This window comes from Antennarius striatus, chromosome 15 (genome assembly GCF_040054535.1).
Source record: "Antennarius striatus isolate MH-2024 chromosome 15, ASM4005453v1, whole genome shotgun sequence".
Classification (NCBI taxonomy): Eukaryota; Metazoa; Chordata; class Actinopteri; order Lophiiformes; family Antennariidae; genus Antennarius; species Antennarius striatus.
The window spans coordinates 9,922,158-10,028,932 of record NC_090790.1 but is presented as its reverse complement, the minus strand read 5'-3'; the positions used below and the strand labels follow the sequence as shown (position 1 = coordinate 10,028,932).

Here is a 106,775-nt window from a genome sequence, read left to right as displayed (position 1 = left end):
ATCAGGATCAGCTAGTTCTAGTATAGTAAGTGAAGTATACAGCTTTGTCACTGTCTGCATGTTAACATTTGACTCCAAGCTACGGAATCTCAAATTTTTGTGGCTCATATCCCTGAGTATGTATTCAGAATGGAATTAGCAGTATTTTCCGCACTATATGGCGCACTGGACTATAAGGTGCACCTTCAATGAATGGCCTCTTAAAACTTTTTTCATATATAAGAAACTATCGGCTTTTGAGAAAATTAAAAGGCTTCCAGGCGCGCATTATAGTGCGGAAGTACTCAATTGTTCTCATTTTTTAAAGCAGATATATGCAATATTACTCCCTTATGTGACACAGTTGGGATCTGAATGAAGAAACACTATATGATGCATCAAATGTTCAGTAACTTTACTTTAGTTTGACGAGTACAACATCAATACGAGATCGCTGTCTCTCTCAATACGACATTGTATGACAGGTACATGACATCACATTCTTATGTTTATATTAGCACACTTCTTTAATTATGTTAGTACTTTCTTTATTCATGTTACTGTTAGTAAGTAAATATCCAGGCAGTTGGCAGCTGGAGGTGGGTTCACACAGTGGCACTGTAGCTAGCTAGGACCTTAATACTAATTAGCTAAAAAGTTAACTAAAAAGGAACCCCAATGTGTATATTTGGCCTGACAGTGTTATTTACCAATTAGACCCTATATATACGTGTGTGTGTGTGTGTGTGTGTGTGTGTGTGTGTGTGTGTTTGTGTGTGTATATATATGTACACTGAAATAAACTGAAATAACATGTTTGATCAGAGTTATCAAATAATATAACTTCAGTCAAACAGGTTCATTATTACTTATACATTGCTGGACATCATTATGTTTTATGCACCCATTACGATTGGTCACAGTTTACCAGCAGGAGTAAGGGAAGAGGGGGTACTGGCTCCAATCACCGCCAGGGTTGCGGGCTTGAGGGGGGTTGTAGTACCCCGGCTGTTGGGGGTTTGCTGTCGCTTGTCCAGCAGCGTGAAGTGACCCAGGTGGAGGAGGAAGAGGAGGAGGAGGAGGACGGCGACGACGTGGAGGTAGGGGCGGCAGTTGGACAGCAGTGTGTGCCACATCCATTTGATTGGCGGGCAGTGGAAATCTGTTGTAATCTGGAGGCCTGGAGAATAAAGCGGCATTGCAGACTTTGTTCATGCATTATCATGTTACCAGTGTGTGTCTGGCATTCTAGTAGTTACTGGGGTTTTATATTGGAGACGTTCTTAAACAACAAGCTATTTCTGATGCTATTTCTCAGTTTCTTTTATCATATTTCATACACGGATTTGAGTTTTTCCTTATACTGGATATCTTAAACCATACCTGTAGGGCTGGTAAGCCATGGATGCAGGCACCATCTGCTCTTCACAGCTGTAGTCATACTCCTGCTGCTCCAGGTGCTCAGCATGTGGACTCGTACCAACATCCTGAGGCCAGATTGAGAGGTCACCCTCCTTCACTCGTGGAGTTGAGACCTGAATTTTCTCTGTCTGCACTGACTGAGAAGTGGAGGGCATCCTCTGCAGGCCTTAGAGGGAAATACAATATTTCATAAGATCTCATTAAAGTCTGATGACTTTGGAACATGGCCTGAATGATCAGATACTTTATATTAAACATTACCTGGAGGGCTTTTGCCAAGAGCTTTCTTATTTGCTGCAGCTTTTTTTGCAGAAGGGCTTCTATTTGGACGACACCTTCGAAAGAAAACAAAAAAGACAGCAAGTTTTTTTAAGCTTTTTGTTTCATTCAGATTTTATGTCTCCGATTACTTTTTTACTCACATAGACTAAAAACAGGCAAGAACCAGGTAGTTATTCAGCAGAATAGTAATATACGTTGTTTTTTTTATCGTAAGCTAAATACAGAAGTGGCCAGTGCAAAATAATTTCATATTCACACCCATATGTTCTACCTTTTACTGTGGGAGTGGGTGCCTCCCTCCCTGAATCCCTTTGCAAAGGGGTTGTGATCAATCTTCAATTTTGTGATCTGTCAGGAAAAAAAAAGTTGACAATTTTAAGTGTTTTCGTTTAATCACACATTAGTATTCATTAATATTTCATCAATAATCCACCATGGATCTACCTTTGGGTTTTGGTAAGCAGTTACCGCAATGAAGGTTGTCTCCGGGAAGGTGAAGGTCTGAAACGGGCCCCAGCACACAGTGTAGGGGCTGTCTGCCTGGGTAACATGAAACCTGGGGTAGTAGCGATGCATGGAGTGCAGGATGATCTGACAAGTAATAAAAATGCAGAGCAAAGAAAGTACACACGAAGTGAAAAAAACAAAACGAACATGGTTGAAGTCAATTAACCGTGTAATTTCTCACGTGGCCGTGCTGGTCTAAAGTGTTGTTGGTGAGCTTCATCTTCAGAAACGACAACGACTGTTTCATCCAGTGACTTCCTGGGGCTGGGGAGTCCGGGTGCATGTATGTGCGATACAGTGGCTGGGGCTCGGCCTTGCCTGCAATTTCCCACAGTTCCTTTTTCCACTACAGAGAAATGGGAGGATGGGGAGAGGGTGGGCTATAAGACTTGGAGACACAGCTGAATTGCCAGAAAGCTATGCGAACATGAAATGTTTTTTTCTAACTCACTATACACTGCTGTGATACTTGAAAATTTCTTGATTGAGATTTCTTCTTGGCATTACTTTCATCTTCTCAGAACTTGATAATGTATTTGTAAAATTAGATCTATGAAAAAAATCTGATTCTTCTAGTGCTCCTCTGTTCTAAGTTCTTTTTTTTAATCTCTCCATTTTCTATATGTGCAAAATTCAGCCTTTCTGACCAAATGGCCCCATCGGTTGATGTGAGAGTAATTGATTGTGTGGATGGCTGGCTCTCCCTTGCTCGCAATAGTGAATAAGGAGGGATGCTAATTGATTGGGCTCCCAGCCGAGAAAGCACAAACAGGAAGCAATGAAAGGCTTTGATATGCAGAGGTGGGCGGCCCAAAGGGGGCAGGTCGATGTCTGCCTGCAGACTACTGTTTTACATACAGCAATTTGTTAGTATCGGTTCCCAATCTGAAAACAATGGGACTGAGGACATGGAAAAGTTCCATCTGGATGAACATGTTGTGTTAAGGCGCATCATGTGGCGTTGCAATGCTTTCACCTTGTACTTGTAGCTGTCCACAGGAACCATATCCACCATGATGACGTAGTTCACAAAATGTTGCATCCCAGTTATGCTGATACAACAGTGTGGAAACATCCTCCTGAAAAAAAAAAAGTTGGAAGTTGGAACCCAGTTCAATAGTTCAGGGAAATTATTATGATCAAATCCTTCTTGCATCAAAATTTCTACTTTGTAACACCAGCAAAAGAAACACAAACCTTCCATGCTTTGTGATTATCATCTCTGTTCCAATGTTGTGGAAGGACTTCCAGAGATCAGAATTTTCCAGGGTTATTCTGATGGAGCACTGCTGGTCAGCTTGCATGCTCCGGTTAGATTTTAATTCTTAAAAACAACGAGCAACAAAAATCCACAACAATATTTGTTTTGCAAAGTCTGATGTATTGTTGAAACATTCTTAAAACATGCAGACGCAGACATACCTTCTGGACAACAGTTGGACTACTGAGACAAAGGGATAATCTAAAGTGTTCTAATTTTTTCATTGCCCTTTGTGACACACTGCAAACATTTGCCCAATTGTAAAACTAATAAAAAAGCAAAATTCACTTTCTTCATGCTTGTCACCCAACTAGACAACACTAGATCAGACTTACCAGGGATGCGTTGCATGATACTGCCTTCTCCAATAGGGGGTTTGAATCAAACTGAGGACTCAGGTGGTCTAACACTAGTCCATCAGGGGTCTCTATCTATGAATACTGTAAGGGTTGGATTGCATTGGTCCTTGCTGAGAGGGTGGGGTCTAAACATCCAAATAGGATGCGGTCAGACGAGAGAGGGGGCAGGTATTTAACACCTGAGTTCAGCTTGTGAAGCCTATGTTGGTGTCCTTTCTCAAAGATTTGTACATCCTGGTATATTAAGGGGGAAAATATCTTCTCACATATGGTGTATAAATCATCAGATCATGTCATTTTCACAATTTGGCTTCATTTTGACAGAGATCATTAAAAGTAAAAGCAGCTTTTCAATACCACCTTTGGCCCATCTCTCTATCTATACCCAGTGGGTTTCAGCAGATTGTGACCTTCCTTGAGTCAGGCCTGTTCTGTAGGAAACAATCTTAAATTTAATTTTTTTTTAATTAATTTTTTTTAATTGAATTGACATAGTCAGTGTCTACAAAATTCCAGTAGCATTGTAACATTGTGAACGTGATTAGTGTAGTAGTGCTCATCTGTGTTTGTAGCAGTCATAGTTTGTTTGTTGTAGGACTGCAAATCGTAAGAAAAGCCTATGTGTCCTTTTTTTGGGGGGGGTGGGGGGGCAGAGGAGACAGGCCCCTTCCTGGCAGTGTTGGTTGTGTATTGAAAACAAATCAGGAGATTACAGAGGTGATCGGACTTGGTTTGCAGCCTCAACAATAGCAGACAATGGTGCTAATCTTATGACACCATTTGGCCCTGCCCCCCCACCTTTTCATACTACCTGGAGAACAAGCCCTGAGATGGTGCCAGTACTTAGCATCGCTTAGTAACCCATTCATATGAAAAACTGAAGGGAGGACAGTTTATATTCTAAAGGGCAATGCTCACAGTTTACAGCCCTCTTCAAGGATTTTATGAACAACTTTGTTCAAAGGGATCGAACTTGTTTCAAATTTTTAGTGGAAGTCTCAGTTTCTACAGAGAAGTGGGCTAGACATTTTTAAGATTAAAAAATAAAAATAAAACTTGATATGGGTCACACAAAAAAACCCAAGAAATTTGAGTTTTCTGACTAGTGTTCTATCATTTAAATGAGGACAGAGTGACCTTTGTTCTTTAAGAAGAACAAAGAATTGTGGTTTAAACTTTTCTGTTGTTAAGATAATTGATAGAATTTTAAACTATGAGTTTCAAATGTTGTAAAAACACTGTTTTGACATTGCAGACTCACTTGAAATGGCAGTGGGAAGGGCTTAACAAAAATTATTGTATTATCTAAAATAACTATTAACTCTTTAAATGTATATTTATATTTTTTGGACAAAATTCACTCTCGAATCACGTGTATGTTTTACATATACTACAAAATTGGTGCCAAAAATCACACAAACATCACACAAAGGCTCTTTTAGTGGGTTATTTTTGCCAGAAGGTTAGATCAGAGTCACTCATGATGAATGTGATGGCCAAAATGTTTTCATGGTCAAATAAAGGAAACAAGAAATCCAACATTTTCAGCTGCATTGTTGAGAGCATTCACAATGTAGCCAACTGACCAGAGGAGTATGTGCTGAAATGTTTATCTAAGGTCAGCCAGTAGGATGAAATGTGGGGGCTACTGCATTCAATTTGAAATTTGCAACAAATAATTGACACAACATTGAAGCAACGAGGCTCTGTTGTTATTTAAGGGCGTGTATATTGTGTGTGTGAGGCTGTTCATACTGTAGGTACCACATTTTACCTCAATTGAGTAATCTCCCTGACTGATTTTTTTTTTTTAGGAGTGGCTCCCTGCATTTATGAGACCTTTCTATCACAACTACAGGCATGTTGAAACTTTTCTCCTCCGCTCAAATCAACTTCAGGCTTCGACGATGGAATTCGGTCTGTACTTGCCCGTGGCATGAGTCACGTCTGTAACTATGTTGGAAAGTCAAGTTCATGTATAAAAAGACATCTACCTCTGCTGACTCAGAATAAATGGATTACATTTGAACTTCTCTTGCTTCAGAATTTCATCCTGTGGTTCAGTCCAACACCAGAGTGGAGCTCAGAAACATTGTGCCTTGTTCCAGTGGTGCATCAACTGCAGTAAAAATATCTCACGACACAGGAAATATTGTGGTTTCAAAAGCTGTAGCTGGAAGATGCAGCACTGCGGTGGTGGTGGTAGTGTGAAAATGAGTCTCTATGATCGAGGGGGAGTCTGACTGGAATGGGTGAACTGTCCTTTTGCTACTCTTAAAACCTGAATACCAATATCAAAACTTGTAATTCATCCTCCTCCAGTATCACAAACCTTATTTATGAAGATGGTTTTATTAATCACTGAACTTAACCAAAATATCATTACTGTTGATGTGGTTACATTTTATTCATACACAGAGAACACGACATTATTAGACTAGCAGGAAAACCGATGGAAAATGACTTACAGACTGTCTCACTTTAACAGTTAAAAATTTGAATAGAAAGGAAAAAAAGAGAAGAGAGACAGGAGTACATGAAAAAGTGATGAAAGGAGAAACCCTGCAGAGAGCGAGGAAAACCCAGCAGAGGAAAATAAATATGAAAAGATAGAAAGAAAATGTCTTCATCTGGAAAAAAGACAGTGATGCAAAAGGTGAGGTCATCAAAAACCCAGATCCACGCGTTAAAGCTTCATGCAGAAATATTGCAGTAGGTGTTAAATAGAGGATTTTTATATGTATGGAGAAAAAAAAAACACTGGTCAGAAACTGAAGAGGCTGTAGATCCAATAAAAACTGACGGCGGATCAGAGGAGGATCTAGGAAAGAAGATCTTTCCTCACAGTCTCTGAAGAGAATCCAGTAGAAATATTTTATGAGATGACTCAGGAGATCAGAGTTGAGCCCCTTAAAACTTCTGCTACCAACTATTCTTCAACATCTTGGGTGAAGTCAACAGTCAGGAGAAGAGAAACTTTAGCCTGTTCATTCCCAAGTCATGTCTTATTCTCCTTCTGCTTTATGCAGACGTGTCTCTTATCAGTCACTGGAGAGACCTGTTGTAATATGAATAATGCAATTTAAAAGCTTATACTGTAAACACTGTTTAAAGTGAATTAGATTAGATGAGAATTCACATACCCACCTTCCACATTTAAATATTTCATGGCATTGCTGGTTTGATAAATATCTATGCTTTTTTCTTTTATTTAACCTTTATTTAGCCAGATAAAAACCTATTGAGACCACAATCTCTTTCACAAGGGTGACCTGGCCAAGAGGTCAGCAGCACACGTCATAAGAACAGTTACATGGAAATGACAATACGGATTAAAACATACAATTTTGAAGGTGCAAGTGTTTTCAAATGTGGGAATAGTAACAGAACAACAAACAATGATTTCAGATTAAAACTGAAGCATTCTTCAATGGTCTCACGCTGCCTGTCTCTCAGGATAGAACGGAAGGCTCCTAGTGGAATAACTTCAGTTTCACTCAATCTTTATTCCACGCAGAGGGGGCTGCAAAGCTGAAAGCTCTTTTACCAAATTCAGTTCATACTTGAAGAAGAGATTATACAAATGTACAGCAAGAAAGCAAGACATAGCAACTGCATCATTTCTGCAATAAAGTACACAAATAAGGGAGAATCAAGCAAGTTTTCTAAATTAGGTTAAGCCAATAGGCATATACACAAATACTACACTTAATCACCAGCAGATAGCAGCACGGTGCTAAGAAACAACACACACAATCAAATAACGTCAGTGTGACTTTTTTATCATCTTTCTCAACGGTTATAAGAGTAAATTCCGTCATCAGTCTCCATATATGTAAACACTACGCCATGGTCTGACTTAATTCATTATGTTTACATTTTACAGTGTGCAGAAACCTGAAGGGAGGAGTATGCAGCGCTTACAGGAAACTCATAAATGAACAAAAAACAAATACTTTCCTCCTTTCATTTCAGTGGTTATTTTGAAGGCAGGACTTAATTCTATCACCACTTCAATAGAAGGCAAACAGCATTTCTCTCTTTGTTGACACATCAGTGTAAGCGATGAAAAATGTTATGCAAATTCATGTTATTTGAAAGACATTTTTACACCGGTGCCAAGCTGTTTGCCAGTACAACAGACGGGTTGTCTCACCGTTAACATCATCCTCTCACACTATCTGACTGCACCTTCTTAAATTTAGCAAGAGATTTCTCTGGGTGTGAGTACTTCACTGACAGTAGGTGAAAAAGCCTTCAAGTGTCATTTCCAGTTCAGTATGCGCATCAGGCTGGAAGCAGTGCACATATCTGAATAGTTATACATATTTGACTGATTTCACTCATCTCTATATATAGTAAGGTATAAAAGTGGGATATTCTTTGTGCTTGCATATATGGAGTTTATGCACTGCATCTGAAGTACTTTTTTTTTTTACTTTAACATGACTTCCTGTATCTCCTTCAGCTACCCTGGTATCCTGTCTCCATGCAGCATCTCCCATGTCAGGTGTTTAGAGGCCTGTGTTGTGTTGTTTTGTGTAGTGTATTCTGCAGCTGTGCCAGCTTCAGGGATGAGTGTTTTGTGTGTGTGTGTGCGGGTGTGTGTGTGAGGACGAGCGAAAGGCAAAATGGACAGCCACAACAACAGCTGCTGCTCTCCCCCATGACCACCACCTCCCGGTCTATGGAGGGCTGCGCTGAGAGCGGGAAGCGTGCACGAGTTTTTGCTCTCAGTGCGTCTGATTTCTCCGTGCACGCGCATGTCAGCGTGGGGTTAGCCAAGATAGCAGCGGTGCAGAATCCCTATCAGTGCAGAACATTTACCTCCCCTGTCTGTGGAAAGCTCTCAGTCGTTGAAGAACGCGTGGACCCGACCTCAAGCACAGAGACGATTGATTTTGAGCTGCCCTTGTCTGACTGCGGCATTTATCACACATCCGAACTCTGGCATCTGAAAGTCTTTGGTTTATTTCCTCCATGAGAGGAAATACAAATAAAAGTCACAATCTGAAAGCGTGATGCATTTCATTTCAACAGTTTTCTGTAGTTTTCGTGTTCATCCACATCAGTCACGCTCGTCGCCTTCGCTATGATCTGCAAAAAATCGCAAAAGAAACAGAACTAAAGTAAGCGTGGGTCACGTGGTGACGAACGGAGTTGGAAGAGGAAGCCAAAGCAGCAAAAACATTTCTCACAGACAAACCTGTCTCAGTATTTCATTCCTTACTTACTTACATTAGTTGTCCACACAGAGAGTTTACCTGTACAATAAAGAAGATATACACCCCGACTAAAAGGTTTGCTTGTAACCAATCATGTGAAAGCGCTGATGTCATCAGAATATTCACATTATAACCAATGGAAATTATGTTTGAAAGAGAAAAAATAGTTAAAAATGAAATTAATATAATGTGTGTATTGCAATATAGGGAATTGTCTCTTTTATGTTTACCACTAGTTTCTGTCTTTCTCTTTTTTGGGTGTTGATTCTACGCTCCTTTTTCATGACCCATAACCCGTTGCATCTGCTTATTAATCTGTCACTTTCTGTCCATTTGTTCCTCCTGTCACTGTCTGCTCTCTTCCGTAAACCAATCCCTCCTGCAGGCTCTCAGCTTTGCGAGCAGCTCGTCCATTCTTGAATATTTTAGCTACAGCACGATTGATTGGTTCTGCTCCGGCCCATCTGGAAGCTCAGGCAGTGAGAGTGCCTTGTATCAGCAAGAGGAAGCTCCACGCGTGATGGAAAAGTGTATCATACAAGTTTCTTTTTTTTCCATTTTCAGTATCATTCCAATATTAGTAAATGAAACACATCTAGTTGGCCTGCTTAATGGTACACAGAGTCAGCCATCCCTCCAGCGTTTGCCCGTGGGTACAGGTGCTCTCCCGGTGGCACCACCAGTTCATTAACACCATTCAAGCATGGCAAGATGGGAACGAAAACCGCTGCTGTCGGCAGAAATTGCAATTGAGTAACTTTTTAAACTTTCAAACTTAATGTTACTCTGGAACAGATATTTTAGTGGGGCGTTTATCTCATGCCTTTGGGTAGAATAAACTGAGAAACATGATCACAAACAGCTGGACAGAAAGACACACACTGGGATTATGCCTGTGCAGTATAGTGTGCAATGATGGGCGAGTTCATGTTCGTGTGTGTTAATTATAATATGACCTTACCTTATTTCGACAGCATTTATTATCATGGTGTTATCATATTATACTGTATAAATCTATACACACATATATATCTTATATCGCAATACATTTCATCCACTAAATTATATTTTCCGTGAAGACGCTTCATTTAGATTCTGAAACCGAGCCACATGACCTTTTGTGTTAGTACTGTGTGAGTCTGCCAAGACTCGACACGCCTGACAACCTGTTCACTTTGATTTTTGAATTAACGATATCTGAGCTGGTGACTATTTTCTGGATTAGGTGATTACTTTCCTGAGGAAACATGGGTATGGTGTATAATCCTTTGCCAGCCAGTCTGTTGGTAATTCATACTTGAGAGTAATGTGTTGTGTGATTGACGTACGTTCCTGTTGAAAAGCAGTGACCGTTACAAGAGAAAATACTTAAGAACTTTGGGGAGATGGAAAAGAAACTCCCAGGTGGTGTCTGCAAGCTGCTGTGTTACCTTCATCTGTCTTCAAACCCAGGCTGAGTTTTAGTTGAACATTTAGCTAAATCAACAAAAATAATTTGTTCTGATACAGATTTAAGTCAAAACATTTGGCCAGTAAAGTCATTCAGATTTTTTTTTTTTATTTTCGTACAAAAATATTTTACAATAGAAAACACACCTTGAAATATACACAGGCTCGTCACTTGGCAATGCAATAACTGCAGGACCGCTTAACTCAAATATATCAGTCTATAGGTAAATATATCTTTACATCATGAATAAATCCAGGGGCCAAGTTGTGAGTCATGTCATAGAAGGAAATACAGTGCGCCCTCGTGCATTCGCGCATCAATCCTCGCGACTTCACCTCATTGTGGATTTTTGGTAGGCAGTCACGTGATACTGTACGCGCATTCTATTGGCTGACGGCATCCAGAAGTGCACTACGTTCAGTTAGTCTCAGACTTATGTGAGACACAAAAGTGCTTTAAACAGTCTATCAGAGGTTATACAGACAGAAAGTGGTTTAATATCAGTATGGGGAGGGTTCATAAACGTTTAAATTACCGTAAATAATAAGATAAATAGTTTGTCATTCTATTGTTAAATGCACATGGTTCCTGGAACGCATTAACTGCGAGGAACGAGGGCGCACTGTTTATCCAATGGCCACAGAAGACTCTATAAACTCTATGCCCTGATCGAGACAATGTAAAATGAGCAGTAATATTATTTCCCATCAGAATATGTTACAAAAGTTACAACGAAACCAAGCGTGGGGAATGTTTCCAAACCAGAGAACATGATGAGCCCATGGAAATACATGCACGAGCAGCAGTTCCTCATTTTAGCATAGAATCGAAGGATTTAGGCAAGAAAACTTGGTACTGACCGAGTTCATCCACCTACTCATGTATCTATCAACAGCTCTCACAGGCAGTTTACACATGATATGTGAGAATTTCCCCAGTTTGTGATACATCTGGTAAAATGGAGCCGAGTGTTTATTGTGTTTGTTTCACAACACATTAAATTAAAATGGTTTTTGAATACAAATCCAGTTAATTTCCACTGAGTTTCTTCAGAAATAAGGTCTTCGCTACCCTGGTTAATCTACAGGGCTTGTTGTAAACTATAGTTACAGTCAACAGAGGAACTGAGAAAACAATCGTCATGATTTCTGCAGAATATTCATATCTTTTTTTAAAGACAAGCTTCTCTAATGTCATTTTGCAGTTTATATAACACTTATTTTAACCACTGTGGTCTCTGGATGGAGACTGAAACTATTACAAAAAAATCAAACCATCCATGTAGTGGCTAAATCCTAGTTGCAGTTTGAAAATATACAAATCCTTGAATAACACATTTGTTGTAATTTCCTTGTTTTCACTCTGGAGTGACTTTCAGTTTTCTAAAGTGAGACATTCTGCTGTGAACACGCTGCACATGAAGCAGAATCATTTCTGCTGGTGCTCATCTCATGTTCCAACAAACCTTTCCTTGCACCAAATGAGGCAGTCCGACTGTTCAACGAAAAACTATGGAAAGCACTGAGTGGGTTGATGCCTGTAAGGATGTCTACTTTAGCTGGCAGTGTCCACCGAATGGATTTTAAAATAAATAACAGCAAAAAACTATATGAAATGATATCATAGAACAAAGCTGTCAAGTTTTTTGTCAGTGTCCACCGCCACACCACCAATCAGCTCAGGATCTTTGTCCCCTGCTTTGATGTCACAGCAGTTCAGTGCAGAGGGTGAGTGACAGCGTCCAGACAGGTGGCAGTAGCCATATGGCTGACGGAGCAGGTCGGGCGCCAAGAGGCGAGGCCGTGTCGGAGGTGCAGGAACACACCTCGTATCCATTCTCTGCGTGGTCTGGGTGATGGTGCACATCACCTCTTGTTTCCTTGCTTTTGGGTTCTGTGTCTGGAGAGTCCGACTGCATCTCGGTGCAAAGCAACCAATCTTTAGAGATAAGTCTTGGGTATCCCGCCTCGGCCTCCATATCACTGCCAGGCACTCGCCAGTACTCCTTCCCCTTGAAGAAATAGGACGAGCCTTCAGAGGGAGAGATGGAGAGGGGGCGCAGCATTAATGTTCATCTTTGTGTAACAGAACAGAATTCAAGTGTAGTTTATTAAAACAACATACAACTTATCTGAACCATCATAGCTAGTGATAGCACATAAAACAAGGAAGGCTTGAAATTGCATCATTCTATTTGAGACGCTGAAGGAATAATTTGAAACAAAGTGATATTAGACATGAGACACATCAGTGGACAGGAACACATTCTACCATGAAGATTTAAATAACTTCAGTAAATACGACAGCCGTGCAATCCCATGAGTGAGTTCTGGAAAGGAGATTCCAGATCATTTTACAAAGAAGCATGAATCATTTGTACAAAGTCTTTTTTTTCTCTCTTCCTCGAACCATGTGTCCTTTTTCACATCAGACCCTGTTCTAAGATGTAATCCATTTGGCTAACATGAATTGGTGATACAATGTTTGGCAATAGAGATATGAATAGAGTATTGTTGTATGATGCATGATATTGTTGTACCCTTGGTGTCATTTTCTATATTTTCATGTGAGGACATGAGTAACATCTTTTAACTTTCCTTACTGTAAAAAAAGTTGCAATCATATAAAAGTTGCAATCATATAAAAACCCGTTAGTCTGCTGACAAAAGCGTAGTTTAAACCCATCAGCACTGGAAGCAAACCAGTAATCCCAGACACCAAATATTGTCACAAGCTTTCATTTATTTCTTAGTTGCTGTGGGGTGGCAATGATTCAACTTGGGACTTGATGGATACTAGAAACCAAATCTAAGGTGGCGGATGCATACATATTCAAGTATATACTTGGATGTTGTTGCAAATAACATTGTTAGTGATAGTGCAAGATTGAGCACCCCCACTGGAAGAGACTGGATAATTGACTGCCAGTGGGAGTTTGCACAAACAATCCTTAAATTAGAGTCTTTGGGGAGAAGATGCATTTTCTTTTGCTATTTGGAGCTAGATCTAGAGCCGATTCTGCTTCACTGGTATTGAACCTTTCATTACTTTGCTATTCTACTACTAATGTTTACTCATATGTGCTGTTTGAAGAACGATTATGTAAATCTGGCCAGGATGACATCCATAATGAGTTTGTGTCATTTTTCAGGGTTTCTGTGGGTGTGTTGGCCGGCTCAGAAGACATGAGTGCTCCAAGCCTGTTGGGCATTCTTGACACCATGATTGCACTGTGCTATTTGGTCATTACTGACACACCCCCTCTGTGCCTGTCCTTTCACTTCAGGGTGCTTAAGTTAATTAGAGCCACCATAAAACCAAATGAGCATTGGCAGAAGAAAAGAGAAGCTAAATGGTGTGTGCCTCTGATGAATATACTACTTTGTCAGACCAAATGCGAGTACAAGCTGTGCCATTATGAAAAATTTCAAAAAAGTAAAGTTGGCAACGTGAAATAATTCATGCTTTTGAAAGCATTTAAATAAAGTTTTGGACATAGTTTACTAATTGTAACTCCCAGAAACAGACTCAGCATCACAGTTTGATGAAAATGAATAATGCAGAAACGATTTTGCAACATGTGAAAGCCTGTTTCGTAGCTGATTGGAAAAGTGAGGGTATGTTGATTGAGGAAACCAAGTCTTCACTTCACATATAATGATTTGACTCTCATAATTTTAGACATACAGTATGTAGGACACAAAGGTAACCTAATAGAGTGGACTTTTCAAGTACATGTACAGTATATCTACCATTTACTTCAGCCAAGAACAACAGCCTCAAGGTCAGACTCATGTTTCTTGATAATTATAGATATTACAATTTAATCAATTAGTAAGTCTTTCTGATTTTCATCATGTGCAAGCGTAATGGTTGAATATTGACTATATACAAGCTAATAAGAAATGATAGCTGTGCTGGCTGTGGTGGTTTTATGAAGGCTCCGGCACCCAGTGGAGTCCATTTCCTGTGCATAATCATGAAAATAAATTCCTAGGATGCTGAATCCTTTTGGTATATAACTGTGCATGCTCTATATTGTTCAGAGAAATAGAATGTTCCTCTCAACACCTGAGGACCCAACAGAATTAATTTCTTTTTTTCCTAGATATAGTCCCCTGAACTCTCTTGCAGACGACTGACTATGATACAGTATCTTCACTTTCTGAAAATGTCTGAGACGTGATCAAACAAAAGAAGAATGCACAAAAATTCTCATGCTCATTATCCACTGGTATTATTTGACTAATAATAATGTATTTTATGCTTTATAGAATCATCAGATGTCAGGTTTGAAAAGTGCATCCATTTAAACTGCAGTATGTAACCAGTGTGAAAGTTGTACAGAAGAAAATCTGTGGTACCCTGAAAGCATGTGGCCACCCAAAGTGTACAACAATATTACATGTGACACAGAGGTGAAGAAGGATTGGCACAAAAATACATTCTAGAGGTGGTGCGAGCCTGCTCTTCAGCTCAGGAACAGTTAACCTACATCTGTAGGACAAAGGATGCTCATTTGCGGACACCAATGGGCACATTTTGTACAAAGGTGACATTAGTTTGAGATGAATGAAAGACACCATATACAAATTAACCACCTGGTTCCTTATCAACTCATAATAGTGCTTTAGGGCAGATTGGAAATACTGTAGTGACTTTAACAAATCTCTTCATTTTAAGGACCTCAGAGGACCTTAAATATTAGAAATATACTACTGAGAGAACTGATAAAGCTATTTGGACAAGAGGTGCAATGGACAATAGTGGAAATGTCTTCAAATACTTAACAGACCAGCTGCCTCCAATCCAGCCTTCAGGCTTTATCCTGACCCAGATGAAGGAGAATCAGGTTTCTTATGGCACCATTTTGTGCTTCTAATGCCATTTGTAAGAACTCACTATGCCTGAATCTGGACCACAAACCAGAGCCAGGAGGAACGTCTGACAACGTGTCAAGCACTTTTGTATGCATGCTGCACGCAACCCTAGTCTCCCCTGGAGTCTGTGAGGAGGGGCTTGGGAGACAAGGCTGGAGCCCAGAGTGGAGGGATCTGGAAGTGGTACTATTCAAATTTTTAAGATCTCTTTGTCTATGTCTCAACAACTGCAGTTTGAAATGTGTAGCCATGAGTGCCCCTCAAGTCATCATAACTGACAAATCTGGTAAACAAACAAAAGCCTACAAGTAAACTCAGGATATCTAAAGGTTTTTCTTTTTTACACATAACATATGTTAAACAAAAAATAACAAGACAAAGTGACTGCAGTGTTTCCCTCCTGCTTACCAAAGGGATAAATAAATTTGTGCAAATAGATGTGGTTATATGAAATAACTACTGTACAATGAAGCGATGTCTATACTTTTAAATCTCACCTATATAAACTTGCATATGCTAAAGGTCTATGATGGATAATCACAGTCATTTGGTGACCGTTAGCACCTACACCAGTTGATGCAGACATCTTCTCTGATTAATTGGTCAGAAGCTGTTCAGACTGCTGTGGATACATAATGTTGGTTCATTGAGTCCATTAAAAAGCCAGTTTTCATATGGGAGCACAGGGACGGCATATAAAGAGCTAAACCACCATCTCACTCTTCAATGGACTCTTTATTGGTTCTACAGCAATATTTCAATAAAAATGTGTTTATGCATAATTTGTGGGGATTATTTTATTGGGGAAAATGACAGTTTATTACCTTTATGTAGTGTGAAGTCACAAAAGAGTTGTCATGTCTCACTTTTAATGTCACTTAGCCATAAGGTTGTCTTGATGTTGTCAGTCTTACAGATGTCAAAACTTTGAACATAAAAGCAATTTGGACTCTACATTTCTCATTTAGATTTTTATAAAGTTTTTCATCCAATTTCCAAAAATTACTTACCATCAATATTTGTCCACTTTCTCAATTGTGCCATTGATATACAGTATATTCACAAAAATATTCTCAAAAAAGTTTTAATAATAGTACACTACTTACATCCAAACTGGTACCAGAAGTACCAGCTAGCTATAACGAAAAAGTGTTGGTTTGTTGTTTTTGGGCAACAATTGTTTTTATTTGTCTCTGTTCTGTTTCTATTCACAGACAGACGGCTTATTAGACGCTCAGAATTTAAAACTTTAATTCCAAAATCCACCCATGATGAGCTGGCATCTTATCTGGGATGTACCCTGCCTCTTATCCGTACCCAGCTGGGATTGGTTCCAGCAGACCCATGACCCACAAAGCAGACATGCAGCTAACGAGAAAAATGCAATGCCTCATCACCAAAAAAATGGATGGATGGTTGGATGGATGGATAGATGGATGGATTCAAAAAAATTCCTTCTATGAAGAGAAAATCTGAATGACTCGATGGTTAGAAGGGTTTGTACCTTTATACCACTATAAACACTAGAAATAGGAGTATTGAATGCTTTGTGTGATATATTGTATGGGTTAGGAAAGCAATAATACCTGAAACATTTTTGTAGTACTTTCTCACTGTGGCTAAACTTATTCATAGGTGCCATACTTATGTCCACAGCTATTACCATTATCATCACTGCAGCTACATGAATACCCTTCTTTCCCTGTTATGACTCCATGGCAACCATTCTCTATGGTTTTACTGCCTAACTGCCTCCATCTGTATGACTTCTATATCTGTCCTCTGAGTCAGGCTATCTATCTATTTTTCTAACAGCTTTCCCCTTTCCCCTTGTCTTTAGTGTCTTTCTTCATCATCAGCTGTTCCTAAATCTCCTTGTCTGCTTTTACCTTCTCCTTTTTGCACTTCCTCTCCATGTCTTTTTCTTCTCTTTTCACAACAAGGTGTCTGCTCTCTCTCTCCTTGCGATCATATCATTTTTCGCCTCTAATCTAATTTCTCTTGCTATTCATCATGAACCACTGAAACAAACAGAAGACCGGCTGCGATGTAGCTTCAGTTCCCTGGTCTCCGAGTTTACCTGAGGCTCTGTTATTATGAGTAAGGAGTGATGCCAAGTCAAGTCTTAAACTGTGCTCTTCACATAAAATACATAGAAAATGTAGCAAATCTGAAGACAGAGCACTTATCAGAAACTGGAAAGAGGTTCCTTGTGTTCTCTTGCTGTAGAAGGGGATTAGAGACATGCTCCTACTGAGTGGCCTCAGATTTCAACACTCTGAAGATGGTTTTGAGGATTTTTTTAAATCCAAAAACCCCCCAAATCCTTGCATTATGTAGATCCTCATAAAAACATGTAAAAGACTACTGGAAAATATAGACTATTTCACGTATTTGTCATTAACATCAACATGGGAGATCACTATCAATGTATTATTGCTGCTTTGGTGGAAACAGCGACTTTGACATTCAGCCACCGAGTAACTGCTCGCTGTGATTACACTGGGCTAGCTCCAAGGTCTGACTGTGTGAGTGAGTGTTGGCAGAAACAAAGTGTGTCAAAATAAAAGATAAAAGGTTAGAAATACTGAGAAAAAAAATTAAATGTATACAGGACTGTAAACTGCATACTTAATCTGTGCCCCCCCAAAAAAAGAGCATTGGAGACTTTCAAAATAAAATATGTTATATTAAACTGAAATACAGTATGTCAATGATAATTAAATGAGAATATATTTTCTTAGATTATCTCGCGTATGAGAGATGTCATTTTTTTCCCAGTGTGTAAAATAAACTAATTACCTGCATTATTTATATAATAAACATGTAATAGATACATTTTAATATTGACACAAGAGTAATAAAGCTAAATATAAGAAATTGATGAGGTGCTGGAAGTCATTTGAATAACAATTCAGAAAATAAAACCAACCAATCACCAAAACAGAAAGCAGTCAGTGAGGGTTAACAAATAAAACGCTTTGGAAAATCAACAATATGAATGAGGAAATCTGTTGTTGGCCCAGAATCGAGAGCAACCACAAAAGCAGAAAAAGAAAATTCTCCAATAAAAATTAATTAAGAGGTCCAAATAACCATGGAATCAAATTCTTTTTCATTCCTTTTCTTTTTTCTTAATGTCATAATGTAGTTTTGTTAACATTTTCACAGTGTCATCTTGTTTTCATTTACCGATTACTCCATTAGGACTGTTCTGAAAAGTGTTTTATGAATAAAATAAAGGAGCCTTGAATTGTAATTTTGCTGCAGCAGTTTCTAATTACCAAGTCATTTGTTTACTTGTTGGTTTTACAAGTATTTGCTAACAAGATAATAAGCATGAAGAAACCATCAAGAAAATGTGTAAAACTCATCAAAGGTATTGCAATTCATCAAGATGAGGAGATGACACGATGCAAATGTGTGCATCAAATTTCATAATAACTATATTTTAGTGGTTGGAACATTTCACTCATATCTTGTGACCTGGTTGCGATACATCACTGTAAATCAAAGTGATGGAACATGAACCAACCATCTACAGTCATGCTGCAGGCACAGTTAGAAAGATATCTATTTTACTTTATTACTGCTTTTCAGAGTTGGGCAAATCTGATCATAAAACTTACAAAACTTGAGGGTGCATGTTTGCTAACTTGCATAATTATTCCGTGTCTCATATTTCACAAGTAACATATAATTATATGAGGATCTGCCTTTGGCACCAGCAAATACCAGAGTTACCAATGGTCTGATGCTCTGATGGAGTGTTAAACTCCTTTTCTCTCTGGGAAGTATAATTATTTTTCGCTGGAAGCAATAGTGGTGTTACATCATTTATACATTGATTTTTTTTCATTTTATATACTGTAATAATCCCCGAAGAGAAAAATTAAGAATGCACACTCTAGTCTGTTAGTAAATCAATTATATGAATGCATATTAGTTTGGACAGGCCCCTGTAATACACACAACCACACACAAGGGGGCCTGTAAGCATGCAATGGGAGGTAAAGTGGCGGGCAGCCCCTTTGTGGAGCGCCCAAATGAGCAGCTTGTGAGGGGGGGCGGCGCCTTGCTCAAGGGTGCCTCGGCAATTCTCCGGAGGTGAGCTGACACCTCCCACTGTCAGCTCACACTCCGGGTGTGAGATGCAGGAATCGAACCGCCGATTTTGGAACATTGGACGACCCGCTCAACTGCCCGCTCTACCACTGAGCCACTGCCGCCTCCAACTGTAATCAATCGGGATGTCTTTAAGCACAAATAAAACTTTATTTAAAAAGGGAAGAGGTCAAATTATGTCACCAGTTGGTGAGGCTTTTAGCCCAAGGTGATGTATTACTATAGGAGGTGTGGTTCATGATAAGTTATACTGTACTCTTGAAAATGTACCAGTAGAGTTGTATTTTCACATTGACAGTAGAATTTTTATTTTTGTAAGTTTATCCATCTACCTGTCTGTTTGTCTGTCGACCAACTAATCAATCAGTCAATCAATCAGTTTATTGATTAATTAATTAATTCGCAAAGCTTCAGTTTCAGAAGACCAGGACACATCAGAAGAACTACATCCCTCTACATGCCTGGATGTACCTGAGAATTTTGTACCAGAAACTGGAATTATGTGAAAAAAGAAAAGGAAAAGTGTTTTCTCGATAGGCAGATAGAAAATAGATGAATGCCTCTGAATCATCTTTTCAGAAATGCTGAGAGGTAAGAAGGGGATAAAACTAATATTCTGTTTTTGCTTTTTTTAAAAACCATTTTTCTTACTTTGACTTTTGTCTGTTTCACAGAATAAAAAACAAAACAAAACGGTTTTCCAGGTTATCATTCTGAGTGAAGATCTCTACTTCTGTTGTGGTAGAAACTGAAATAGACCAGGTTCTAAATAGAAGAAAAGGATTAACGTTTTCCTCATGTTCTTTTTTTTAATTTCTCAATTGAAAAGGTCAAAATAATCGTATGACATCAATTAAATTAATCTAAAAAAAATTTTTTTTTCACTTGTCGTAAATCCTGCACGTGATCGGCTGCCTCCACATTTAAAGTAGAATCAAAGTAAAATGTTTTTTTTATGACGACTCACCATCGGACCACCTCATAGCATCGTCCACATTTTGAGGCAGCCCCTTCCAGAGCTTGCTGTCTTTTGGGTAGCCCAGGTCCATGCGTCGCAGGTGGTCATCGTAACGCCAGTAGCGGCTGTCTTTGAAGAAGTAGGTTTTGTCATTGTGGAGCCAAACAAAGGCTGCATCAACTCCCTCCAAGGGTAGGCCGAAGTCACTGATGGGACGAGGGTAACCTTCCTCCACAATATTATCTTTAAATACCCAGTACTTTAGACCTGAAAAAAAAGTAGTGTAGAAAAGAATTTAAAAAATATACACGGCCAAAAAAATATTTAAAATGAGAGACCTTAAATGCATGTATGTAACACATGCACTTGTTGTACTTTTATCTCAATTAAGTTCTCAAACTATTACATGGAGAAAAAAATTGTAGAAAATGTCCATTGATGAAGAGGTTTGAGCCTGTCTTTTCATCTTGTACCTTTATAGTATAGATGAATCACACTTTATATCTACCAATCAATGCAGAATGTGGCAGGAAAAAAGAGGATCAAAAATAGAAGAAAGTGTAATCTCCTGATTTCAGACGCTCACCACCACTACTAAAGCAGACTACTTTGCAGTACTTTTGGTACCTTTGAAAAAGACTATTTTATGGTCTCCAGGCCTCTCGTACACGGCATCTACGCTGTCCAGATTGGTTGGGAGACCCCTCCAGAATCGGTGGATCTGAGCAGGACGAAGGGACACCAGGTGCTTCTCTCTCGTTAAGCGCCAGAAGTATTTTCCTGCAAACACATTTGGAGGTAAGTAGAGAGCCATCTAGAATATTGATGCCAAATAATCATGGCTCTTGTATTTTTTTGTGTTACGCTATTTTTATAATATTTTGGTCCTGCTTTAAATTGATAAATTTAATAAAAACCCAACACCACATCTAACTGCACTAGTCTATGAAAAAAACTACTTTTTCTCAGTAAAATCAGGATAACAATGATCCATACATGTTAAATATCTCTTGTGGGTTGTATAAAAGATTAACAATTCTACTGCTGAGGGTATTTGAACCCGTTTCTTGTTTAGCTTGTCAGTGGGAGGTTAAGGGTCCTTCATCCAGAGAGCAAACATGAAAGCCTGATGTAACATCAGGGCTGCCGTCTCCCAGCAGGGCTCAGGGTGTTGTCTGGAGTCTACGTCTCACCCTCTGTCTCATGCTCATTCTGTTGAATTTTTTTTCTCTCCATTAATTTTCTCCGACTTCCACTCATTTAGCTCATTTCTTTTTATTTCTTCCCACGCAGCTCTTTGCATCTGTCTGCCTTTCTATGTGTTTCCATACCCTTGAAAAAGAAGGCCTCTCCTCGTATCTGGGCCACGGCATCAAAGCGGCTAGTGCATCTGTCAGGGGCATCTCTCGCCAGCCTAAGAGATGGGAAGAAAGTAGGAGCAGAGAAGATCGTAAAAAGCAGAGGGATAAGAACCTCATATATTAAACTTTAATTTCTCTTATTTTCTTTACATATTTGTTGCAAAAACAACTTTAAAAAAATATTTTTTTCAAGCTCTTAACATGCAGCTACATTTGAGTTTTGGTTACTGACTCCTCCATGGTGCACTAGTACAGCCGAGGCTCGACACAAGAATAGGTGTTATTGGGCTGACATGGAGAGGTCCTTCTGTGTGTGTGTCTCTCGGTTCTTAAGTGATTTAAAGCACTAACGTGGCTGGCCTTCCAATAATGAAGCCATTAGCAACACAGAGCTGAGGGTGGGAGCCTGCCAGGCCTTATATTACCAACAAAGGTCTCTATTCAGAGCTTTATTAACACTACACCATTGACTAGTAGTCAGTACAGGTGCCCTCACCAGGCCTAATCCAGCTTTTTCATGCCTCACGACCCGATGGTGTCGGTGGGAAATGATTAATGAAGACAGTAGATATCCAAAACCCGGCAGCAGAAGATGGTTAATTATCCCCATTGCTGCCTGTTTATCTCAGGCTGCCTCATTTTACTCGTGTCTGTGTGAATGTTTAGTTTTTGTCAAACAAATCTGGTTCGCAGACCTTCAAAATGTTTGTGAACTCTTCTTCTCGGGGGGTAACCCGAAGGTTAGCGCTTCGGTGGTTTAGCTCTGTGTGCGTTTGTGCACTAAAACAAAACAATGGACAAAATTAAGAGAAATTAATTATCCTTGATGATCTCAAAAACTACAGGCTGATAGCTGCCCATTTTGCTTGAGGGAATTACTTAATTAGATGGGCAGGCTCCCAAGCTCAGTCATGGCATCTTAGCTAATTTGCTTTGTTGGCGCCTCGTGACTTCCTTTCGAACTTAAAAAAAAAGAAACGTTTTTACAATACACATGATGAGATGATTAAATTGAATATTCCTGAATTGATTCATTACATTATTTCTCAGAGAAAGAAGGGCAAGTAAGTAAGAAATATAAAAACACTGACATTATAATTATGCTGATGCACAGGAAACCTTAGAGATGTATCCGAACTTCAATTATGAGCCTAACTTTGAAACAGCCTGTATTTAATCTGATTGAAATAAAAAATATGGGGTACATTAAATATTATGAGATTTTTGCATCGACTTTCATCAAATGAAGCCATACAATACATCAAGGAGCATCACTTGTCCTTGTCAGCCGGGTCCTGAGTCTACTGTGTTGTGAGATTGAAGTGCTCCTCTTTACTGCACTCGTAGCACAGTTTGTATCGTGTGGAGTGGGATTCACAGAATGTGTGTAGTGGGGGAAAACATCAGCTTTCGTCCATGTAGGGTCCTACAGAGAGGTTTAAAGAGGGCTAAGTGGATAACACTAACCACAATGTACAGTCAGCGGCTCTTTGTTGCACTGAAATACTCCAAGTGGTTTCCTTATGTGTACTCACAGAACACTGGATCTGTTTTCAGGAAGGTCCAGCAGGACCGGAGGCTCGGCAGTCTGGGAGGGGTGGCCTGGTCGGTTTGTGTGAGACACGGAGTCTCTCACACCTAAAACGCCAAAAAGTCAACACAAATGAATGTTCAAAATAAAAATGGTTATTTTGATTCTTCCTTGTTCGTTTGACTTAATTCTTTCGAAGTATTAATATTTCCTTGTCTTGCTGCACGGTGGAATTCTCGTCACCTTTGTTTGGCATTTCTTAATTCACTCACTCACTTTGCCTGACTCTTGTTCAGGTATATCAGTCTCTTTCCAGTAAATGGTGTGATAAGGTCACATGCCATGACAAGGTCCAATTACCTCCATCGGTGTTTTCATTAAATCAGTAACCTTTCTATATAGAACTCATCAGCTGCTTCTTGTTGCATGAGGAGTCTTCAGAATCTTCTCTGCCGAGCTGTCATGGGATAATGTGCAAGCCCGCCGTTGCACCGGGAAACGTAATTACAGCAGAGTCCGGGGAGTCATAGGTTTGCAGATATACTGAAGGTAAAGTATCTATTTTAAGTTTTACAGATTTCACAGCACTGATAGAAGAGGCTGAGAAATCTTTGAAATGTTTATGAAGATCTAGTTTAGACTCTAACACAAACCTCATGTTCATAAGGATGTGACACCGTAAACAATGACGTGTAAATATTCTATGTATCCAGACAGCACTCTGTCTTCAGTCTTTCAACTCTGATGAAATGAGGTGCAAACACTATTTCCAAGTAATCTGGAAATACCTTGGAAGGCTGACCATGAAATAAAGGGGAAAAAACAGTGCCTTTCCAAATGTCATAAATGCTGTTACCTCCATTTATTATGTGCCCTTCAGGCTTACATGGCTGCTTTGTTTCACGTCAAGCATTTTTCTGACTAATAAACAACGACTGAAAACATTCTCCACACGGAAGGCACTCAGGGCAGATTCATTAATGGAAATTCTGAAATGAGAATTATTTTTTTCAATCTTCCATTACTTGTCTCCTGCAGCCACATTCATGAAGTAGTAAGTTGAACACACGTTCATCCGTACCATAGAGCTGCCAAACGCGGACCTTGTCTTCATAGGGTAGGTCATACTTCAGAGGGTCTCCTACGGGACCCTGGTAGTACGGTCTCATGATGGACTCCATGGCTGAGGTGTGGACCAGACCGATGGCGTGACCAAACTCATGGACTGCGACTGCAAACAGATCCATTCCATGAGAGTCTGGATGGAAACACAGAGAGGGATTAAATCAAGGTGACTGGAAATTACTGAAACATGAAGAAATGACAGATCTTAGATTTCTCAAAAAAACAAAAAAACCCCAAAACATTAATAGAGTGAAAATGGGTACATGCTCATTTTGACATTAAAGACTAGTGAATAACTACAATAGTTACATATACTAATGTAATTATGATCTGTTTCTAGTGTTCCACCACAATATCAACTTCCAGTCTTCTTGAACTATGATCACTGCGGTTAATATTATGACTAATTCTACTTCAACAGGTCCTATTGCTAATGGGTGACAACCAGCCAAATATCTAACTATTATCAATCCAGAGGTTGCATATAAACTCTTTTTTGGTTCATCAAAGATATAAAATATTAGGAAGTTCACAGATTCCTTTCCAGTGTAATTTTCACTGCAATATTACATCTGCGAAGGCCAGTGGCATTTGCATATAAATACCTACTGACCCTTTGTTTACTGTCTGCATTGAAAGACAAAAATAATATAGAGACGACAGCGGGCATGACTCAGCTTTGGAAGAGGAAGTGAAAAGACGAGACGAGGCAGAGAGGAAAAGAAAGAAAGTAATGAAGATGAGAAAAGAAGAGCAGGTACTAGAAGCTCACAATAGGTTTGTTATTGTGTCCCCGTGCTGTTCAACACACACAAACCCATCTTGATCACACTGAAATGATGTGCGCCTAATTACCACAGAGATATACTATATTTGTGGTGATTACAGCGGAACCTCTACACTCACTATAACAACACAACGGCAGCATATCTGCTTGGAGCTGTGTTGCTATACGGCACATTGTCAAATGATTGGTTTTCTTTGGTTTTTCTATAGTGTGTAATAATTGATTTATTCTGTGAAGTGGGCAGAGTTGATGTTTGGGAGCTGTAGATAAATGAGTAGGAGGAAGAACCACTGAAAAAGAAAACCCCAAAGAAGCTCATTATTAAGAAATGAAAAAAGAATGTGAACTAGTTCATCTTTGGGAACTTGAACATGAACCGGTTAATTTTAATTGGTGTCACATGAACTTTGAAATAGTTCATCCAGTGAGTGAACTTGCACAACATCTGGGACAACTATGGTCGAGCGAGCTGTTGCTGCTTCGATTCTTAATGTGAGTCACAGTGTAAGATGAAAACTTTATGGGACACAAGAAGAACAGGTGGAGCACTGGTTTGTTTGACACAGTGTGAAACAATGAAGCTGTGTAATGTTCAATGAGCATTTATCAAAAAGTACTCAGCAGTTAGACTATTGGCAGCAAAGCACCTCATATATAGTTGGTGACATTAATTAGCGTGGGTGTATTTCATGTTCATGGGCATACACACACACACACACGCACGCACGCACGCACGCACGCACGCACGCACACACACACACACACCCATTACCTACTACCATAGAATAGAATCTAATAATGCTGTCAGCATTCTGACTCATAATGCTGAAGGCATTGTTCCATATCTACTAAGTTTGAGTATAATCAGTGCAGGGGTTGTTGGTAAATAGATTCGGAAGGACCCTGTGGTGATGACTGCCAGTGTGAACTTTTTTGCTGCAACTCTGAATTCTAAATTGACCCAGTCAAATCCTTGTTCAGGTATTTTATCCTTTTTAAACTCAACTGCTTATGGTACAAATTAAAAGCCATGACAGACAGCTCAGGAAGCTCTGACTGCTGTTAGGCATGTGGTGAAGTGAGATAACTATGGTAATACTGCCAGACTCCCTGACCTGGCAATCAAAACTGAAGCTGCGGTTTATTAAAGCACCTTTCCCTTGATGCTCAGCTAAAAAAAAACAAAAAACCTCACAATCTCTTTGGTGGTCTCTTCAAAGCAAGACAAAACCCATGACTTACGAGTTTTAGATTAAGAAAAATATGAAAAGCTTTTTTTTTTAAAAAGCCAAGCCAATTTAAGAGTTCCTCTGTGGCTTCAGTCAAGTGTGCTTTAGGTTAACCCAAGACTGGCTTTGTCTCGGGGACATGGATTAACCATCTGAGGTATTCACAAGGCAAATCTAATGCTAATCTGTGGGAACACATGGTAATTTGAGAAAGGTGGATGAGAGAAAGAGCATGTATATAAAGAGAGAGTACAGGGTTTCAGGGCAGAGCATGTATCATCATATTTACAATCACTGTCAGGCTGACAGAACAAATGTAATGCCTGTGGAAGTGGGAGTAGAGATGAAACTGTTTTATTTAGGAAAGCTGAGACATGGCGAGACAGGAACAACATTTGTGTTCCTGTACAGACACAATATTATTCTGTTCACCAGGGATCCATCTTTTAACCTTTCCAATATACCGGAATGCTTTCATTACAAAATAGGAGTTAAAGGCTTCATTCACTAAACCTCTAAAGTCCTCCAGTCTCCCATTCCTTCAGTCCTCATAAGATCACAGGACAAATTTTTAATTTGATTTTAGAAGGCCTTTGAAAAAAGTGAGCATCACTCAGCCTTTTGTGGATGCCCTATTTTTTTGACAGACTAAATTTATGGAGTATACCATTAACATGAGTCCGGATTACCTTTGACAGAATGAAAGCCTACATGACGATACAGTTTTATCTGCAACTAAAACCATTGAATGAGTTCTGGATTGGACCGAGGTTGTTATGACCCAGACTGTCTGTGGAAAGAGATGCAACATAAAAACAAGGTGCTCTTGGTTTCACAAAGTTATTTACTTAATTGCCAGATGTGTAGAAGGGATGATATGAGGCAATGCTTTCTCCATCTATCTATCAGACGATTTTGTAACACGCACCGGCCATGCTGATGTTCTTCAGTGGACACCTGAATCTGAGTAACCTTCATGTAGAGCGATAGTCATTTGTCAGTATTCCGTATGTACAACACTATCAAGGGATCTCTGGGCTTAATATATTCCACAATTTTTCTGAAATATCGTTTGTAACAAGGCTTGTACTCCCTCCCACGGGTTGCATTAACCGCAGCCACATCTGAGGGTTGGTGATGCCTTACCAACTGCGTTTGAAGGAACAGGAGAATCTCCTGTGACCCACTCATGAGTGGGTCAAGGCATCTATAGAAGAAAAAAACCCAATGCCTTTGGATGATTCCCTGCAGTCTGTTCAGGGCCTACAACCACAGTTTTGAAGCAATGCTGGAGCACCACCAGTACACGGGGCCTCTATGGACGAACAGTCTGCCAGGTGATTCGACCCCAAAATGTTACAGGACCCTGATGGCTCAGGACATTGATGGCTCAGGGTCCTGTAACATTTTGGGGGAGTCTCTTTATGGAGAGGCACACATCCACAGCAGGAGTACAGACAACTCTATCCACTGATGGAGAACAACACCATTCTGCTGCTCTCTGCAGCATACGGTGACCTTTGCAACGTGACATTTATTCCCAGCTGCCAAGTCAAGCCATATCGCTGTAGTGGCCTCCCTCTACCCTGAACATGCTGAGTAAGCACTTTCACCTATTACGTATGAGACCCATATGGTGTCCTCATAGGTTTACACTTAAGGTGCATAAACTGACATACCAATACACCTCAAAGACACATGGCTTGTCTAAGGCCTTGTTCAGACTAGTCGCCTATATCTGATTTTTAGCCCATACGGATTGATGTTTTTATCTCGTTTGTAGTCTGAACAGTCCCACACCACATGGTATCTGATTTTTGCAGGATGGATTGAAACCACATTCAGGGGGTAGTTTTTTTGTCGGATAGGGACAGAGGCGTCCTCAGTCTAAACAGCTCCGCGACGTCATATCCGTGATGCAAGAGCAAAGCGCCAGTAGAAAGAGCTTTGTGCATTACGGAGCGGTAAAAAACGGAAGAAGAAATTGACCATGTCTGGTTTGTGTGAGATTTTCTCCACCTCTCTACCAGACAGTGATATCGCCAGTAAGCTAAGGTAACAAAACTTCATGTTTGTTGTTATTGCCGCCGTCGCAATTATATGACCTCTCACATTACGCGCACTGAACGACGACTCCGTCCCGACGTCGTTGCTATGGCAACCTGTCAGATCGATTGATAATATGGCCCAGTCTGAATAGAGCCAGAACGCCTTTGGACACTTGCTAAAAACAGTGTGAACAGTCATCCCAAAAAATCAGATACAGAAGGAAATCTGATATGCCTGCAGTCTGAACGGCGTATAAACAACCCACAATTTAAGAAAAAACCATGTGTAAACATTCTCTATATCCACCAACAGGGCAACAAGGTGAACTGGCTGTGACTAACCTGACAGGTTGTGTGTTTGTGTCAGACAGCATACAGCCTGACGATATCCCTGATTTATGAACCCTCCAGTGCTTCAGGTAAACATTATTTGTTATGAAAGGGATGGAGCAGACTGATGTTAACCCTTCATTGTTTTCATGTTTTTCTTTCCAGTCTGGCCTCCACTACTTGCCATAATCATAAAACAATATAAACAGAAGCATCAAACTTTTTTTTTTTTTTAACCTTTTTTATATATCAAGTGAAGCCTTCACAAGTTTCCCTGAGCAATACTATGACCCAAAATGACCACATCTTGTGCTTTGTTTATGGTAATTAAAATGTATACTGGTTTTCAATTGCTACTTATTTTTATTTTGTGCCACACATTTCTTTTTATCTCAAGTTCTTTAAAGCAAAAGTTACAAAACGTCTCAAAAAATGAGAACAATTAAGATCTCATGCTTTTGAAACAAAAGCAAACCCCATAGATTATTTCATAGCTGAATTGATTACCAGATATAAATGTTTTATTACAATTTATTTTTGCGTGCTGGACCATAGTTTCACTTTGCCTTCCTTTCCTACCTGTGGTGATTTTATGGTTTGTCCTGTGACTGGATTTTGACCACATTATATAGTATGATTCTCCCTTTACTCCAATTACACTTACAGTACTCTGCCTTGTCCCTTCCTCTTTTAGGATCTGAAACTACTCCCCCCAATCGCTACTTACATCTACCACTATGAGAGAGACACACAAAGACAAGGACAGTGAAGGAGTTTGGTTTTTTTTTCAATTCTGTCCAAAGTACAGTGACAGTTTACTCTGATTGTCACATTAATTCTTCCAACCTTTACAAACTGAAAAAGAAAGCAGAAGCCCTTCGGTTTATGCTGCATCAATGTTTCAGGTAGTTGAACTTGGTGACACTAGATTCAAGATTTAAAGTAGATTTTGTCTGCTAAACACGTAGTAGATCAAAGTCAAAGGTGAACCATCACATCTACCCACATTCCTCATCATTTCTTGACAACAATACATGCTGATGCATGTATTAAGTTTCATGAAACTCGAAACTTAACACATGGAAATACATCATTTCTATAAAAATAAGAATTGTATCATGTTGACTGAAGTACACGGTTGCTCTAATATGTGTGTACAGTATGTCCAGTTTTCTAATAAGAATTTTGTATATAATAGGAGGAGCACTAAACTGTGATTTTCCTACTCTATTTTCTTCTGTTGCCAAGAGACATAACATGTACATCACACACAAAGATGCATGTGCACCACACTCCCTGAAAAACAAATTGAATGTCAAGAAAAAATTGTCCAGCTTAATGATGCTTTTGTTCTAGTCAGGGTAATCAGATGCCGAAGCAGATTGTTGGCAGGGCGATAATTAACAGAAGCAATCTGTTGCCTGTCAAGGCAACAACAACACTTTAAGACCTCCACTTATTTGATCTCACACACATTCTTGTGATGGATGGCAGAGCCATTAATCACACGGCAGGGATGAACTGGTCCGCTAAACGTGGTGCTTAATATTCCAGTATTCAGCATCATCATACACATTAGGAGCTGGCCTTGGTGAGCACAGATTTAGGGTCCCGCTGAGAACAATGCACAAGGAGAGAGGGTAAGGGAATTAGCACAGGCAATTACTCATTTGTGGTTTTGTCTGATAAGAGCCATTTTTCTGAAGATGATTACATAATACTACAATCTGCTGAGGCACTGACATCCACTTTTTTGCCTTCTGGGCTGACCTAATAAGTTTACATCTTCTCAAGGGATTAGCATGCTTTTCAAAAAATCGCTAAGAACAATAATGTGTGAATCTTCCGTGTAGAAGTGCAGCTAAGCCCAGCAGGACTCCACGTCTGCTGTCTTACAAGCAAAACGATACGTAGAGGCAGAGATACTGACATCAGATAAACAACGCCTCAGAGACAAGCTGATGAAGTGCTGGAGGTGGGTGTGGGTGTTATGAGACGACAGCAAAGTGGGGCAGGCAGAGTGTGACTTGAAGAAATTAAAAGTTGTTTGGCTCACTTTTTTTTTCTCCCTACCTCAGTGTGAGAGTCTGAAAGCTCATGAGTGAAAGCAAACGGAGGAGCTAAACAAAGCATTTTAATCTGGATGGAGGCAGAAGCAGAGGAAGAGAGAAATGTACCAGGACTGTGGTTATCTTTGTGGAACTCATTTTTGTTTTGTTTTTTTTGTTTTTTTGCAGGGATTTTTGTCTTCAGAAGATGAGAACATTATAAAGAAATGTCAGTCTACGCTTGATTTAAAGAGGAAAACGCTTGAACCCTAAGTGGATTCATTTCAGTGGAAAAAACACACATCTTTCAAAAATGTGATTCACACAATCATACCATGCTTTTCGCTTTCTCCCTCAGTGAGCGACACTTTACAGTGAAGTCTGCAGACAGAGGGTTTCTACGATCCACCAGTCTCCATGAATTATTTGTGACGGTTTTTTCTTCACTTACATTTTTGTCATTTTAATTGTTTCGACGTGTGAATAGACGATATCGTTGCCCTTTTTCTCTCTCACTTTGTTGCCCTGATTCCATTAACCAAAACCCCATCTACGCAGCTGTCCCTTCTCCCCTTGTTCCTGTCAGTGCGATGGGCTGGTGGGACGTCTCATTAGAGAAGATTGAGCTGCTGCTCTGCAACATATGACTCACAGCCCTGACAGCACAAAATAAATGAAGAAGATCAACGCAGGTCCTGAACCCATCACAGACTCAACTACTATGACACACGCACACACATTTAATTAATTTTACCTCGGCACTTAATGCTTTATCAATATTTTTGTATTTACAATATCAGACAATGCCCTGTGATGAGCTGGCGTCTCATCTGGGGTGAACCCCGCCTTTCATTCGTAACCAGCTGTGATAGGCTCCGGCAGACTTGTGACCCACAAGTCTGTATGCGAGATGGAAGAACTGGATGGAACAGAGCCAAAGTTTTGGTTCTGATCATTTCAATTAACTGTCCAAACATCACAAGGCAATGTTAATAGAAAAACAGTCAGCTTACTGGAAAAGAAATCTTAAAGAAGGGTTATGGGTTTGTTTTTTTGTAAAATATAAACATATTACACGTCATTCAAAATTATGACTGAAAGATAACTCCATGCATACTCCCATGTGAAACACACAACAATGTAAAAAAAAAAAAAGTTGCAAAATGTGACTGCTGCATGTGATCTACATTTCCAAGAACGCATCCTAGGAACAGTTGTTTAGCTCTGCCGACTGCAGCAGCATCAAATTGGCAGTTGTGCAACTGTAGCTGATCTCTGCTTCTTTTAAGATACTGCCCAAGATATTACACACATTGCCATGCAAAGGACACGGTGCACAGGACTGCTATTGGTGCTTGTGTATGGAGAATCACTCTTATTGTCAGAGCTCCCAATTCAAAAAAATCCTGCTTTCCTACGGATTTTGGTGCTTTGCTCTGAGCTTAGAAGTGAAAGGTTTTTGCAAGGTTTTGTTGTGACTTTATCTTACATGCAGGCAGGAATTACTCTATTTGGGATGTATGTGCCTGAGGTGAGTAGTTAGAAGTAGGTATAAGCTGCCAAGTCATGAAATTGTGTTTCTCCTGAAAGCAAAAAAGGCTTGACTTGGAGTCTGAGGAGGTGTAGTGGCGTCCACAAATATCACAACCATTTGGCATGCCTTCATTTCTTGGCTTTGGGGACCTTTTAGCAGATGGGGGTATACAACATGGCAGAAACAATTAGTCTTGCCCTGCTTAGGTGCTATTTTCAGATATACAGAAACAAATGTAAAATGTAATTACCCACAAGTAGATATTATTAGAAAAGTCTACATCAATCAGTGAGTCTTTTTTTATAACAAAATATATGTATGTACTGCATATAGAATACATTCAACAACAACTTTTCTGCCAAATATAACACAACATGCTGCATTCAGCACATAACAAGCATCTCCAGTACTTTGTAGAGCAACTCTTTGTTGCTCTGACCTGCTGCAGATTCTGTTGAGTTTAAATACTGCAACCACCTTCTCTACATCCCACCAGTGATTTTCAAATGTATTCAGTGCAAAGCAGCCGGAGCTTCACTGAGCCTCTGCCATGCTCCACTGTAGGTGGGGTGTTCCTGTCGGCGTGCGCTTCACTCTTCATTCTCCAGATATGCCACTGATCCGACACCAAAAAAGTTATAGAATTCCAAAACTTCTGGGCTATTGGAGCCAACTTATCCTGGCTTTTGGGTTGAGTAGTTGGTGAATATCTTCAGGCACAGAGAACTAGTACTAAGGTGAGTCTATGAAAGATGGTATAGTAGTTTACCAACATTTAAGGTGCAAATGCAGTCGTTAAAACTAGCATGTTGTACTTTATGTGAGAAAAAAAGCTTTAAAATGTCTTAAATTGAGTAATTAAAACCATTCTTGATTGAGTTACAGTAAAACTAATTCACACTTTCTGAATAATGTTGCTGTAACCTATGACCTTCCTTAGAATCATTGTACAGTGATCCCTTGTTACTCATGGTTCATGCGTTCCAGGAACCACCCACAAAACGAAATTCCATGATATATCTACAAACTATTATTTACAGTAATTTAAACATTCATGAACCCTCCCCATACTGATATTAAAACACCTTCTATTTTTACTACCTTTTCCAACATTCTTATCGACTGTTTAAAGCACATTTGTGTCTCACAGAAATGTGCTCCGTTCCGGGACTCACGGAAGGCAGCGCACTTCCAGATGCCATCAGCCAATAGAATGTGCGTACGGTATCACGTGACTACCTACTAAAAATCCGTGATGAGACGAAGCCGTGCGTGTTGATGCATGAATGTACGAGGGATTACTGTACTTGAAAACAAATCCCATATTGAAGTAGCATTACATAACAATTACTGGAGAGAGAAAAAAACCCTAATTTAAGTGGTAATCTGACCTTAATTTGGGATTGTTGTGTAACACCAATATTGCCAAGATCAAATTGGAACTTTTAAGAGAAACTAGACTTGTCTAAATGTCAGTTCTGATATAATCTCTACTCTTCTGTCAATTTATCAAACGGAAAGGTTGGATAGAGGTGCTGCGTGTGGAAGAGAGGACAGTCATTTCAGGTTCAGCCGTTCAGATGAAAGTGAGACGAAAGACAGCATGTCAGAGAAAAGGAGATGCAATGATTTACACTGTCATTCTGACTGCTATGAGATGGCCCCGGCCCGACGATGCATTTGGGGACACAATATCACACTGTTTGCTCATTTCATCGACATGAGGGAACTAATAACGCAAAGAGACACTGGAGAGAAATGAAGATGATCTTGAGTGACAAGACAAAAGAGTTTCTTATCAAGACATGAAAATTTAGATATTGGAAGAAATGGCCAGATTGCCAGGACTTTTATTTGCCTCACAGATGTAGGAATCCACAATCCACCACGAACATATCAAAGACACGGACAGTTCAGCTCAAGTGCAGAGAGGAGTCACATGACTGATGAAGTCTGTAGACAGAGTAGGTAAAACATCAGGGAGAGGGAACTTGTGAAACAGTGCATGAAATGAATGAAATGAGGTTACTTTCCGAAGACACCGAAGTCGTACATTCCAGAGCTAATCCTATCTATAACATACGCCTGTCTATTTTTGATTTGCAGAACTGATTGAAACCCGTTTTGAGAAGCTGTCATCCTGTCCTCATTTCCATCTTGTAGATCTCCCCGGTGGATAATCAAGTGCTTTGATTCTGTTTGATGAAAGAAAGTTGACCAGATCACCCAGGATAACATTGCATAAGCCTATCAATTAGCCCACACAGCTCAAAGCAGACACAAACCGAATGAACGTAGTTCAGAGGAAATGCAGCCTTTGTGTTAACGACCAAAATAACAAACTTAATAATGCAGAGCATTTTGATTTTCGGGTTAGTTTGTGACATTTCCACATCTGAGGCTTTGGCCTTCACCTAAATACAAAGAATTATTAAAACTTCATTAATTTGTCTTTTCATTCAAAGGAAAACAGAGTTAATATGAAAATGCCTGTGATTTAACATGCCATGATGAAGACAACCAAAGATATCAAAATTGGATTATTTTTTTTTCAAATTAGAAAAGACAGTGTGCCCGTTTCACAAAGGCAGGATTAACATACCCTGAGGTAAACCTGTGGTTCTGGGTTGACTTACCCTGAACTTGGAAAATCAGGGATTTTCAGTGTTAGTTTTGACCTGCAGTTTAACAGACGCGACAACTCTAAAAAAAAAGCCATCATCAATGAAGCACCGATGCGACGATTCACCATGACGAATCGGCACAAGACGCCCACCGCAACGCTTTACGGCAGTTGAAGTACAGATTTTAATCAATGCATATTAAGACTTTGAGGACATTGCAGCTGGAAAGCATTGCAGCTGGAAAGAAGAGAGAGATGGTGTGGGGGGAAGTTGCTGCTCAAGTCAATACTTAAATTTAAAAGCAGTCCGTTGCAATCACGGTAAAATTACGTATGTAAATGGCTTAATTATTAATTTACAGTACTTTATTTAGGTGCAATCCAGCTGGGGAGAATGGCAGATGTCAGCAGCTGAAATGAAGTATAAAACCCTTGTTCACACAGGTCAGACTTCTGCATCATCTCGTTAGGGATCCTCCTGTTCATCATTATGTTTGATATTGTACAGTATGTACATATTATGTCACGCACATTATAAGTGCAAAAATATTAGTTGTGTTAAATAGGGAAATCTTTTTAAAAGTTTTTATGTTATGTAAATGAATCAGTAAGGTATCGTAGGCACTGGAAATGGGCTTTCAGCAGGCCAATGGTCATCTCTACCCAGACTCCCGTCCTGCAGTGAACCCAGTGGAAGTTCTGTTGAGTGTCTGGGTCAGGATTAACTAAAGGGTCAGCAGCCTCGGTTGGCACGGATAACACGTGTCCCCCAGCAAAAAACTATCAAACTCGCCTGTATTGTATAGTGGATTCATTACAGTGGATTAACTGATGGAGACAAGTGAATTATTGTGTAAATATTTAGGTTACTGACACCACAGTCAGCTGCTCAGGTAAGACTTATCATATATCTGTGAGTCAGGAACAAAGACCTTCACATCAAATATGTAGTCTGCAGCATCACACATAATCTGGACAGATGTTAGTTTATCCATGACGCAGTATATCTACATGTACCTTGATGGGTATGATGGGAATGTGGATACCATCTATGCAGCCAATTACTTTGGGAAATTCTAAAAGAAATTAAAGTTTCTAATCCAATTCTGAGATTGCAAGACAATTTTATTATGTTATTAAGATAATATCATTTCAAATTAATTTATCAGATTTCTACATATTCACCTGCAATCCTGTTGAACTCCTCCTTGATGATTCTGACGGGTTTATCTCCAGGGAAATAGAAAAACTGGGGTAAAAGTTTTAAGGCGAGGCACAAAGAGCATCTCCCGCATTGTATAGAAAAGTTACCGTTTGCAAATAAAAAATAAACACTGAGTGGTGTGCTACACGCAGCACTGCTGCAGATGTGAGGATGGATTAGTTTGTGGACGTGTGTGTGTGTGTGTGTGTGTGTGTGTGTGTGTGTGTGTGTGTGTGTGTGTGTGTGTGTGTGTGTGTGTGTGTGTGTGTGTGTCCATCAAGGGGCTCCTTGTCAAACGGACAAGCCACGTTTGCGTCTAAAATACCTCTAAATCCAGGTTTTTTTTATAATACCGACCTTCGGTCAAAGTCTCTGTCCAACAAAACCAGGAAAATAAACGACGCGAGCGGCTGCGAATGGGGGCGGAGTCAGAAGAAACCCTAGGATTGTGGAATAAAAGCTGCTCCCGACCAGGTTAGCTTCAGAGAGTCTGTTACTGAGGTAACAAACCCAGAGGTTCAGTTTACTTCGCGTCATGAAACTGGTCAGGGTTACTCCTTTAACTCTGGGTTAAGTTACCTCCCTTTGTGAAACCAAAAACCCTGGTTTTCCCTGATTTCAGTGTTAACTTACGCAGGTTTTCCACTAAACCTTTATTGTGAAATGGGCCCAGTGAGAGTTTGTCACTGTTTTGGTTAAGTTTGTTTTTTGCACGTTTTTTTCAAGGTTTTCAGTCCCTGCAGTCCTCTTTGATTGTCCTGATTAGTTCCTTTCCTCCAAAGTGTATTTGGTCTTACGTGTTTGTGCTTTCTCTGCCAGTTCTATTTTTTACCTTGTGTCACTGTTCCAGGCTTTTCTGTTGATTTTTTTGTTTATTGCCTTCTTTCTCTGGCACCATCTGTATTATGGGCTTTCTTCGGATGTTGTTTCCTTGAATTTTATTTTGTTACTTTGCCTATTTAAATTGTCTTTCTTGGATTCGACCCCAGCCAGCCTCTACCTCCTGTGAGCATTTCATCTTTTTTTCCCCTAGCATCTTATTCATAATATGATCAAACTGCAGCAGCTCAGCCTCTGTTGTCCACATCTGAGTCTTATTCCTAAGGTTTCCATGTAAGCACAAACGTGACAGCAGCAGTACTCAACAGCAGTTTTAGGTTTAAAAAACAGTCTGAGTTGCTGCAGCGTCGTGAATGAATCTCCTAGACAACAAAGTTGGTTTTGGGAAGTCAACATGTAGAATTAGTTGATTAAAAAAACATCCAGGGTTTAACAATGGCATACCCATGTATTAACAAAAGGAAATAAACAGCCAAATAGATTACAAACGGCTGATGAACTTTTGGTAATAAGTAATTATAAGTACCGTAATCTCCTTATCAACTTGCCAGTTGTCACACATTATCGCAACATCGCTGTTAAAGAGTGCATGACTGCAAGGTGGCAAAATCATTAGCTAATACTGATAGTCTAGACAAAAAGTGATAACCAAATAAGTAAATGAAAGCAAATTATTATATTAAAGTAGAGACAGACCAGGTTAGCTGGTCAACAGCTGGAAACAAACTATGAGATAAAAGTGTTGAAATTGCACTACCCAGTCTACATATTAGCTTTAAACTCTCTGAATTTAATTGTAAAATAATTTCTTCTGCTGAGGAAAAAAACAGGTTGAATATGAGACACTCATCACCTGGAGATCTGAAGGTCCAGGCCTCGTCATCATCAAAATGTGTATCCCCAGCTGTGAACCTCTCTCCTGGGAAGAATGCGTGTGCCACAGTGCCTCCCGGTCCATCAAAGGGATATCCATCATTGTGGTCGACCTTTGTGAAGTCAATTTGAATGTCTGCATCGCTTCCTGCTACCTCATGGAAGTTAAGCGGTGCAATGTCACTCCAGACCTTCAAGGCGTAGTACATCAGGGCTCGGACTGTGTCCCTGCCCAGTAAGGCTGAATCCTTGGGGAAGGTCCTCACTCTGACGAGAGAAGGAAAAACAAAGGATTATGGTGCATATATTAAAGGAAAAGAGTTTTTCTGATGAATTAGACGGCTGACACATTAGACAAAAAATAAGAGACAAAACAGAACAGGGAAAACATTAAAAAAAAGAAAAAATTACATTGCACCAGAAACAGAATAAGAAAAGGGAGAAATTAAAGGAAGGTTTAGAAAAGCTAACTCTGCAGAGAGAAGAGAAGAAAGGTGTCAGATGGTGGGTGACAAATATACAAAGACAAGTTCAATACAAATGTGGGAAAGAGGCTGCTGACAGAGGTTTTAAAAAAACAAGAACTAGCAAGAGCTTTGTGGTGTACATTCTAAGCAAAACCCTTGTACACAAAAGCATGCAGTGCTTGTACCAAACGTTTTCTGCCTTCATTTTGTTTCAGAGGGGTGACTCAGTGGTAAAGTGAGCGGTAGAGCGGGTCGTCCAATGATCCAAGATCGGCAATTTGATTTCCACTCCCGCCCATAAAAAAAACCCGGAGTGTGAGCTGAAGGTATCAATTCACCACCGGAGCAATGCCGAGGCACCCCTGAGCAAGGCAAGGAGCTGTCACCCTTACAAGTTGCTAACCCGAACCCTAGCGCACCACGACGAAGGAGCCCCCCCCCCCGCACAGCCCCCCTTCGTATGTGTTTGTATGTTCAGGGCTTGTACATACACACACACACACACACACACACACACACACACACACACACACACACACACACACACACACACACACACACACACACACACACACACACACACACACACACACAAACACATATATACAGTATGTTTCAACTAACTACAGTGTGGCATTAATTTCCCTTCGGGGATTACATCAGTATATAAATAAATAAAGCAAAAATAAAGTTTGGTTGGTTAGAATTCAAATTTAACAATTTTTGTATTTCATGGTTAGATGCTCCTGCTGGTATTCTGTACTGATAATAAATTGAAAATACAATGTGCATCTGAGGAGATTACGATGACATCCACTTTCATGAACAACTCAGTTTTTACCGTCTCCTTTCACATCCATATTTTTTTCTTTTTCCTCTAAACTATCTCAGCATCCCTCCCTCTTTTCTGTCTCACAATGGAAAACAAACAGGAAGTCACTTAAGAGTCTTTCAGTTGTCTACTCTCTCTCCACTATTCTGTCACTTTCTCTTATATTCTCTTTCTTTTCTGTCCACCACTTTGTATGTCCCCTCTCACACTCATCTGCTTTATGTGCTGCACTCATCGTCTCTCTCTCCCTACAGAGGAACATTTTCTGAATAAAGAGGCAATTTGATCATTATCAGGCTGCTTGAGGAACTTTAATGTTCATCAGTGGGATGGGCGCTATGTCTAGAGAGAGTATCACCTTGTCTTACCTCCATGAGCGACAGCTCGCAATACATAAAAAAAGAAAAAAGGTTCAAATGATCTAAACCGTAAGACCCTAACATTAACATTAAACATTTCTTGCTCAGGATAATCCAGGTAGTCTATCATGCATGGCTGCACTCAGTGTATTGGACATGAAATGAGAAGAAAAACGTAGCAGAAACAGGGATAATAGTTCACATATTCATTGTGATTCATTGAGGCTTACAACCATAACACACACATGACTGAATTTCTTATTCGGTTATTAAGAACAAACAGAAATTAATGGTCTCTCTGAAAATACAACAATCTGGTAAAACAAACAAAAAACAAAAAAAACACGAAACAAAGTTTGTCTGAGACAAGCTGGGGAATACTAAACAAGATCTGGCAAACCACTTACATTTCTCATTCATGCTAAAAATATATATGTGAAATAGTGAATGTTGAAAAACCACAAGGACGATTAACTCTGTAACAAATGTTGAAGGTGAGTGCACCCCAGCTGAGCTTTGCCTTGAGTATTAGCAGATAAATCAGCTTATGGATAAATGCTCTGTAGCTCAATGGATGCCACCTTGTTTTTCTGTTTGGTTTGGTCCTTTGAAAATATGTCTTGATGCTATTATCTCCATTAAGACTCAGAGGATGTTTTTCAGCTGGGAGCATGACAGACATGAGTTGAGAAGATTTCTGTAATGAGTATTAAAGTTATAATCCTAATAAGACTTTAGCTGAATTGAGCTCTTCTCTCAAAGCATTCATCCATCCATTCTTGAAGACAAGAAGAACATCTCTTCTCTGGAAGCAATGCAATTTTTTTCAATATTTTGACAGGGAGAAAAAGAAGATGAAGGAGCACTTTGGTAACATGCTGCACACCCACAGCAGCTGGGTGGTGATCATCTACTCATCGGGTCCCGCTGTGTCACATAGCGCAGTCATAATGTGGCCACGTATGGCTTACTGAGAAAAAGCCATTTATTGACTGACTTCTAAATTAAAACAATGTGAGTTTGTTGGCACATAAATTCAGACAAACTGCATTTTTGACAAAGCAACTCAAACTTTTTTTAAAAAGTAACAACTAATTAGGTAATTAACACAGCATTTTTCATGTTTCACATTTTTAAAATAGTATTCAAACCAATTTAATTGACAAATGACAACATGTGAAACATAGAGTATATGTATGCCAAAGACTGGGCATAAAAGTGAAGACAAATATTTTTGAGAGTAGGCCAGCTGACCTGGGTGAGGTGAGTACACTCCAGGGACTCAAAGGGTGTGAGGCAGTAACCCTTGAGGCATCGGTGGCTCAGAGTCACCAATCCCCTATCAGAAATTCAGTGGTCCGATCACCGGCCCTTGCAGCCTCCATCCATGGTTCTTACATCAGAGAGTGAGGATGTGAGAAGCCTTGAATGGCAGCCTCTTCCATCACTGCTATATCTCTAACCCATATTCATACTGACTCTCACTGATTCTCTGTAAAATGACGAGAGGAAGAGGAAAATCGGAGGATACTCCAAACCAGATGGTCTCTTCCATGAAAGAGTTAAACAGCGAGTTAAAGAGTGACTTTGATAAGTTAAGGAGTGACTTTGATAAAAAAAAGTCGGAAGAAAAGCTAAAACTGGTGGTAGATGCCATGGAAGAAATGAAGGACGAAATGAAGAAAATGTGGAAAGACACAGATGAAAAAGACCGAAGAATTTTTTGTCTTAGAACAGGGACAACAAATAATGGATGATTTGGAGCAAAGCATTCGTATAAATGATGTGATCGTCACTGGCATCAACATCAAGCCGAGGAATTACTCACATGCTGTGACGAGGGGTGAGGGAAGTGAGCACAGGGCTGACAAGACTGTGGAACAAGTGATTTCTCAAGTGGAGATAACTAGATCCGGACCAGATTGAGAAATGTTACCCGCTACCATCTGGAGGTAGGAGACCACCTGGAGTGCTGATCAAATTCCAGCAACGTAAGGACAAAAGTGTTTTTTTTGAAACAAGGCTTCAAACTGAATGAAAAAACATTTATATTAATGAGAATCTCAATAAAAATAATGCTGGTGTCGCTAAAAAAGTTTGATCCCTGAAGAAGAATAGGTTGATCAACTACACCCTGACAAACAACTGCAGGATCTTCATCAGAGCAAAGGGGCTTTCTCCAGAGCAGATGAAAACATGGTGATCAGGAGTGCAGAGGAGTTGGTGAAAATTGAGCAATAAAGATGGACAAGAGTTGTTTCTACACCAAAGATCTGTACAACAGAATCACTTCAATAGTAGGAGCTCTACACCAATTTTGGACATGTCAAGTATTACATGAAACAGTTGAAAAAAACATTCAACACCATCAGTCTGAAACATGAATTAATGAACAAAAAAACAAGGATTTCTGCTTGGAGGGATAACATTAAGTTTTACTCTTTAAAGAGCATGATGATATCTTTTAACAATATAATAGCATGTTTTGTCTGTAACAAACTGGTTAGTTCTTGGATAAACACTGTACTCTGAAAGAGGTGATTATGATCATGATATTTTTGTGAAGAACACTGGCAAGCTCAACTTCTCGTTTTGACTGTCTATGATGTTAATAAACCTTGTTCCTAGGAAGAATGTAAACATGGTCATGCTCTAGGTTGTATTTGGGTCAAAGGCTAATATCTGGAAGTGGATAAGAGTATGAATGTCTGTCGAAATTCAATGGATGAACTGGTTGAAAACATTTAATGTCTGTGTTTGTTGACAACATATTGTAATGAGAGAGATGTTAATTCTGGGGGACGGGAATTTCACAAGCGGCGAAAATGCGCTTTCTCAGCCAGATAGCTGGTGTCTCCCTTAGAGCAGCTATAAGGTCTAGTCAGTAGATCTTATGGTCCCGCTTAGAGTGTGAATGGTTTTAAATTCTTTTACATGTTTGATCCATAGCATGGGTGTCAAAACAATTTGAGAAAATGGAATAAAATTATGTATGACTTGTAATATTTCCCTAAACGTGGGCAGGTGTCATTTCTTCTGTTTGATACCTCTTTGACTAAAATATGCTTGGATAATTTTTCTAGCATAGCTCCACAATAAAAAAATATTGTAAACTCATGTATGATTCGATCAGTTTAGCAATGTTATATTCAGACTACATCAATCGAGATCAACATTTAGCACACAGAAAGTTCAGAAGTTCTGTCACCTCAAACACCATGTGCATAAGAATCCTCATCATCACCTCTTCTGATTTGTTCTTCCAGTCACAACTAAGAAATTCTGAATAATGACAGTTTTGAAAGGGTCACTTTTGTTTATTGGTTTTGTTTATCCCTTTAATTTGGGTTTATCTTAGTTTTGTTTTTAAACTGTCATTGAAAAAACAAAGTACAGAAGGAAAGAAAATTATTTTAATACTATTTTTCAGGTGAAGTTTTATTCAGCTGAATTTTAACAGTGCTTGTCTTGTCTTCACATTTCAACATCACTGTTGATGTTGAAATACTCATCACATATGATATAACGTTAGCTGATGGTATTAGAATTTATGATTGATGGTCCTTTCTTGCCCCTCTTCTGTGATTTGGACTGGAGGCTGAGGTTCTGTCATCTTTGTGAAGTAGGAGAAGGGAAGAAAAGTTCGTCCAGTAATCTGATCACGAAGTGTGGGTCTGTGAACTTATCCTCACCCTGACAGCTTATCACAGGCTTGAAGGTAAATGCTTACCCTCCACAAACAACTCATTAGAAGCTGTGATGGACGTGAACAAGGTGAGGCTGTGTTTGCTGTTGTATAATAAGCATCAGAGAGAAACAGAGTGGATTGACACTTTTTGTGCCTGCTTTCAGGCGAAGGTGTGCTGAGCAGGCTCAACTTTTGTCAACATAAGTAACACTCATAATTTTTTTATGAATTTCAGGAGGTGACATCTGCGATTTTGCCTGATCTGCACAATCTGTAGAAAGCCAAAAGGATTAAATGAAAGAAGGAGAAAATAATGATGAATTTAAAGGACATAGAGTTAAAAAAGAGTTAGCAAAATATGAATAAAAAGTCACCAAGTCTCTGTTACTGCCGAAACATTTCTGACAACTCCTTGTGGCTTCATCTAGCACATTTCTAACTTTAGAATCACAGAGCTTGATCCTCTGCGAAAATGACAAGTCCTTAAGTTTTGAGCATTTCTTCAGGCTACTGTACTCAGTGGGATGAGTGATCACACAGCAACGTCTCCATCTCTGACAGAGTGTCTGATGTCTTCTTTTTGTTAGCCACAAAAATGATCCTCATTACAAAAGCTTTTTTTTTACAAATGGCTTGTGTGACAGACTGGTACGACAGGGGTGTGAGTAATAGAGGGGGAGAGAGGGCGATGATAGATGGGTGTGGGAGGGAGAAGGTAAAATTCAAGGTAAAAAAAAAGGCTTCATCTTACTCCTTCATATAGTAGGAGGTATTCTTCTGACAGAGGCTGGTTTCAATGTGGTGATTGAGTGAAGTCCAGCAGATTGTGCACCAGATATGAAATTATTCTAGAGAGAATTATTTGAAACGTGTGGTCTGCAGGTTTTCATATCACCTTTTACTATTGGCTTGTATCATTTTGCACCTGAACTGACATAAAATCAAAACCAAATGGATGAACAGTTGTGAAAAAAAAAAAAAATCAACCTAATTACATCTAAATGACAAAATACAGCACAGAATGCCGATCTGCCACTTACCTGCTTCATTGGACAAAGACTGAGAAAATGTGATTTCAATTAGCTGAGTGAAGGATGCTTAAGGTAGACTTCATTTTTTTTCTGACTCTTTGCCTGCTACAGGCAAACAAGCTCAGCAAGGACAAACACAAGCACAAAATATCCCCTTCCTCTAAATTTCCACATACATCTTACAGACCTATGGATTTGCAAGGTGATGATTCAGATGCAAAATGTAAAGTAGGGAGTGATAGATGAGTGAGAGAAACAGATGAGGAAATCTACGAGTGCTTTGCTGTGCTCCCGCCTTCAGCCTCTGAGCCCTCCATGGCTCTGATGCTCCGCAGAGACTTGAACTGACATCAAAAGTGACGTGAAAAAGAACATACACGTGCTTGTACAATGATATCCCTCTCTCTCGCTCTGCCACCCTCCGCCAACATAAGCTGATTACTCTCAAAATTGAAAGCTCCTATGCAGATGGTGAGTCATGTGCATTTGCGGGCGCACACACAGCATCACAAACACACTCAGACAAGCAGAAATGGTTGTCTGACATGAACACTAATTTCTCCTCCGTACTACCAATTACTCAACACACACGCACGTGCGCACACACACACACACACACACCCACACACACACACACACACACACACACACACACACAAATCATTCACAACAGAGGCGAAAGACGCAAGATAAAGAGGCTCCTTTCTTTCCACAAAATTTTCCTTTTCACTCCAAGTCTTCTTCATCTCTGATTCTCTGTCTGACCTGAAAATCACAATCACCAAATCTGAGATGGAGACCTGGAGAAAAATACAATGTGCTCCTAATATGATAATACTTAATGAAAGTTCCATTCATTCTTAAGGCTCTTCAAGCCATTTCCCCACAATGGTGCCCTCAAATGGCAAAGCAATGTTGGAGACTTGTGGGATTACCTGAACAATGTTCATTAAGTCTTTTATATAGAGAAACTTGTGTTACAGACACAATGATTTATGACTGACCAATAATAGAGGCAGTTCTCATGAGATATGAGATACTTTATCTCATCCCACAGGGGGAAATTCTTTCTTTGTGTTTGATCCATCACTGTGGAGCAGTGCATTGAGCAAATTGGAGTTCAGTTATTTTCCTCATGGAAAGTTCAACATGCACATTTGCAGGAACTACCATTATTTGTCAATACAGGTTAATCCCAGTTGTTTTGTGATTCTTTGACTTTGTTAAGGCTGTAAAAAATGGAGATTTAGAAATGCAATCATTTCAAATAATAAAGATGGAATCTAGAAAGAGTATTTATAACACATTTGTGCATCAGAAAGTTGCTGGTGTGAGGTTTGGTTCCCACTACTCCTCCACCATCACACTCAGCGCTAGCTCTCCACAGGGCTGTGTGTTGAGTCCATTACTCTAGCCACTGTGCACCCATGAATGCACTCCCATCCACTCTACCAACATGTTGTCTGTGTAGGTTCTCATTATCCAGGTCATGGTTATAGAAAACTGTTTAAATCCACTGGACTTTAAGAAAGTTTCTTGAAAACTATACCAACACCATCATCACATTCGCTGATGACACTGCCGCGGTAATCACCCTGATTGCTGTAGGTAATGAGTCTGACCACAGTTATGAGGTGAGGTGATAATACGCAACTTCTCCCTTAACACCAGGAAAAGTAAAGAAATGGTGCTGGACTTCAGCAGAAACAGGAGTAGACTTTCCTCACTTTTAATCAGCAGGGATGAGGTGGAACAGGATTACCATCACCAAAAGTTAAAGCTCGACAGAAAACATCAGCGTTGTAGTGAAGAAGTCCCAGCAGAGAATAACTTTTTTTATGACTTCCCCACAACAATTACTTTGGGAAAATCTGTCGGTGACATTCTACCACTCCACCAGGAGCGTAATGACTTACTTTGAAACTGCATCACTAGGTGGTATTCTGGCTGCTCTGCTGTAGAAAAGAAGACACTTCAGACAATAAAAGGAACAGCATAGGAAGTCCTCAGATGTCCCTTACCTTTTCCAGAGAACGTTCTCACCTATAGATTTCTTAGCAAAGCCAGAAACATTTTAAAAGACAGTTTGCATCCCTATAAGAACTATCGGCCCTCCAGCCTGCTGAGACAAGATGTATGAGCCTAAAAAGCAGACTAAAACTGTCCAAACACACATCCCCTGGGCCACCCACACTGTAAAACCTACTAATTTACAATGATTTGGGAAATTTTGTGTTTTAAATTTTCAGATTCTGTGATTTAAATTACAGTGTGCCCTCATTACACGCGAACAACAAATTTCACGTTATAGCAACAAATTATCTTATAATTTACGGTAATTTAAACGTTTATGAACCCTGCCTAAACTGATATTAAACCGCCTTTGATCTGTATTACTTTTTCCCACACTCTTATACTGCTGAAAACACTTTTGTGTCATGGTTCGGTGTGTCTGTGCTGGTGTGTGGCAGGGGGAGAGGCCACACTTGTGGGTGGAGCCTCGGGTCTACACCTATTGGTCCTCTCCACTCCTGTTGCTCATCACCACATCCGTTGCTGGTCATCTCAACTGGATTCGATTGGGCTGATGACCATGAGGCTTTTTAAGCCAGGTGCTGTCGGAGCTCTTTGCAGGCTTGTTTTTCCTAAAGGTTGGTACTGATGTTCTGCTCCTGTAGTTGTGTTCCGAAGTCTTGCCTGGTAGTTCTGTTTTGTTCCTGTCTTGTTCTGCCTGCGTTTTTGTTTGCATCTTTGCCCGTGTTGTTGTTTAAGTTTTGATTAAATCATGGACAAGAGCTGTGCCTACGGTGTTGTGCATTTGGGTCCATATCCCACCTTTTGTGACACTTTTGTGTCCCATGGAAGTCCGAGACTCGCGTAACGAGCGCACTTCCGGATGCCGTCAGCCAATAGAATGCGTGTACGGTATCACGTGACCACCTACCAAAAATCCACAATGAGGTGAAGTCGTGAGTTTTGATGCACAAATGCAAGAGGGCGCACTGTACATAGTAGTTTTAATATTTTTGTATCCCATTTTATTTATTGCCCTTATTGTTGCAGGAGTAGAAATCTCTATTTAAAGGATATACATCTAATTTCCCTTTTGCCACCATCAAGTCAGTATCAAATTTTGGTGATACTAATATCGACACTTCTATACTGACAGCTAAACAGAGCCTCTCCGTGGCTGTACACATTTTAGCATCACCATAAAAATGTTCAGTATCTCTGGAATACATTCATGTTTTGTTCTTTGTCAATAACATTCTGGGAGTGTCATTGTTTCCCATTTCTGGACCTGAGAACTGTTATACAGCTACATTTGTTCTTTGCAAATAAGCAAAATTCACACCTGATGAAATTTCAATAAAGCACCTCCAAATATTTCGTAGTTACCAAAGGAACCATTTAATTGAAAAAAGTTTGTCACACAGTGCTATGTCAGGCAATTACTGCTGCCAGTTTTATTACTTGTCCAGTCCCACAGCTACTTATAGGACTCTAACACTCTGATGCCCTCAGTTACAACTGCAGCATTTCTTAACACTCAGTACAAGTCACGGCGATCTATGGCTTTAATTAGTACTTTGATGGACCCTTGCTCCTAATACTCTCATTACTGTCAGCCATAGACTTTTAATATGGCTCTACTGTTTCAAAATAACCTTCACTGCATTTGTAATGCTTGACTGTGGTCACCTAATACAGATCTCACTTAACAATAGCTTTGAGCCTTGGAGTATTCTTATACCAGTGGTGTCAGTCAAGTTTAAAAATTAATTTGCATTAATCACAGATGAAGATGAATGAAGGAATACAAGCATAGTACAGCTAAAATCTTAAAATATATACTGTGTACCACAAATAGCATATGCTCAAATGTCCACTCTTTACTAGAAGAATCACAGTGTGAGTGCTTCCTACTGAAGATGATACTTCCATTTATTGCTATACCTGCTATGCTTGAGTGGAAAGATGACAACATATATAAACAACTGGTATTTTATACAAACTTCCACTTTAATGCACAATGTCAATTTCTTCTCAGTCTGTTTGTAATCTGCAAGTAATGAAAATTCATGGAAAAATTACAGGCAAGAATGTAAGTTGATTCAAATTTGATCAATACTGGTTGAACAAAAATGATCATGTTACGATTCGCAGTTTATTTTAACATAATTAAAGCATTGAAGAACCTGCAATATTAAAATACAGTACGAATCCATTTCAAAATGTATCAAGTGTGCTGCAGTGGAGATACATCTACTGTGGTTTTTTTCATGGTCATTAATCACATCCCTCAATAGATTCTTATAAAAAGCTAATTTACTTCATTTCAAAAATGATTATACAGTAAAACAGATGAATAATATTGAAATATAGCACTTAGTAAAGCCCTCCAACTGTATAAAATGCATTTATTCTTCTTTTGCTTTCTTTTATCTGCTTCCTGTACATTTCTTTGCTTCTTTTCTCTTTCTTCATTATCGTCAGTCACCTCCCTGTATGTTTTCTTCTCCAGATTTTGACACCTATCTGTTTGAGATATCTGTGTGGCTGCAAATGACTGCCAAACTTTTCTGCTGTGATGATGAGCTAACTATATGAGATAATGAGCGAACATTGGGCTGCGGCGCCACTTGGCTGCAACATACTTAGCTAGGTGCTGTGTGATGTTCATGGGAGAAAAAGAGAAAAATATTCAGGGCTCGGCTCAGTACAGATGCTCCCAAAATGCATCAAAAAATAATTTAGTCTTGTTTCTGAAAATCATATAACTGAATCTGAGTCCTTTCATTGCATAATTAGTCTGTTTAGTCTTCCGTCCTCAGCTCAAAGAAATAACTGATCCACCCCACCCACTCAGCACATGTTCATAATTCAGTATAATGATGTGATTGATGTGAATAAACAGGCAAAGGGGACCACCATTGAGACAACTGGAGGACATGAATCAGGAATCACTGGAAGTGCCTTTCTGTCAAAGCGTAAATTGATAGTATATAATTAAACAGTTCCTCTATTATCCTGCAGACCTTTGCCAAATTGAGAACAACTGATGTTATTCACAGGATGCTTTCACACCCACCTCAGGCTTTTCAATAGTAGACCAAAATTGCAGGTGTAAAACCTCTCTTGAGGTTTGAGGTTGAAGACGTAGTTTTTGGTCTTGGTTCATATCAAACTGGTTTACTTTGAATACAATGTGGAAATCTGGATGTTGTGCTGAGTCTGACGAGGTGATGTCCTTCCTAAATTTGTCAAAAACATCTCCTTTGCCTTACCACTCTTTTTATATTTAACACTATATTGTCACATGCACAGATTCAAAAGCAACGCACCTTAAACAGTGATACTAGAACAACGCAAATGATCAGTGGACCTCCACTAAAAAAGCCATTCATGATTCATTGATCCCATCTTTTATGAATCGAGTTAATGCTAACTTTGTGGACCATTGAGAGTGACAATGCTCTCACTCATGATCAAACCAATAGCATACATTACAGCATACATCAGGAACCTGGAAGTGGGAGTGTTGCATAGAAATACAGTCAGTTGCATTTTGTTCCAGATTACAGCTTTTCTGAAAACCCTCACAGCCAGGCCCAAATGCCCACAGCCTGTACACGCTAAGATCTAACTCTGGTTTCAACATGGTTGGTTATTTTCATTTGTACTTTTCTTTATTATCCTGCTATCCAGTAATATGATGCTTTAAAAATATACTTGTTACTACACTGTGACTAGACCTGCCTTCTCGGCTGTGCAATGATTAAAACTGTTATGTAGATGAAATATTTACGCTGCTGAAACATAAATAGTTGTACTCTTCTATGATCTTACTGATGTGGTGAATCAGAACACTAACGTTTAACATGCTTGTCAGTTTGCATCTGGTTCATTAGAGGTTTAGTGTATTATCTTCATTCAGCCTGTTATTCACCCATATAATCTAATAAAGCAGAGACACCATGAAATATTAGATGATAAAAATAATTTTGAAAACCAAAAAAGTGACTGAATCGCTACTGTTCCATCATTTAAAAAAAGAAAGAAAGAATGACAGAAGAGACCACACTGTGCAGAGTATCACTGCTTTGTTTTGGCGCTTCAGTGGAAATCTGCATCATATGGATAACTGTCTGATTCTGAGGCCAGAACTTAATCCCCAACTGTTCCAACACACTGCTCTACAAATGAGAGCGCTGTGAATACAAAGGTGTTTCACTGGACTGAGGACAAATCTGTCTCATGTCAGAGCAGAGTTGGCTGACAGGAGCACTGCGTATGATTGGCAGCAGTATAAAGAAGAAAGTGTGTTCAAGTCAACCAGGAGGAAAGAATACCCACACACCAGCCGTGTATATGAACAAATACAGAATGCCTCTGTTTTGGCTTCTCTCATTTTTCCAACAGAGGTATTGTCACACGTCCAGCCTGACAGACAAGTTTCCTACCTCCAGGAGAGATGCCTCTTATTCCATTTGTTCTGAGGAGTCAAGTCTCGTTTCTTTCGACCCACTGACACCTCTGCCTCCAAAACATCTGGCAAAGAACATCTGGGTGTCTTCATCAGACCTAGTGTAGCTTGGTCTTTAGAGAAAATGAGAGGATATGATTGAGTTAGAAAGACGGTTAATAGAATGCTAAAATCTATGAGGCTAAACTTGGTGACAGTCTTGACTAGACTGCATTTAATTGTGTCTGTCACATTTTGACTTCATCAAGTGAAAATTCTAACTCTCCCACACAGTTTCCCAGAAATAAACGTGGCCACATACCAAACACTCCAGTCTCTTTTAGCCCTCCGAACCTCTGCATGGCTTTGATGGCCTTGGTCAGGGCCTCCTTGGTCTGAAGCTGCCCAGTCACTGGGTCTGGGGGTGGGAGGTAGCCAAACTTACTCAACCAGTCCTGGAAAGGAAACAGCAGACAGAGTTCAAGAGTCTTGCCAGATATTTGAAGAGCTCCAAATATCTAAACGGTGCCATGAAGGTCTTGTGCGTGCCACTGGCTGGCTATTTCATCTGCAGCATAACACAACATTCAGGAACTAGGTACATCTGTTTATTCTTTTTCTCTCAAAACAAGTCACTGTTAGTATAACACAAAATCCCAGCCCAGATGATTCCACTGATTACTGTTGGTACATGTTCGACTTGACTGATGAATGCAGCTAATCTGCAACTTGAGCATTGCTCTTTTTCCCTATCTTCTATTCTTTCAAGCTTTTCTTGTCTATTGTTCAGTGTTCTTTTTCATCCCTGCATATCTTTCAGTGCTACCAAAGCCTCCTCCTTCCTCTTCATGATCTGAAAGTTAATTAGAGATGACAGATTTTAAATAGGTTTTTGATCAGCACTCATTAGATGGGAGAGACACGGATCGATACCAAGGCATCCTGTCTGTAGTGACATAAAATCCCATTTATTCAATGACTTTGCTGACTGGCATTTGTCTCCTAATCTTTGCTTTTGCCATCCTTTGGAATGCTATAGGAAGAAACTGAATTGACCCCAAGCAACATCAGGCAAGATGAGAAACAACAATAATTTCCTGGGAGAGTTTCTAACTGTAAAGCCAGGGGTATGTGGGTTAGAGACCAAAGATGTTAAAGGGAAGCAGGGAACTTAAATTGACCCCATGAATCAAGAAAGACACTGTTTTCCAAAACTTTGTGAATCTAGTTTCCAATTTACGTTTATAATTCTGTAAATATACGGTGAGAAATTATATGGGTCAACACACTCTGTCAGGAAGACAAACAGACATGATCCTATGAAGGGTAATACATTAAAAGTATTATGTATTTAGTAATTAATTATGGAAAACTATGCAAAACTGTTGTCATTGAACACTTTATCACTGCATCTACAAATGCAGTGCATCAACAACATTTTGCAGATAGACTCACACAAAGTCTAAATGTGTCCTTTGGTCTAATAGAATTTCCTACTGTGTTATAAAGGTGACAGCAAACTCAGCAAAGTGACAATGAGGAATAATGATCAATTTAACAAATGACACAACACTTCTACCAGTTTCTTCTGGCAATTTTGTGCTCCAGCTGCAAAATCTGGCTGTTATTACCTAAAAATTCACGATCTTTCGTAAATGCGTGTGTGTTTGAGAAAGACACACAGATGAAATGACAGCAGACTGGAGATGGCTAACGCTATGCTATGATTTGCCGGTCTGTGGTTGAGGGTCGTGGCTAAGGGTTAATAAGTATGTATATCTTTAGGACAGGCAATGTGGCTTCCCAGTTCAACTCAGTCCTAACTGACTTGTGTCTCCAGAAGCAGAGCAGGAATTACTCATGTGTGAGTGCTCCCGCTTAAGGGTTTAAGTGGTTTGTCTAAACAGTTTAATTATGACATGTCCTGACAGCTCATATCTCTTCCTCCAGACATTGTTAAAGTGATGCTGGCACAATCCCAGATCTTAATGATTTCTTTTTGAGACACAAATTATGACAATATAGGATTTGTCTTTAAATGCATACAGTATGTGAATGCATTGTGTAAACTGTAAATGCAAGACGGAGAGGAAGATTCTTCTTCTTTGCAGGCAAACTGTGCAAGTGATGGATTACATCTGTTCTGTTTCACACATTTCTCACAAACTCACTACATGAAACTTTTTTGTGGAGCCAGCAACTATTTTAAGCCTGACATCGTAGCTCATATGGAAAGAAAGCTGTAAAAACCTGTCGAAGAGTTCAGTGACATGCTGAACGCTGCTGAATTATAGACAGGGATGTCACTGGGTTGAAGTGAGAGCAGATGAACTTTGAAAAAGCCAAATTCAAGTAGTTGGACTTTAAAATAGAGAAATAAAAAGCAAAGATAATGAAATTTACCACAGTTACTAAATGAAACACATAAAATAACTCTTGTATATAATGTTTGCTGCAAAATCAAAGGGAAGAAATAACTAAACTTAAACATAATGGTGCTGTTAATTTGAGATTTTAGCCCTTAAAATGCAGATAAGAAAACAAAAGAAATATGTATACATACACAGTGTCAGGTGGGAAAAAATAACAGTGAATTTGATGTGTTCAACAAATCTTTCTTGAATTTCAGACTAGTTCATTAAGATATAGTTTGAATCACTTACTCACACACAAACTCTGAATGTATAAAGAGGATGTTGAACATCCATGTATTACTCTAATTAATCCCAATGGAGGAGCCTTTTTAAAGTCTTTGATGCCTCAATAATTGCAGCGAGGAAGCGACTGCTGTGTTGCGCTCTGCATGAAATAAGACTGTGGACTCATCTCTTGCGCCAGAGTTGCAAGGCAAAACTGAAGAACATACTGAATGGCACAGTGTAAAGTTCAAGCATTGCTTCGAGCCACAAAACAGCTAATTATTCATTTGAGAAGCAGAGATTAAAAAAAGAGAATATAAAAAAATTTAATTGACCAAAAACAGTTCCCTGTCAAAAGAAATAATCACATCTTTAAGGTCATCTGATGTGAACTACCAGACAGAAAGATATTTACATTTATTTGACTTAAGATACACACTACAATTTAATGTTAATCTTCTCAGCTGGCTATTAAATATTACTGCTTTGGACAATGGCAACAAAATAACAAAGAAGAAAAATAACATCAACTTGGAAAGAACTTTTATTTTTGAGAATATACATATTAAGATGCAGAGAAAACAGAGCGCATTTTCAGGGTGTCTTCATACAGCATCTGTGCAGTGAGTTTCTAAAGAAATGGTGCAACCACTCATACATTACACAGAAGCTAAAATGCACCTGTGGTACAGCTACATCCTACAAATGAAGGAGACATAAGTTCAGTGCTGACATTTGAGTTATATCTGCAGACCCAGTCAAGAAAGATCCTGAAAATGTTATGAGATATTTAAACAAAAAACTATATAAAAAAACTCCAGGGATTAATAAAAAAATATTGCCAATATCAAGCTTGGATTTAATGTGAAAGAAGTTGACTTTCCTTTGTTTGGTATTAAAAATAGAAAGATATAGCCTTTGTTTATTAACAAATCCCCTCCCATAATGTGTGCAATCCATCCAATCCTTCATATTGTAAAAATAAAGGCAAGAAAGGAACACTCTAGTGAATCTATAATGAGCTGCAGATCACATGACAAAGAAATGTAGCCATGCAGTCTGGCTCAATCAAATGGTGCATGAATAATACACCAATGTCTGAAATCATTTCATGTGTTATTGGCCAATTTGTTGCTTTGTGTGGGTCATTGTAAGGTTGAATGTAATGGAGAAGATAATGTCCAGAGAGAGAATAAAGAGCAAGACAGCCGGCACACGGTGCACATTCTTTAAAACAGCCATTAAGATGTCATCAGAGATGAGACATATCACCCATATATTACACCTAGGAGACCCATTTGTGTGAAACCAAATGTCGACCATGATGACCTATTTTAAATAAGTCTGTAAGTTTAACACTGACGTGTTAATAATGTATTTGCCCATAATGTATATGTAACCAATGTGTGAAATAGTTCTGCTGCCTATGGTTAACATGACTACGAAACCCAAATGTCACATGATTCCATCCCTTATTGACCTGAAAATCAAAATGCAAACATTAAATGAGCAGTGTGACATATAAATTCTTATTAAATGTTTTTGCATCACCAAGATCGCAATGGACCAGGGGTCCAAGTTTAAGAGGATGATGTTGCCCACTGGTCAGTTCTTTATCAATAACTTAATGAACATGCTTTCTCCTCTAACTGTGCTTTCGCAGTGCAGTGAAGTCCGAGCTCTCAGCTATAGTCCAGCAGCTCTAATGCTGGAATTCAGGGACTTTAACAGGGCAAATGCTTGCTGACATGGGATCTTGACCCTCTGTCCCAAAGGGGGACCAGGGTGTGTTTACCACTTGGGCTCCTTGCTGCTCAAATAACCTCTGCAGTCCTGGTCTATCTTTCAGTTTTGATAGCTGTGTTCAAGGCCTCCCAAATGAAATGTTGTGAGAAAGTGTTTTTCCCGTTATTCTGAGCTCCAAGTCAGAAATATGGCATGTAAATGAATCCAGCAACAGTTGTCATGTCTGCTGTATCTGCATCTAATTTTCTGAGTGGGAGGGGTTCCATGAAAATGAGTGTGTGTAATTTGGTGCAGATCCAAATAAAAATCTGTATCCATCAAATATAGAATTTTGCACATTCAAAATCTTATATTTAATGGGTTATGAGTTTGATTTTGGAAGGCTTGATTGAACTGAAGGGGACTGTTGGAGAGTCCACCTGATCTACAATGCATTTAAAGTGGTATAGTCCACATAGCCTTTACTATAATCTGATATTTTAAGCACAAACCCATCCCCAAACAAGAGAGTGGGAAACCTTTGCCAGGGTGGATGCATGGAACCACACCATTCTGGGAAGATTGGATGAGAAGAATACATATACCTCCTGCTCCACAGTCCTCAGTCCCTGGTTCCTTTCTTGATGTAAGTTACACTCACAAAAACTCTATTTGCACAAATATGTTGCCAAGAATGCTTGCAGAATTGTAATGGTGCTCCTCCAAATGATTGTGTACGCCTCCAATGACATTCAAGTCTTGTGTCAGCAGTGGAAAGTCTGCATCTTCCAGTGAACTCTAAGGGCCACCACCTGACTCAGACTGCACAAAAGACATGTGAAAAATGGAGACAAAATCACCCTATGAGGCTTTTCAAGTGCTGAGAGCTAAGGTCAGAATGTTCTGCTGTTCTGTGAATGCCGCTTAAATGTTCATCGCTCAAGGGTCCTTGTCAAGCCCGGCCAAAGGAGTACCAGAGTATGATTTCAGATTTGAAGCCACCCAATTTATCAGTAGGTAAAATGGAATTTTCTTTTTAATGTTCAGTTTATTTTCATGTCTATAAATGTGCCCAAGTTCCCCATAGCACTAAGCAAATGCAAATCAGCTAGGAGAATGTTCTTCTATTCAGAACATTGTGAAGTCTGGTTGAAAGTATGGCAGGAACAAGTTACAATGTCATGATCTTTCTTGCCTAGCATCAATAAGTTCCTGAAGGCTTTGTTGGACTCAAGATATCTTGTATGAAGTTGTCAATCATTTACTTTAATTAGTTTTATACCATGTGACTGACAGAATATTCATTACATTGTTGGTACAATGTACATTACAGTTCATTGTTGGTGTAAAGTGACTGTTGATTAGCAGTATAATTTATCAATGCAGCTTACAAGACTTCACTAATTGCACTCGAAAGTGTTGAACAGTTTTTTTCAACCAGCTGCTTACTACACATTCTTCTATTAGCACACATCATTATGTCAATGCTGGAATAATCTCCTTTATTTATAAGATGTATTCATTGTCAATCGCATGATTGAAATAAAATCAGCATAATTACCTTGTTATTAAATTATATTCAGTTAGATTAGACTTGTTATGTCTTTTTTTAATGAAATTGCTTGATTTCTGCCTATATAGTAATTAAAATAGTTCTAAACCCGTTTGAGAGATCTAAAGTCATCATTTTTAAAATCCACTTTATTTCTTCATATTTGCTTGCTGTCATGAAATGTCATCAAGTGTAGAAGCCCTCCTGTGCGCTGCAAGACAACCTTTAGCTGTATCACATGAATACCTGCAGCTGTGCATTCAATCAGTCTGAACAGCACTCCATCTATGTCAATCAGTTGATATTTATTATTAGCTGTAGAATTTGTGGGACACAGGGCTGCACTGATGCATTCACTTTACCGTAATATAATGCAATAGCCTACCGAACCAAAACATTAAGCGGGGGGCCTATTTTGCCAAATTTCCAACATAATTGCAAAAGATCATTGTCTCGCATGAATGAATTCAGAATCATTTTATCTTTCTATCGATCTTAGAAATAATTTCTCAATTGAATTTCAAGTAGAACGGCACAGTGTCACCATGGGTAACATTAATGCCTCGCAGCAAGAAGGTTCTGGGTTCAATTTCTTTCTGTTTGTATGTTCTCTCTGTGTCTGTGTGGGTTCTCTTTGGGTTCTCCAGCTTCTTCCCACCTCCCAAAAAATGCAAATTGGGGGAACTGATCACCCCATATTGTCTGCGATCGTGAGCGGTTGTTTGTCTTTTTTGTGGCACTGTGATGAACTGGCGCCTCATCCGAGGTGCACCCCTGCTTCTCACCTCTAGCCAGCTGGGATAGACTCCAGCAGACCCATGACCCACAAGGAGGATAAGCGGCTGTAGACGTGACAATTACAATCATCGCAATCGTAGCTTCTACACGAAAATGGAAAGAATTTCAAGTAAACATACCGTGTGAGAAAATCAATAGTCTCAAGCTCCTATTATCTGGATGCCATTTTAACGCTACATATGGGAATCTTAAAACAGTTATACTAGGAAAGTCAATCCTTTAAAGGTGCCAGTGGAGTTTTCTAACCGGTTTCTGTTTACATTCAGCGTTTCTCATCGAAACACTCCGTATGTATCCCTGAAGTCTTAAAATCTTCAGAATAATTTCCTTCCTCATAAAACATAAGCAAAGGCTGCATCGTTTAAAAACATGTTTACTTGCTTACTTTCCAGCAGATGGAAGGTTATTAAAACATAGATTTAAAAAAAGTATTTTTATTTATATCACATTCAAGCAATTGACAGAAGACATATTTCCTGCACACACATTCTATCCCCTATATTCACACACTTTTATTGTATAATTGAGCTTTGGAGTGGGTATTACAGGGTTTGACTTACTTCCAGTATGAGCTGGAATATCTGGATGTGAAGGATAATTTATCTCCAAATACCTGAACTCTGCTCCATGTAATCCTTTAATACAGTTGGTCCGGAGGACATGGGATTCTACAAAATCCTTAGAAATATTCAGAGACTGACAGATTATACGGCCAACAAATAGTACTATCACAGAATTTTGCTATGAGATCAAGGCAACTTGGACCAGAGCTGTTGGAGATGGAACATAGTGACTAAATGCTGCATTTCTGTAACACAAGCTGGCTGTTTAAGTCAAGGAAAAGCTTTTACATTAAAAGTAAAGCTTCATGTGTGTGAGGTTTGATTAATGCGGGCACAGATTTGAAGTGCTGAATTGGCGTGCAGCCACGGAAACTGGAGGGTCGAGACAGAGAGTCAGCGTGGGTTGAGCGGTCTGAAGAAGAAAATCTTAAATCTGCCACTGAGGCCTGTTGTCAAATGAAGATGGGATGAAATCAAGCTCAGAAGAAAAAACATACGACTTATAGCACAGGACTCCTTCGAATTAATCCACTTAAATGAGGAGCACTTAACTCTCTCTCTCTTCCAGGTCTTTCTGTATGTTTACTTATATTTTCTTACACAAGCCTCTTCCTGAACGAATAAACTTCAAAGTACTTGCTTGGCAGCAAAGGTTGACAATTTGAAAATACAGATAGCATGGCCATCCTTGTACTGTCGTCATATTTTTTTTTAAAGATTTGAAATTTCTTTTTGATTGAAATGTAATGATAAGAATACAAGTTCTTGATGAAATAACAGAAATGAACGCTTTCCCTCTTGAGCCTCTTGTTCGGTATTGTTGCATGATTTACAGTAGTTTCCTGTCTTTACTCCTGTATATGTAATGTAATACTGAGAGGGGACCAACAGAAAAAGCAAATACACTTGAACTTCTGGCTTATGTCCAATTCATGACCCACAAGGCGATTCATGCAGCATGTCTTCGTCAACTCTGCCTGGTTCTAACATTTATATAAATTGATAGCTCACCACTATCAAGCTTTTTTGATATGAAAGAGATTCCCTTCTAATTAAAACAATCCTTGTTTTCATATTGGATACTCACTTTTCAGATTCCTAACTGGTTCAACTAAATTAATGGTGTAGAGTAGAGAGAGTAGGACTTTATTCATCCCCTCAGGAGGGTCCATCAGGGAAATTAGTTAGTTAGTTTATTGTGTTAGATAAGATGACTTGTTGCGTACGATGAGAGTCTTTGAGCCCCTGGCCAATATTCACACATCTCTCACTCCTAGTGGGTGAAATCCATGCAACTGTTGAGTTGACAAATGAGTTTCCTGTTTCAGTGCAAGCCCCAGTTGGCTCTGGCTGACTTTAAGGTCAGAGTTCACTACTGTTTAATTTAAACCTGCAAATAGAAACAACTGCTTCTTGTGTTTTGAAAAGGAGTCATCATTCTAACAGTGGATATTTAGAGAAGATTCTTAGATTTTAGAATAGATGTCTGGGACATGACATCACTAATGTTTTGGGGTCTGCAAATCTGTAAAAGCACACACATACACGCACGCACACACACACATCAAGCTCTGTGTTTGTCGTAGCACCACAGCAACATCCCCCAGAGCAGAATCAGTTTTGGCCCCTGTACACACGGTCCACTCTGTTTCACAACACTTCCCTACTTAGTCGGATGAACAGCTGCAGTCCCCTCATCTTCTTCCTCACTGACAGGAAATGAGTCACTGGGAGAAATTTAACCTTTTGACCTCATAGACTCTCAAAGGGTCATGAAGTAGGACGGTCTATCATAGTGATTACATTGTTTCTCAGTATCTCCAGAAGGAGGTCGGGCCTGTCAATTGTGGCTTCTAGATTCTGAACATGGTATGAAACAGCATGATGGGGGCAAATATTTCAGACAGTGATGTCATATAAAAAGTGAGTGTTGCTTTATTTAGATGCTGTCATGTTTCGACATTAATTATGGTAATGCTAATTAAGGATGAAGCATTCCCTTGCCTCTAGGGTACTTTATGCTGACCACAAATGACAAATGAAATAACCAATAAATTAGTTAGACTTTTTAACATTTTAACTTTTTAATCCTTTGTAAACATACTATGAGGGTTTTTTTTTTTAATGTTTTTAACCCATTTTAAAACACATTTACAACTTATTTTCTCATGACTACTTGTTAATCTTATTATGGATCATGAAATAGCTTTTTTTTTTTATTTACTTGCTTATTTATATCATTTTTAACTTGTCACACAACAGTGTTTTTAAAATTATCATAGTCGTTTTAACTTGTCATACTGGCATTACAGAGACTGTCTGCTTTATCCAGAGAAACTTGCATTATGGGCCATTTGAAGCATTAATTTTGCTAGGATTGCACGTTACTTTTGTTAATCGTGCATCTTTTAGAGTCAGTCAGCCTGAAATGTGTTTATGAAGCTAAGCATTTCACAGCTCCGGTAACATGTTTTGCTATTGCAGACAAAAAAAAAACATTCTGAGTGCAAATGAATGAAAAGCAAATCAAAATGTCTTTACTGCAGAACTGGACTGGGAGCTGAACCAGCAGTCCAAAGCCACAATAGTAATGCCTGATAAATTACTCTTACATGGGAATTAAGCAAGTCTGATTTTGTTTTACAATGATTTAGATATGTACCGTGGAATTCTACTCACAAATATCTCAACTGTTTCCAAAGTGCAATAGTTTTCTTTTTACAAAATCAGCTGTTGGAAAAAGGCTGGTCATTTAAAAAACAATTAATATCATGTTACTCAGTGGGAAGATGAAATTAAGTGTAAGCATCATGACATGAGCGGCGACATTTCTGAATGCGCACTAAACAATATAAAGACCGAAACATGTAACTGCTATTACAGAATCAGTATTGTCTCAGTTCAATGATCATCACGCAACCGAACACATATCACACAGATGTAAAGGCAGCACATCAAGTAATCTTTTCCTTCTTATGTTTCTATCCACTGAATTTTTAATTCATTACATCCATGCATTCAGGCGCGAAGATGCTGTCATTATTCAAAGCAGCTACAGCATCTAGCACCCAGTTTGTATAACCCGCTTATTGAGAGAGATGGTTTACTTTATGTATTACGCCAGGATGATGTCGGATCTGAGCAAAGAAAGCTTAAGTGTGTTTGACTGAGATGCTTCTGAAACCATTCCAATAGCAGAACCCGAGTGTAAACACAATACACAGGAGAAATGACAGTTTTAGTCTCATTTGTGCAAACAGATTGGATCAAAGAGGAAGAATATAGGGAGAGAGACAGGGAAGGAAACAGGGGATGACATTCAAACTGAATGACATGTTTAATCAAACTGGAAATTGAGACTCGATTGCCAGCCAATAAAAAAAAGGGGAATGAAGGATTAAGCATGCCTAGAAATCGTTCATCTACGACGATGCTTTTTCTTAACCTTTACTTTTTTTTTTACTGATGTCAATGAAACATGATCTCTCTTTCCTGCTTATCCATGCATGTGACCGTTCGGGATTCACAGTTTTTATCTGTAATTGTTGAAATGTCTCGAGGCGGAGCTTAATTTAACACCAGAAAATGTGTGTTCAAGGACACAGACAACCCCACGACTTGTGAGCAAACTGACGTGAAAATTGTAGAAGTTCAGTTGTATCCTAAAATGTAAAAATAGATTAATTGGAGAAGCCAATTATGAGATGTACTCCTTCAGGGCCACTAGAAAGCGTGTGTGAAATTTTAATACAATTTATTCAGTTGTTTCGGTGGAGATGTGGCTATTTCCCATTACATTCAAAGAGATGAAGGTAACCTTGTTTGCACCCTATAATAGAAGCATAAAAACATGCCAGTGTTATAAACCATAATATTTTCATCAACTTCTCAATTAAGCTTTTATTAATGTCATAGCTGGCAGTACAGTATTTAATTAGTACAACTAATAACACAGCGGGGAATTGGTTTATTGACAGAAATAATATTGCTAAAGAATTGAAATGATAAAACTTTACGGCACACCATAAAAATAAGTAAACCCTGGCGGCATTCCTTTTTTTCCCTCCTATAAAACTCGTTTATTAAAAGTTGCACTCAGGTCAACCGACAGACCTCAGTTGTCAGTAGATCACTGACCATTGTGTGAGTGCTACTTTGATGATCACTGTTGACTCCAGTCTTTTGTGCATCATTGGACACATTTTGACCATGAAGCTGTAGTTATATATCAGTTATAACAAATCACAAGAATAAAACAATGAAAAAAGTTTTTGGAATTTCTGTTGACAATAAATATTTTCATAGAATGATTTTAGAACACGACAGACCACTTTGACCTTTCCACAGCTACGTTTCCGCTCACGCATACCAGGTGTCTTTTAATTTCCTGCTGCTCCTACACACAACATGCAAAATCAGAATGTCACACCTGTCCTGTCCAGCTGACTCAGTCTTTACACAGACATCTGTTTGGCGCTGTTAATACCTCAGACAAGGAACAATACGTCTTTACACCTTTATGGGTTATTACACAAAACAGAGGTGCTCAATTAAGAGTCCTGTTTTGAACAAAGCTGCGTGAAAGAAGCCCTGGATACAGTCAAATTTGATCCTGCCCCAGCCTCTAATATGCTTCTATTGGCTATCAGCTGGATAGTTTTGGAAGTACTGTAGATACACTCCAGTTACTGTTTTTTTTTCCTGATGCATCAGAAAAAGTAAATTTCCAGCAAGACATTTTGAGCTGTTACATTCAGTGCCTCTTTAACTGTAATGAGTGGTTAAAATCAATCAATGGCCAATTTTTTTTCTTTCTTTCTGAATCTATTTTTCCCTTCACTCCATTTAAATTCTGATTATAGTAAAAAAAAACAAAAAAAACAATAAAGACAATGATCCAGACATTAGTAATTAGTTATGCATTCACACAACACCTTTCTTTCTATACTGTAAATTATCTTGTCCAGTTGACTTGATTATAAAATTCATTATATAATCACTTCCATTCACACAAAGCATTGATAGTACTTGACGGACATGCGATTGAGCCTCTATAAGTAGATGGGAGACAGAATACACTATAACGGCTATATCCCTTTAGAAGTACATGAATAGAAAGAACACTTTCTTAAATTAATTAAATAGAATGAAGAATGACGTCATTTTATGGTTTTCAGATACTTTAATGGAATATTCAAATTTGATTAAAGCTTATATTTCCTTCCATTACATCTCAAAAGGAAAACACAGTACTTTTTATTCTTCTGCATTTATCTTACAACTTCAAGTGATGATGTATTACATTACACTTTCAAATTTTTTCCTGTTGGGCTCTCAAAAGTTGATTTTGCCATTACACCTTTTTGTCTGCTTGCTGCAATAGGAAAACATTTATTAATTTCTATCTATCATTTCTATCAATGAGCTTAAAGAGGAATTTTATTTTCACCAAGCCCATTAAGGATCCATTTTAACTTTGTCAGAATCGGTAGATTAAATGGAAATAACACAATTGTGACACCCAAGACAATTTTAAAACATTTTTATGGACGTTTAGTTTTTTTCCTAAATTCCTTTCCACCTAATCTTTCCAAATTTGAGAAATATGAGAAACTGAACGTGGTGTCAGTGGGCTAAGCCTACAGTGCTCTGATAGCAGTAGGATTGGTCCAAAATCTCCAAAAGTGTGAATGTATCCGTATGAATGACACCCTACATACTTGTGTAGGGTTAAGTTTTTTTCGCAATATATAAACATTAGGGAAAAATCAGAATGTATTCATCCCTTAATATCAATTAGTCCTACATCCTGGCCGATGACAACCACCCATTTCAAGATTAATCTTACTACAAAAAAATAAAAAATAAAAAATTGGCAAAATAACTACAAATAGTTGACAGAGCAGTGAAAAGGGCAAAAGATCTAAGAAATTCTTGGATGGAAAAAAAAAAAATTTTAAAATAAAAAGTTTCAATAAAATTCAAATGCTAATTAAAATGAACTGCTGTTTCTGCTTTGGCTGAAGGCATGCCAGTTTGTAGATTTTGGTATTGTGTGGGTGAATTTTCATAAAAAGGCATTTTAAAAGGAAATTTAAACAGTTAAATCAATCGATTTGTTTTTCTGCACAGGATGGAGACAGCTGATTTAACTTTTATTGAGAAAATTATGTACAGATCCAAATTCTGGCTATTTAAATCTAAATTCAGACATCATCACATGTAACCATTGTAGTGAAAATGGACAGTTTGGATGTAATGCTCAACCTTAGAGAATGTTTGTGTTGCTCATGTTTAATTATTTTAAGGTCTAGCGTGTATGCAGGACAGAGTGATAAAGGAGATCACATAAAAGAAAAGTCATTAGCCTCATCAGTGGCTGCTGTCAGCCCAAACCACCCTAATTGATTAGCTGCTGATCTATGATGCGCGACTCAATCACATTTCCTCAGGAAGTGTTTCACTCACACAGTCCTGACTTTTTCAGAGCACATATTACATTTTGATGGATGCATTTATTCTGACAGTTTACATTCAGTTAGTGGATGTCACTTCTAAGACGTTTGGAAGCCGAATCTGTCGTAAGTTGAATGTTTGTTAGCATGAGAGTGCAAAAAGGGGATTAAGATGCGACGATGAATGAATCATATAATCCCTAGTTAAGAAACAGCTGTTTGAAAAGAGAGACGAGTCTCAGCTCATGTCTGTTTCTGGAGGCAGTAAGGAAGAAAGTGGAGAGGCAATGATGTTAAGAAATACAAAGAGGAAATGGCACAGAGAGAGAGGGATATATCAGCAGAAAAAAACATATAGAGGGAGGAGAGGCAAAAATAAATAAGTAATGTAGAAAATGAACAAAAACACAGAAAGGAGGCTAAAAGGGAAGAAGTTGGAGAGATGATGTAAATAGAAAAAAAGTAGACACTGCTGCTCCATGTAGAAAAGAAACAAAGTTATTTGGGGCAGAGATATGCCAAGACATTGTTTGAAATGACTCAAATCATGGCTGACCTTTCCTTCATTAATGATTTGTAAAATGTTTGCTGATAAATGCTTACTTGTCTGAAAGTCCCGTTTGCCATGGGCACAATTCCCTTCATCTACGCCAACAGTGATTCATCTCCATTTGAGAAGCACCAGTGGGTTTCCAGCTTATTCATGTCCTGTGAGCTTACTGTTTTTTCAGGCATGAGTCCATTTCAGTTTGAAATGTGGCAGCCTTATATTATCATGGTACAAAGCGATGCTGGGTACACAATGAATCTTTTATGAACAAAATCATTATTTATACAACTACATGTCAGGTTAGGCTTCTGTGACAGTATGAGGGAGTGAGGAAGGGATCATATAAAGATAGAAAGACATGAGAAGGAGGATAGATCCTTTAAAACTATGTCAGAGATTAAAGATAAACAAACCGATGGAACTAATTAGAGCATTCTCCTGTAACTGGAGCTTAATGTAACCAGCAAAAGTTTCAATGGCTCCATTGAGGGAAAAAGCCACTGAAATGTCTATTAAGTTTCTCTTTTGGTGGGTGGTAATGCGGCTTGTCCCCCAGCCAAAGCCTTCAAACACAAGGACTGAATAAAGCACACCCAGCATCCCATGACAGCAAAGACAGGGGAGGATGTGAGGAGACACAAATACACATGCTAACGTATGCAAATGTGACTGAAAGCAAATTTTAATGTACAGTCTCTTTACATTAACTGGCCCGAAAAACAACATCCATATTATCTCAGAATTAATATTCTATGAGATCAAAGCATAGAGCAATAAAATGAAAGCATTTTGTAGAAAAAAATGTTACTGTAATAGTAAATAATAGTCACAATACACTGAGAAGGATTACATTATATTGAGTCAATGTTAAAAAATAACCTTTGAGGAAACGCAGACCAAATCAGATTAAAAGGTAGTTCATCACTATACGTTTTCCCCCATCAAATTCTTATTAGTCATTTTAAAGTCATTTTTCATCGTTGCCTTCAATGACGTAGATAAAGTAAATCAAATCATTGTTAGAGGAGGTCACCAAGGAAAATAATGACAACATACGTCATGGTTACTTATATATCATTCTTCAAATATATGCATAGGGATTACATCTATCACTATGTGTTTGTGGCTTTTTCTTGTAAGTAGTTATAAAGCCTGCATGAAAGCTGGAACTGGCTGTGATGTACTGCTATTAGCATCATTAGAAAGGAAATGTCTCCCTGGTATTAACTGGCAAATGATGACTAAGAATAAAGCAAAACTTCACACACATACATGTTGTGTGTTCATGTGTTTGACTTCATTTTTAAATCAATGCCTAGAAGAGCGGAGCCCTGTTCTGAACACTGACTTAACTGTAGGATAATGCCTGGAGACTCAAACTCAGCATACTGTAAATGGTTCATTACTGTCACTTGATATGAAGTTGAGTATGGACAGCAGACTAAAAGAAAGTGGACCTAATTGCCAGTGGATGGACACGCAGCTTATCTTTGCCTCCCACTCACTGTCCACCCCCCCCCCCTCTGTATAATTCTCTTCATTTCACTTAGACCTTCAGAGAAATGGGATCAGCACACAGCAGTCTTTCAGTGGACTCCATGGATGAAGACGCACCCTCATCGTTCTCCGTTCCCTTTTCTCATCATCTGCTCTGCTGCGACTTGTCAAGAAATTGCAAATTCGGCTGACAGACAAGCTATGAGATCATTGTGTAACACACACACACACACACACACACACACACACACACACACACACACAATACACACACACACACACACACACACACACACACACACACACACACACACACACACACACACACACACACACACACACTGTGGTGACACACAAGAAGAAACTGACATTCGCATTGACCAACACAGACAAAACCACATTTATTATAAATCTGCCAATTTCTGCAAGCAATTTCAGAGTAGCTCTTTGTTGCTTTTGGGTTTTCTTGATCATGTTATTAAAGCAGTCTATTGGCAGTGGGGCTGAGAGCGCTATAGATTATTCTAGGCTTCAACATGCAAGCCAGCACAGCACCAGAAACCACCGTAATTACAAGATCTGGTTGGTCCTCTGAATAGCGACGGTAACCAAAAACCTTGATCTGGCTGAAGACAAGAGGGAAAGGCGGGGCAGCCAGAGTTAAAAGTAGAACTGTCCACATGGAGTTGATTTGAGGTTTTCTATATGGGGAGCCCTGGAGAGGGCCTGCTAAAGTAATGAAGTCAGTTCAAACCAATGGAAAGAGACTATCGCGTGCGGCTCTATTGTGACAAACAGCGCTCACTTGCCCGCAGTATTAAACCCATCACCACTGTAAATTCAAACATATATAGCTGGGGACTACACTATTGAAGTCATCTGCACTGTTCTTTTAAAATGGAAAGCAAATAAACTGACAAGATGAAGTCTTGACTTGTTTCAGTCTGAGCAGTACGAGCTGTTCAAGTATTACACTATTACACAAAGTAACACAGGCGAGAGAGAATTCATTTGTGTGTTTGCACGCATACATAACACCTTTCCTCAGCAGGTCAACCAGACTCCACTTAACAGGAACAATTGGGGATTCATATTTCTTTTTCATACACGAAGCACAGAAATCCTTAAAAAAATCTATAAAAAATGTTTTTGACTTGAGTTTCTTTGTCTACATGATCACCCTTCACCCATGAATTTGCCTTATTTTATCAGCTCTTTTCACTGCCTACAAATGAAGAGCTTAAACGATGCAGCTGCCACACATTGGTCCCACAACCCCCCACACTGCTGTGACAACCAGTCAAGTGTCAGGGCTTTTAAATTCTTTTCCAAAATGGCTTCTAAGGATATAACAAACTCTGACAATCTCCAAAAACTTACAACTCCCCGGAGATCCTGTATAGTTAACAAAGCTGCAATGACAGATTGGATGGGTGTGGATTGAAGGACTGGATGGTTTTCACAGTATCTTCCTCTTCCTGAGAGGCAATGTGCTATTTATTACATGCTGAACTGTCTCTTGTGCTCTCTGTCAGTCACTCCATCCTACAGTGTGTCATCTCCCACTTGACATCCCAAGAAAAATGTCCTTTCCCGGATATAAGCCCATGATGCAGTGCTACAAGCTGAAATGTTGCATGACTTGATAGAAATGAGACAGTGGTTTGTGTGATTTAAATGATCAGAAGTCAGGAAGATTAGTTAAATTTAGTATCTTTTCAGGGATAAAATCAAAAAAGTAAAATATTTAATGCACAAGAAGTGTTACATTCAAGAATTTCTAGTCCGAATCTCATGTCTGATGCTCTTTAGTTGATGAATTCTCCTCTTTTTCATTTCATACCTCCTTTCTTAGCCTCGGTGAATTACTTATTCTAGAGGAATTTCTCCATCACACTTTCCCTCAACTGTCACTGCATCCAGTCGTGTCTTTGAGCTACAGCTAATAGGTGGCTGAGTTTAATCAGAAAAACCAAGATGCACACGTAGAAGAAAGTCTCCTATATGGATTGGAAGAAAAAAAATGAAGGAAGAATATTGAGGGTGTAAAACTTGAAGCTTGTAAACTGCACAGTCTTGTGAGTCAAAGACAGTGCTAACAATGGGTAGAGGTTGGAGGTGACAAAACTGGTTGAAGGACAAGCACTACAAGACTTGACGATGACAGAGGGCTGGATGGAGATGTCTTTTTCCTGTGGTTCCTGTAACATATCACCAACGACAGAATTGACACTTACCACATTGGAACAGATGACATTATTTTCCTCATTGTCAGATGCTGCCTAGTTAAACAATGATTAAGGCAAATATGATCATCAACCTTCCTAATTCACTTTAATCCTAAGAACACTGTTTTTAAAGTTGAAAATTCTCTAGAAATCTCACTTATTCTTTATATTAAACAACCAGCAGGAGCCAAAATGGCACATAGAACTGAAAACATGGAATAGATTACATAATCGAGATGTTATGTAGCAGTTCACAAAAATGCTGATACTGCAAACTGCTGCTCTGCAGTGATATATTGGGCAAGATAACAGCCAAACTTGAACCCAGAAGATATTTGTGGTTGGTTAATTAAGAACTTTGTGCTCCAGTTTAACTAAAAGTAAAGCAATGGAGGAAGGTGGCTCTAGAGTGTAGTGGGACAGGGAGAGCAGTAAAGCCAGAGATCAAGACATGGATTTGTGGGCAGACGTTTGTTTTGTGGGATGGAGTCCCAAGTGTATAGCAGAGATGAACACAACTGGGAGCACAAGAATGGAGAATCCTTTCAAACCCCAACAACCAATTATCCACCTGCTCTGAACAGCTGAGAGTCATATCATCAATGCAGCAGAGGTCTTATTTAAAAGTCAGGCAGACAATCACAAGGGAGCAATGGGTCTCTGGACAGGCACCCATCTGTCCATCTGTCTATTCAACTCCCTTGGGATACCTAAAGCCCTTTTACAGCAAATGAGCAACCTGAGTACTCACTCACCCAGAGACACTATGTTAACTGAGTTAAAGGCAATAACCTCTAAATGGAGCTGAAACCATTACTCATTTAAGTGATTGGTTGATAATCAGAACATTATTCAGAAACTGTTAATAATTAGTTAGAGTACTCCTCCATACAAACCCACCATTATTGGATTGATAGTTGTTTTCTCTAATGGTGGTTTGATTCAGCAGCTTCTGAAGATGGCTTAAATTTGACTCCTAATCAAATCAGCACAGTCTCAGCAGCTCCTTTAACTTACATCAAGCCTATTGGGTTATTATTTTTACCTTACAGAAGAAGGTTTTCCATGAGCTCTAAATTTAAATATTCTACATCACCAATCTGTATTAGTTCCATGTGGTACTTTGATGTGTGTTTGATAGATCTAATGGGAATGTAATCATGTGATGCTTTTTTTTGTCCAATCATTGTTGCCAACATCCTTGAAGTCAGAGGCAAACATCTTGTAACTGTTCCATCCGGCAAGAGTGAACGAAGCACATCAAGAAATTAATATATTTCCTATTCTTGAGGCATACCCCACCTACATGAAACACTGAATCAAAACTTTATTCATAGCATTTAGAGCAATCTTGTTAACAGACAGACTGAATGAATGACTAAACCAATGTCAGAAAAACTGGTTTACAATCCAAAGCAACAACAATAATCATTGTTCACTGACTTACTTCTTAAAAACATTTATGGCAGGTCAGCTCATTCCTCTGGTTTGAAACTTCATAAAAAATGGGAACCTGCAACCCAGCAAAGGAACTTATACAAACCTTGTGCAAAAGGGAGCCACAGTAAACATATGGCTCATGCGCCTGGGTTGGACACCTTAAAGGATTGTTTTCTCAGTAGTTGGTGAACCAAAGCAGGAGCAGAGCAGCAATGAATAAACTCATTGCACAGCAGACATTTAAACGTGCCACTGCTGGAGAAACAATAGTAGCCTTAATAACAGTAACAAACCCTCAATTTCAAGTGTCACAAGCTGCTGTGCACACAACAGTGTTCAAAATAACAGGACCTCCTCTAATTGGAATGCAGCAATCATTAATACACCAGTGAGTTTCCAGCTATGACAAGCCAAAAACCCTCCTGTGCAATCAGCCCACTCTGTACTCAAACTCAATCATAAATACTCTTCGCTGCAGACATAACTGGTCCTCAACTCCACAGGTTTGTTGAGGACACACATATTGGGTTATGTGAGCAACTTGGAGCTCTTTGGCTTTGTATCTGGGGTTTGATGAGCAGAGCAGACGCAGACAAAGCAGTATTTGCTAATTAGTGACTGTTGAGACACCAGCCTAATTAATTGTTTGCTTCACTGACTCCAATGTAACAGTTCATTCACTTTAATCTCCGTACAAATAATGCAACTTTATACTTTTTAAACTTGTGTGCATTTTCAAATGCTGCAATTCCATTTGGCTTGCAGGTTCTGTGAAAAAAAAAAGATGTGACCAGCATTCATGTCTTTTGGGAATTCAATTAAAATAGTCAATCTTGAATTGTTAAACTTTCACTCCAAAATGAAGGCAAACCATTATCTTTTCTCAAACACCATTTTTGTGACCCAAACCCATATGAAACTTTTTGTTGAAAATGTGACAAGTTCTCCTTTCAATGTAATTTATTTCTGATTACTCATTTAATCAAGGAAACTTGTGTTCTCATAAAAAAAGATTTATCACCTAAAACAAGTAATTTATTTGCTTGACTTGATTGAATTACATTTATTTCGTCACCATGACAACAAAGGTCACATAGGACCATGACTACATTATTGCTCTTTACACTAATAAAATGTCATATTCAAGGTTAATAACCTCCCTCATTGGCCAATGGAATCATTTAGATCACACACGAAAGCTCATTCACTATATAGTGGGTCCAATTAATCCATTTTTAAGTCATAAAACATGCTAGCTACTAAAAGTTAAGTTTTTTGCAGGTCTGGTAAAAGCACATTAGTTAGTGTGGGCCACCCAAAATCATGCTGAACTAAAATCTCCCAAACTGGGTTAATCTTTACCAGACTGCTAGTAAAATACTGGACAAATGTAACAAAAACCTTACTTACCTTACACTTATGTTGAGTTTATCATGTTTAACAGACTCGCTGTAAAGGTTAGTGTTATCTTTCTCACAGCATTAGATGTTAGCAAAATTCACTTGGACATTGTTATACTCATTATTGTTCGCTTGAAATGGAAATGAAAATATATATTGTTACTGAGTACTGGTATTGATCATCCATCCATCCATCCATCCATCCATCCATCTATCCATCCATCCACCCATCCCTTCCTCTCTTCCTTCATTCCTTTCTTCCTTCCTTCCTTCATTCTTACATTCATTCATCTTCTTATGCTGGAGCTTATCTCAGCTGACATCGGTCATGAAGTGGGGTACACCCTGGACAAGTTGCCAGTTTATCGCAATACTGATTTTAAATTTGTTTTATTTCACATTTTAACAACTTCATTCGGGATTATTTGTTTAAATATGCAGGACTTCTCTTTTACAGCATATAAACGTTGAAAATATTCTTAGGTCATGCTAATTTTAATATATATGTCTACATTTTTTGCATTCACCAGTATCTGTTTCAGTTTGAGCACCACTTTTACATGGGGCCTTGTGCAAGTATATTCACATAATCATGTTCTGTTTTAATGAAACTTTTCTGGTATTAATAATTGTATAACAAAATATCAAAATTTAAAGGGTTGCATTATAGACATGTAGGTATATGGGAATTAAAGTAGGTACTGAAAATCTTGGCATTGGTGTGTAGCGCCAAGAATAGTTCAGACGGGGCTCAAACCGACAACCAGTAATTTAAAAAAATATAATGACATTAGAGTAATGGGGGGCCATGCCCAGAGGATGTCTAGCAATGCCCCTGAGGTCAACTGACTATTGATCAACCTTCCACAGAAGTTAATGGAAAAGACTGACCTGTCACCTACAAGGAAAATTGGGCTTGGAAGGTTTTGTACTGCATGCAGTTTGAAAAGTGAAATCCTGTGGTGCTTATATAAAATGTTGACACATAATTTAACTCATAAAGATGGTATCTTGTCAATTAATAGTCTATTTTCTACTTGCTCATTATGACGCTCATGCTTTATCAACTGTTTAAACTTTGGGTCAGTGGCAAGTCGGAGCTGTCAGGAATCAAATGAATAACCAGTAACATTTTCAGGATTTGTCAGAGCTGAAAGCAGACCGTGGCTCCAGGAAAGCTCCGTTTCCCTTTCAATGTTACACAAATATGTCAACATGCTGTGATGAAGTCTGTTATGTCGCCAAGGCAAATACACAATTTATTTATTACTAATCCATATTCATGATATGGACAGCAATGATGTTTTTCCATCACATTAAGCCAGCAACGCCAAGGTGGCATCCATATGGACTGCTGCGAGATGTATAATTCAGATGTGTGTGGTGAGATTTGCTTTCATTCAAAAGTAGAGAAAAACCGCGGAATAGTAGAAAAACACGCCACTATAAGCCAAGAGGGGTATCAAGTGAGAAAGGGCATGGCCAAAAGTAATAATAATCAGGAAATTTCCAATCCCTATGTGGAAAAGGTTTTAAAAAAGAGAAAAAGAAAACTTACCACCCCTGTGTCCAGCTGCTCTGTAGTCCGAGAGGGAGCTGCTCCAGTCAGAGGTAAAAACCACAAAATCGGCAGCAGCAGCAGCATCTCCGGAGAATTATTCCTCATCCACTTGTGCACAACCACAGAAGTCATGTTGCCCTATGACAGGCTGATCCTGCAGGGCTCACACACCGACCCGGACAGCAGCATCCACTGGATAAATCACACACCGACACTCCTGTAAAATGTGCCCGCATAAGTCTACCTCACTGTTGAGCGCAAACACATAAAACACATGAAAACCCAGCGACGGCAAAAAAAACGGTGATGATTCACAAGTTTGTTTTAAAAAAAGAAATGTGTGACTTCTGGTCCAGCTCTAAATCAAGTCCATCGGAGGTGAAATCCTTGCAGCAGGACGTGCGTGACGCGCTCCCGATCGTTCGGTCCGGATCACTGGAACACGCACAGCAACGGCGTGCGGTTTTGTCCCGAGCAGCAGCAGCAGCGACCGCTCGACGCACACACCGCCAGGGAATGAGGATTTGCCTAAAAGGATCCGGGGGAACGAAGGAAGTGGGAAACAGGGGTGATGAGGGGAGAGAGAGAGAGAGAAAGAGAGAGGAAGAGAGATGGGGGGGGTAATGCCTTTCTAGCCCACTTTAACGCCACAGAATTCATTCATGACGCGCGTAATTTGAGAGTCTCAATGGTTGAGGCACAAAAGACAACCTGTCAAGTGTTGGGCTATTAAGGTCAGGTTTACACGAAAAAATACGACAGATTGAAGTGAGTTTGACGCCCCTTGGTGTGAGTCCAGTCCTGAAAAAGTAGACTGGTTTTACATTTTCACATGAAGGCTGGAGAAATGGCCTTTACCCTCTACTGTTGCTGCACACAGCTTTGGTTCATACTGAAATATCTGCATCGCTATTTAATGGATCGCCATTAATTTTAGTAAACACATCACCACGCAGTTCTGAGAGAACCTGCTTTATAAGGTGAAGGTTTGCAATGACTCGAAATTCACTGGCTGATGTTCAGGTGCTTTCCACAAAACTGGCCTTTGTAATAGGGAATCAGTTAGGATCCAGGTCACAGAACCTTCTCATCACAAATTTATCAAATTTCTTGTCTTGACTACATGATGTAGTCAAGACAACACCATGTAGTCATGATTATTCTTTGTAGATTACCCACACAACGGAAAAATGCAGTTGCAATGGGTTTTTTAAGGTCAAGGTGACATTTGACATTTCTAAAACCATAATCACACAAGACAGCCGTTGGTAAATGCAGTTAAGTTTAATGACCTGTATATACAATGACTTAATTTTGAGATGCCCTCTGAGTGAGGAAGTATGTCTGTACCGAGGGTCTTAATGGTTTATGTTGCCTCACTCCAATCAAAGGAAGCGTTTTGGGAGTCATCACTTGAACAGGCAATAGCAAGGGCTCAAGAGAGGGACTCTTTTTGTTTTTTTAGTCGTCAAACTCTGAATGACTCCTTCTGTCCACCAACCATATGTTTGCTCTTTCCTTCCATTACCAAAAAGAAATCTCATCCTCTATGAAAGGTCATTCAGTTATTTTTCAACTGAAGCATCAGGTCAGCATAACCACACAGGCTCTGTCACCACTTAAAGATGTCACTCAAATCCAAATCCTTCAGAAAGAAGAAGCAAATACAGCAGCTGACCCAGTCTGATAATGCAGACCATTATCAGACCGGGACATCAACTACCACTTCATCCGTTGTGGCTGGTCGCGGGGAGCTGGAGCCTATCCCAGCTGACTGAAGGCATGAGGCGGTGGAAACTCCGGGCGTTACGCCAGAGACACAGACAAGCATGCATGCACACACTCACTCCTAGCGGCAATTTTGGACGGCCAATTAACTTGAAGCGCATATTTTTTGGAGGTGGGAGGGAGCCAGAGAACCCGGAGAGAACCCACGCAGACACGGGGAGAACATGCAAACTCTGCACAGAGCGGGAAGCAAACCTGCTGTGCGGCGACAGCACTACCCACTGCACCACCGGGCCACTCTAAGACAGACCTACACACTTCAAATATAATGCCGACATCAAGCATTCAAAGACTCAAATTACATATAATTACATATACATTTGAGCAGAAGCTAGAATGCTTTAGTTGAGAAACTGAACGTCTCTGAAATGCAAAGGGGTTTCATTTTGTTCTTCTCACTACGCTTCTATTTCAACCATATTTAAAATAAACATCAGAGGAATGCACAAAACAATTTGCTGAGCTGCAGAGATAATTATAACAAGAAATAATTGTATCACCCCACTGTGTTCTACTTTTGTGGAGTGATTACTGTACCTATTTATTTTTGTTATCTTTCATAATTTGAAAATCAACCAGGTAATGAAGGGACATACATTAACTGATTAGTTAAAGCTACAGGTTTTAACCATTTAATAGATCCAGCTGATTGGGTGATGTTCTAGGAAGTAATTGAGTCACAACAAAAATCTGAATTGAATGTGGTGTTTGTTCTAAATTCGCACAAATGTCCAAGTACAGTACTCACACTTTCTTCCTTACTCACATCCTTCACAACAGTTGTCTATCAACTATCTATGTCAAGAAGAAACATATTCAAAATATGCTTATTCATTTCTTGGCAGCATTTTGTTTTTCTCGCTTAGCACTGAAGGCTTAAACTTCTCAACATAACAGTTTCCAGTCCAAGTCCAAGTTGTGTGTAGCCACGTCTGGCATTATAGTAACATCACTACCTGCAAAATGACTATTCAATTGCTCATTTTCATGTCAGTAAAATGTTAAAACATCTATTTACTCATCTCAGCCTGCTAGAAACATCTTACTTCAAGTGTTTTACCAGTTTGGAGAGCCATTTTCTCAGCGAAATAAATACAATTTTATTTGGTTGTATAATGACAGAGAACCCTGTTACTCAGCATGCACTTGGACTGAATGTATTTTGTGGTGGGCTATATTGCAAAATGCATCTTACTGTTTGTTGATGCAAATGTTAACATCTATGACTGCTGAGATAAGAGACCAAAAACTACATGATTTCTGTCAATTCCTGGTTTTAACATTGCATAAAACCATGTGACATCAGAGAAGGGCCCGTTTTTATGTGAACTGTTGTTTGAACCAGACTGCTCATAAAGTTTAAAGTCAACACAGCATTAATTCTGTCCCCATGTTCTATTCTGTAGGTTATGAAAGCACATGGACAAATCATCTTGTTTTATACGGTATGCTTTGATATTGATCTAATAAGGAGAATTGCAACAAACCAACATATTTACATCATCTGTTTCATACAGAAAAGATAATCTCTGGAGTTTCAGCTATTACCAGTTACAATAAATCATCATTAGCAAGAACCAACATTGCATGGCATCCTTTTATATGACAATAATCCACCTAATTACATTCATGTCTGATCAAATCATTTGGCAGGGCCAAACTTGGCATCTCTGCAATCCCTGCCATATGCTCTTCAGTTTTGAGGAAACTTAATTTTTTTAGACAAGTAGACCTAGAAACAATATTCTTTTATTCACAGAAATCTTCCAAACATCCATGTCCCTTTGCCACTTTCTGCTCCCAATTGACAAGGTTCTGCCCCTCTACTCATATCCAGTTTGGCGCAGCAGTGACAAGAGAAAGACACTCCTTTTTTTTCTGTCTCTTAAAATTCTATTTGTGGCGTTTAACACAGACCCTTACTTCCCCCGAGACATGCCGCTATGGATAAATAGTATACAAACTTCAATTCTTTAAATGCAAATATTCGCCCTAGGGATGTCTGAATGCAGTTAAACATATTTAGCCTGTTGGTGTGCTTAAGATTTACTGAAAGGAATGCTTCCTATAACATTTATTTAGTTTGTAGGCTTTAAAAATAACCCTATAGACAGATACTACGGTAAAAGATAAATTATATTTCATCAATCTCATATGTGTCGCTGTCTCCACAGTCCCTTCCACCTGTCTTTCTCCTTCCTCTTTCCTCTGAAAGTCTCTGTCCTAATCCTTCTGTCACAGACTTACACACTTTGATGTGCACTTCTAGTCCTCGACGGCTCGGGGCTGCCCCACCATGAAATCTACGTCGGTTGCATTTGAAGATGCTCCCACATTTTCAAACCTTTATGCTCACTTTCTGTGAGTAGACATTGCTGGAGGACATTATCCATAATTCATATGATTGTGTCTTTCAAAACTGGGACCATAAACATAGACCAGAAGTGTTGAAAAACACATGAGTCATAAAATAAATAAGCAGCTGCTCAGAGAATGTGGTCTGACTGTTTGCTAGTGAAATGTATCCATAGGTGAACGTCAGTCATCAGCGCCATTCACACAGCATTTACATTCAGCTCTATTAGCTGTTAATAAGCCCCAACATCAGCTTGAATGAAGGCGTTAAGAAGTGTCAGATTGTTTCACGTCTGTTACACCTCTAGCTGTGGTAACAGCTCCTAAACAGACATCTGTATGAACTGAGTTCCCTGTAGTTTTGGAACAGGTGTGAAGTTGTAGCAATATGTTCTGTTTTAACCATGCAGTGGCAACAGAACAAAGGGGAATCATTTTGGTGGGACTGTACAGCTTCTTTTTGAAAGAGGATAATGTGTTTAGGTCAATTTAACACAATAAATTAATTCAAAAATGACTTCCATCACATACATTTGTAGTCTCCAGAGGATGATCCCTTGACTTTCACATGTAATTCCACCATGACTTTGACATTTGTGGTTTTTATTCAAATGCTTGCCAAATGTAGAGGTGGACAGATCCCTGCAGGAATTCTTGTTAAGCATTGAATTCATTTTAATATTGTGTTGGTGATCAACATACATACTGTACATACATAACATAGATACTGTATATGTATACCTGCTGGCTGCAGAGTCATACAATCTTGATAAATGAACAGTGATACCTTATTGTCTGTAAAACTTGAAAAATCCTGTTTTGCTCGCTCCAGTTTGAAAGTAATGTGCTGGGGGCTCTGGCATATTTATTCCATTTTGAGCTCGCTGCTGGCACACATGTCAGTGACATCAGCTCCTTAGGATTCAGTTCTCCTGCTTCTCTGAGAACAGTTTTGTAAAAATATTTAGATTTTATTTTTCTTGCTGAAAACAGAGTTTCTGGCTAATTAACTTCACAGCGCCTGAGGAAGCATGACATCACTTCTCATTTAGTCTACAACAGTCTGGAAAATCTATGGTGTGATTCTGTCTGAATTAGCCATGAAATAACTCAAACCAACCCGTCTTTTCAACCTGAGTGCAGTATGGCATATGCTGTATTTTGTGTCTTTACCCTCCGGGCTGGGGGGCAATTCTTTAGCTGAACACTAATATTGGGGGGGCTTTATTGTGGCACCTGTTGACAGTGACATCACATATATATATCCCCAAAAATGATCCCTGCTCCTGAGCACTTCACTACAGTTACACCCGCAGCTGTGAGGACATTCCTTTTTAAGGGGGAGGATATAAATAGGCAATCTGGACATTCATACCATAAACAGGAAGCAGTCACCACACCTGCCTATATTTATGTATGTATACATATATACACCTCTCTCTCTCTCTCTGTCTATATATATATACAGTGTGCCCTCGCGCATTCGCACATTAACACTTGCAACTTCACCTCATTGCTAATTTTGGTAGATAGTTGCATTCTATTGGCAGACAGCATCCGGAAGTGCTATACGTTCTGAGATTCTCGGAATGCACCGCACTTCCATGAAATAAGAAAGTGCTTTAAACAGTCGATAAGAGTGTAGGAAAAAGTAATACGGATAGAAGTTGGTTTAATATCAGTATGGGGAGGGTTCATAAACATTTAAATTACCATAGATAATAAGATATTGCGGAATTCCTTATTTGTGTGTGATTCATTGAGCACATTGAGCGCGAGTAACAAAGGCACATAATATATATATACAGTATACACACACACACACGCACACGCACACGCACACGCACACACACACACACACACATCCCTGTTCTTACATACATTCATACATTTATTATTCCTGTCATTTCATGTCACCTTTAATATGTTTGGGGGTTTTTTACAAGAAAGATATTTTGTCCACAAGTCCCTAATATTGAATAGCCAGTGCTGATTGGTCAGTGTCTAAGACGGGTTTCAACACAACAACCTTCTTTGAAGTACAGTAATACCTTGAGATATGAGTTTAATTTGTTCTGTGACTGAGATCGTAAGTCAAGCAACTCCTAACTCAAATTTTTCCCTTTAAAATAAATCAGATCATTTTGAATCCATTCCAGTCGTGCATACTCTTCCTGTGCATAATTAATTATATATAAAGCACGTAAAGATGATAAAGCATGAAGAGAAACACAAAAGTCAAGAGCAAATAAGAGCTACGTCTTTATTCCGCAAACAAGAATGAGATGCAGTCTTAGCTGAGGTTGTATCCATCCGCCAAGTAGTGGTGGTGTCACAAAGCACGGATCGTAACTATATTCAGCTACTTCCATTCTGGTGTATCACCTATCTCCACCCACTATAGTAAACATCATCACAAACTGCTTTGTTTGTGTTTTTAATTGTTTACTCTTATGACTATTCATTTTATTTTATCTGTTTAACGTTGGACATTAGCTTCCTTAAAAATAGAGGTGAAGCAATACTACAATAATCTAATTCAATGTCAATGTAATTTTGATTAATTGATTCTAAACACATATCTAAAAATGGTAAGTGCTAAAAACGCTGGGCATTCCCTCCATGGTATCCCTTTTCTTTACAAGATTTTTCTTCTTCACTTGCAAAATATATATTTTGATATTTTAACCATTGAAAACATGCAGCAAGGTCATGGATCCATCCATACATTTTGTCACAGGGAAAACAGCTTCTCTAGATGATTCTTTAGAAAATGTCCGGATCCCTCTTTCATATCACTAGAAATGACAAATATTTGAGTTAAATGGCTGCCTTCAGGGATCTTATAATGTTCAATAAGGGGGGGGGGGTATTCTAAAAATGCAATGGGTTTCTTCCTTTGAATAATGTACACTCTTCCACACAGTTTCACTGTAATCAGTCAAGTAGTTTAAGCTTAAGCTATCTCTGTAATATTCAAAAATGAAAATATATATTTATATATATCCATTTTTTTACCCTCATGTTCCTCAGGTTTATGATTAATCTAATAGACAGAAATGTTAGAAAAAGCCCTATTTCAGTAAATCACAATATCATTATAAGTGACAAGAAAACTCCTGGATTCATCCCTTTATCCAGACCAATTCCAAAACTCTATTGGTTCTTCCTTGTTTCACACAAACTTATAACAAAGTTTCACACAATCCTCTCAATAGACTGACAGTTAAACATATAAAAATCATCATTTAAGCTTGTTTTTTTCCACTGAAATGATAGGTAAGTGCACAGTTGTGTGGCCTCTTGGACATTTCTACCCATTTTTATGCGTTGTGTGTCCCATTCACAGACATTTAAAGACGGTAAAACTGGTTACAGTCCATATTTTCATTTTTAACATATTTGTCAGTCATTCTTTAGTTAGATATTCCTATGCATTAGTTGAAATCATGACTTTTTTATTCAGAACTGATTTATGATGGACTACACTATTTTGAGTTCTGAAAACAGTGTCAAATAACAGGCAGGGTGTTCCCTCCATGACCCTCCCATTAAATTAACATCAAATTAATCCAATTAGTCTAAAATGGATTCATAGCGCTATAATATATTATTCATTATGGGATACATTTGATGTGAAAGAACAGAGGAGGTTTCAGTTGTACTACTGCAATAGTCATGTTTAATTCAAGAATCACTCCTACTCTTCCAATTCGTACGAGATGCAAAACACTCTGCTTGGTGTTTGCTGATGCGAGGCTCTGCATATGCTAAACGCATATTGATCTCAAACTGCATCTATGATTTGTGGCAATAGTGATATTAGACGCTTGATTAATTCTGTAACAGTGTAGCTGAGCCACAGTATAATGAAAACGGGCATGCATTCTGAAAGAGAGCTACATAGAGGCAGACAACATAGTGTTAGAAAGTTCAACACTCAGCTTCCCATTTGCTGTTGTTCTCTTACATGTGGGGGAAAAAAAAGAAAAAAAACCATGCAACATTAGATTGTGGAATGAAGGCCCAAGAGTGTGTGCATACAAACAATACCCAACTCAGACTAAGGAGTAATCCCAATGGTTCCTCTTGCCCAGAATATCTGAAGGAGTTGCATCCTACACTGAAGGAGATTCTCAAATTCCTCCTACGGCTCCTCTACACATGCCCAGTTTCTTCCTGTGTCCATTGTTTTCTCATGGTCGGTGCTTCTCTTAGATTTGCTTGTCAAAGTATAAAAGATTGGCTGCTATGTACTGATTTATAACTCCCAAACAGTGGTTTAGTTTTTTATTGCCTACCTTGGCCAGTGTGTGTGTAAAGGGTAAAACGCTTAGCTTCATTTCTTCAATGTTAATAGGAGTCAGCAAAGAAAGGACCAGTTAGTATCCCTGCATGCTGTCCCACACTTCAGTGGTGCTGTGACCCTGACAGATAATAAAGATTCGCACCAGAGGGAATGTAGCCAATAAGTGATGCGTCATGGAGCCCATGTTCTAGTCATTCTGCTGTCCTCTTCTCACTTATTAACTCTGCTTTTCATCCCTTCACACATTCTACTGGGACGTCACCTGTCAGGCTGAGAATCTGCAATCCGTATCATACAAAGCAGCCTCATGATTGTAGCCCTTTTCTTTTGAAGAAGGGGAAAAAAATTAAAAGGTTTTCAAATTTTTCACACATATTTCATATGTATAACCCTTGTTTTCTGTTTCCTGGCAAAGAGAGTTATTCAGCAAAAACAGTTTTCAGTAAACAACTTCTTGAAATGAGTTCATCTCAGAAATAAATGTTGAGTTACAACTTTTAAGAAATCCCAAGCAAGCTGCTGTTTATATTTTGACTTATTCAGATGCTGCTTTCAAATGATGATTAAATTGTGTATTTTTCTATTATTTCTTGACTTATGCTGCTATTAATATAGAATTGCATTATTATTCCAGTATTTGCTTTTGATAAATGGGACTTTTAATCCCTGGTGTTTGAGCCTGTCTGTGAAAGCCAGATGTCTGGGACTGAAAGGGTGGCCAAAGTATGCAACCTCATGCACCAAACCAAAGAGAAGAGTGCATATCTTTCAAGTCTATCAATCAATGGACTTTTAATGGATATTTAAAGTGCAAATAATCTTTTGTCTTTGCAGTTGAAGACGTGCACAAAATATTGTCTCCAAGATTTTTCGTTTTAGGTACTTTTCAATAAGTAGAAAGCACTTTGCAGAAAAAACAAAGAACTCACTATGATTACAATGTAATGAAGCGTTTTAGATGTCAGATATATGAGATATCAGCTGATGAGATGAAGGCCTTATCTCTAAGTGGTAGTTTGTTCTGCTTAAAGTGCCAGACGAGGAAGAAACTGGTCCCACTTTTCTTTTCTATTTTGGTTACAATTAAGAACAGCTTCATGAACCCGAATCATAATAACAAGTGAAATTTAATCTACCTTGACCTTTTTCTCATTCTTTTGGAATATACACACTCGATTGTGGGTGTAGCAGTCTGCTGAGGTTCCCATTGTTGAATCTCAATACATTTTTCTAATTTAATTGCATAATCTCTAACAAGGCCATATTTCCCTTCCAGACAATTTCATCAATCCCTTGACAGCATGCGACTGGCTGCAATAATGTAAAACATGATTGAACAATTATGACAACATGTTTTAAATCTTTTTGAATGTGTCAGCTTTGCACAATGTTTTCCCCTGAAATGCTCAGATTTCATGTCTGCTTTCAAGTGTATTGAGAGCTTATACTGGCTGCATTACAAGAGATGAGCATAGGTCCCGCCAACAATATGCAAAAGATAAACCATGATGAACATAGGTTGTGCTGCTGTTGTTTGCTTCTGGAAGGTATTTTAAGACTTGAAATTTAGCCAAGTTTAAAAACTACATTCTCTCTTTACCTCACACTGTCTTGATCATTGTTTTCCTGCATTATGCATTTTTGTCTGGCTATTTGTCTAATGTGCATTTACATAAATTGTGCTGTGACTTAAAAGAGAGACATGCACTTTCAGCATCATAGTTTGACCTATGCAATATCAACAACTAAGATAACATTGAAATAAAAATTGAACAATATGCTACAAATCCATTAGAGAAATAGACAAATGGATGGGTGGATGGATGGATGAATGGATGGATGGATGGATGGATGGATGGATGGATGGATGGATGGATGGATGGATAGATAGATAGATAGATAGATAGATAGATAGATAGATAGATAGATAGATAGATAGATAGATAGATAGATAGATACTTTATTAATCCCAGAGGAAATTGCACACATCCACTGCTCAAGCATTACATAATGAACAAACACTGGATAAACACCAGGAGAAAGACAAACACTGACACCACAGGACATACCACAAGACATACACCGCACTCACAGACACATGCAGCACCAACAGGACATATACTAAACTAAAATATAAACAGTATAAAATTAAGTAAGATAAAATAACAAAAGAAAGATAAAAAGTGCAATTAAAAATTAGCAGGAGGCCCACATGGTCGTAAGGTACAACCTTCTTACAATGTAAGGCATGTCACTATCTAATATCACAACATTTTCACAACACTTTGGCCCCACTATACTGCAGCACAGGCTGACATCCCATCTCCTCCCCTCCATTCAACCGCGTGCTGACCTCGCAACCCCCCCCCACTCCTCCTGAGAGAGTCGTTGTACCCCCTGATGGCACTGGGCATGAAGGAGACCTCATTATTCAGAGGATTAGTCATTTTGACTTTCGCTTTTATGCTTGCATCAGTGCTCTTGTTGGCATGTGTCTTTGCGTCTTTTACACACATTTTTTGACAGGGATGTACGATCGTCAGACAGCGTGTGTCCCTGGGACGCAAGCTTTAAATGCTCTTCCATGCAACAAAAATATTCACAATGTTTCCATTTTCTACACTTAATTTCGGACCCAGAAATCACCATGAGGTTTTGTTCTCGCGTGAGTTTCTCGTTTTAACATTCTGCTTTAACATCTTGATAAAACTAAAATATAATTTTACTGTTTTTTCTTTTTACTTAGACAGTTATGACATTAATAATAAAATCATTCAAATTAACAGTTTATTTACACTGCCCGGCCAAAAAAAAAGTCACAATTTGGGTTGCTTGATTAGGGGTTGCTTCGGTTGGTCAAGTCTAGGCTCAGCAATATTATTCAGCAAAAAAATTAAGTCAGCTGAGTATTTGAATGTAGTGAATGACCAGGCAATCCCACAAATGGATTTTTTCTCCCGGATGGCACGATCATACTCCAGGACAATGCTAAAATTTATCGGACTCTAATTGTGAAAGAGTGGTCCAGGGAGTGTGAGGAATCATTTTGACACATCAATTAGCCCCCACAGTCCTGAGCTTAAGCCCATTCAAAGTTTATGGGATGTGCTGGAGAAGACCTTGCAGAGTGGTTTGACTCCTATCGTCAATACAAGAACTCGGCCAAAAATTAATGCAATTCTGGACAGAAATAAATGCTGTGATGTTGTACGAGGTTGTCCATACAATGCCGCGGCAAATGCGCACCGCAATCAAAGCTGCAGGCAGTCCTACGAAATATTAGAGTGTGTGAATTTTTTTTGGGCCGGGCAGTGTAGTTTTTATATTGTACTATTGGCAAAACTCAATCCTTGTATACGCTATATATTCTGTTATTATTTTTGGGATGCATAAACGTCATGTTGGGATGCACATCCCAGGGATGCACTACTTTCTTGAGGTAAAATGAACTCTGTTACATTAATTTTCCTCAAGTAATTGAGGTTTGGAATCCAAAAATCATAGTTCTCAGAACGACCTTGCAATTTTGTTTATTTTGGTACTACAACCAAACACAATTTAGATGGTGCCCTACAGAATCTACCAGAAGACTGGTGTCATTAAGCCAGGCTATTACAAACACAAATGGTGAAAGCAGATATTTCAGGTCCCTTTGCAAAAAAATAAGAATTAGCGAATGAACAACCGGATACGAATAGTGACATGACATTAGAAAAACATTTTTTTTAAAAAACCCTTTAACGCTGCATGTGAAGAAATTACTTATTTCTTGGTGGGTTTTACCCATAGGTGCTTATGAATGAACTTTGGTGTTTGGTGTATGTTTATTTTCTTTTCTTAATGGTCACAGTGGATGTTGTGGGGCTGTCCTGGTTGACATGCCTCTGCAACATCGCGTGGATGTCGGGGACAGTGCCTCTGAATTGGCAGACTGGGGTGGTGGTCCCCCTTTTTAAGAAGGGGGACCGGAGGGTGTGCTCCAACTACAGGGGGATCACACTCCTCAGCCTCCCTGGCAAGGTCTATTCAGGGGTTCTGGAGAGGAGGGTCCATCGGGAAGTCGAATCTCGGATTCAGGAGGAGCAGTGTGGTTTTCGTCCTGGCCGTGGAACAGTGGACCAGCTCTAGACCCTCCGCAAGGTCCTTGAGGGGGCATGGGAGTTCGCCCAACCAGTCTACATGTGTTTTGAGGACTTGGAGAAGGCGTTTGACCGTGTTCCTTGGGGGGTTCTGTGGGGGGTGCTTTGGGAGTATGGGGTACCGAACCCCTTGATAAGGGCTGTTAAATCCCTGTACGACCAATGTCAGAGTTTGGTCCGCATTGCCGGCAGTAAGTCGGATTTGTTTCCAGTGAGGGTTGGACTCCGCCAAGGCTGCCCTTTGTCACCGATTCTGTTCATAACTTTTATGGACAGAATTTCTAGGCGCAGCCAAGGCGTTGAGGGTGTCCGGTTAGGTGGCCTCAGTATTGCATCTCTGCTTTTTGCAGATGACGTGGTACTGTTGGCTTCATCAAGCCATGATCTCCAACTCTCACTGGAGCGGTTCACAGCCGAATGTGAAGCAGTTGGGATGAGAATCAGCACCTCCAAATATGAGACCATGGTCCTCAGTCGGAAAAGGGTGGTGTGCTCTCTCCTGGTTGGGGATGAGATCCTGCCCCAAGTGGAGGAGTTCAAGTATCTCGGGGTCTCATTCACGAGTGAGGGTACAATGGAACGGGAGATCGACAGGTGGATCGGTGCAGCGTCTGCAGTGATGCGGACTCTGTATCAGTCCGTCGTGGTGAAGAAGGAGCTGAGCCGAAAGGCAAAGCTCTCGATTTACCGGTCGATCTACGTTCCTGCCCTCACCTATGGTCACGAGCTGTGGGTTGTGACCGAAAGAACGAGATCCCGGATACAAATGGGTTTCCTCCGCAGGGTGTCCAGGCTCTCCCTTAGAGATAGTGTGAGGAGTTCGGTCATCCAGGAGGGACTCAGAGTCGAGCCGCTGCTCCTCCGCATCGAGAGGAGCCAGATGAGGTGGCTCGGGCATCTGGTCAGGATACCTCCTGGATGCCTCCCTGGTGAGGTGTTCCGGGCACGTCCTACCGGGAGGAGGCCCCGCGACCCGACCCCGGATAAGCGGAAGAGAATGGATGGATGGATGGGTCACAGTGGCATGTGGTGTCTGCTCTGATATTAAGAGCCACAATTCAACCTAACTTTTGGAGATACAAGAAAAAAGATCTGTGAAGTGTTTTGAGAGAAATGTCAGCTCAGCATCACATGTCTAAAAATACTCAAATACACAAAAAAGTAACAACCTTCATACATGTTAGATAATACCACTACCCTCCATTCTAATTGGTCCCTTTAAAGTCCTAGCTCTACTGGCTGTTCATGGCATACAACATAGACATATTCATGAATGAAATAGACATATTTCCCAAGTCCTCAAAGTGTTGTCATTTAGTATGAGAATTAAGAACAACTGTAGTGCAAAGTTTTTGAATCATGTCATTGTTGGGTCTTCTTCTGCTTGGACTGCTTACGATAAACTATTGAAAATAGTTGTCTCCCCCCATGAGACAGAAGCTACTGAAATTATATCTTTGTGTATGTATGGCTCAGAAATCTCAAGGGAAAGGAGGTAGCATTGAAAAGTTTAAAGTGTCAACTCCAGAGGTTGGTTCATTCAAGGCTGGTTATTCAAGGCTGACCACAACAGTCTTGAAAGAACCAAGAGGCTTCAAAACAGCCATCATTATAGATGGAATCAACTTGTGGAAAGAAAATCACTGAATAATCTGCAAAAAACACTCAGTGAAACACAAAGTAAGAGAACACAAAGTAATCCTTGATAAAGTTTGTAACCTTGGCAACAACAGCATACCCTATGCAAATGTAAACAACGATGCAGGATACTTATATAAATGATGACAAAAATCACTCATTCTGCAAAGATTTTATGGCAGTCTATGTTGGAAGATAATAATAATAATAATAATAATAATAATAATAATAATAATAATAATAATAATAATAATAATAATAATAATAATGGATTAGGTTTATATAGCGCTTTCTTTTCTGGACACTCAAAGTTGTTTACATGGGATCCATTATTCATTCACACCTCATTCATACTTGGTGGTGGTAAACTACGTATGTTGCCACAGCTGCCCTGGTGCAGACTGACGGCTATGTCAGATAATAAATGGACCAGAAGATTGTGGGCAGAACTCATCTCAAAACACTGAACACCCACATCTAAGTACTGATGAGTTCTGACAGATAATGATGTACCTAATGATTTATTTGTTGATTGACTTAGAACTTAATATATCCTGGGTTTACCCTGAGCCCTATCTTCTTGCTTAGTTTTATACAGTATGCTGTAAAGGGGCAAAGAACTGTACTGCATACTGTACAGAACCAACTTTTGGACAATTCCAATATGACCCACACTGTCCTTGAGTTTTATATATATATATATATATATATATATATATATATATATATATTTATACTTGGACCAAGCCTTTACAAAGACGACAATACAGCCATGACATATACTTAACATTGACACTGTGAAATCTATCAAACACAGCTATCAAACACAGCTAATTCTTAACAACAATGTTTTAGAGTCACTCTGATTGGCTCTCTTAGTAATTAAAATGCAGATAAAGAATCTAATCTCGTGACTTCATTAATGTGACCAGTCGTAACCTTTTTGTTGATTACTTATTCATAAGAACATAGTTCAGATGACTACTCTATGCTCTGAGCTTTCAAAATATTCAATTTTCCCCTTTGATTCCTCTACTAAATTAACATTAATGTAATCATCAGAGTGCAAGTAAACAAACTTCATAGCATTTCTGTGCTGCTCGGGAGGACTCAGCTCTTCTCCTGTTTATCCTCCAGCCCGAGTCATTGCTGAAGGATGCTATTGGGATTTAATTTATAATCTTTGAGACAATCAGCACAGGCCAGCCACAACTCTTAAACTCATTTCAGTTGTTGTTTCTTATATGTATACAAATAAAATACAATGCTCATTAATTACATGCTAGAACAATATGACACAGCTATCCAAAGTGAAAGCGAAATACTGCAGACAGCCTGAAAGACCTAATCTGCCGTTACATGCAAGCTGCGTGGATAGAAAAATTGAACTCCACAGCTCCACAGATATCCTGAACACTGTCCCTGTCCCTCTTCAATGACTCGTGTTTTGGCTGTACAATATTTCATTAAGCGTTTACCATATGCATGTGTTACTAACAACAGAAATGTCCGTATTCCTTGTTTCTACTGTTTTCAGACCAAGACAGTCCACATTGTCTTCACCTCACTCATACATTTTTGAAGTAGTTTTTGATTAAAAATGAACAAAACTCAGACAGCAATCCCATCTCCTCTCAAATATTTCTGTCATATTTATAATTTAGAGGTAAAAATGATTGAAAAGGTCCCAAGGAAGGGATTTGTGTAACCATAAAATCATGGTAGTGACATGGTGGCACAGTGGATAGTGCTGCTGCCTAACAGCAAGAAGGTCATGGGTTCAAATCTACTTTTTCTGTATTGTCTTTGCAGGTCTCCCTGCATGGGTTATCTGACTTCCTCTCGTCATCAAAATGTGCAATGGAGGTGAATTGGTGACTGTAAACTGATCGTGTTGTGTCTGGTTGATTTGTCTTTCTATGTGTAATTCCTATCCTGCCTACCGATGATAGTGATAGGGGTTAGAGACAATAAATAAAGTAAAAAAATTAATTGTGTATTTTGTCATTGAATGGGGGACTGGTAGACCTTTGAAAGTTTAAGAAACTGTCTTTGTGAGTTTGTCTCTGTGAGTTTGGCCCATGTACAGCTTCCCCGTCTTGTTACTGATAGCATTCAGAGCTCAAGATCCGCAAGTGGTTCTGTCTGTTTCTAATTGTGAATAGGCCACATCTTCTCTGCCTTTTGATTAAATGCATTTAATATGAAGAGGATTACACACGCGATTAATGATTTCCGCGATCAAGCGACAAACTATTTATCTTATTAATTACAATAATAATTATTATTTACAATAATTTAAACGTTTATGACCCTCCCCATATTGGTATCAAACCACCTTTTCCCACACTCTTATCGACTGTTTAAAGCACTTTTGTGTCTCACATTAGTCCGAGACTCACTGAACCAAGGGCACTTCTGGATCCGGTCAGCCAATAGAATGCATGTACGGTACCACGTGACTGCCTAGCAAAAATCCGCAATGAGGTGAAGTCGCGAGAATTAATGTGCAAATTCGCAAGGGCATACTGTATACACTAAAAGCCCTTTTCACGATTTAGTGCAGTAACTACATATTTCATATTATATTTAAGCCTTTTGAATATGTTTTTAATTGGGAGTCATGCTAAAGTCAATTACATTTACTTACAGGAACCAACAAAACAAAAAGGAAATGATCCTGTTGAATTTACTCTTGACTTTGAACTTGACTGAAATTCAGCTGGTATAAGGTGAAGTTGTATGAAGTGAAAAGAGATATCAGTGAACATGGAAATGATGCAAGGAAAACCTGTAATTTTCATGAAGACCAAACATATTTCAAGTGAAAGCAAATTTATGTCAGAAAATATCTCCTCACAGCACTATTTCAGACTCAATAATATATACAGTATATATACAGTATATATATATATATATATATATATATATATATATATATATATATATATATATATATATATATATATATATATATATATAAATACACACACACACACACACACACACACACACACACACACACACACACACACACACACACACACACACACACACACATATATATATATATGCTTCCTCTTGTGTTGCATTAGATGTTACAACCACTTTTCGAAATGTATTGGAACAGATCCATAAACCCATCCATCCATTTCTTGTACAGTCGCTTATCCACCTTGCAGGTCGCAGGCCTGCTGGAGCCTATCCCAGTCGGCTACAGGCGAGAGGCAGGATACACCCCGGCTGAGATGCCAGATCATTGTAGAGCCACACAAAAAACAAACTACCACTCACTCTCACATTTATGAACAATTTGGAGTTATCAGTTTACCTAACCTGCATGTTTTTGAGGTGGGCGGCGAGAAATAGACAATTGTTTTTTGGAACGGGAATAACAAATAAATTGATGTTTACATTGCATGTATAGTATATTGGTGGACTAATAGTCAGTTTGCTGTGTTTAGTTGTGGCAATGTGACTTATGAACGGTGTGAGTCATTTAGGTCATATTCAGTAGGACTGATGTTATTTTTATTGTGCTGTTTAGTTTTTCATTTACTTTCAGATTTTGATAGTCTTTTTTTTTTAAACTACAAAATTCCTTGTGTTTAAAAGTTGAAAAGCAAAAATATTCATCCATTACAATTGAGGTTCAATCTGTTTGTTCAGTTACATTCCATGTAGAAAACTCTCAGGCAGTAGGGGTTCCCTTCTGTGGGCGGGGGGTGGGGGGGGCTGTTTTCATCCTCTCATTCACTTAAGCGGCACTGCATGACTTTAAAAGATGTCCTCTATTCCAGATGGTCTTGTTATGTTGCTATCAACAGTTTAAAAAATCAATTGTAATTTAAACAGAATTACTTGAATGACTTCTGTGAAATTGCTCAGATGTACTGGTGACTCATGAAAGGATCAAATGAATACGGGAAAGGAGCGTGCAAGTGTCCTTATGTTTGCTGGAATGGAAGTGAAAGACACAGTCCTTTAACATTTATTGCCCTTGGTTTAAACCCTGAGTTTTAGAAGGAGTAATCAGCAAACATGAAGAGGATGATGAGCCGACTGAGGATGCTTGTGTACGACTGATGTTCCAGTGGCACAAGCTGACTTTCTCTCATAGTCAGCCAATAACAAAATAATGTAGAGCTTGGAAGAGAGAAGGTAGTTTGCTGCTGTTTGCTGATGCTGTTGAAATGCTTATTGAGGTGCACAATTTATTCATGCCGGGAGGATGTTTGCTGGGATGCTGCTCGGCACACAAATCATTGACTGCTGTCAATTAAAGAGAGTGCCTTTATTTAGTGGCGGTGTGTTTGTGCAGCACTATTCATGTGTAAATCTTTGTGCCAATTTGAAATTGTGCCCTAATTCAAAATAACATGAAACGCTCGTGAAAAGTAGGTATCTGAGAAAAAAATACTAGCATTTCATTCATTGAGTAAAACACTGTCCTTCAGAAATGGATATATCAAATGGATGTATCAAAGTTTAAAGCAATATAAACTAAGTGTATGGTATGAATATCATATAATATATATATATCCCATTTATTTATAATTTAGTTTGGTGAGCTTGTTTACATGAGAATTACATTTTTAGGGGACACATTTGAACATTTCACAAAACAGGTTCCAGATGGGAACCCCCCTCCTACTGTTCTGGGCAAATAACCAAATAACAAATTCAAATGTACTGTATAAGACGATAATAACTCAGCCTCACTCTGCAAATACTTATTACACTTCCTGCTAGTGCTTTTTTGTTTTGTTTTTTTCATACACAGACAGCAAACAACAACAAAAAATACAACATCAGACTATCCAATTTTTTTTGCACTGCAGATTGAGTTTATTGATGCTCCTCTAGTGTAGATTTGTTCAGATTTTGAAAAGTTACACTACCAGCTCCTGCATTGGAGTACACACTGCAACTTTTTAAATTATTTTTGCCTATCTGTGCATGTGGGGAAATTTCAAAAGTAATGTCATTTAAATGTATATGTTTTGGAAAACAACAGCAACAAAAAAAACAACAGCATCTCCTTATAAATAGGAGAATCAGTAGACACCCTCACATAATCACAAGAACAGATACACGTGACCATAGCACAGCTACATTTGGCATTATTGTGTTGCAGATTTTAAGCAGATGAAATCTCCAGCTTTCGGGTCTCCAGAGGAGAGAGGATGAAGGCAACTGATCAGAGCTCAGTGATCAGAGCAACAGGAAGCAGAATGAGTCAGAGAAATTCCAGCAGAACCAATCCAAGAAAAAAATGGATAAATGCTGCTGAATTAATCAGAGCTAGTGAGCTAAACAGCATGTTGCAATATAGGATCATTTAATTCTATGGATTTAAATATGGTCCACACATCATAAATGTTCCATAGGTCTCAGAAAAAACATCATGGCATGAAGAAAGTATCACACAGATTATACATTACACGGTATTTGGTACAGTACAGGTAACAAATACAGTCTTAGAGGATTAGGTTGTCTTTTTTATGACTATAGATAGTGTACATGCATGCAAGTGTCCAGCATGTAGCAAAGCACTGTCACACTTTCAGTGATTGCTGGTAACGGTGTCTGACTCCATGGAATGTAGAGCTGAGTCAACTTGTCAATGCTGTTATGTTGCTTTTACACTTAAAGCTGGAGATTGCTCATTTCTTCCTCCACCGGACCATTGTATCCTTATGTGAGCGTGAAGCAGCCATCATGCATATGATAGATAGAGATGAAAACCACATGTACTCTGCAAAGGAAACGTGCTACATAAACTGGGCAAGTATGCCTGGCAACATCTCAGAAAAATCAAACAGACCTCAAATTTTCTAGAAACAAACTGGGAACATGCTGCAAATTTGGGGAACACATTTCAAAAAAGTCATAGCAACAAAAACGTTTCTTTTCTGCAACGGGTGCTCTGATTTCTTCTAACCAGACAATTTTTCGCAGTTGTTGCCACAACCTACAACATGATGAGTGGGGTAAGCATTGGCCCAATACATCTATTATTCAGGGAAGCATGTGTAAGCAGCTGTTTCTAGGCTCATTAGACAGAGATCAAACAGAAAATGATGATACAATGACTGATGTGACCTCAAACTTACATGCTTCCTGCTAGGATTGAGGCAGGTTGCAACATCTTGAGCAGATATAATAGAGCACAAATAATTACACATATATGATATAACCAATTATTTGATATACTACATACACCAAACATAAATAACTGACACAATGGGGATTTCAGGAACATGTTTTGAAAAGCCTTTGCAAGCTCTGTAACATTCTCATATGAAAATATTGAAATGAAAGCTGAAGCAGATTTGTTGACAGAAAATGTAATATAAGCTTTGCGAATCATTGTGAGAGTCTGCATTGTATTTATCGCTCAATTGCCCTCGCTATTGTTCTGTGATACACTGGTGCTGGCAGACGAGTATTCCAAGAAAAAGGCTAACCCCCAACTAGTCAATCTCATAATGTCCTGCCTGCACTCGCTTAGATCTAGATAGTAATTAAGGAAGTGCTGTGACAGGGTTACCCAGTTCATTCAGAGGGCACTTTAATCTATGTTCTTGCAGCTGCAGAATCATTATAAAGAACCATATGAGATTCAAGTATATTCCTTCAGATCTGTGCATTATGCATTATGTGCATGATGCTCAATTAAGCTCCATTCTGCATAGCGTTTTGTTTTTTGAGTGCACCCTGGGTGTATACATGCGTGGACATGAGTACTGTGCTTCAGTGTGTTCCTGTTGTTGCACATTTGGGCATTGTAGTGGGTGTTGTGCTCAGACGCGTAAAGGCTCGGCCCATTAACTAGATTAATTTGGGAGAATGGATGAAGATGGAAGGATTGGTTGATGGTGGATTCGTGCAGAATAAGAAATACGTGACAGATAGAGAAAGGGGAGGTGAATGTGTGTGTGTGTGTGTGTGTGTGTGTGTGTGTGTGTGTGTGTGTGTGTGTGTGTGTGTGTGTGTGTGTGTGTGTGTGTGTGTGTGTGTGTATGTGTCTTTTTGTGTTTGTGAAGGGTGTGGTGTTAGGGTTGGGGGGACTCCATGTGGACACAGTAAATGGATGTTTAGCTGTAATGTTTCAAATGGCCAACAGGCCGACTCCACTGGTTTCATTTCAAGTTTGGTTGTACATGTATATGAAAATATGTTACTTCTCATTTGATTTACTGCCTCAATATAACATTCTCTCTAACAAGTTTATATTCTCACCTGCTATTAAGACACCCCCGGGGTTTATGATGTCACCATCGTGACAATTAAGACAAATCGAACCAGTCCCTACGGATTCTGCTTGACCTTGATGGTTGATGTTGAGCCATATTTTTACATCACCTTACTCCTTTCTTTCTGATGAATTTGTCACATTTACCAATATTTCGGCTAAAGTATGTACAAGGCAATCCTCTGTTGTTTTTCACGGTTAGTCAATTTTCTGCCATTGTGTTCTACTGATACCATCCTCTTGTCCGAAAAAGGTCACTACCCAATAAAAAGAAAACAAACACACAGAAAAACATGCAAACAAACCCGGTATGTTTTTTTTCTCCTTTTTCTATTTATTATATATATTTATTATGAGTCTGTGGATAGAGAGAATAAACAAACGGAGTGAAGAAAATGGTAGTAGCATGTTGCCTATTGCCAGTCTGTGGGAAAATGTGTAATAAATCTCATGTAGCTGAAGATGACAATAATCCTGTTAAATGGAAATCAATGGAATTTATATGGTTTCTCATTCAAAATTCTTGAAATCCCCTTATATTCATGCAGCAATATATTTTATATGATTATCATTGCGTGGGAGTAAGAACTTGTTGGTGCTGCAGTGCTGGAAAACAAGCTTTTGCCATTCTAATGCTGAGTATAAAGCACTTGTGTGTTCATGAGCTACATTTGAGAAAAACGTTTTCACAAACAAGTTTTTTATTACTGTGCTACAGAGATATTCCTTTATGAATAAATCTGTAGATTTTTTTCGGACCAGTTGTGGTTAATGGAATGGCTAAATGGAGTGTCATGGGAGATAACAGAAGATGAACTCTGATCATATATAAGGCACTTGTTCCCGACTGCTGACTTTTACGTATATATGTGGGCACCATTCAGCCATGCTACACAGGAAAGATGATGATTGGATGCATAACACTTGTAAAAATGTTTTTCTTTCTGTCATCGTAGCCGCCACAATTAGGTCCCATTCTTTCTCATTCTCCAGCTTCATATCAAGGTTAATGAAAATAAGGTATACTATGGCTGAATAAAGCTACTGAATCTGTAACCAATCCCTACCTGATATATGCAGTTGTTGTGTCTCAAGTTTGTGGTTTCAGCGTCTGTGTGTCTATGTTTATCTGTCTTTGTGTGAGTTGGGCATGAAATGATCATTCTCACAACTGTTTTTAATACAACTCCTTCTGAAAAATTCATTACGATTTTGAAATGTGCAGCAGTGACAAAGAAAGAGTATAGTTTGTGGTTCAACTCTTTTCCTTTAGAGTACAGCCAACAAATGACAAATGATGATGAGATGTAAAATAAGATAAAAAGGGGCATCAAAACAACAGAAATGCAATCCCCGAAGTTTCTACTGCATAGCTAAATATTTTTGTTGCAAATGTCGATATAGAAGTTCACAAATGGCACGGATCACCTTTGCTGTCCTAAAACTTTCAGTCTGCACAAACTACTGCTATTGACATAGACCAGGCTTAAATAGATCAACCAAAAATAAGTCCCCATTACATTTATATTGGATGATGCTTCTGCATCAGGGTCAAGTGAGGTCAAGTCAGCTTTTGTTATCTATTTTGTGCCAAATCACAATAAAAATGTCGAAAGGCACTAAAACAACAGGTCTAGAATGTTTTATTTAGTTCAGACACCCTGTTATTACCCCATGAGCATCACGTGGCAGGAGTGGTGCAGAAAAACAGCCTTTTTATAGGCAGGTGGCTCAAGGTGGGCATCCGTCTGCTTTCACCAGTTACTATAGTGATATTAACATTAGTAATACAGTAATATCCTATTATTAGTAGTATTATAACATCTGTCGACATCAACCAGGACGAACACAGCAGGAGGTCTAACTATGATTCATAGGAACATGTACCATCACTGACCTCCACTTAGAGACTGAGGTCCTTCTTTGTGCCTGTGCCATCAGGAGGTACAGTGAGACTCTCAAGAGGAGAGGCAGGAAACGTCCAGGTCAGCAACCAGTGAATGAACGGGGAGAGCAGATGGACTTATGACTTGCTGTGGTGGAACCTGGGTGTAATTGGGATGTCGTGTGTCATGATGCTATGATGGATGTGTCTTTGCCATCATGTGTGCATCTATAGTACCACACTGTAAATGTCTGCTTTCTATATTTCTCCTCATTAAAGTGTAGTATTTTTATGTTTATTGGTGTATTATATGTTTCCTTGGTGTATATTTAAATGTTGTTAAGTGGTCCATTTATATTTATTCATGTATATGCTTCCTTGTTTTGTACTTGAATGTGTACTCACATGTTTATGTTTAGGTGTGCTCTTATGTGTTTATGTAGGTGTGTATTTATATGTTCTTGGTTCTCAGTTGCATCTATGTAGTGTTTTTATCTAGTCTCTGTAATGTTTTTGTATTTATGGATCTCTCTGTCTGTCTGTCTGTCTGTCTGTCTGTCTGTCTGTCTGTCTGTCCGTCCGTCCGTCCGTCCGTCCGTCCGTCCGTCCGTCCGTCCGTCCGTCCGTCCGTCCATCCGTCTGTCTATCTATCATTATAGAAATAGGTGATGGTCATGAAACCAACTGTCAGACACTTTTTAATCCTTATTAAACCAGAGAGACTGGTTTTAAGTAAAACATAAGGGTAATGAGATGTTGACAGTTTGCCTTTCATCTTAAAAAATAATCACAGAAACAATATCGTCTAGGTACAAAATGCTTTGTTAAAGTCAAGATAAGATTGTGAGCAGTGGTGGTTTTCCACATGAAAGTTTTATGTTTTTTCACCCATCCATTAATGTCTAGCCTCTCTTCATCACCTAACTCACTCCATTACGTCTGACATACTGCCCAAGAACTACTTGAACTTTAACATTTGTGGGGCTTGTACTCAAAGTGATGATGACATGTCCCCGGGTAAATTGAATTGTGTACTTGAAAATGTGTGTTTAATAAAATCTGACTCCACTTTTGAAACAATTATTTATGTACCCCTTGCGTCTATTCTGCTAAGTGGACTGAGCCATTACAGAACAGGCATATATCAAACTATGATCCCTTTTCAGACGAGAAGTGCTGGTGCCAAATTTAAATTTGCAATGCTTTGTTGCATGTCAAACAATCATTTGCTTTGCTTTCCCACAAAGTGATGGTTCGTAAAAGAAGAGATTTGCAGCACAAAGCCATTCAGAAACGATCAACTGTGGGACTTGGTCACATACTTTTGCATTAAACACTTCATTACAGGTGAATTAATGATGCAGTATATCTAATGTCTGCCAGCTGAACCTTCAGATGTGACCTAATCAGAGCAGAGTCTTCAGACTTGGTTAGTTTACACAGCTCCTTAAAGGCAGGTCTGCAATGCCTTTCTTACAACTCACCATTCTGTGTAAACAGCACAATGTTGTTCCACCTCTGAGTTGGCAGGAGAGGTAGTAATTGATTGTGAGCAATGGCAGGCCGTCATGGCCAGCAAAGCCTTTTCCAATGGCCTAACATAACCAGAAATCATATTATTTATGATAAAAGTTAATTATACTTTAATGCATTTTCCTTAAATAAATAAATAAATTTTATATATATATACACAGTGTATACACTGTGATATAATATGGCATGGGCCAACACTGGGTCAGTGTTATATTATTAGGTTAGAGAGTTTTTGTCCAATCAGAATTCAGCTAGCTTGTGTTGCCAGGTTAAATGAAATCTGTCCAGGACTCTCAGAATCTAGAATGCAAGTGTCCCTGTGCTGTGACAAAAACAGGCACGTATAGTTAATAGACAAGAGTGTGGGAAAAGTTAATACAGATAGAAGGTGATTTAATATCAATACAGGGAAGGTTCATAAATGTTTAAATTACTGTAAATAATAAAATAAATAGTTTGTCGCTATATCGCGGAATTTGTTTTTGCGGGTGGTTCCTGGAACGCATTAACCGTTTCTCTAGCTGTGACGTCATAAATAATGGTCATTTCAGTTGGTTTCGTTCTGTGATGTAGTTATGACGTCTGTAAAGGTGTGGCCGCAGGTTCTTCTGTGCGAGTGACAATGAAAGGAGTGGAGCTGACGCCTCTTCAGAAGTGATGGTGTTAGTTCCTTTTGAGAGACGTTATAAATGCCTCAGTCCTGAACACTACATTGGTGGCAGCGGTGGGAGCCACTTACAGTATTATGGGATGTATTTATGCAGGTTTGACTAAGTAGGACATCACTGAAGGCCTAGGTGTAAAATGCACGGCCTGCCACTGACCGTGAGTATAAATAGGACAGGACAGGAGGGTAATGTTTTAACAGGAGGTTATGTGCGCAACCCAAGAACTGAACAAGTTAAAATAAAAACAGCTTGGAGCAGTTAACAGCTAAATAATTTACTGAAAATATATTCAAATTCATGAGACAAGTGAAAACAGCAAACAACAAAGAAGATGGAATGAATCCAATCTGTGTCATGCTTCTTCTGGTTCATAGTAAAATAGTTGTGGAATAAGCTCAAAAAATATGAAGATGCTGATCTCTGTTACTCTGGGGAGACATTGATTGATTAGATGCTGTCTCTTCAAACTGTGTCCTCAAACTAATGGATTTTGTTAAATAAAAAGATCACAGTGGTCAACAGGTCAATATTATTGTCAAAACTGAATAAACACATTCGCTCTCTCTCAGAGGGACAAGTGTCACGGTTGTTTTGTTGCTCTCCTTTCATTTGTACCAGAATCTGTGTATTGCTAGTTTTGTATCATCAAGGCCAGATTGAACTCTGACCACTAATGCCAAGACAAACCCAGCAGGGTCATTGTCATAACCTCACTCTTTGTTGAAGAAGAAAGGCCTGACTTTTAATATAAGAGCAAATGTGAGATTGCTGCTGCTCTGGTGTGGCTGGCAGCAGAAGCCTTAGCGTAGAGGAGGAATCTGCTTGAAAGTGGCTGATTTAAGAAGCATTGCTAGTGTGTAAAAACAACCATTGCATTACGTAAGAAGAACACAAGCCGAGTACAATTTAAGTCCGAGTGCCACCAATTAAGCTTGAAAAGAAGTGAACTGCTTGTGTCAGAGAATTGTCTTCTTAACTGTTGCATGTCACCCCTTTACTTTGGAAATTTGATTCAACAAAGGCTTAAGCTTAGAGAGGTTCAAAGGTATTGTTTGCTAATCATATTATAGACACAGTTTTGCTCCTCTCGTATGAAATCTTGTGACTAATGATTTGATCGAAGCATATTTTTAATTTGTGTAGAATTCTCCTCTTTTCCTGCACCTAAATACTATATCCCATTGAATCAAAGAAAATCTCTCCGCAACATGACTACTGATGTAAGCACAATGAAGACATTGAGCCACTTCAATCCAGTTGAAACCATTTTGAGAAAAATTCAACACAAAGTCTACAATATATTCTGCAGTCTTGGTGGCCCATGGTCAGACATGCAGCCTCATTCTTCCCATTACAGTGGAACTGTCTACATTCTAATGACTTTCAGCCACTCAGACGTCTCTGCCCCTGGCCCAGAGTTTTGAGCCTGAAAGGGTGGATGTTGAGAACTTTATATAAAAGGGGGATAATGGCTGCTCTGGATTAAGTGGGGTCCATTAAAGCAGGGCTACATGTGAGCCATGTGAGTGGGGGAGAAAAAGCATGACAAATGGGAGGTAAAATAGCAACACTACTATCACTGCTGCAACCAATGCTTTCTCCTGACTCCGGTAAAAGTTTTGGTGTCATCCACCACGTGTGACCTTGATGGAACAAGTGACCAAGTAGCATTTCTGACTACTGAAGCCATCCAGTGCATCTGGAATGCAGAAGTCACACAGACTATGTATAAGTTGACACCTGTGTGTGGTCAATTTGTTTTTTCTTGTATCTTTTTCTGTATTTTCACTTTTTACTATCTGTCTACTAATATTAAAGCTAAGAACTTGAGACAGAAATAGCTGGGGAGATAAAAGAGATGCTAGATTTGAAGATTAAGGATGAGTTAAGACGATAGGCGTGGCCAGAACAAACTCACAAGTTCAAGCAGTGACATCACATGAATGTGACAGGCTAAAATTAAAGGCTAAGTTCTTTAATTTATTTCCGTACACTTCAGTGTACGCAGTGCACAAGCTGGTAACTGGTTTTAAAAGCACCAAGGATGACGGCTCCCCGCTGTGTAGCAAAACTACACAATGGAATGAATGAAGTATGCAATTGAAGGCACTTTGAGAATGACCAGAAGCACAAAGGGAAACGCAATAGTGGTGAAGGTAATTAGTGAGCATTTGCACCTCTTCAGGGACGGGCATGCGTATATGTATGTGTGTGTGTATGTATGTGTGTGTGTGTGTGTGTGTGTGTGTGTGTGTGTGTGTGTGTGTGTGTGTGTGTGTGTGTGTGTGTGTGTGTGTGTGTGTGTGTGTGTGCCTTCAGCTTATAACTGTATTGAATAACTTTTCATCACCTTCTTTCTGAAACTAAAAGGAGCTTTAGGTTTTAATGTAGACATATGAATAAGTATTGATTGTGATTTGGTAGAGGAGGTTGAGGCCACTACCATGGAGAGGCGAGGTGCAGTGAGTGACAGATGCTTGAGGCAGTGGGGTATAGAAACTGTTTATGGTGATCTAGGCACAGGAAACATGCCAGAAGAGGCACAGAAAATAACGTGGTGAAAACTCAAGTATGGAGCTGCCGAGCAGGGGAGAGAATCTCTTCCACTGAAATAAACTAAACAGGCTGAGGTTGAGGAGGTAGGGATTGGTGACAAGTTGCACAGGCTAAACAAATGGGATGTGATGTGTTAACTTTTTGAGATACATGACCTTTCTTCCAGCTCATTTGAGACTACAGTATTCCTGTTTAATACTCTGCCTTCAATGCATGCGGATCCAGTGCCCAGTAAATTGCAACCTTAATGATCCTGTTGATGTCAAAACTCAAGAATGGATCTATTTTTTCCCCCTTTACGCCAAAGGCTTCTCAGTCTGGTTGAAAGGCCCTGGCTGGCAGGATTTCCTCCAGGTTGTGCTTCGTGACTTCTAGGTAATGCATATACAGCACATGACTGAAGTACTGTATTGGTTTCCTCATCTCAATCTCAGCAAGGAATACTGTGTTTCCTAATATATGGATGGAGCGGTACTCAAATTTAATCAAAAATCGAATAGCAAGTCAGTGATCATCTTTGTGTGACCATAATAGGAGGTGATTTCCCATCCTTGTTCTCTGGAATACTCCCCAAAAGATCTAGATGTCACACAGCCTTCCCCACATGCACAGAAAGAGCATCTGAATCTACATCAGTAGTAATGGATTGTGGAGCTCATTGTGTGAAAGCTTTCTCACTCCACTTGATTTGACATAAATACGTCTATTCCTCAGTGTCAGTGGACAATTCTGAACTGAAAGAGCTCACTTCATGAAAGCCAGCGTCTGAAGAAGAAGATGAAAGGAAATCATAATCAAATGCTTTTCACTCTCACACAGGATTGGCAAGGAGAACGTCAGAATCTTTGACCCAAGTGGCATATACTCACGCTCGATCGAGGGAAGATATTCACAGATGGAACTACTGAATGCCAAAAATTAGGCTTTTTTGTGATCTCATACACTTTGGGATTATGGGAGGGGTTCGACCAAGAAACATCCAGATAAACATCCTCTATCAAACAGGATTTTCACTGACCAGTGTTGAATGGTGAGAAAAATCATTCCTCCTATTTTGATTACTCATTAAGACAGAAATTATATAAAAGTGGAAGTTTTGGGGTGATTAACTTTAGAAAAAAAATGACTGTGTTCATCAAAAAAGGAATCAATTTATAGACAATTTAGGTACTGTCGGTGGCTGTTCTTAAGATCGCCTTTTTGGTAAAGGAACATTTTCTTTTACTGTTAATATTTCAACCTATATACTGCAAATATGAGAGGGGTGCTCACCAGTGCAAGGTTCCTCTCAGGTTATCCATAAATTGAAGCTTTTCTCCTCAGCAGAAGCATAGAGTTAAGTTACAGACCTTTTTTTTTTTCCCGTAACTCCACCATGTATAGTCACAATAATTTTGGACTTATAGCCAGATGGACTAGGATATCTCAGAGTTTTCAACCCAAATATAATAGGTGTGTCGAATTATGTTGGCACAGCTCAGGGCTGTGAAAAAATAACATTTGTAAAATTCAATAGAAAAACCGACCACAATCACAGACAGGGCTGTCAACTATTTTCAGCCAGACCATTGCTATTGAGGCAGTCATCTCTTGACAGAAACACATCTCAAAAACTTTGGAAATGAAACCACAACCATCTGTAGGACACAAACTAGCAATAGGGAAATGTGGGTAGCGATGTTTTTTTGGACAACCAACAGTTGAAAATTTCTCATTTATGAGACAATGACCAAAATACTGATTTTCATGTTGTCATAGGAAAGAACAGCATGAAGAGAAAGCAGTGTTTATCCGCTTCGGATGCCATGGAGAATGTTCAGGTCCTGTGCTCCATAATCACAATGTACAATGTAGATGCTCTAAATCCGTGGGAAGAAATGAACAACTGTGTGGTCACTTGGCCACCAAAGGCTTTTCCAATCACCTAATCATCTGTGTAATTGCCTGTGACTGCATGGTTTCTGAGTACTTTATGCGACAAAATAAGCTGAATAAATACTGGTTTTAAGGAGAATATTGATCTTCATCATACCATTCTGCTGAAAGTTAATGCAGAGTGAAAGTGAAGAGTAGTAATGTCTGAGCTATTTCTTTATTTAATTTACTGTAATTTGTCAAAGACAATTATTACCCCACATTTCCTTAAGGAGGGTTAACAGTGATACATCTAGGTCATATTTCAGGCTTCATAAAAGGTTGACATCACTAGCAGCAATATCCTTTTGACTATTATCTACATAATGCAATCTGCAGGAGCCTGTGAGCAATAAATCAGTCGAGAATTTAATTTAATGTTACTGACTGATCCCTCTGGTTTTTAAAAGCAGCCTTCAAGAACAAAGAAAACTACTCTTTGTTTAATCACAATTTAAACTTTATTGACATTTTCAAAAAACGGGGGAGAAAATAAGTTTGCTACAAGCAAGAATAACATACAAAAAAACAAAAAAAACCCCAGCTTAGACACCCTGGTTGCTGGGTGTTTCAACTGCTTTTTTTAACAGCTTCAAACATGAAACCGGTGAAAGGAAAAACAGCTGGGGAGAAGGCACAAGAGACCGCAGAAAGAAATTAAAGTTGCAAAACCCAGATACAATCCTAAATGGAGGGACTACAATACAGCCGTCTTGCAGCTTCACCGTTAAATAATATTACAAAAATTGTTATTACCATGCGGGAAAAAATAAGAGTACTCCTTTTAAAACAGCATCCAAGACTCTGTTCTTTATGAATTATTTACCCTACTTAAAATTCAGTGCACCAAAACACACCAACCTTGCAGCTGATGAGTTGTTCTCTCTCCGTCAGGTGGGAAACCTGATATTTCTTCTTTGAGCTGAGCATCTTTAGTTCCTGCTTACAAGACTGCCCAAGACAAGATGCACCCCAGCTGAAATTGCTAAGCCTCCAGATGAAATGAATTTGAGATGAACATGAGGAGAAAGCACATCTAAGCAATATAGAAGCAGAAGAATGTCTCGAATTGTTTTCAGTCATATTCACAATGCAAATATTGCAAATACTCCAACTTAATGTATGTACCGTAGATATGCACTGTACATCCTCTGTTTTATTTTTTGTGTGTAGTATATCCTTTTGAAATATGAGATTTAAAGCTAGCAGTGACGTGTGCAGAGGGAGTTTTTAACTGCAATGAACAGCAACAAGTAGACAGGACTCAAACAGCAAACCTCAGATTCCCCCAATATTTTACTGCACTTTAAAGATAGTTCTGTGAAAGTTTGACCCTTACAAAAAATGACTCTAGACCATGAAAACTATTCCTAGACCACATCACCATCATAATCATCATAAGAGATTTGATGTTTGTTTAAAAAAAAAGATATTTCACAAAAAACACAGTCATCTTGCTTGAATGAGAAGAAAATGCAGATCTGTTTATTGGAGGACAGACACAAAATCCAAAGGGTGCAATTTAAAAAACAAAACAAGGGAATAATTTTTTAAAAAAGTCATTGTTTTGAACACTTATTTCTCCGCTGTCATAATCATAGGTAAATATGAAGTAAATATTTTGTTCCCATAATAAGTGAATCCTACCAAAGTTGTGATTGTCACAAAACCACTTAAATTAATCACTAGAATTAATTTACAACCAGAACAATGTTGTGTTTTCAATCAGCATTAAACTCAGTGTTGGGTAAACACTGTTTCTCTTGTTGTACATTAAATATGTGTAAGAGCCTGAATTAGATCAAAACATTTGATCTAAATATTGGATGACTGTCTTAGATATGATATTTATATATGCATATTACAATCACATCCCAACTTTGTGTTTGTAACGTCATATACAACACACATGTTCAGTTTGTACATCAATATATATTTGGGTAATTTACTTGTCAAGTGATTCTTTATAGTTTTTTTCCTGAGGCTTAGGCTTTGTTTATACTTATCATGGTCATTGTGCTGTACATTAAGCACATTCAAATAGCAGTTTCAGGCTTTGGTCACAGTTATCTGAAAAATGTAAAGGTTTGTCACGGAGAATGAAATCAAGCAATATATGTTGTGCAAAATCTTTATTGACAACTAAATAATACGTGGAAGTGACAGAGCAATTTTAATGATACCCAAAATCAGACATCAAACCTAGTTGAACGCCATTAGAATATAAAGCATTAAATGTACAGGGGTAAAATGAATACAAAAACAGGAACACCTTATTTTCTTATTTTGGTAATGCTTTCCTCAGAATTTCAAACCTGTGCCAGAAGTGTCCCTGTCCCTGACAACACCGGTATGTCTTGTGCTAGATATAAAACCGAAATATTATGCTGCAACTGTCTCATTTCACTGAAAAAGAACCCTTCACCTCTGCAGCATTAATGGCATGACCTGCTGTGAGATAAGAATATACAGGATCTATTGCCCTGCCTGCTACCATTTACATGTCTGCTGCAGGGAAAATAACAACATGATGAAGAAAAATAAAAATGAAGATTAAAAACCAAAGTAGGAAATAGAAACACAGGGTAGACCTAAAGGACAAGTAAAGCAGTTTGGCTGCATGTAGGCATAAATCAAAGAAAAGATTTTAAAAAGTCTTGCAAAAAACAAAACAAAGTAGGATGACACTGATGAATGGATAATTGGTGTAACTGTGAGTAAAGTCGTTGCCATGTGGACAGTGACACTTGAATCAGAGATGAGAGAAGCAGTGAGCGGCGATTGGCTAAACATTCATTCTATGGCTGATGGCCAGACTCTTCAGATTCTGCTGACCACCATCAGCTGCAGCTCAAACGCTTTTTAGACTCAAACATCATACCACAAGCTTTAGGCAAGTTTAACTGGATGGATGGATGGATGGATGGATGGATGGATGGATAGATGGATGGATGGATGGATGATGGATGGATGGATGGATGGAACTCTAAATATTATCATTATTTAGATTTTACAGTCTTGACAAACATACAAGGAGGGATGATACATGCACATCAGGATGTTTCTGTAACAAAGTGGATTATAAATGCTCCGGTTCTGTATTTGTGTGGTGCTGATGCAAGATATCATTTTATATTCCATTTTTCTTTGCAGGATCCTCTCTCCATTTCCTGCTGCAATGATCCGTGCAGAATCCATTAGTACCGTGACCCTAGCAGAGTGAAATATGGTAATGGTTGATTTCTGGCAATTCTCTAGCATGGTCAGGAGGGATAAGTTGGCCAACAGCAATTTTCACAAACCACTATAGGTTTTGGGTCATTGTCTTATTTTTCTATGTATTTTTCCAGCTCTGGTCAACAGGCAAACACTTCCAAATGACAGACTGACCATACACACAGAGAATGCTTTGAATTGACATAGTTGTCCGCCTCCATTCAGCTCAGTTCCACACTCATCCTATTCCTGAAAATTCACTTGACAAATCATTCTCTCTACTG

The 106,775-nt window shown here is 39.0% G+C and overlaps 2 protein-coding genes across 2 annotated transcripts; both read right to left on the bottom strand.

Annotated features, from left to right (window-relative positions):
- Nucleotides 1-867: 867 nt before the first annotated feature.
- Nucleotides 868-4,352, bottom strand: LOC137608845 (T-box-containing protein TBX6L-like). The gene is made up of 8 exons (XM_068335436.1): nt 3,388-4,352; nt 3,167-3,269; nt 2,372-2,536; nt 2,128-2,274; nt 1,955-2,031; nt 1,663-1,736; nt 1,363-1,567; nt 868-1,159 (listed from the first exon to the last, which is right to left on the bottom strand). Exons 1-8 carry the CDS (start codon nt 3,492-3,494, stop codon nt 904-906), a joined length of 1,134 nt encoding a protein of 377 aa, XP_068191537.1. The 5' UTR covers nt 3,495-4,352; the 3' UTR covers nt 868-903.
- Nucleotides 4,353-10,581: 6,229 nt separating this feature from the next.
- Nucleotides 10,582-73,658, bottom strand: LOC137608608 (matrix metalloproteinase-17-like). Its single transcript, XM_068335106.1, has 10 exons — nt 73,230-73,658; nt 51,147-51,279; nt 50,823-50,958; nt 37,962-38,248; nt 24,422-24,598; nt 23,345-23,447; nt 21,780-21,862; nt 21,076-21,228; nt 20,458-20,715; nt 10,582-12,516 (listed from the first exon to the last, which is right to left on the bottom strand). The coding sequence occupies exons 1-10, from the start codon at nt 73,362-73,364 to the stop codon at nt 12,191-12,193; spliced, it is 1,791 nt and encodes a 596-aa protein (XP_068191207.1). The 5' UTR covers nt 73,365-73,658; the 3' UTR covers nt 10,582-12,190.
- Between the last annotated feature and the right edge of the window lie 33,117 nt (nt 73,659-106,775).

Excerpts from the sequence above, each read along its gene's own strand:
- LOC137608845 (XM_068335436.1), bottom strand. The coding sequence starts at position 3,494 with ATGCAAGCTGACCAGCAGTGCTCCATCAGAATAACCCTGGAAAATTCT. Across the intron at positions 3,270-3,387 it reads ATAATCACAAAGCATGGAAG|GAGGATGTTTCCACACTGTT; the intron begins GTTTGTGTTTCT and ends TTTTTTTTTCAG. Across the intron at positions 1,737-1,954 it reads ACCCACTCCCACAGTAAAAG|GTGTCGTCCAAATAGAAGCC; the intron begins GTAGAACATATG and ends TTTCTTTCGAAG.
- LOC137608608 (XM_068335106.1), bottom strand. The coding sequence starts at position 73,364 with ATGACTTCTGTGGTTGTGCACAAGTGGATGAGGAATAATTCTCCGGAG. Across the intron at positions 50,959-51,146 it reads AAAAGAGACTGGAGTGTTTG|ACCAAGCTACACTAGGTCTG; the intron begins GTATGTGGCCAC and ends TTTTCTCTAAAG. Across the intron at positions 24,599-37,961 it reads CTGGACCTTCAGATCTCCAG|ACTCTCATGGAATGGATCTG; the intron begins GTGATGAGTGTC and ends GTTTCCATCCAG.